At 35.5% G+C, this 144,179-nt stretch overlaps 1 protein-coding gene across 1 annotated transcript; it reads left to right on the top strand.

Annotated features, from left to right (window-relative positions):
- The first annotated feature begins 9,436 nt into the window (after positions 1 to 9,436).
- Positions 9,437 to 96,248, top strand: STS (steroid sulfatase). Its single transcript, XM_065741299.1, has 12 exons — positions 9,437 to 9,570; positions 9,672 to 9,810; positions 10,613 to 10,895; positions 19,786 to 19,938; positions 21,198 to 21,319; positions 23,746 to 23,868; positions 29,264 to 29,687; positions 36,343 to 36,479; positions 59,994 to 60,131; positions 69,121 to 69,280; positions 71,923 to 72,044; positions 94,501 to 96,248. The coding sequence occupies exons 4-12, from the start codon at positions 19,793 to 19,795 to the stop codon at positions 94,881 to 94,883; spliced, it is 1,755 nt and encodes a 584-aa protein (XP_065597371.1). The 5' UTR covers positions 9,437 to 9,570; positions 9,672 to 9,810; positions 10,613 to 10,895; positions 19,786 to 19,792; the 3' UTR covers positions 94,884 to 96,248.
- The last annotated feature ends 47,931 nt before the right edge of the window (positions 96,249 to 144,179 follow it).

Here is a 144,179-nt window from a genome sequence, read left to right on the forward strand (position 1 = left end):
TTTATATCACTGCTTAGGCTTTGCCTATGTAAGCTAAGAAAAAGGTTATGCCTCAAGCGTATTTCAAAAATTCCTTGCATGGTCATGATGTATATTTATTAGTTCTTGTGTTGTGGGAAGAAAATTGATTCTATACTTTCAGATAGAATTTTAATTTGTAACTCTACAATGTGGTTGTTAAGAACAATTCCTAAAACTATTTTGTTTCTCTGATAAATAATGTGCAACTACTCAATGTTCAAACATTTTTTCAGGTAGCAGTTGTCTTTGTTCCCATTTCAATGAACTGCTAAAGAAATTAACACAACTGCTCTTTTTACATTCAAAAAAGTGTTAATCCATTAGAAGGAAAAGTCATAGTCATTTCAACACTTGTAATCCTAGTATTATTCTCTTAGGAAAAGTATGTTTCTGCTGTAAGAGCATAAGCAAAAGTTTCTAGAGAGTTAGTAATGAGATACATTTTACAAATTAGAAACCAAATGAATCTAAGAAATAAAATAAGTCCATCTTTATTTGTATTTGTCAGCATAACAACACCTGTACTTCTTAACAAGAGAAAAGCTACAGCAGTCACATTTTGTCACTATTTTAGAGAGAAGCATAATTATTTAGATCACAACTTCAACTGTCCCTCAAATAAAGGGAAAATATTTACAAACTTTAGCATAGTAAAACTCCAGTTCATGTCTTTTGACTGTTTAAAGTGCAAACAAATCTGAAATACATTCTATTCGAAAAAAAATATGCTGCTCAAGAAGAACCTTTTTAGGATTAAGTGGTTCATGCTGCAAATCTTACTGTTGACCTTTCAAGATTGTCAGGTTCACTGACATACTGGTGACCTCAATTTTCTTTGTGTTATTTTGGCTCATCGGTGGTAATCAACATAATGTTAGCTTACTTGATTCTTCAAAGCTACATTAAAACACATGATTTTTTTTTTTTAATATAGGCCACTTAGATTTATTATTTTTGATATAGTCTTTACAGTAACAGAATGAAATGGGATGAAAGTCCATGCACAATTTCTCGTTCATAATGGGTCATAGTTTGCTAAATGCAAGGATAAATGAAGAAGTTTATCTAAGATTTAAGTCAGCTCAAATAAAAAATTATCTCAAACACCATTGGTATTTGTTTTTAAAGCTGTGAAAAATTAAAAAAAAAAATTTTTGTTACATATAAATTTTGACTATATTACATATTCTATATGTGGCCCAAGACAGTTCTTCACTTAACGTGGTCCAAGCAAACCAAAAGATCACAGATGTGCATTGTACACAGGCTATATAATGTTTTTTTAATCTTTTTATGTTCTTTTTTTTTTTTTACCTTGAAGATAAAAAGTTTTCCCAACCATGGAAACTTATTTCTAAAGTTATTTTCCTGGAGAATAAAACTTTTGGGATATGCTTAAGTATTTTCTTGAGTAATAAGAGTTGAATAAAAATTACAGTTTCCTATCTCATTACTTTATACTGTTCTTAAAACATAGATACACTTGCAGTAAGTTTGTAACAAGGATAGAAGCATCATGCACAATGTGTATCATGCTGAAAATGCTGAATTTTATTTTTCTTGTTCTGCAGGTGCTATTGCAAAGAGGATAAACAGATTTTAATCCGTTTTGGTTTGAATATTTAAAAAAGAATCTAAAGACTTGAATAAATCCCTTGAATAAAATGAATAAATTACTCGAGTAATTTAAAAGCTTTCATGATGATTTACGTGAACAGCTTTTAAACCCACTATTAGTAACAAATTACTTGGAATGACACAGAGTTAAATGTAATTTAACTCAGGTATCAACTGAGATTCACAACAGTTGCTATAGTTGAGCCTGTAAGTCCTCAGAAAATGAAACTCCTCCCAGTGTTGAATGTCACTGAAGAAAAGCTTTTTGTCTTAAGAATGTGAATTCAATTATATTTTTTCTGTTCATGTTTTTATGGTTGAAAAAAGGAAATCAAGCATATATCTTGACAATGAAACAGTACTGTATATCTGCTGTTCTACATTATTTTTTATTGATTATAAATATATGTATGTAAATATAAAAAGTCAAATGGAAATGTAACTTCCTTAACTATTAGTACGGATATTCTTATTGCAAAGCATACAGAGAAGTAAGAGCCCTCTGTTTTCTGGATTTTCATATCTTTCACCAATTACAAGTGAGTTAGTTATAAAGGTGAGAAAGACGATGAATTATGCTTAAAGGAGAAAAAAGTGAAGATATACATTGAAAATCTATAAATTTAGATGAGACACTATGATAAGGTTCTTAAGCAGCAATGAGGGGTGAAATTCTAGAAGAACCAACCAAGCACACAAGAGAGGACAAGGGATCTAACATATTTTTAGATGACAATTTTTATATTTATTGATGAGAATTGGCAATGAAATGTACAGGTTCAGAAGCTGGGAAATGAGAGTTTAATGTCGTGCTTCAGGGTCATTTGTTGTTTCCATTAAAGCCAGAGAGAATAATTCTCACTCCTCTACATTACATGGCTCGTGAATTAGCCTTTTAACATAATTTTTGGTCTTCCAGTAAAATACTGGCTGCACACAGTGAAAATGTGCAAATTATTAACAGTGTCATTGTCACTGAAATCTTAAATGCTTAATGGATGGGTCCTGCTTATCCTTAAAATATCAGAAGGATTAAGGCAGAAAGAAATGCATACCAAGATAAAAGTTGAAGTGTTTTATCTTGTTTTGCTTTTCCTATGGCTTCCTCTTTTGGATCCCTAGTAAATTTTATTTATCTAATTTACATTATCAAAAGATCCTAAAATACTGGTTGTACTTACTGGTTTCATTGTTGGCATGTGAGTTTTATGGCTCTATTTTTTTTCACTTTACTACAGTTTGATTGTTGTAAATAATGGGGGGGTGGAGGGGGTGGGGTGGGGAAGGTAGTGCCACATAGAACATGTATTTCATTAACTCTTCTAAGCAAGACATTCCTCACTTGATTGCCCACAATAAGGGTAGAACTAAATGCAGATTCCCTTCCAGTGGACCCTTTTAATTAATCCTAAGCTGAACTTTGTCCAAGACTGCAGTAGATCACAGAATTATAGCATCACCAATGTTGGAAAAGACCTACAAGATCATCCAGTCCGACTGTCCACCTGTCACCAATAGTTCTCTCTAAGCCATATCCCTTAACACAACATCTAAGCATTCCCCGACCACCTCCAGGGTCAGTGACTCCACCACCTCCCTGGGCAGCCCATTCTAATGCCTGACTATTCTTTTGGAAAAGCAGTATTTCCTGAGATCAGAGTCTCTCCTGGCACAACTTGAAGCCATTCCCTCTAATTACATCATCAGATTGTAAAGAGATAAAATTTATATTTTCTTGATAACAAGTATTTTGAGGCACTGATCTGACATGTTTTAAAGTTTCTTGTGTGTGTAGCCCAGGCAGCACGTAATGAGCTGGAGAGTTGAATCTTCACAGCTCAGTTCTGAATTCTGTGCAAGTGTGTGCCCTTATAATGTAGTTTCTTCTCAGAAAGCAGACCAGAGAAAAATGAACTAGCTGACCTTCAGCCCAGAATGCTCAGAGGTGAACACACAGTCTATACCTAGGTAGTACAGGAGACAGCTGGAAGCCAGCTGTGTTTTTTTTATTTGGAATGGTTATTCTGTTTGGAGTATCTAAATCTATCTAGACAGAGAAGCCATAACACCATGCTCTGATCAGGAAGCAGAAATGGTGGGACGGAAGGGGGCAGTCCTAAGCACAGCTGGTATTGAAGCTGAACTATGTTAGATATATTGACTAGGGGAATTTGAAGTCTTTCTTAGTTGCAAGAATTAACATATGTCCCAGAGAAGTCAAAATTCCAATTAGAAATGCCTCTCTGCCTTTCTGAAATTACTTCCCTACTTTCTCTCTACACATGCAAACATTTTTGTTTGAGGTCAATCCCTGTTTCAGCAAATTGTTATATGAATATTACAGTATATAATTAATAATCTCTGGACTTTTACTGTGATCAAGTTTATATGTGTTTTAGAAAAGTGAGAGGGAAAGATAATTGATGAACATTTATAATCAAACCATTGGTACCATTATGATCAGCGGAAGAAATCAGTGGGAGATTCTAAAATCTGCCATGTCTAGATTTATCTTGGTGCAAATATATTTCAGAATTAAAACAAATTTTTGTCATTAGTCTTTACTTGGACTTTATATTTCCCTTTGCTTATTTCAGTGTTTGCTATTTACTTTCAAAAGCTGAAAACTTTTGTTGCCACTTACTTAAGTTTTTCTTGATGAATTGCTTGTAGCTATGTCTTTATTAAATATATTTGGTATTATACTCCACTAAAAGAGATCAGTGGCAACACACTCCAGTGATGTAAAACATGATAGTTGTTAGTACTTGAACAAATCTTGTACATAAGGATTTTTTAAGTTTAAGAATGCTGCTATAGTCAAAGTCCACCCTGAGTGTTATAAGAGCGGAAGATAATTCCCAAATTATTGAACCTTTTTCTATCTCTCTTCATCTTTGTGATCTGTTAATGTTATCATCTTTTTTGACAACCTATCTGCATGTGAAGTCTTACCTTTATGTCTGCCTATGCAGTTTATTATTACTGTCATTATTATTGTGGGAGTCAAAGGGACATGGCCAACCTCTATTCAGTGGTCTGTGGGGACAGAGCAAGGGGAAATGACCATAAACTGGAGCATAAGAAGTTCTGCACCAATATACAAAGGAACTTCTTCACAGTAAGGCTGACAGAGCACTGGAACAGGCTGCCCAGGGAGGTTATGTATTCTACTTCTCTGGAGATATCCATGACTCACCTGGACACCTACCTCTGCAGCCTGCTGTAAGGAGCCTGCTTTGCAGGGGTGTTGGACACTATGATCTCTAGAGGTCCTGTCCAACCCCTACAATTCTCATGATTCTGTGATATCTAGCCAATTAGGAGCTTACTATGCCTTCATACAGTTTGAAAGATTTTTCCGCGTTTTTTAAGTATAAAAAATTGTAATCTTGCCAGCGTGATGAGGCAGCTATCTGAAAGGAACTGTATTACTGAATGAACACTTGTATGACGGTTTCAAAAATGTTATCTGTCATTTAGTCCAGTTACTACTACTAGCAATAAATAATGACCACATTTGACAACCAGGCTCCATAATAATATTTTTATAGTTCTTAAATGACCTTTTTTTTAGTCCAACAATTATTCTTTCATCTGGAAAAAGTAGGCTAATACAAATTTTGAAAAGCTATTAACAAGATGAGTGTATACCCCTATTAAGTAGGATGTGCCACCAGAGACTCACCACTTTGAGTTGGGGTTGTGAAATGAGGAAGTGTTAGGCTGCATTCTTGAGTTGCAGAACTCTGAAGATAGCCCATATGCTTCAGGAAAGAGCTTCATTCAGTAGATGGCACGCTTGTCACAAATTCTCTGCCAGCATCTTCTGGGGTGATATCTAAAATAAAGCATCTTAAAGTATGTGGAAATAGAGTAAATGTTTGATTTCTTACAGTTCTCAAGTATTTAATTTAGTTGTGAGTTTGCTTCTGCTTGAACAACCAGGCAAAGAGTGAGGACCTGCACATTCATCTGCTTTTTCTAAATTAACATTTCCAGGAAAAACAATAAATTATCTAGTAGGTCCAATTGAATATATATATTTTTTCTTTCTATTCAAACCTTTATTTCTTTAAGGAACTTGTTTTACATGTAACCTGGAGTAACTTAGATAAATATTATCTGAAAGTAAGAAACTGGTAATAGTGAATGCAAAACCTGGATCATAGAATCACAGGTTAGATGGGATTTCTAAAGATCATCTAGTTCCGACCCTCCTGCCAGGAGTGGGAACATATACCGCAAGGGATGCTCTGAAAGTAATGCCTCCTATTTTATTATGTTGGCCTACAATGTCAGAGGTGGGTCTTCATGTCATGGCAGTAGAGACTGAACCTTTCTGCCAATATTCCATTGCATTTTGTTCCAGTGAAACAGCAACAGAGGGGCAGTCTGACAGAATGGCATCTGACAGAAGTGTGGATGAAGCAAAGATACGTAACCGATTTCCTTCGTGCACAAAAAATGGCACCCATTGGCATTCACTGATGCTTGCTGAATGTTTATTGAGACCGAACAGTGGATGTGAGCACCATGAGATGGCAGGTGGTATGTCAACAGTAGCAACAGCAACCTGAAAGACGAGCCACATTCCAGATGGCCATGCCCAGTTGTTGTACTACAAAATGAAGAGTGTCTCATCCATGCATATCACTGGGTTATGACCACGGATTTGTGTATGGAGCTGAATATCTAGTTCAGTGAGTCAGAAAGTTTGTCAGGACATACTGAACCTATATGAGGCTGAAGGTGACAGTTTATTAGATTGCATCATTACCAGAGATGAGATATGGTATGACCACTACAAGCTGGAGTCAAAAAAACAGTCCATGGAGTGGAGATATGTGATTTACCATCAGAGAAAAAGTTCAAGATGCATCTCTCAGCAGGTAAAGTGATGTGCACTGTCTTTGGGAATAAGAAACGGGTGATCTTTCTGGATCCCCCTGGAACACAGACAAACCATCCACTGTCAGCTACATTGTGATGCTGACTAAGCTGTAGGCTCAAACTTTCAGAGTCAAGACAGAGAAGACAACCACCTTTCTCTTGCAACGTGATGCCAGGCTCCATGCCAGTTTGAAGACTGTGGAGCATATTGTCAATCTTGGCTGAATTGTCCTACCACACCCACAGTGTATTCTGGATTTGGCACTTTCTGACATCGAACTGTTTTGGGCTGGTGAAAGATAGACTGCAGAGGCAATATATTCATAGCAATAACATCATAGCTGCTGTGAAACAGTAGGTCACCTTCTCTGGTGCAGTTTTTTGAGTGTGGCATGCAAGTTCTTGTTCATTGCTGGGAAAAATGCATAGCTAATGGTGGTGATTATGTTAGAAAATAGTGTTTTGTACCTGGAATTTGCTCTATCAATTATTTCTATTGTATCTGTTTTTATATTTTATTTTATTCTATTGTATCTGTATTTGTATCTGTTGTTTTTTTCATGGAAATAGGGCATTACTAGAAAAACCTGAAGAGGAAAAGGACAATATCATTAAAAGATCTCTGAGTTCCATAAATAAATAAATAGCCAAAATAAATTCCATACTCAGAACTTCACAGTCATCTGCTCTCAATAAATTTCACAAATTTGTATCATATAGTGATTTTTCTTCAGTCCTCCAGGGTAACTAAACGGTTAAAAAAATTTCAACAGTGGAATTTGTTATTGGTGTTCTCAAATAAAACCAAAGAGTGCATGGATCAAAGTGTTTTCCATTTTTTTTCACTGAAGATTTGGTTAATAATAAATACTATTAAAACCAATAATCCAATTTATATATACAAAGATCATAGGAACAACAGAGCGATGTCTTTTCATTTTGGATGTTTGTAACTTTCAGAATTATTTTCTCAAATTAGCTTCACTCTTTGGATTTTACCATGAAAAAGAAGTAATGCAGAGATTTTATTTCTCTTACATCCGTATTTCACTTGAGTAGTTGGGACTAATAGATTTGTGTAGGAGCATAACAATTTAGATGTGCATTATCATTCAGCCAGCTGAAAATTGTGGTGATCTTTATTATGTTTTGTTTTCACAAGGATGCATGTAATTTCCCTGGTATATGAACACGTTGTGTTCGAGACTAAAACTTTAAAGCATTAGCAGATATGTTTTAATGAACTGAGTCAGAAGTTCTGGGCCACTGCAGCTCTGTCCTACTAGCATCCAATAAATCCAGTCAAGGATTTTTATATCTCCCTTTCTTTTCAAACGCAGGTTCAGAAATATTTTTCTTTACCCATTCAGAGAATGTAACTCTATTATGCATGTGGATGTTCATATTCAGGTGAGTAGATACTGTTTCCTACTTGGTGTCTAAAGATTAATGTTTGATTTTCTATGTTGAATGACTTGAATTGTCGTATTAAAGCAGGTAAGTCTTCTCATTCAATTTGTCTATATTTTGGCATACACTCATTTTGTTATAATTTCCTTCTATTTACATCATGTCAGTTTTTAATTATTAATATTTATTAATAATAATTTAGGTTTTTAATATTTATTAATAATAATTTAGTTTTTTAACATTTTGTTGTAAGTGAATAGGTACTATACATCTCTATTCTATTATTTGCAGTACACATACATAAGAAAGTTGGTAAAGTACTAAGATTTGTGTGTGTGTATTGTTTGTTTGTTTTCCAGTAGATGTTGCATCTCATCTGTTGCATCTTTTGTACTGATTCCTTGGTCTACATGAAGGACTTTTCAGTACTTTCTGAAATCTGATTTATCAAAAATATGATTTATCAGAGAGATTCAAAAATAGCTGATTACTTATTTTACAGACGTTATTGAGAATTTTAGAAAACTAGTTGGACTTTAACTTTAGCTTCCAGTGCTTTCAGCTACTGCAAGACAGTTCTTTTGTTTTTTTGTTTGTTTTCTAGTTGTAACGTAGAACTAACATTTTTTATTTGTATTTGAGATAAAATAGAGAGAAAGTTGTTAATTTAAAATACTTTCGTTGTTCTTATTTTGCAATACTATTTTAGAGTACAGGGAAAAACACAGGAGAAAAGCTCTGAACAAACTGTGCTGATTTCTTGAAGCAAAGAAAATTTTAACATAAATGCTACATGTAGACAACTATGTAGAAATATTGTTTCGGTTTGTTTTATCCCAGTCATTCATTTAGCTTCAGTATTTTGGCTGAAAGGAAAATGAAGTTCTGCGTTTAGAATGCAAGGGTTGCAGATTCTCTTGTGTCACTGGTAGTTGTTGTCACATTTCTTTAGATGTATCTTTCTGATCAAGATTTGTTGTTAAAAATAGATTGGGGTAGATGGAGGTGTATAATACACAAACTAATGACTACTTTTCAATGGTTAATGACTGAGTTTTAGTATTAGGGTCCTTGGACTTTCTGGGAGTAGTCATTTTCTGTTATCACGTCAGTTCTAAGGAGAATGCATAGTAACCAAAACGTTAGCTCTGGTGTACAATATTTATGTAGAGAAAATTTCTTAATTTCACCTTAATATCACCTCAGGTGGAAAAGTCCAAAAACTAATGTTCTGAAATAATGCTTCTCAATGCATTTTAATAGTGTTTTTTTAATGTTGCTAGATATTCTGCAGAGATGTTTACGATGTGTATAGGAGGCAGAAACATACCTGCAGTTCCTACACTTCAGCGCCTAAATGAAGTGAGATCATGATTAGGTTTGTATTATATGCATTTTGAAAACATGTTGAAATCCTTCCTTCTAGTGAGTTAGTTTCTTATCACAAAGCAATGTAAGTGTTGTGTAACAACACATTCTGTCTTCTTTCAGTGTTGTCCTTCCCTCTTCCCCTCCACCCTTCTGCTTCAGCTCACGTGACTGGACTTTGCACTCTTTTACTGATAATACAGGCACAGCCATCTTGTTTGAATACTAGAGGCAGAAATAGAAACAATTCCGTGCTGCAAGGTAAAATGCCTCTCCACACCCAAATATGCTATTATATATAGGTTCATTGTAAACTTTGTGTTCATTTGTTGGTGGTGTTCATATTTTTTCACAGATCAAAGCAAATTCTTCATGACTGGAAGTTAGTAATTATGGGAAGTAATAACATGCAATGATGTCTTTTCCTCATTAGATTAATTTAATATATTTTACATAAGAAAGAAAAAAGGAATACTAATACCATCTTCTCTTGTATGTAAGGTACTATTTTACATAATGGTTATTATTTATTTATTTTCCCAACAAAATGCACTTTATTGTTAAGTATTGCCATGAAATAGAACATTCTTCGCCTACAGTGAGCTAAAAAGAGCATAAGCTTTACCTGAATTGTGAAAGCATTTTGAATGAAAAATGAAGCAGGTTGCTTACGTAGTAGAACATTTTCTAGCTGTAAGAGTGTGGTTTTTTTCTTACCACTTAAGCTCCGGGTGTTTAAAAAGTAATGTTGGAAGTGTATGTAATTTTGATTACAGATTCTTTCAAGATCCAATGGAAATAAATTGTTAAATAGTTTTGGAAGTGGCTAAGTTTCAAAATAAGCCTGGAGTTTTGAAGTGACCCTGGTTTATGTGCAGTGTAATCTAACCAAATCCCTCTGATTCAAAGGTGGAATAGTATAAGACTTAACTGGCTTTTTAAGTGATATTAAGTAAGGCTAATCTCTTCCTTTGTAATCTCACACATATCCAACCTGTTCACTGGATATAAACATGGTTACTGAGGAAACAATATCCATAAGGGGAACTACTGAGACAGAGAAGATGGCGAGAGAGCAGGTGTGGCAAATGTCATAGCTTCTAAATAGACTCTATCTGCCATGTTTCTGCAGAAGGATTCTATTTGGACACAGACCTGAGACAAGGAGGAAAGAAGATGAGAAAGGAATAAGTCAATTTAACCAAAAAATATGTTGAAAGGATGTATGAATCTGACCACATGTATTACTTGCTATGCAGTTTTGTAATGACTCATTAATAACATGGATTCCATCTGCCCTTAGGGTACTCTCCACCTGGATTTTAGGAAGTGCAAACCTGTATTTGGGTGTTCAGTCCCTGTCAGACCAGCAGTTGAGGCTGTTCTAATACCGGGAGAACCACAATAGCCAGTGAGGAGAGCACTACATACTGCTGCCTGGTGGAAAGCATATTTGGTGGGGACAAAAGTCATGGAGGAGTCAAGCAGAGAGGAAGAGCAGCAGCAGGAGTAGTGATGGAGCAGTAGTGGAAACAGCAGCACCTGGACAGGAAGAATTGGACGAAGCAAGCAGCTGCATCCAAGAGGTATTCATTCTGAGTTTGTATTGACATCACAGTAGCATTCGTAAGTGGGAAGAGAATTGAAGAAATAAGGACAAATGCTACTGACATTCAAATGATTAGAATGCTAGAAGAGTTTGTGGGTTGATTTCTTGATTCTGTAAGAGAATGTTTTGTGGAGAAAACTGAAAGAATATCAGTTTAGAGTCAGAAGAAGGATTGGAGGTAGTCAAGACATTTCTGATGAAATTCTTAACCACAATTATGCATGACTGTAGCACTCTAGGCTGTGAAAATGCAGGTTTGAACTGCTTCAAGTTCAGAATGACACTGATCCTCGATTTTTTGGTTCCTGGACAAATTTTTGAAATTAAAAGGCCAAGATGTAAAGATTGTTTGTTTGTTTTGCTTTGTTTTGTTTTCCTGCCATGCTAAAGAATCAGAATCAGTTGAACAGTCATTTTACAAAGACATCTTAGGACACAGAGCTCAGATAGTTTCTCCTCTGACATTGTCTTAAACTAGCCAGACTGGTATACAAACTTGTTTTCTTTTAGAATCCCTAGTATTACAAAATGTATTTAATTAGAAATCAAATCAATAAACTAGAATTCTACTGTTTTTAGGGGGAATGATGTTTATATTCAGCACTGCTGACAAACTGGGAGCTGTGAATTAGAAGTTGATGACATGGATTTACATATGTTACACTTAGCTATGTAAGAAGAGTTAGATCTTAAATTTATATCAGTTATTATAACCGACAATTGAATATGTTGTCTCTTATGGCAGTTGTTAATAGTAGCAGTAAATTACTAGTTCTGAGCAATGCACGTCAGACAAAGAATGATGTGTTCTTTTTCCACTGATAAGCAGAATACAACTTTTAAGAATATAACTATGTGTCATACCTAAGGGCAAAGAATGAAGTAAAAAAAATTACTTGCAGACATTCTGATATGATTTAAAAAACACATTATTCATTTCAAACATACTTGAAGCATGCTCCAGTCCAGGCCAGAAGATAATGAGACCCCTGTAGCTATTACTGAGAAACTGTTCAAATGTTAAAAGAAAGTTAATACTGGTGTACCACAAGAAAATGAAAAAAAAATCTTATTTGATATACTTTTTCTATTTCTTTATGATCTTGAAATGTCATAAAAAATAATATTCAAGCAAATCTTTTAGCTCTGTTCAAAGCAGTAGACTAATAATATCTCTCAGCTCAAGACAAAAACAAGGAGTTTGGTTTCACCTTGAAAATTCTAAGCAGATCATTTTTCTAGGTGTAAAAATAGAAGTGAGTTTAAAAAAAATTTTTTTGCATTGTTTTTTAATTTGCTATAAAATATCCCATCAAAAATTTCATAGAGTTTTCCAGAGACATGATCATGTCTGTCTGCAGAATGAGGACGCATCAGTCCCTGAATGTTTGTTGTATGTCAGAAGTAAATGCACATCATTTCTGAGTGTTATATGACTGAAGTGAGAAAAAAGCTTTCCTTTTTATTAGGAAATGCGAAAAAACACGGTTTTCAAGAAGTTGTTAATCTCACCTTTTCTTCATGTCTTTCACTTGTGCAAATGAAGAAAAAGGAAAACAAAGTGATTATTTTGCATCTTGTGTGCCCCTGCAAAATGGACAGCTAGGCACAGAAATTTCCTCTCAGTCTGTTTACATACATTCTAATACAGCAATGCTCAGTTTGTGCAGTGGGGCAGATTGAACAGTAAACAAATGTGAGGATTTGTTACAGTATACTTTTTGCCATCAAAAGACCTATATATGTATATATCTCCTATGATAGGTACACCATTACTCTCTTTTCTCCTACCCTTTACTGGAGAGGATAAGCAGGTTCATCACCATCGTGTAACCAGGATGAGTGTATCTGCCTTGTGTGATGAGAGAGACTGGGAGACATGATATTTGGGTCTGTGGGAAGAAGTGCAACTTTTCCATATGAGTTGCCAGACAGTGCCTAGGCACAGCCACAGGCTGGTTCTTCCCATGTCAGAACCTATAGTGTTTTATTCTCCTGTGGGAAAGTAATAGGTTCTAGCCTGAAAGAAGGTAATAGGCTCTAGCAATGGCTGGCTGGTCACCTGCTGCTTTGGTTTCCCAGTGTCTCTGTAGCCCTTAGGCAAGAAGGCAGCAGGGAAGAAGCTGTGAACCACAATCAGACTGCACTCACAATCAGTCGGTTGGTTGCCTCTGACAACAGCTCCCTTGAAATATCATCTGGCTCAGGTAGCAGCAGGGAATGCAATTTCTGTTCTGTCAAAAGTCTGTCAGAGATAAGGTTTATTTGTCTGATCACACTTGTGAATGTAACCTAAATACAGGGCTGGCATGGGGTTGGCTATAGCCAACTTTATTCATAGACTGAATTACCGATATTCCCATAGAGCAATCTTTGCTGTTAGATGTAATTGCTCATATAATTTCTTTATATTTTAATTAATAATAATGAAACAGTAGGGTACTTAGGATAGAATATTCATCAGATTACTGTCCGGTTTGGAAAGGAAAAATTGTTATGTTCATCCCTTGAAGAAAAATGTTGCAGGTAAAACTCAAGAACAATTGTACCTAGTTCTCAGTGGCATTACACAAAGTAATAGTACAGTTGGTAGAACACATTATACTAATGGAAAAGTACACTGGTTGTGTACTCCGGAAAGTTTATTTTTTTTTCCTCCTGTCGTGTCCTCAGCTCACATAGACAACCCAACATTATCAAGTTGGGATACATTTCATACAACTTTATTCCTTTTATATACATATAGTCTAAATTAGGTGCTTAGGCTCTCTTTCTTCTCTGGGAAAAGATCATGAAAATCACTTTCAACATTTCATTGTATCAATCTTAAGAAGAGTTGAATCATCCTCTTAACATGTTTGTCTCTTCCTATTAATTAGAGAGGATGCCTGGATTATTAACTCAGGCTAAATGCGTAAGTCTGAGATGAATAAAATTCAGATGGATTGGTTTGCACCATGACTACCTAGTTGGTAAAGGCCATATAGGCTTTTAGGTAAAATTACATTGTGTGAATGCAGCCTTTTTTCAGTTGTTGACTCTGACACAATAAGCTGTATTGAGAATCCTAGAGTGCTGTCATAATGAAAGCATAAATAACAATAGAGCTGTTTTAAAAATAATAATCTCACGTTTTGAGAACAAATGTATGCAAATACAGTTTCTCTTTTCTTGAAGTGGAACGTCCTTTTGGAAACAGCATAACACACTGTATCATTTTATTGATGAGCTCCTTGTTAGCTTTATGTAGCAAAGAGAAATTAACTCACCGTTTCACAGCAATTTGTGTAGTAAACCACTTTGACTAGAAAAGTGGTTTTAGGTAGAGGGAAATGCAATAATATTATGTTATGAAATTGATAGCTTAGATCTTTACATACTCCAGAAGATGCCATTGAGTAACTCAGAAGAGACAGTTTTTGCCACACAATTTCTTCCTCGGTTCCATTTGGCACTCTTGGAAACAGCCATTTCACACATCATCTAGCTCTGGTATATAACAAAAACCTGACTCAGCAGCTTTCAAAAATATTAATTAAGCTCGATATTATGGATGAGTTTAAGCTAAATATTTAAGGAAGTGTCATATTATATTGTTTAATGTAACATTGTTAAGTTCTTATTCTAACAGGCATATACATAAAAACAGATTTTAATACTAGCATATGTCAACAGTTTTGCACATTTCTTCATTACTATGTAATATTTATTGAAGTGAGCAGCTATGGATTTCAGAGAGGAAACTTTCTCATCTCTCATACCTTTGCTTTCTATCAAAATCTAATGGTATTTTATTATACCTTTAAGCTAAACACAAAACACATGCTGACATAAAACACTGACCTAAAATCCCTCTGACTGTAAAAGCTGAGCAGAAACACATCTTCATATACATCTTAATTATGTGCTATTACTGAATCTGAAATATTTATTTTGGCTTTTTAGAAAATGTGTCTCTGGGAAATTACATTATATTATTATTAGTATTGATATTGTTAGTATTATTAACAGTTAATCATAATTTATCTTTTTTTTTTTTTTTAAGTCACTCAGGATGATGGGTATCAGACAGATAGAATGACTACCTATGTTTCTCCTTTATTTTGCTGCTGACCAGAACCCACATTTAGAACTAAATTCCTAATGTGTATTTATCAGACCGAATGTTGTTGTACAATAATCATGGAACTAATATACTTATCTAATTATGCAGTTTTTTGAAGTGTTGTTTTTTTTTGTTTGTTTGTTTCTTTTGTTTTTGTTTTTTTTTTATTAAAAATAATGGTACTGTATTAAAAAATAAAATATTTTCTTCCATTCATGATATGATTTACTACAAGGAAAAAAATGGTTTATCATTTAACAATACTGCTGTTAAGTTCTATAATTTTGTTGAAATGAAACTAGTAAATTTTTGAGAGATCATTTTAAAGATACATAAATTGAACTTAGGTCTGATAGAGACTTTGTGGCTTTGTGTAGATTTGATTCAAACCTAGCATATCATCATTGTTTGTTCTGTTTTTCTAAGATGAATTTATGCAAATTATCTGTCTTTTAGTAAGACAGTTTCTTTATTACAATAAGACAACTTTTAATAATTTAAATACAGATTTTCATTCACGTACACAATCTTCAAAAAAAATGAAGCTGAGATTAAGTTACTAGTTAGGATGTCATAACTGAATTTTTGCATGGTTTTAGTCTGTTGCAAATGCAAAGTAAAGTTTGTTTATCTAAATGAATTATCATTAGAATCAGGCCCAAAGGATATTGTTTTATTTATCTTTTTGAGGTAGTATGACACAAAGGAGGTAACAGATAGAACTGGTCTTAGAGATGAATTGGGACTTTTGAATTAATCTAGCAACAGAAATTTATCAGTTAAGCAAGGTAAAACCTGTTGGGTTTTTTTGTTTTTTTTTTGTGTTTTTTTGTTTTTGTTTTAAATGTGCATACCACTTTAGCACAGCGATGTTTAATAGGGTGAACATCTTCAAATGTTGCTTATTTCACCAGAAAACATTATACCGTCAAGGATGAAGTATATTAAGCATTGTCTCCATTATATCAGAAAAGAAGTTTAGAGATAAATTGTTTACTCAGTTGGGATGGAGGGGATTCCAGAGAGTTTTGTATTATTACTCTTGTAAGAAATGCATAAGTGTGTATTAATCAAGATAAAGTTGAAAAACTGAATCATATAACTGATTATCTTCAGGGGTGGAGGGGGGGGGAGAAGCCAAGTCTTTGGCTTCTATATGATTTGCCAACATTTTTAATGCAGAAAGCTAGACATTAAAAGTGTATAATAAATCCATCTGAAATAATAAATAGTGGATAATATCTATGATTTGCTTTATTCAATTGCTTCTTACACATTTATTTTTATCTTTTTATGATATATTTTAAATATGTACTAGAAACCTAAATATTTAATTTGAACATGTGTTGAAAAAGTAGGATATGCATGTATATGGATGCATCTGTCTACATATACATGTCAATTCACATGCAGTAATTAAATTATTATAGATTGAAACAGCATGTATGAAATCCATATCCTTATATGACTTTCATTGTAGGAAATTGAGCACCTTCTTAAATCTTCCCAATTCAGCATCTACCTTGGGAAGAGGGGAATTATTATTAGTATCATTAGTCCTATTACACTGTAGGGAAAGTAAAACAGGAATTGAAAATTGCATTAATGTGTCCTCACTAGTGCAGAGTACAGAGAGACTTGTACTCCCTGCTCTGCTGGCAGCACTATTTCTGATACAAGCCAGGATGCCATTGGCCTTCTTGGCCACCTGGGCACACTGCTGGCTCATGTTCAGTTAAGCATCAACCTACACCCTCTGGTCTTTTTTCTCTGCACAGTCTGAGATACTGAACACTTTATTTGCTGCTGTCTTCACTGTGGGAATTCCCCCTTGAGACTCCTGGCCCATGGGGATGAGAGGGTCTGGGGAGTGGAAGGTTCCCCTTTGGTGAGGGAGGAGATGGTCCAAGAGTGTCTTTGCAACGTCAACATACATAAATCCATTGGCCCTGATGGGATACATCCACATGTGCTGAGGGAGTTGGCAGAGGTGATTGTTGAACAGCTCTCTATCATCTTTGAGAGGTCTTAGAGAGTGGGAGTGGTGTCTGAAGACTGGGATAGCCAGTGTCACTCCAGTCTTCAAAAAGGGCAAGAAGGAGGATCTGGAGAACTACAGGACAGTCAGCCTCACCTCCATCCTTGGAAAGGTGATGGAACAGTTTGTTCTGGATGCCATCTCCAGGAAATTGGAAGAAATGAGAGTTATCAGGAGTAGTCAGCATGGGTTCACCAGGGGGAGATTGTACTTGACCAACATGGTGGCCTTCTGTCATGACATTACTGGCTGGGTGGAGCGGGGAGAGCAGTGAATGTAGTCTACTTTGATTTTAGCAAGACGTTTGATACTGTCTCCCACAGCATCCTAATAACAAACTTGAGGAGGTATGGAATAGGTCAGTGGACAGTGTGGTGGGCTGAGGACTGGCTGACTGGCAGAGCTCAGAGGGCTGTGATCAATGGCACAGAGTTCAGTTGGAGGCCTGTACTTAGCAGTGTTCCTCAGGGGTTGGTGCTGGGTCCAATCCTGTTCAACATCTTCATCAATGACCTTGATGAGGTGATAAAGTCCATCCTCAGCAAGTTTGCTGATGATATAAAGCAGGTAGGAATGGCTGACACACCAGAAGGCTGTGCTGCCATTCAGTGGGACCTGGATGAGCTGAAGAGTTGGGCAGAAAGGAACCAGATGAGGTTTAACGAGCAAGTTTAGTTTTGTGCCTAGGAAGGAATAAATGCATGCTCCGGTATACAGGTTGGGGGATGACCTGCTGTAAAGGAACTCTGAAGAGAGGGACCTGGGTGTGCTGGTGGATGACAGGTTGGCCATGAGCCAGCAGTGTGCCCTGGTGGCCAAGAAGGCCAATGGGATCCTGGAGTGCATTAAAAAAAGCGTGGCCAGCAGGTCAAGGGAGGTGACCCTCCCCCTCTACTCTTCCCTGGTGAGGCCTCACCTGGAGTATTGTGTCCAGTTCTGGGCTCCCTTGTACAAAAAAGACAGGGATCTCCTGTAGAGAGTCCAGTGGAAGGTCACAAAGATGATAAAGGGCATGGAACACCTCTCTTATGAGGAGAGGATGAAAGACCTGAATCTGTTCAGCCTTGAGAAAAGAAGACTCAGAGGGGATCTGTTTCACATCCATGAATATCTAAGGCAAAGGGACAAGGTTGGACACTTCTCTGCAGTGTGTGGTGATAGGACAAGGGTAAATAGTCACAAACAGATGCATAGGAAGTCCCTTTTCCAGGTCATCAATAAAAACACTAAACTGGACAGGCCCCAATACTAACCCCTGGGAAACATCACTCATTACTGGTCAAGTGTCATCTGTGGAGGCTCTTATTTCCAACTATTTTGCTTCAACTTCCTTAATCATAGCTCCTCAGCCTTTTAATCCCACTCAGTCCCAGCTCTCTCACCCTTTTTCCTCAATTTCTCTGCCTGACCACTATCATACTATCACTTTACATTTATTAAACCCTTGTACTATTTTTCCTCATTTCTACTACTCTCATTTCAGCTTGGTCTCTAATTTCCTTTCTTGATTTTTATTCAAGTCAGAACAAGTTCTACCAGTTGTGACGACTGTGTGTTTATGGATACTTGTGCCCATCACACCGCACTGATTTATGAATTGGTCTCCCTTGATGTTTAGTCCTTTCCTACAAGCTCTTCCAGTTCTGAATTCTTTATGTTCTTTCCAGTTGCTTTTTATCTACTGTAATTCACTGATTTACAGCTTTTTCTTTCTTGACCTGCTGTCCCCATTCCCTCTGGAAATTTGTTTTTCTAGTTCTTTTTCCTACTCTTTCGCTCTCAAATTTCTATCTCAGTAGAAGTTGCAAGGTGTCCTCCATTTTCCATTTTGTCCCAGCATCATCAGGTGTCCAGGTGATATTCCTACTTCATCTATGTTTGAAAAAGGTTGCCAGAATCCAGAATCACTAGGAACAAAAGAAAAAAAGTCTATGTTCTCTTGTGATGAATGTACTTGGCACAGCCCATCAAAGCCTAGAGGTACTCAAGTTTAGCCAGAGCATAGTCAGTTTAAGCAGAGATTTGACAAATCCCTATATAGGTAAAGTAGTATTCATAGCATGCACATCTACTATGCCGTTATAAAAGAATATAATTCAATGTAGCATTGTATACATTGCATTACTCTTCCTGATTCAACTTGGATAAAGCATAAGCTATTTTTATAGGATATTATAATATGTAAAATATATGTTCACACAATTTTGCTATAGGTCATTATATTTGTGAAGCTTTTTTCTTAAATATTCCTTTCAATAATTTTGTAGTGCATATATTTATCTTTCTTTGACATGATATGTTATCCTGTCTAAAAAGAGCATTTTCCTTTGTTCAGGAAATGTTCACTCAATTCAGGAGCAGAATTGATGAACCTTTTCTGCAGTGTACATTTGAAATTTTGATTCTAAATTATTTCAGTTCCTGTGTTCCTAAAGTCATATTTATACCTCAAGAAAAAAAAATACTGCAATTTAATGTCATGATTTATTTCTGTGTAGTGCATCTATATATACAGAAGTACCATCACTGAGTTTCTAACTGCTTGTTTGTTTTTAATTATATAATATATATATATGGGAAAGAAAATATGTAAACCGAACAACAAGTGACTAACTAATTTTCATCTTCTACTATAGAATTGTGGGGAACAATAAGATTACATTGAATTGTTACTATTTTTAAAGGTCATTATCTCTTACATTTCCTCTTGTTTTTATACACCAGGAGGAAGATGGGATTCCTTTTATTTCTAACCGTTTTCCAGTGTGCCATAAATAATGTCAATACCTACGGAGTTTCAAATCCCAGTGTTGTTTTGCTGATAGCTGATGATCTTGGTATTGGAGACCTGGGATGTTATGGGAACAGAACTTTAAGGTATAATTATATGTTTGGGGGAGTCATAGCTTTATGCTTAGATTTTTCTATGGATTTGTAAATTAAGAACAAGTGAAAACAAAAAACAGAAACTGTATTATGTTCTTTACACATTACAAAAGTAAAAACCTTTCCATAGAATAGAATATTCAACCTTATATTCATTACATCAGACTTAGCTGATGTATTTATTCTGACACAAAGTTGCAACATCAGCAGAGAATTGAGCAACCAACTGCGATGGGCAAGCTATTCTCCACCACACTGATCATGGCTTGAGATAAGGACAAGGAGATCATTCACCAAATACCATCGCAGACAATATAGACTCCATGTAAAATAGATTAATCTAATTTTTGGCCAACTACAAACAGATTAGAAGATACTGTCTTTCCTGAACTGATCCCCGTGTGCTTCCCATGGGCAGCTGCTCCCCCAGCCCTCCTGCCCCACCGCTGCCTCTCTCCAGGCACGGCAGCTCTGACCTGGGCCACTCGTGCGGAGATACCCATGAGCCATGCCTCCTCCAGGCCTCAGCTACCACTGCCCCACAAGCCTCGGCCACTGCCACCCCTCCGTGGCAGTGGCCGCACAGGGAGACCTGCTCTGCATGGTGCTTATGGGCTGCTCCTCCCTACAGCTTTCATCGGCTGCAGGGAGCTGCTGCTCCAGCCTGAAGCACTTCCTGCACTCCTGCTGCTCTGACCTTCGTGCCTGCAGAGCTGCTTCTCTTGTATTTCTCATGTCTGAGAACCAGAACAGCTCAAATAACTATACTCTATATGTGACAGTTCAGAATAACATCTGTGGAGTATGAAAAAATTGCTTGTTACCATAGATGATGTCATCATATATGACATTGCAAATAGCAAAAGAATCTATTGGAAAATAAATATTTCTGACTAAATTCAAACTTTTATGTGGAACTACTGTTTCTTGTATAAGTTAGTGACCTACCAGAACATGCTGTAGCTCTAGCTTGGCCAGTTTTCATTTTCAGTTTTCTCTCTGTAGAACTAAGGGCACAGGATTTAGTCCTGCAGCAGACAACTTCTGCATAATGACAGGTCACAGACAAGGTTCCCAAGCAGATATGGCAGGTCTGATGTGCTCCTGTATCTAATAATACAAGCATAAACTGTGAAATTAATAATGTAGATTCTAATATAAAACCTTGATTTAAAAATGACCATTTTAATATAAACCTATCTGTGTGTTCTTTTTCCTTTTTTAATTATCATTTGCTTTTTTTTTCCTAGAACACCCAATATTGACAGGCTAGCAAAGGAAGGAGTGACACTTACTCAACATATAGCAGCATCACCACTGTGTACTCCAAGCAGGGCAGCTTTCCTGACAGGGAGATATCCTATCAGATCAGGTAAAATGCAAATATTTTACTTACATGTATCTTTTATTCGCAATAAACAGTGTGCATTTTTGCCCTGCCTTTTCCTCATATCTTTACCAGGTTAGGTGCTCATTTCAGTGACTAATCAAACTCAGGAGAGCTGGGCAACATTTGAAATCTTCTGTATATGGTAAATTTTTTCACTGCTGAAGAGTTCACACAAGATAAAGCTTTTTATTAAGAAAATTATTTTTAAAAATATTCAGAGAAGGTTGGACTATGGTTGTTCAATGGCAGGAGCAGCCAAATTCCATTGACTTCCTTCACTTCAGTTGTATTCAGGCTTCTGCTAGGGTATTGGTGGCAGGCTTAGTACTGTGCATCACAGAGATGCACCAAAGAGAATGCAAAGGAAGAAGCCATATTCTGCTGGAATAATTTTATTTCTGTAAAACTTTCTGGTTCAGATGATCTTTTTTTCTAAATAAATAAAAAAAATCTGTTTGTTAAGATATTCTAGCCATCCTGAAAACCAAAAATGAAGAAAAATCTCCCTTTGTTCTAATTGGTTTTGTTTCATATCTTGCCATGCAGTGATAAGTATCCTAAGAATGCATGTAACTTTTTTTAATTTTAAATCCAAAGCCAATCTGAGGCATTGTGGAACCTGTTTATTTTAGTGTGGTAAGAATGATCCCCTCTGTGGTTAGGCATGCAATTTTAACATTCTCAACATAATTTTTAGCAAGAATCATTATACATTAATCAGATCACTTGTTCATTAGTGATAAAACATCCTGTCCTTGCTTCTGGGAGTGAAAGCAAAGCAAGACTCTGGAGCCTACTTGATACGTTCGTGTTCATTCAAATCATGTAACAAGCTTCTGCAAAAGTGCCAGCTAATATAACTTGCTAAATTTTCCGTTATATTCAGCTGCAAAGGAAAATTTTATGTACCTGTTACAGTTATATTACTATTAGTATTTACTGCAGGCAAAGCCAAAGGTCATTTTTTATTATAGTCCTTGTTCTTCAGAAAAATAAGCATTTGAACTGATTTTTGTTCTCAATTACATGTAATAATTTCCATGTGTGTGCAAAAATTGAACTTCGTCTCATTTAAATTACGAAAATGCTAAACATGGACTACTCCTAAATATAAGTGAAGAATTAGTACAAAATTATTGCAGAGAATGCTAAAATCAGTTTGGAAAAATAAAAATAAAAAAGTAATATAAAACTGCTAGAACTGCAGATAAATATTCGAAAATTTAGTATTTGATTAGACAAAAACTCAGAGATAGATAGCAACAATAAAAACAACATAGTTTTATAATTTGTTTCTGATAACTTATAGGAATTATATGGATTTCAGTTATGAGAAGTCAAAGTGCACCTTGAAATGAAGTGTGTATGTGTACAGATAACTAAAACCACTTAAACCATTAATCAGTAAAACTGACGTTGCTGTGCAAGGTGAAAAGCTGAAGTCAGCATTTGAAAGACATGGAGATCTCTTTAATAAACTGGTCTAACAAGTCTTTTTCTCTTCTAACCACAATAGATACCTGAGGGAACATTCCAGTTGTCTAGATCAATCATGTAAATTTGGCACTGCAATCATCCAAGTTGCATAATTCAAGCTTCCTGAAGATACTCCTGCACAGATTTGCATAGATATCCTGTGTTCTATCTGTCTGTACTCTAAGCCAACTCTCATCTGGAAACCTAGTAATCTAATTTTAATGAACCTGAGTTCTCTAGTTCATCATCCTGAGAGTAATTTATAAGCTCAAGTTAGTGTTTACAGACTCTCAGTGTATAGAAATTACTGTGCCTTATTTAGATGTCGTCTTACTAGCTGAAGCCTGATGCTGCTTCAGTGCACTCAGACTTAAAGTCAGTCATGTGTGTTCGTGCTATTGGAGCACTAACCCTTTCCCACCAAAGCTTAGTGCCCTAGACACACTTTCTAAAGTCAGTCTCTCTTGCTCTTTTTGGACCTCATGATGTTTATATACCTAGCTGAAAAACTGCCTTCTTTCAAATAACCTTAAAGTCATGTAGGGAACCACATATGAGGAAAGTGGAATTTTTGGGAGAAGAACTTGGGAAGTTTCCTCAACTCTATTTCTTCTCCATGTCCAAGAAAAATAAATTATTCAAGTTCACCTTCTGGTTATGTTACCTACAGAAAAGCTTGCAGCTCATTAGGTAATGGTTGACCCCACATTCATCGCAGCAGAATTTTCATTTTCTCCACTTACCATTTTCTGGTAAGAAATACAAGAAAAAACTCAGCAAAATGGATGACAGTATCTGCCACATGTTTTTCATTGTGACTACTGGTAATATATAATTTAAGTGACACTACTTCAAGAAAAAATGTGAGTTCAGAAATAATGAATGAAAATTGTTTTACTTATCTAGGTCTCACTCATTCTCACTGTATTTAGGATTGGCTGCTTTTTCACGAGTTGGTGTCTTCTTATTTTCTGCTTCTTCTGGGGGACTTCCTTCTGAAGAAATAACATTTTCCAAACTCCTGAAGCAGAGAGGTTATGCAACAGCTCTAATAGGTAAGATTGCATAAACATATAGCACTTTTCATTCTTTTGAAGAAAAAACCATTAGATTTCTATGTAGAGTATTAAGGGTCTGTATTAATGGTCTCCAGAGCGTAATAATGAATGTATTTTCCAACACAAAGCTGAACACGTTCCCATGCATATGTGAAACACAAATCACGTAAGTATATCTAATTCTCTTGTGTAAGTTTAGTTTCATTTGCAAGGTACAAAATTAACATAGTGAACAGACTGGAAATTAGTCAGAGTCTTGAAAAGTTTTCCATATAAATGAAGTATATTTCAAAATAAGTACAGATGATGAAGGATTCCAGAGTCTAAGTCAGCACAGAGGTATGTTTCATTTCATCACTTTTTGTATATTCACAATTGATAGTGTAGTACCTGGACTGTCTGGATTTTCTTCTTAGTAATATATATAGAAAATCTCAAGATATGCTAGATGTTTAATATAAAAAAACATGTTTCTCTTGTATTATAAGGAAAATTCAAACAACTAAATTAAGTGTAATATCCATTGATGACTAAGCATCTTTCAATGTTAAAAGGAATCCCTCTAAATTAGCATTAATCACAATTGGAATTAGTATCACAAAGGTTCACATTTAAATACTGTGAAATATTTTTTCCTAGTTTTGCACCTAAATTATTCCACATTTATTACATGTTAGCTTACTTTTATGCAATAGAACTAATCCTCTACACTACACTTTTCTCACTTTTCTTCACTGGAATTTTGAGGAAATAGTTGTTAAGAGAGCATCATGCAGGAATTTTACTACATTCATTTGGAAAATGGATGCATCCAATTTCATTTTGAAGCTTGAATAATAGAAGCTTATAATTTGGGAATTATTTTTTGTTAAAAAATTTAGCAAAGTTTTATTTCTAATTCATTCAACTTGTTAAAAAATACCTGTATTATGCAGATCATTAACTACTGATGTTCCTAACTTTAAAAGTCCCTTTATCTACACATTAGTCTTAGTATAAAATACCTTCATGTCCTGCCAGACTGAAAACAGAATAACAAGAGATATAGAGATATGTATTTCGAGCAGGTATATTTGAACCATGGTAGAAAAAAAAACATCAATAATTCGTCATGTTCATCTTGGAGTTAACACCATATTCAATTAAAGAAGATTGCAAAAAAAAAAATCCTTCTTCTGTTTGTGACAAGCACTGTAATGCAAAACATTCTTTTGGAGCTGACCTAGTTAATGTTCTTTTTTTAACTGTTTTCACTGCAACATGACAGCTTGCCACTTAGATCTCCAGAAGTTATCTCCATGAGGCTTAATGAACAGTTCTTCCAAGCAGCCTGAATGATAGCTATGAAACCATAAGATGTAATATTATCATACCCTTAGAGGATAATGAAGGCTTCCAAAAAATCAAGAATAGTATTAAAATTATGGATAAGCATATGTAAATGACAGAAAGGAAAATTATGTAGATTTGAAGGCAAGATAGACAGACTGATTCCCAACCAGTCTATTTTCTGTCTCTGCTAGTATTCTTATCACATCATACTATTCTAGGTCAGGGAATCTTGGCTTGGTTCAGTCTAACTCAGCAATTCCCAAACAATTAATTGCCAAATTCTGCTCCTGTGATGGATAGGCATAAGGATAGTTTGAAGCTTTTCTGTTTTTCAGACCTGTACTAACACTTCTTTTTTTTCACCAAGTTTCTCTCCCCTGTACTCTCTAAGGACATTTTTTCCTTCTCTAAATGTATTTTCTTATCTCTTTGTATTTTTATATGTGCTTCCTCTTGCTTGATACATCCTTGAATATATTTTAGCTGTAAATCTTTTGTAACTTTTTAACCTCATTGCTTTTCCCCTGTGGCACAAAGAAGGTGACATCCAATAGATCTGGCAGGTGGAGACTAATTCATAAGATCTGCAATAAAAATAATAAATAAATAAATAAATAAATAAATAAATAAAATTTTAGATTCATTGAATCTCTAATACTTCACCAGGTAAGGATTGTAGATAATAGCAAGAAATGTTGATATTTTGTGGGAAATAAGTGCTCACAATCTAAAAAATCTACTGTGCGTAGATCAGTATTGTTTTAACTGCTGCTGTCAATACACTGATGCTGTTTTTCTTACAGCTGTACTCAATTACACTTTACCAAAAAACAGCTTTCCCATATGACTGTTATTCAATGTGTTGTGTAGCATCCAAAGAGGTTTAAAATACACTTATGTAGATTATTTCCAAAGTTAAAAATACTAATTTATAAAGTTTATATATAACTTTTTATATAATTTGTACCAGAATGATATGTTGCAATATTTGAACACATCATCACAGTAGTGAGAAATAAGAGACTGGCTGAATCTATGTAATGGAATTAATGGAACAGTTTTTAACAGAACAGTTTAAGATCTTACTATATTAATAATATATGCACAAATACTTAATATTATCATTATTGCTATGTATTTCATATAAATGAGCATTTTATGAACATATAAAATATTTTTATTTGCTTCTTGGTCTGCATCATATATCTTTTATCTGCAGATCTGAAAATGATACAAAGACAATACATCAACATATACAATTCGACCTTCAGATTGCATTTTTTTCAGCTGCCTGAGGAAAAAGTAGAGGAAAACTTGGATTGCTTCAGCCTAGCCAGCATTCAGAGTCCTGAAATCTGAGTTCCAAATGAATTTTTTTAGCTGTAAAGGACTTCCTTCACACATTCACTTGTCTTTCATTGCATTGCTTTTGATTGGCAGAAATTTTAGTTGTCACAGAAGGATAATGAAAAAAAACTAGGTCTCAAACTACCAAGGAACTCATCATGTACAATCAGCTGCATAAATTTAACTCAGAAGTTTGGTAGAATCTGCTGAAATTTGTATGAAACTTGGCTGGTTCAAGCTATGTAGCTTGACTTTAGCAAAAAGGAAGGAAGGAATGACAGAGAAGTTAAAGAAGCAAAAATAATAATAATAAATAAATAAAACAATACTGTGAAACCAACCATCTCTTACTTCTTCAGAATAGTGCAAGCCATATCAAAAAACTCTGCTTCATCAGCCATTTAAAAATGGCAATTTTAGCTGGTGTAATTTGAACCAGTGCTGTTCCTTTGCCTAGATAGCTTGCTCTCTGCTATGTATGTTCTAAATTGCTTCAAACAAATATTTTCTGAACCCCAAGTTCATCTTGATGGTAGAAGGATATGCTGAGCTTTCTAGAAAGCTTTTGGTAAGTTTTCACCTGTCTTTAATATTTGTTGTACGATTCTTCTGTTCTGGCTTGCAACGTCTAGTTCTATTGCTCCAGTTTAAACAACTTATTTATTTATCATAGTAAATCACCTTGAAAATATATTCAATTTATTCGAGTTTCTATCTTATATATTTTAATCTATACATAGGTACTTTGATTTCGACAAATAAAAGCAGGAAATAATTTAAAAGATGTTTTTGTTTATTCATGATTATAAGCCTCTATATTTCAGTTATCTGACTTTATGAGGATACTGAATTTGCTATATATTGGGCTTTAAAATTGTTTCTCAAAGATAGAAAATTGAAACACTTATTTTCAAAAATCTGTTCCTTTGGTCACTGGCAATGAAATTCAGGGTTCTAGTCTTAGATATCTAGTCTTAGATAATCCTTTATGGTACCATCTCCATTGTCTGAAAATTCAGTAAAACTTTGCTGGTTTTAGTCACAGTGTTTCTTGGGCCAAGTAAAATCATGCACTGTAGCCATCCTGACCATGAAAAGCAGCGCATAAGTACATCTGATTAGGTTAAGGAGCATGTCTTCATAAAAAATGGTAAAACTATTCTTGATGTGAAGAGAGAAAACTATAGAAGGCCTCCATTTCACTGTCTTGTTAAGCATACCTGAAAATGCATTTCTAACTGCTTCTTTAATACACAGAAGATATTTCTAATCTGTCCATCTAGATATGTACGAGACCTGGAACATTCAATTAGACTAAGGATTACTATATATTTTCCTCCACTTCTGCTGATGGGTGAACCTCAACAAATGTTCCATTTCATGCCTTAGTTTTGCTTGTTTAAGAAGAAGTAATGGTGCTAAACCTGCTTGCCATGTATTGTTTCAAAATATCAGAACTAATCCTTATCTTCATGCTCTTTCATGCTGCAGTCCCCTCATTTGTTACTGCTAAAGGTGGGCGATGCACAGGACTGTCTGCAATCAGGATTATTTCTAGCAGATATGTAAGGGCTTTTGCTGGGTTGGTTAGTGAAAAGGAATATTTCTATATATGGTTTATTCTTTTAAGTATTTTCTACTAAATGTACCCAGAAATAGTTACAACAAAATATTTCAGATTTCCTTGGGCTAGGTTTGGCCCAGCAATATGAAATGCCATTTACTTTATTTTATCAAATATTATTTATTTTATCACTGATAAGTTTTGTCAAATATTCAGCATTTTGTTTCTGATGTCAAAGAGCATTGCTCTATTGATAATGTATGGTTAGAGACTGAAGTGAATTTGAAGTTTTCTTAATTTTGCATTAGAATTTAAATAAAAGTTACCAAGTGGATACATTGTGCAAAGCAATGCATAAAAACATGCTAATGTGTTATCCTTGAGATGTAGAACGATTTATCTAAGTACTTTAATTAGCACTGATTATATCACTATAATGGAAATCAAATTCACTATTCCCACTATTTCCTTGGGTCTGTGTCCAACATAACTACAGAATTAGAATAATTTCCTACTCAAACAAACTGCTGTGAGATGTAGTATTTGGTGGCAATACACTAGCTACAAGTTATTTTTCATATACCCGTTTGTAATGCACATACATAAATATGTGTATAGTGAAGGATAATGCAATTTCAGAGACTTGGGAATTATTTAAATAAAAAACGCTTTGGTAATTTCATTATTCTTTTTATTTCCTATTCTTGTCTTTTTTTTTTCTTTAAGTAGTCAAATGTGAGTGATTTGCCAGATAAGGTATTTCATAATTGCATTCTTTCTTCCTCAGAAAGCAGCATCCACTACAGAACAGTGTTATTTTTATTCTATTACTTAACTACACATGCACAAAGGCTTCATTTTTAAAGCTCAATGTTAGAGCACTGTTGGTCTTCAGTGACCTGCTAGCCCACTCAGAATTTAATGGTCTCCATCAAGAGTAATACCAAAGTATTTCCAGCTAAAAAGGAATGGATATGAAAGAAATTATTTGATGAATGTGTAAAGAAAGCTGTGTAGAAAATAGGGCTCCACACAATAAATAATGGGGCAGGGAAAGGGGCAGTACAGTCAGGTAGTGACAGTTTCATATTTGGAATAGCTCACAATTATTTAACTACAAAAATACTCCCTGTTCTCCTCTTTTTGTAGGAAAGTGGCACCTTGGGATGAACTGTGAAAGCAATAATGACTTCTGTCACCACCCCCTCAGTCATGGATTTGATTACTTTTATGGGCTTACTGTGACCAACCTTAGAGACTGCAAGCCTGGCCAAGGCAGCGTGTTTTTAAAAGGGGTCCAGAGGTACCTTGTCATCCTAATCCAAATCCTTGGAGTCACTGTGATCTCATTGGCAATAGTGCATTATATTGGCTTCTTCAAAGTATCTTTCCAAGCACTGGGCTTCTGTCTATTGATAACCTTTATTTCACTTGCAGTTTTGATTTTTTTCTTTTATCATTTTCGACACCTGAACTGCTTTTTAATGAGGGACCATCAGATAATCCAGCAGCCACTATCCTATGAGAATCTTACTCAGAGATTGACAACAGAAGCTGTGCAGTTCATAGAAAGGTAGGTTTCTAGCTGTGGTTTGAGTTAATGATGGCAATTTACCAGACATTTCTTCCAAGAAAAGTAGAATATTATCACTTTTTACTTTAAAATATGACTAAAGTTAATCACTGTAAAGTTATTGTTTTACTGTGGAGAATATGTATGTATGGAGGAAGGTCATCACTTTCTTATTTGTCTTGATTGCTGTAATTTTTAATTTTTTTCTGCCAGCTTTGTTGTTATTTTCTCAATAAAAATTACAAAAATTTTACATTTATGTAAATAAACAGAATAAACATGTTTAATATATATATATTAAACTTCTGACATTTTTAGGACTTATATAAATTGGAATTTTCAGGTAACCAAAAATATAAAAAGTATTTTGTAATGTAACTTAGTTGAAAGCAGAATGTGGAGCTGAAATTTATAAATTTTCTGGATTGAGAATTTTCTCTTCATCATTGTTTGGCGCATCCATTAAATGATGAAAACTGTGTACCCAGTAATAACTACGTATACATTCACATGGTATTATTTCTGATTGCAAACTTAAACCAAGGAATCAGTGGCTAATTTTTATAAACATAATGACTGGATGTGGTAGTCAGCAATATTGTTAGCTAGAAAAATGCCTATCTAAAATCTTGACCTCCTACTGAAATTTTTCTGTCATTTCAATAATTCTAAATATTTGATTTGCCTAACTCTACTCACAATACCAAAAGAAAATGTCATTTAAATAACTTTCATGAGTAAATAAAATTAAACTAATGCATCATTATTTCGTCTTGTTAACGGTGATAGATAAATATACTTTCTCATTTTCATTCTAACTAATTTAACAGTGTAATACTTGTTTATTATAAATTCACACAAGAGCACGTGTACACCCTTGGACGTTTTTGAGAGTTTATTAGCTTAGTGACCAAGCTTTGATAATTTAAAATGTCTCTTGGGCAGACTAACTATATGTAGAGAGATTCTCTCTTTTTGTATAAGTCTATTATTTTGCTGCAGTAATTCATAGTGTTTTGAACATCTCTGAATTATACATTGCTTTCAATATATTGTCAATAAAATGATAGCTCTAAAACAGGTGACTTCAAGATTGAGAGTGAATGCTAGAAAAATGGTAACACTATTTATTCTTATAATGCAGGCAGTGTAACTTTTTCAACGTTTAAAGCTGGCTAAACAAAATATGATCCGTGTGAGCATAGCCCTGTTGACTCAACTGGAGTTTGAGGCTTTACATCAGCTAGCAATTGGCCCCAGTTCTCAGAATCATTTCCAGACAACAGTTATGTAAAATTGAAGTGAAGGTTAATAGCATATATTGGTAATTTACAATAAACTTCATTACAGGAATTCTGCAATTATATTGAGAATTATAACCCAGACAATTTAGAGTCAATGCTAAATTAAAAAAATACCCAAACATATTAAGGTACTGAAAAGCCATTAGGGCACCCAAGCAATCTTAATTGTGCCCTGTAGTGATTTCATATATAAGCATATAGCCATAAAACTTGCTCCCAGGGAAAAGAGTAATTCGATTAATATACACTGGACTGATCTGCCCCATATAATATTGTGAGCAAAAAAATCAATATTTGCTTTGACACACTGGTTCTGACATTATGTAGTTCATACCTGTCAACTTCAGTGCATGCACGGACTGTTGCTTTTGTGACTTACCTACTGACTTTGGCCATTTCTAGAGGAATGGCAATCAAGAAGCAAACAGGTTTTAACAGCAGCAGACATCTGGCAATCAAAAACAAAGGACTGCCTGGTTTTTGGAAGCCATTGTTGCTTTGCAGAATTCTTATGGTTGCACTTTTTTCAGTGAGAAACTCTCCTTTAGCCACACAAGTGACTCAGTACTTGATTTATTACACAGGTCTTCATCATTACAATGAATATATGATGAAGTTCCAATCTTTAGCAGCAGTGATACTTCCTTTGTAGACTTTTAATTTTACATATGTATATATGTAGTTATGTGCATTACAAAGACAACACACAACATAAAATAGATATTTTATCTATGTAAGTTTAATAATAATAATACCTATTACCTGTATAGACTTTGTAAACAGTTTTTCAGAGTTCAGACAATGGAGTTTCATGATATTATTTTCTTTTCTAATAATTTATTTCATACTGTCTGTTTTATGACTTCTTTGTATGTATATGTATATTCATCAGTTTTGATATTTTTCAAACCTTAGAATTTCTTCACAGCATATAGCTTTGCATTGTTATTACTCTTCTTCGCTCTGTTTTTTGGAAAGGTGATACGGTATTTTTCTTCCTCAGTCTAGTATATGTTCAGTACTATTTTAATTTGCTTTTAGGTAGAGAGAAGGAGAGTAAATACAATATTGAACACTCAGTGATGTAATCACAGAAGAATATATACAATTGCATGTGACAGATCTGAAGTGTGCAAACAAATACAAATTTAATTGCTCACTCTAGTTGTAAGTGGGTGGATCAATTCACTCTGTGATAATTCTAATTTTACTTTTCCCCAAGAGCAAGTGCATGTACATATTTTAAACATGTGAGAACACTTTCTAGACATTACAGTGAATCTGAAAGTCAAATGGATGCTAACTATTTCAAGTTCAGTGTGGTTGTCACTCATGTCTCTTCAACATATCTTTTAATAGACATCCAGCTGCACAGACCATCCAAGTTAGAAAATGTCAAATCTTTTTTTAACATCTTAGTAACCAGTAAAAGTACCACTCTTATGTTACAGAATCTCTCTCTTAACAAATGCAGATAGCTGATGAAAATTAACAACATTTTGTTTTTAAAGCAAAGATGATACTGAGAAATTTACACGCAGATTTTTTACCAGTCACAGATTACATAGCCATAATGTTCAAAATGTGATGAGTTAATTTTTTTTCACTTATCTATCCTATTTCAATACTTGAAAGACTGTCACATATCTAGATTTATTTTCATCTACTCTAGCAGACTTACTTGAAAATTTTCTGTATTTCTAGGTGTTAATATTAGACAGTTGGTGTGGTGTACTGAAGTTAGAGTTCTGAAACCAGCCAAATTTTAACAAAGCACAGCTTTTGTGTGACTCAGAAGAGATGAAACACAAGAAAGACATGGAGCTGTTGGAGCAGTTCCAGAGGAGGGCAGTGAAGATTATCAGAGGGCTGAAGAACTTCTCCTTTGAAGAAGAACTGAGGGAGTTGAGCTTGTTCAGCTTGGAGATCAGAAAGCTCCAGGAACACCTCATTGTTACCTTCCAGTACTTCAAAGGAGCTTATAAACAAGATGGAAAATGACTTTCTACATGGTCTGATAGCGATAGGGCAGAAGAATGTTTTTAGACAAAAAGAGATGAGATTTAGATTAGATGTTCAAAGCAAAGTTTTGTTCAGAGGGTGGTGAGGCACAGGCACAAGCTGCCCAAAGAAACTTTGAATGCCCCATCCCTAGAGATGTTCAAGGCCAGGTTAGATGGGGCACTGAGCAGCCTGATCTGGGTAGCAACCCTGCCCATAGCAGGGGGAGTAAAAATGGATTAACGTTAAGGTCCCTTCTAACCCAAAGCCATTCATCCTGTGATTTTCAGGTAAAGCTAGGTATGTCTACTTTCATAGTCAACTGCTGTGAATGCTTTCACCATTATAGGATCTGGAGCTTAAAAATATGTGTACTTTAGGATGGAATTTGAGGATAATTTCACATTAATAGAAAATTTTCTTTTAGAAAGATAGTACCTGTTCATCATATTAAAGATTAATACAGAATTTGTTGTGGGCAAGTAAATTCAAGCCCTGTCATGTCATGTTCCCACTATGTTTCCAGTATTAAATCATGCTGCAAATGACCCTCTGATGTCAGCCACTACTGCACAGTGGTTTTGGATGAACATCAGTGTTTGGGAAGGCAAACAAAAGTACCCAAGTAGCTTTTAGTTCAGCAAATACTTCAAACAAAATAGCAAAAGAAGAGTTAAGAACCTGTTATGTGAAGGGTGATCTGAGATTATAGCTGGTTTTTTTTTAAACTCAAGTCTGAACTAAATATTTGAGTAAAGACGCCTCACCCTAAATAAGCAGAATTTAATAGTGCAGAGGTGTTACCAACAATGTGATGTGTTTAGATCTTTTCAGTGTCAGTGAAGTGTGTGTTCAGTAATGCCTTATGTTGGATCCATGTATTTTCTCTTGATACTCAGTAAATTGAATAGACTGTGTGCTTTGTGTTAGGATAAAAATTACTTCCTAGATTTGAGTAGGTGAACCTCAGATCTTTAGAAGCTGAAGTTCTCTGTATTTGAAGTGTGTGAAAGATAGTGGCAATACATCTTTGAAGGAGCTGTTTACTGAAGTGACTGAGGAGAATGAAGCTGTTATTGTCAAATTTCTCTCCTATCTACTAGCTGATATTGTCATTCCTCTTTCAAGGTCATAGTAAAAGTAGTCCTTCATAATTCTCCTCAAGGAGTTTTCGCGGGAGATAAATAGCTGCCTGTGATCTTTTATAGGATTTTAATAGGTGAGACCCTTCTCCAACTGACAGTGAGCTGTCAATCAGAACCTGTCAATTTGAGTTGCAAAGGAGAGAATGATTTAGTACCCCCTATGTCAATCATTGATTGGATGCCTTTTATGAAAGTTTGATCTTTATATCAGTTCCATTAAAGAAAAGAATTGCTGTATCTTGGAAACAACATACTTTAGCAATGCAGATAAACATTTACAGGTATGCGCAGTCTCTGTGAAATTAGAACAAGATGGTTTGCATGAACAGTAAATCATGACTGCACTGGTAAAAGTATATTTTTTGTGGTATTTTACCCTAAAATATATGTATTGTTCTCAACTCAGCGAACTGTGATAAAGAAAAAAGCTGAAGATTAAGATGCAGTAAAAGAATTCAGGTTGTAAAAAACAAAAACAGCTTTTGCAGAAATGTTCCATAATGAAAGGTCAGTGTTACATTAAGAGACATATGAAACATTAAATTTATAAGTATACATTTTTTTACTTGAAATGCTGACATTTTCAGTCTTTTTATTTGACTCAGAAGCTTCCTATATTGTTTTTTTGCTGCTGCCTCCTATATTATTGTTTCCTAGAGTAGTGAAAGTTGCCCACATATATGATCTATCAAATAACAATAAATGTAACCTCATGGTAAATGTATATTTTATGAGAAATATTACCTTTTTATTTTTGGGAATCTGTATTTTATATGTTTATCAATACTGAGATCATAAACAACATGAAAAATTCTCTCAAAATAAGAAGGTTTTAACCATGCAACTTCTGCAAAAACAAGATTACAGAATCATAGAATTGTAAGGGTTGGAAAGGAGAATGAGAGAAGAAAAATCAAAACATACTATATTTCTTAATTTTCCTTGATAGTAGAATACTGATGTCATATGAACCTCTTTTATGGAATTAGTTTGTTTTCAGGTTCTTGATGTTGATAGCATAGAATGTACATCTATTTTTAAATGAACAATTTGCATGTGCATTATCTGAATTGTTCCTCCATCCATTTTAAAGATAGATGAATTAACTGAATGAGGTAATAGTTTTCCTTTGATGTTGACATGAATCATATATACTATCCACCACGAAAGTGGCCAGGGAAAATATAGTAAATAACTCCCAAAATGCTCTATAATTAGCTGAGTGGTGAGATCCAGACAAGTTCTCTGGTTAGTGCTCTTGTGATTCAACTGAAATTTACAGTATGTGTAATCTATTACAAATGTTGTTAGAGTATATAGCAGTAAATTCAGCTAGTACTGCACACTTTAAAGTTCTATAAATAATGCATAAGGAAATGTTCTTATTTGAGCTTTTCTTTCACAGCCTGCTGAAACTGATCATAAATATCACGTTGACATATCACATGAGCAGCAAAATTTACAGAGTCTGTTTATTGCACTCTTTCATCTCAGTTCAAGAAATAGAATTAAAACACTGGAGACTTACTGTGAGAAGAGAACAATTTATTTGTATTAGTATGTATTTTAAAATTATTTATGCCTTAATGCAGCATATAACAGCATATAACAATGCAATATATTTTTAGTGTTACATGCTGATCACATGCATAGAAACAACTCAGGAGAAGATTTTGTCATAAACCTTAGTCTGGATGAAGGAGAAAGTTCTCATATACTTAGTTTGACACAGTCTGTATGTTTGGCCCATGTCATTATAATAGTATAGTTAGTTGATTCCTTCCATATGACCTTGTTGAGGAAAGTGATATATGTATTGTCCTAAATGGATATGTTTCTGAACAGCAGTTTTGTTAGGACTCTTTAACATGTACTTGAAAAAAATAATTATATTAGCCATAACCTGCTGGGTTCCAGGCTTTAAATACAGTCTCCTACAAATTTAGCAAACACTAATTGACTTTTTTTTTTTTTTATGCATTCAATTCAGTGTGCACTTAAGAACTGAAAATTTTACTGCCTGTATATTTGTCATGTATTCAAGATTTACCCTGTAATCAGATACTTTATCCTGTTTTTTGTTAAATTTCCTTTCTTTTCAGGTTCTACTGCCAAAACAATTCTACTTAGAAATTTTGTTATAAAATAGACTGAGTGTAAGGTTTTTTGGTTGTTGTTATTTCTTCTGTTTTCTTTTTTCCCCAGGAACCATGATGCACCATTTCTTCTTGTCCTGTCTTATCTTCATGTCCATACTGCTCTATATGCTTCAGAAATCTTCAGAGGAAAGAGCAGGCATGGATTATATGGAGATGCAGTGGAGGAGATGGACTGGAGTGTAGGTATGTTGAACTTAATTTAGTATCAGTGAAAGTAATCCATGCATGTCCATCAAACAGGATTCTGCAATTTAGATATCTGTAGTATATCAGACATAACTGCCCTTTACAGTTAGGGGGAAAAAACAGTCAGGTAAGAAACATTAACTACGTTGTGATAAAATTTGTTGCATCCTACAATTACTTACTCTCTTTTTTGACTATAAAGGTAAACAACTGTGGACTTCCTTCAGGAAAATCATGCTTCTTTATTCAACTTTGGTGCATATGTATGTAGATTACTCCAAAAGTACTGCCTCTTATTTATTTCTGTGGAAACTACAACAGCTACAAAGAGCAAAATAATACTGTTTCATAGAGCAAATGCTCAACTACAAACCATTAGCTATGCATTTTTTCCAGTGGCGAACAAGAGCCCGTATTCCATGCTTATAAAAATCTGCTTGGCCATCAAGAACATGGTATGTCTTTCGTGTAGCTATCACCACTGCTAAAATCCACCATCAGCCACCTGACTGTGCTCACATCCACTGTTTGGTGTCCATAAATGTACTGCGTCAATGAATGTCAAGGGGTGCCATTTTTTCTGCATGGAGGATTTAAATTCTACCTTTACTTCATTTGTGCTCTCATGTCAGGTGCCATTTTGTCAGACTGTCCCTCTGTCACATGGCAGCAAAATGTAATGGAATATCAGTGAGAAGGTTTAATTTTTACTGCCATACCACCATCTGCCTCTGACATGGACTAGTGTAATAATTTAGGAGGCACTCATTTTGGAGCAGCCCTAGTATTTTTAAACTATGAAAGCATGTATATATTCTTTTGCATCTTTTGCATCAAGGATTCTAGTTGCCGAAGTTAGCGGACAAAAGACAATATAGTATGTTTAGTGATTTGTAATTTATTTAGTACAGTACTTGCAAAAATGAACAATTTGGGAAAAACCTTTTTAGAAACTATGCATTTAGAAGGAACAGCTTTCAGTGTGTGGGGTAAATGGATTAAGTATAAAACAAAAATCTTTTGTATGTCTGATTTTGCAAAGAGAAAGATTTAATTCAACTTGTGTTACATCCTGAATCTTTATCAACTCTGTCAATGCTTACCTGAATTTATTAAATCAAGTGCTTTCACTGGATAAGGATATTCATGAGTTCAGTCATTTCTGTTTGCAACTGCGCTGTGGTAAGCTAATGATCCTTAGCTTGTTTCACTGTCTGAGGTTGATTTTTTTTGTTTCTTTTCCTATTCCAAAGTAGCAAGGTAGTTTTAGCCTAATTGATCATTTCCTGTCATTGGCTTTTGCTGCCTCCTTCAGGAGAGTGGCTCTGGAGTTTAAACACATTGGAAACCTAGGCAGCTGCCATGTGCTGTTTTAAGACTATCTAATGATGCAGAGGTGATAACAGATTGAAAGCCACTACTCTGTTCCAGAATAACCACAGGCTTTTAGGAGATGTTTCACAACACAAACTGTTTCAAACTGCAGGACACCAAAATATGATTTTAAATTTTTGAGATAAATCAGGGATAAAGATCTAGCAGTGAAAGCATAGGAACTTTTAGCAAGCACAAGAGAAGAGAAACGTGAGTTTCCTCCAGGATTGTCCTTTATTATAGAAGCATCAGAGCTAGCAGGACAAGCTGAATTAGGAAACAGATCCTTGGCTAATTTAAACTAGTGTACAAACATCAAGTTTTTTCCCAGTTGAGAATCTGGTTATTTGGTGTGGTTTATGTCTAGTGAGAAAGTTATGTCTGACTTTTTCAAAGTGGACTGAAGGAATAATATAGGGTTGTTTGTTTGTTTGTTTGTTTGTTTTTAATTCAAGGGAGGTCTTATTTCCATTAACTTCCACTGAAAATTCCAGTCTTAATCAATCAACTGAGTCAGACAAAGTGTATTTATTCACTACACTATTGTTGCTGCTAACCAGTGTTTTCCTGGAGTGCTTCTTAAGACATTAGTAGAAAAATCAAACAAAATTCTTTGGAAAAGCTAAAAAAGTGAAAGCTATAAGCTTTCTACAAAGTGTTCTATTATTATTTGTTTAACAGCAATTAGTATTTATGCACAGAGGAATGTTATTTACTGAATAAATGAGAATGAAATACACCACATATGGTATGATACACCATCCTTTCATTAAAGACAGTACAAGTATAATAAATAAATAATGAATGCATGAAAAACATGATTATAGTATATCATCAGAAATGTTTGACACTTTCCAGAAAACCAATCACCAACTACAATTTATTTCTAAAAGAAATTTCCAATGTATAGTTTGTTCATTCCTTTATTTCTGATTTGGTGTAGGAAAATAAATGGATATTTTCAGGACTGCTTTTTGCTCTAAATTGCGTAACACTAATTTCATACAAAAAACTAGCATTGTGAATATTTCTGAAGCCCTCTGTAGATCTGTATGCAAGCTGCATGAAGGTGGACTTATTCAACACCACTTTTGAAAATGGCTGTTTATTGTTCTGTTTACAGTAGTAAGCCTACTAACCAGTTTTTAATCCTTTGTGGATTGATCAATACTGAATGTCTCAAGTGTAAAAATGGCTCAGAAATTGTAGTTTGGCACAAGCTAGGTACCTGTGAGATAACTGTGCTGGATGTCTTTATAATGAGAATGCCCTGCAAGCTGGAAAAATCTTTTATTGTGTATTAGGATCAAGTTAGGCCAAGATGTCTAAATTTTGCCATCTGATGTTAATTAGAATGAGAGGAGTGGGATCTTAACGTATCTTATTTAGTACAACCTGTGCTTGAAGTATCTTAAAAGGTTCAGTAAAATTATGTATTGCGAGAGTAACTCCATATCTTCCCAGAACAAAATAGGTAATAGAGCTACTGGAGAATGTCTGGCAGAGGTCTGCAAAGATGATTTGCGGGACAGGAGTATCTCTTCTGTGAGATGCTGGGACTGTTCAACTTGGGGAATAGAAGGCTCAGCGGGATTTCATACTTTTGGAAAACCATAAAATATGTATGGAAAAGAAACCTGAAATATGTCCACAACCAATTTAGTACAATTCTTGCTCTGGTGTAGGTATCACAGTCTAAAGTACTGATCAAAACCAAAAAAAAAAAAGGGTCTAAGTGTTACAGCCAAAGAATTCTTAATTTTTTTATGCGTTCGTAGTAGCATGTAATTTTCCATCTTCTAGTAAAAGTGTTTTCCTTCTCATTTTATAATTTATTATACACTTACAAGCCTATTGGCTCACAAACCTATTTTTTTAAATTATGTAGTAATTAAAAATTATTGTGATAGCTATTTCAAATTCTTTTGCACTGATATTGTATTCCTAGATTTTTTTTAATATGTTTTTTTTAACATACTTCTTTCCTTCAATATGCTAGGAAAGATTAGTGTCTTTTATTCTTCTGGGAAACAGACATATCATTGGTAAGTTTCAGCTGAAACCTATGTCTTTTTGTTTATACATTGTCAGTGTCTGTTAATATGTATTATAACAGCTTTATTTTAGTAGACATTAAAGTGTATTCTTCAAACCCTTTTATAATCTTACTCTCATAGTATCAATATAGAAGTATATAATAAATCTTTTTATTTATGTTCTTTGATCTGAATTGTGCTGAAAATCAAAATAATGATATGAAAGAAAAAAACATTCATCACTTTTTGTAAAACAATGAATTAGCTATTCTTACTTTTTCTGGAAAAAAATATTGTATCTTAGATCTTTGCAAGATGAGCCTAATTTGTCTTTACTTTTCACCTGATGTAGTCATTTGTAACAGTGCAAATTCAATTTAAAAGATAATCAAAGCAGATTGATACCACCGTATTATAGATAGTAGATAATCAACTTAAATTGTTTTATCCAGCTGTGATGAATGTGGCATAATCTTAGCTGAGCCTGAACACGTAAAAGATGAAACTAAAAATCCGGAGAGTGATATCTGTTGCAGATGGCACATTTCTTGACCTTGCTTTTCTGAAATGATACTGGTATATGCGAGAAGTCTAGGTTCAGTTTTAAGTTGTTCTGGTTATCATTAAAGATGTTCAGCCAGTAACTCTAGGAATAAGGTCTGAAGCCAGTTCAGTACTTTATGAATAGTATTTTCCCACCTTTTTCTGCCATTCTGTGCTTACTATAACATGAAGAGACTGTTTTTTTTCAGCTAAGATAGTAGTTAAGCTCTTGGAGCACATTAAGACTTCAGGTCAGATCTGGGAAAGTTGTCAATAAGAATGCAGATTAAGGAAATTTGTAGTTCTGCCTTTTATGATGTGGATGCTTTCCAGTTGTGATCTGGGCTAAAACCCAAACACATTTTATGTGTCACTAAACAGTAATGAATTTCAGTCACCACTGAAGAGGACTGAATTTAAAAGTTAAGTGATAGAATACTCCCATTTACTCTCTGATAAGCCTCCTGAGCTATCTAATCCTCCTTAAGTACAGTTTCCTTTTTGTGAAGTACATCTTTCTACACTGCAAATCTCCTTATAACATTATTTACAAGATTTTAAAGCACATTTTAATCAGCCATTCCTATAACATTTTTAATCAGCCAGGTTTAAATAACGTCTTAATAATGCATACTCTGTGATAGAAAAATTCAGTGTAATGTAGCTTGTTGTAGTAGCACCACTGTGTTCAAAATTTGCTACTACCTGCTGAACAGATTTCATGTACATCTGATATCACACGAGTTAAATTATCAGCACAAAATGTGTTAGTGTATTAGTCATTTTAAAAAATAATATCACTTTCAAAATGTTAAAGTTTTTATATTAGTAATAAACTTCTGAAAAATGATCCTAATAAAAATAAAACAGTGAAATGACATCTAATATTGTAATCAAAATGCTCTAATCAGTGAAGAAAAAGAAATACTTTTCGCATGTAATAGGCTAATTTCTGTTGGTAGAAGAAAGCTCACAGCTTGTTTCAGATAACCTTGGGATAACAGAATCACAGAGATTGTCCAGAATATGAGGATTTGAAATTCTGCAATAAAATAGGCTACCAACACTTTATTTGATCTACCACGTCCTCTGGAAGATGGGTCAGGCTACTTGGGGTGACTACAGAGAACTGGCCAAGATCTGCAGGCAGAAAATTAGAAATGCTAAAGCCCAGCTTGAAATTAGGCTGGCTACTGCTGTAAAGGAGAACAGGAAACCCTTTTACAAATATATTAACAGCAGGAGAAAAACTAAGGAAAATTTCCCTCCTTTACTCAACGAGGCAGGCAATATAACCACAGATGATAAGGAAAAGGCTGAGGTTCTCAATGCCTTCTTCACATCTGTCTTTAATAAACAGGACAGTTATCCAAATGGTACTTGCCCTGACCTGGAAGTCTGGGACGGGGTGCATAATGCACCCCCTGTGATTCAAGCAGAGACGGTCAGAGATCTTCTCCTCCATCTGAACTCCCACAAGTCCATGGGGCCAGATGGGATCCACCCAAGGGTGCTGAGGGAGCTAGCAGAGGTGATTGCCGAGCCACTTTCTGCCATCTATCAGCATTCTTGGTTATCTGGAGAGGTCCCACAAGATTGGAGGCTTGCCGATGTGACTCCCATCTTCAAGAAAGGCCGTAAGGAAGACCCGGGGAACTACAGGCCTGTCAGCCTGACCTCGGTATCAGGGAAAGTTATGGAACAGATGTTATTGAGGGAGATCACACGACACGTGCATGGCAATAAAGGGATCAGACCCAGCCAGCACGGGTTCACCAGGGGCAGGTCGTGCTTGTCCAACCTCATCTCCTTCTATGACTGGGTGACCAGACAGGTAGATGAGGGAAAGGCTGTTGATGTAGTCTACCTGGACTTCAGCAAGGCCTTTGACACGGTCTCCCACAGTATTCTCCTAAGGAAACTGGCAGCCCGTGGTGTGGACAGGTTCACTCTTCTCTGGGTGGAGAACTGGCTGGAGGGCCGTGCCCAGAGGGTAGTGGTTAATGGAGTTAAGTCCAGCTGGCGTCCTGTTACGAGTGGTGTCCCCCAAGGGTCAGTTTTGGGGCCCATCTTGTTTAATATCTTTATTGATGACCTAGACGAGGGAATTGAGTGTACCCTCAGTAAGTTTGCAGATGACACAAAGCTGGGAGGATGTGTCAAACTGCCTGAGGGTAGGGAGGCCCTTCAGAGGGATTTGGATAGGCTGAACAGCTGGGCTGAGCAAAATGGGATGAGGTTCAATAAGACCAAGTGCCGGGTCCTGCACTTTGGCCACAATAACCCCATGCAATGCTATAGGCTTGGGGCAGAATGGCTTGAAGAATGTAGAGAGGAAAAGGACCTGGGGGTGTTGGTTGATGCTCGGCTCAACATGAGCCGGCAGTGTGCCCAGGTGGCTAAGAAGGCCAACAGCATCCTGGCCTGTATTAGAAATAGTGTAGCCAGCAGGAGCAGGGAGGTGATCATCCCCCTGTACTCAGCTCTGGTACGGCCGCACCTCGAGTACTGTGTTCAGTTTTGGGCCCCTCACTACAAGAAGGACATTGAGGCCCTGGAGCGTGTTCAGAGAAGGGCAACAAAACTGGTGAGGGGCCTGGAGCACAAGTCTTATGAGGAGCGGCTGAGGGAGCTGGGATTGTTTAGTCTGGAGAAGAGGAGGCTCAGAGGAGACCTTATTGCACTCTACCACTTCCTGAAGGGGGGTTGTGGTGAGGAGGGGGTAGGCCTCTTCTCCCTGATAAGTAATGACAGGACGAGAGGGAATGGCCACAAGTTGCGCCAGGGAAGATTTAGATTAGACCTCAGGAAGCATTTCTTTTCTGAAAGAGTGGTCAGGCACTGGAATGGCCTGCCTAGGGAGGTGGTTGAGGCACCATCCCTAGCGCTGTTCAAGAAGCGTTTAGATGAGGTGCTAAAGGACTTAATTTAGTAGTTGGGTAGAGATAGTGATAGGAGGATGGTTGGACTAGATGATCTTATAGGTCCTTTCCAACCTTATGAACTTATGAACTTATGAACTTATGAACGTAAATGATGTTTTTTGCTCCGTGCTTGAGTTGGGTGGGATTAACGTTTACCTTAAAGTTTAAGCCAAAAATGATATGGTACATAGTGACTTCTCTGTATGCTTGGATGAATGTTACACAAAAACTGTGCTGAGAAGAAGTAAGAAAAAAGGACACTGAATAGGGCTCACGTTACACAAATTAATACTATCCTAACTGTAGAGAATCTCAAAAATAGACTGAGAATACAGTTTAATGGAAGCTAGTAAAGATTTTGTTGATAATTTTACTCTATATACCATTTTTAGTACGGGTAATGTGAAATTGCTGAGTGGAATTACATTTGCTTCGTCTGAAAGTAATACCACAAATGTGTAAGTCATATAGAGCATGGGATCAGGATGGAACAGAGGGATATGATTTACAGATCCCTTTTCTGTCTTTGGAGATTGTGTCCCTGTTTTGAACCTGGAACCTTCAGGACTGACTTATGAACATGATTTTACCATCCTTTTTCTTCAATGCTTGGAACACAGAAAGGAACATCTGTCAAGTTATTTATAGAGAATGCAATCATGGTTTTCATAAAGAATGCAGTTGAGCTTGTAGGTGAAGTATGTTGCTGTTACAGCTTACATATCAATGAAAGAAGCTTGAATGCAAAACAAAGAGGCAGAGAAACTAAAAATGGGAACTTCTAATCTGGTTGTTTAAACCTTCTCACCTGCACTCCTTCCTTATTCCTTCAGATAGTTTTTTAATGGGTTATCCAGTACCTCAGTATAGTTGATGGAGTCCATGAATAATTGAACATTTCATAGGAGTACACAAAAGGCACAAAATTACTTTGTAAGTCTATAATGTCCAGTATTCCAAAATGGGAAAAATAAATTCTGCTATGCTTGTGTCTTATGATACGATCTTTAACCTTGCAGTTACATATCATTTCTTTTCCCATTGGAACCTTGTCTCCTCATAACACAGCCCCTTCTTAATGAGCAGCTATTCAACAGTGGGTGTATTCTTTGTTGTTAAAGATGAATTTTCATGTTTTATTTAACAAACAGTATTGAAGTCCTGTTTTGATAACAATTGTATTTGATATCTCTCATCTTTCTTATGGCATTATATCGCTAGAATATATAACATTCACAAACAAACTTTTTCAAGAGTTTTTATAGTACAGGCAGATCCCATGAATCTGTTCTATACATGAAAACGAAGCAGATAAATGATGTTAAGATTTACTAACTGGTATAGAGTTTGTGACCAGTCACCACTAATCCTGGCCTGGATCTGTAGTAAAGCATTAGGACTTCCATTCAGGAAGCATAGAAGTGGCAGAGAGGAGAAAGTAAAAATGTATCCCTTCCAGGCTTGGTCCATGTTGGAGTTAGAAAATGATTAGAATTTATGTCTGGACTCAGGAACTCAATATTTCTGGCTACATCTCATTTAACTGTAGAAAATAAAAAAATCTGGCCATCTTTATTTCGGTTTCGGTGGAGATGCAGAGAAGCCTACAAGTTCTTTTAAAATCATGATTAAAATCATGACTGCTGTTTTTTGGAGAGAAATATGAGGTTCTTTCTTAACTTGTTTTGAAATGTATCTTAGTAATTTTGTGACCATACTGTTAAGAAAAAAAAAAAAAAAGCTAATTAGAAAATGATAATCATAAAGTAATACTGAGATCAGTATCAATTCTGTGTTGTAGATTATGGGTCCAGATAAGGACCATGAGGATGATCAGAAGGTTGAAGTACCTCTTCTATGAAGAAAGGTTGAAAGAGTTGTGTACATTCAGCCTGGGAAAGAGAAAGCTCTGGAGAGACCTCTCTATGGCCTTAGAGTCACTAAAAGGGGCCCACAGCAATGCTGGAGAGAGAATCAGAGTGTAGTGACAAGAGGTAAAAGCATTAAACTAAGAGGGTAAATTTAGATAAGACATTGTGAAGAAATTCTTTACTAAGAGGGTAGTGAGGCATTGTTAACAGGTTGTCCAGCAAAGCTGTTTATGCCCCATATTAAAAGGTATTCAAGGCCAGGTTGGTTGGGGCTATGAGCACCTTTGTCTTTTGGGAGGTGTCCCTGCCTTTGCAGAGGTGTTGGAACTAGGTGATCCTTAGGATCACTTCTAATCCAAACCTTTCCATGATTCTGTAATTCTGTGAGTATTGTTAGTTTGCATGATAGTTTGCATTAGTAAATTGCCATGAAATTGAAATTTATTTTCAAACTGATGAATTACAGCGCTCAAATTGCTGGTGGAAATAAGGTCATGTTGATGGAGCTGGTAAAACTTCCTTTTTGTTGACTGTGGTTGTTTTGCTTTTTGATAATACTTGTGATTGCTAAAACAACAGTGCTAAGTAATCAAGTTGATAATACAAGTAAAGATCATTATTCTTCTAGTAAGTATTGTACATTTTGCATTAAAAAAAAAGTTTGTAGGGCTTTTCTATTTGTTTGGTTGGTTGTTGCCCTTGAAAAAAATAAAAAATGTACCAGCAGATATGTAATGGAGTTTTTAAGGTTACGGAAAGTACAAGTGTAGTGATGCTTAGTGTCGTCTACATGGATTTGTGCAAGGCTTTTGACATGGTCCAGTACCACATCTTTATCTCTATATTGGAAAGATATGAATTTGAAGGCTGGACTATTTGGTGGATAAATAATTGGTTGGATGGTTATAGCCAGAGGGTTGTTGTCAACAGCTCTGTATCCAAATGGAGGTTGGTCATAAGTGGTATTATCCCCCAGGTGCTCTTATCTTGTCTTGGGAGCAGTGATCTTCAGCATCTTTGTCAACAACAGTCAAGTGGGATTGAGTGTACCCTCAGTAAGTTTGCTGACGACACTAAGCTGAGTGGTGCAGTTGACACAATAGAAGGAAGGGATACCATACAGAGGGACATGGACAGGCTCAAAAAGTGTGTACAAGAAAACCTAATGAGGTGTAACGAGGCCAAGTACAAGGTGTTGCATTTCTTCTGCACTGAAAGACAGGTGGCCAGCCGGGAGAGAGAGGCCTCTACTCTGCCCTTGTGAGGCACCACCTGCAAGCCTGGGGCCTCTAGTACAGAAAGTATGAGTAGTACATCCAAAGGAGGGCTACAGAGATGTTCAAGGGGCTGGAACACCTCTCCTACAAAGATAAGTTGAGGGAGTTGGGCTTGTTCAGCTTGTAGAAGAAAAAACTCCCACATGTACTTGCTGCATCTTTCCAGTACTTGAAGGGGGCTTAATAGCAGGAGAGGGACTGACTTTTTAAACAGTCTGACAGTAACAGACAAGAGGGAAGGGTTTTAAACTAAAAGAAAGGAGATTTAGCTTAGGAAGAAATTTTTTTACCCATAGGATGGTGAGGTGCTGGATCAGAGAGGTTGTTGATACCTCATCCCCGGAGGTGCTCAGAACCAGGTTGGATGGGACCCTAGGCACCCTGATCTAGACTCTGGTAATGAGGGATTGGAACTAGGAGATCTTTAATATCCCCTCCAACCAAAGCCAGTCTCTGATTCTATTGATTAGTTAAGGCCAGAATGGCAGACTGAGAACTTTGATGTTATACAGATTTTTCTGCCACTATTTGATTGTAAAGTATGTCATTTATGTTTTCTGTGGGGAAATTACATTTTTTTCTCACATTTCGTTTAGTAAACTCAAAATATTTTTGACTGTTTTGAAAGCATTCTTTATTTTTCTTTTTATTTTTGTCTTACTTCTTGTATTTAGTATATATTTTACTCTTCTTAAATTATTTTCTCTTCCTATCCAGCAATGAAAATCTTTTTATAACATATCCTCATGAAAGGCATAATGTAGTAACTCTGAGAACACCCAACTGATTTTATGTTGTTAGTAAACACAGTATACAAAGGAACATTTGAAGTACTGAATTCTTTTTTTTTTTTTTTTTGAGACAATAGAAGAGAAACTCCAGGATAATCAAATCTGTATCTTACACTAGCGTGAAGTTGTATTCAGCAGCTTCAGCAGATCTTGCAGCTTTCTGAGTTAAAATATTGAGATAGAAAGAAGATACCTCTTTTACCTACTTTTCCCAAGGAAAAGCTTCCAAGGAAAGTGTGGTAGGACTGAACGAAATAGAGGAAAAGCATCTTCCTCTTGCGTCATGTGTCCTTTTAGCAACCTACTGGGTGGATATCATGCTACAACATCATATTTAGTTTACTTGAAATCATTTGTAGTTAACTTGGCCCATAGGTGCTTCAGTTTGCATGGTTTAAAAGTTAATCCATCATTTCTCTATGATGAGGATAAAAGATTTAGGCTCTGAGATTTTAGCTGCTGGTGGTAGTATTTGTGTGTTAGTTATTGATTTTAATTCCATTTCTAAATCAGATTGGAATTTAAAAACAAAGCAGGCAAACAAGAAGTAATACAAATGGAAATGTGCTTTGATCTTAAACAACAAAGTGCCCTAACTCAAAAAAGCAACACAAACTCTTTCTACAAACTCTAGTTTAGCTTTATACCAATTTTTTGAAATAAAATAATAGCTGAGGGCATCTCAATATTTCTAGCAAAGTTATGAAAGGTACTGTTTTTGGCAGTCTGCAAAGTATGCATGCATTTAGACTATGTGAAAGACATCAACATGCTTCTTTCTAATTCCAATGTAGAGCTGATTAAGCAAACACAGTACATAAATAACGAATATGTTTTCTTCTTTATTTACAATATTAACTAATGTAATTTGTCTTGTAAAAGCATTACATCATACAGGAACTCTTGCAATCGGTTTAATGGTTTGGAAAATTAAAAAGCATAAGGAGCCTTCGTCATTTAATGTTTTTCAGGTGCTCATTTTGAAAGGTCCTGGGACTCTGTAGCTTTGAATTTATAAATCTGAAATTAGAGTTTCTTTTCATGGCAAAGAAAATTTATGTTTCCATTTCTTCCTAACAAGTTTTGTCAATTAGAAGCCTTTAATGAAGTAACTAAAAAACTTTCTATCAGGCTTAAATGGTAAATTCTACTATATTTGGAATAGAAACAAGTGATAACAAATAAAACTACTGTATGAGAGGTTATCAGAAGCTTTGATACATGATGTTTGAAAATAGAACTTTTTAAAATAAAATTATATGCATACATAATTGAGCTAGATTGGGGCAGCCAGGAAATAGATTTTAAGAAAATGTCTGTGGTAGGTCTGTTAGCATCTCACAGTAGTATATATATAGGAATACTGTCATGGTATTCTGTCCCAAAATAGAGATTTAAGACCAGGTTCCTCCCTCCCATGTTGATATGAATTGTCCCATTGATCTATGTAGTCAGGATAACTTAAACATATTTCCATTTCTACAACAGTGGTTTTATCTTCCATTAAAGACATTTCTGCCTTCCTGATGTGAGAAGTACACTTTCATCTAAGGGTAGGATTTGGCCTTCTTTTTTTCTACTTCTCATGCAGTATAAGCAGATAATTTATTCTTTTCTTTCCTTTGTAGTTCCTCTTTGCTAGTTCTCCCAATGCATTGTCAGAGGAAATCACACTATTTTTTCCCTCCCCTTTCATTACTTGGCATTTCCTACAGTGATCAGTCTCTGTTGATAATAGCTTATCAGAACATTGTTTTTTAGGTATTTTGGAAACACTGGACTTTAAAAAAGAGGAAAAAGACTGTAATGCAATTGAAATTGAAAGGGATATATCAATTTGACAGACTTTAATACTACATCTTCTTTATGAAGCTGTGTCTTTTTAGATGAGATAACAATTTTTTAATTTAAACTAATGTTTTCTTTTATATGTACGTATTACCAAGTTCCGTACAACTCATGCATTATTCTTCCCTGAGATTTTAAGAAGAAATCTCATTAACTGAAAGAGAATGAGATTACACTGAGATCAAGATCTTTATGTAGCATAAATATGTGATTCTAGGAGGCAGATATCCTGGTCCTTCATACTGTTTTGTAACATTTTTTTTGTTTGTTTGTTTTGTTGTTTTGTTGTTGTTGTTGTTGATGTTGTTTTTAAATTTTATTTTATTTATAGAGGGTTTTTCAGGGACTCGTTCATTCAAAAAATGAAGTGTTCACACAAGAAAGCAAGTGATCTGTCTTGATATATATCTATTTCTCCTAACTGTACTGGGGTAGGTCTTCTGTTTGTGTGAAATGATGTAACTTCCCTGGAGTCAGTGGAACTGGGCTGAATTGAAGTCAACAACTGTAATATGGAAAGGTTTTGATTGTTGAGTACAGTGCTATCACAGTATTTCAAAAAAATAGCATTTATTAGAGATTTGCATACATTAAATAAATAAATAAATAAAGTGAGGTGAAGTGAAAAGCTTGCAATAGAAAAACAGTTAATTTTGTGTCATAGTCTAATCACGCTGTCAGAAATGTAACAGACAGTGCACCTTTCTAATATGTGTAAGAATGTGCAAAGTATGTTTCTAGCAAAACCGGCAAGGAAAAAGAGGAGAACAGAGATGGCTGGAGCAGTAGCATACAAATGTCAAATGTCCATTAGAAGAAAATTAGAGAGAAAACGAAAGGCAAAGGATGATGTCTGTGCAGCTGAAAGAGGGATCTATCTGTCTCTTGAAGTCCTGACTAGGGCCAAAATGTTAGGAGTTAAAATAATACATATTATGTTCCTTTGTATCTACCACACCACATCCCTCAGGACAAGCTTTGAACATCCTCAGCATGGTGTTAAGGGCAAAGTGCTGCTAGAATGACTTTTTTAAACCAGTTTAATTTTAATAAGGCACAAAATTGGCAGGTGTCCCTATAATCCTGAAACACTTCTATGGGATTTTATCCTGAGTGCTTTTGTGAATTTAGAGCTGAGATAGTCAAACTCCATATCCTAAATTTCTCAGTAAATTTCAACTTTGTGCAGTTCTACTGTAGTTCATCAGCTGGCTGTTGTACCCCCAGGTACTTCTCGTAAAAAGTGAATGACTGATTGTAACAGGTAAAGAGAACTTTAAGACCTATCTCAATAGAAAATGATGGAGAATAATATCACAGTTCTTTCACAGAATGTAAGCTGATTTTCTGATGTGACATTTAGTTATTTCCTTTATTCTTTATTCACCTTACGAATAAACTATATGAGAATAGAAAATAATTGTTTTAACAAGGAGTGGTGCAATAAATATACTATCCAGAAACATGTATACAAATGCTCTGTCCTAGTGTTATGATGTTTAATTGTTGAATTTTGATAAGGATAATAAGTTACTGAGTTCAGCTAGCCATGTTTCTCCAGTGCCTTTGAGAGCAGAAATCTACTTGCTTTTCAGTACTTCTTTTTGCCACCAGTACTGAAATACCAGTCTATTATGGAAGCATTCATATGAAATGTTGAAATTTTAAATCTCTCTTGTTCAAGAATATCTGTCTATGTGTACCTTTCAGAGATTTGATAATAAAGGTTCAGAAAGAATTAGTCCTCTAAAAATATATACATTAATAGAGATGGACTAACCCACTGTAACTGCCTCTCCATTTAAAGAACAGTACGCTTCCCATAATTAATGACTTCTTAGTTATTGCTTGCTTTATGGGTATTAAAGAGTTTACCTTCCCCAGATTTGCAGTTAAATTACTTTGTTTCTTGTATCTATGTTGATATTTCAACTGATCTGTAGCATTACTTATGTGAGTAATCTTTCTCATTTAAAATTTAACTTTCAAATTTATTCTTAAAAAATAATCTTAGTGGGATTCTGGTAAGCAAAGCAGATCCTTTCCAGAAATGCTTTGCATTCTTCACACAAGTCAATCTGGAAAGCTCCCAACTTCCTTTTCTGTAACTTCCCATTACAAACCAAATGACACCTAGCATTTATGTTGTACCTGAACATTAGTAAACTCATGTTAGTAGCTGTGTTAGAATTCTACATCCCATTCTGCTGTATTTGTGAGTAAAAATGAGGTAGAGAAAAGGCTAAGAAACAGATTGATGATCTCAAGGTCCTAATTTCATCATGTTTTGGGGGAATCAAATACAGCTTTACCTAAGCTGAGACCTCAAGTTGTTCCAAACTAATCTGAGACCGGCATATTAATCTTCCCTAGGCTTCAGAGCAAAAAACAGATAGCTTTTATTCTTTCCCTGTAGACATCTGTTGAACTGCTGAATACTATTGCAAAACTTCAGCAAAAAAATTCCCCTGAGACCAGTTTTCACAGTCAGGCATTCTTTCTTATTTGTATTAAACATGTCTGTACAGATATTCATTCACTGCTAGTGTGATTTGGAGACAGTGATTGCACAGTAGGCTTCAAGTGTCGTAGCAGGCACAAAAGGCACTGAGTTGCCCAAAAGCACTTGGAGAACTAGATGACTTGACGAGCCTGCATGATGATGGGAAAAAAATTGGAATGTCTTCTCAAGGGGGGCAAAAAAAAAGTCTTCTGTGGGTGAATTAATGAACAGTTACCTTCATGTAAGATTGGACAATTAAAGACAGAAAGCCGCAAAATGAAAAAAATAATGATGTAATGACAAATACTGATCTGATCCTGATAGAAGTACTATTTGCTTAATAGTATATGATGTCTAAGCTCAGTTTCTAAATTCAGCAAAGGTGAAAAAGTTTGTCTGATGAAACATGTAAGGTGATTAGGCTCTAATGTCAACAGTTTTATGGCAGTTTCAGTTTTGTTTGGTAATAGTTATAAAAATGAAACAAAAACACTATCATATAGCTATTTTTTTTTTCAAAAAAGTGCAGAGGATTATGTTAATAAATTTACTTACCTGTTTTAAATTATTCACTTTACCAAATTTTTGGGATTATGCATTCAGATCTAAAGTATATACATATACATATATACAATTTAAAACTTACTCTAAATAGATTTTTAAACTTCGAAGATACAGAGAAGCATTTCTTTCATCACTCTTCAGTTATCAATTACCATCAATTTATATTGGAATAATCAAAGAGTTGAAGCCTTAATTTCATCTGACAGTCAAATTTAAAAATGGATAGTATCCTTTTGTTGACATTACAGTTTTACCTAGACCCTTTCAAAAATTTGGAGGAGATCTTGGTGAATTAGGCAGTATCCTTTGCATCATGCATCTTAGTTGTACAGATAAAATGGCATCTTATTCTTAGAACAAAGATACAAATGTACCCAAAATGTTATCACGTCCATTCTGAAAGATTCAAGTGTGATGAACCCTCTAAAATCTCATGACCATCACTTGTATTTTAGCATTTTAATCAGGCTAAGAATTGTGATTTTTATTAGCCTTGTGTAGAAAAGTTAGATGTAAGGTCTAAAAGTGAGCTTTATGCAATGCACTTGTTATCACTTTATTATCTAAATATTAATAGGAAGATGGCCTCCAAAATAGTTATACATTGGACTTCTAATAATCCCCAAAACTGTATAATTAGTGTTGTACTACCAATGTGAATATGTAAACCTTATTATCAATGTAGGAACTGTATTTACAGCTCTTCAAAACCACAGTAACCAGAACACTTAACTTTATTATTCACATATATTTCTAAAAGTATAAAATATTGTTTCCACTTTCACATTTACAAAATAAGTTGAACCCCATATAAATAGGAAAATAAGAGATGCAATACTCTTATGCAAAATTGAGTCAAAATGTAGTTGATTTATTCATAGTTGCTAAGCAGTGCATGCCTAATCTGTTGTGCACTATACTGAAAATTAATCCTGAGGGTCTGAAAGAAATATTGTAGTTATGAGACTATATAAACAGTCACAAGCCAATTCATACTGATATCTTAGGTAACCCTACACCATTTACCTTGTTATAGTTTTTAGAAGATGCAGATATCTAATTAATTATACATAGAGTATTAATGCTGTAGAATGTGTTTACAACTGTAAACAGTTTACAACTGTTTACCCAAAGACAGTATCAAATTATTTTATCATTTGTAAATGTTGTTCCCCATGAATGTTTTGATAAGTAATAAACATGATGCATATGTTATGTTACATCATTCATGTAGGATTCATATAATTTACACATTACTTAATTCTTCACATGCTCAAAGATCCCCAGAATATGTACATACTAAGGCAGAATAATTGCTACTCAGTTGTCTCTGCAGAGGCTTCATCTGTTTGTACTTGCTCCTGTTGGTGTAGTTTCCAGCTATTGCATTGGTCACATGAGTCTCATTTCTTGAGAAGAAGGAGAGAGCATATTCTTGAGAAGGCCCTACTGAAATAAACCCCCACTTTCTTGAGTGCCTAAGAAGTCATCTTTTTTCCCACTTTGAAAAGGCCACTAAATTGTCACAGAAACTCCCTTGGTGACGTCAATTCTGCTGCAGTTACTCCATCTGTTTTTGACTCAACTGACTGTTTCTCATTCTTCCACAACATCTTGTTTCCAGGTAGGAATATCCCAATTCCACCTAATTATGACTCTTTTGTTGTTGTTGTTGTAGTCTGATTCCTAGATGAGCAAGTAGTCTAGCACAGTAGAAAGGGACTTTAAATGTGGGATCAATGTCTAGAGACTATCAGAACATCAGCAGAGAAAAAATTCTACTTCAAACCTACTCTACTGTAGTCTAGTAGACTGAATTTTTCCTTGGTAGTGCCAGTGTTTTCATTACATTTCCAGATTCTGTCCTTTAGTTCAGCTGATTGGAAAGGAATCCAGGTCAGAAAATCCTAGAAATCTTTGCTATGCAAATGGAAATTTATACAGTGGTGATGATTGGATTTACCACAAATGTACACACTCCTGCTCCTAATTAAAACACTGATGTAGATGTACTTTTTCAGAATAAGATGCTATTTTTTTAGCAAAATGTCCCTTCGGCATTGAAAACATCACTAAACTACAGTAGTAGAAACTTGGCACATTTTATATCTCAGCTTTGTACTTCGAAGGAGTCTTTGTTGTACAGTGTTTCCATAATGTAACTTTATAATGTTAGCTCAGTGTGTCTTATTCAAGACTTTCTGCTGAATCTAAACTTTGCTTTCTTATGACATATGACATACTTTTAAATTATTTCTGTGTTTACTTTCTCTTCTAATCAGTTATATTAGCTGTTATTTTCTCTCTGTACTGAGGTTCATATGCTAATGCTCCCACTATACAGAATCATGTCTTTTTAGGTGTGTGCATTCAATTAATAGGCTACTTAATGTTCCGTACTATCAACCTATTACTTTGTCCCAGAATTTCCACTTCCTAGTGCTTGTATTATTGCTCTGAATGTTAAACAAGTTTCATGCAGAGTTTATGTACTGCTCACCATATGTGCAGCAACTTCTTGTTTTGCTGTCAGTGGTTTTATTATTTTCCATCTTTACCTCAAGTGTTGTGCTCAATGAGTGGGTCTGAAAGTGATAATTACTTCCCCACTGCAGAGACAAACTGATTTACATATTTATCAAAGGGAAATTGTATGGTTATAAGCATATTTATCAAGGGGAAATTGTATGGCTTTAAGCATATCAGAAAATATTTGCATGTTTATAACTTGAAATATGCAAAAGCTAAAATTAAGATATGGATGTCTTGATCTCAGTTACTAAGCTGATTTTTTATACAAAGGTTTTAGTAAGTGTGTTTTGTAATCAGATCAGTACATTAAAGAACAAAGTTGTGGTTTTTTTATCACACAAAATCAATGTAGAGATGAAGATGTTAGTTAACTTGTTAAAGTCGGTGAGCAGTAGTTGTGTTTAGTCTTCACCTGATGAAAATATTAGTCTTTAATCCTGGAAGAGATTATGAACTGTGGAATTACCTTATTACTTGTACCAAGAGGAAGATCCCAAGAAAGTTATTATGTAATGAATATTTAGCTGAATGACATCATTATCTTTTCTGGGAGCAACATAAGCTTCCAGATATTTATACACATAGGGGTAATGTGTAGGAAGTTATGCATGTATTCAAAATACTCTTAGCTTGTCACTCTCAGATGTGAGCCTGTTCAGCTTCCAAACAAGTTACTTGTCATTCTGATTAATTATGCTATTCAAAAGCAAACATTAATATCAGGGAATTCTGGAACATAAACTAAACAGAAAAAAAGTCTCTAGCCAGAGATCTGATGGCTGATCTTCCCAGATCAATCTTTGCCCAATCATTATCTCAAGCTTACTATAAACTTCTGGTTGTGACAGAGTCACGTGAAAGTCTGCTGAGTGGTATAAAATATTTATTAGAAGAAATTTACTTTATTGTGAACTGTCTTGTCCTGAGTTATCCTTAAACCTCCTTCTGAATCTTGCTGTTACTTTGAATCAGGCAAACTGCTTTACAGTTTTCCTAATAAGTTGAGAGATTTTTTTGCTAATGCCCAGACTACACAAGCATTTATATTCTATATTATAGGCATCTATATTCTGTACTCTAGAGCTTCCCCCCCCGCCCCCCCATAATTTCAGCAAGATACTACATTATTTCAAATTAATATTGACTTCAAATGACAGTAAGCTAATTATGAAGCAAATATGTTTTTCATAGTCTCGCTTGACTAGAAGACTCCAAGTTGTTAATACATTAGTAAACACTTTATTGTTCAGTGTTCGCCATGTTTTCAAATGAATAGTCATTTTTTATTAACCCTATAACCTAACGTGCATGAATACAGAGGGAATAGTACAGGGATAAAAACTTCAAAAATTAATTTCAGCATTGTATAGATGGGTTCAGATTCCATTTATGCTGTGCTAGGCAAGTTGAATAGTGGCATAGCACTGTCTGTTTTCTTCTAAAAAGCAGAGTCAATTGATTTTGTCAGTTTTTGCATTTTCACTTTCACAATGAAATAATCCTGTAATTTAACATAGCTTGAAATAAGAGTGGAGAACAGAATGTAGAGAGCTATCTGTAACATATTTCAGAGAAATCTTTGTGTAAATGTTGAAACATTATCAACTTAATTAAAACAAGCAACATCTTTATGCTATTCTTTATCTGTTGGTTTTGTTTTAATAAATGAAAGAACACTGTCTTATGGTCTAATGTCTTTGATTCAGTGTTAGCCACCAGAATTGGAATATACATTCCTAGAATGGCAATAGGAGGAGAAAGTTGAACTTAAATTGTAGTTGCTCAGTAGGTTCAGAGATTGTGCAGCTCTTTCAGTCCTAGATTTATTTTGTTGTTTGGAATGCTGTCTTTCAAAATCTGTTTTGTTCAAACCAGAAATATGTAAGCAGTGGCATTCACGGAGATCAGTATGTCTGTTAATTTTTTTTTAGAACATGACTATCAATTCAGTCTTTTCGATAAAGAATCTGTCCACTTTTGTTAGTGTTTCCTACACTGGGGATTGAAAGCCATCACTGCAAAACTGGGCTTCAATTTTCCAATTGTTTTGACTTATTTATCCTATACTTTCATAACATGGAAAAGCTTTTTACTTCTACAAACTCTTTACATTTGTATTTTGTTCAACAACCAGAAATAGGATTCAAACAGATTAGCGAGGCCTGCAGAAGCTCCATTTTTGTAATCAAAGAGTTCGTGTGATGACATATGATACATATTCAGTCATATTTTCTATGTGAAGCAATAGTTTTACCATCTTTTCTTACTCTGATCTCATTTAGCTGTCCACAACACTCATAAAAATTTAACTCATGTAGTAAATTTCTTGCACTTCAGATAGGATTCATTTTACTTTGCTTGGTCTCTAATGTGGAGGTATTTACTTTTCAGTTAGTTGCTTGTCTTCTCTTCCCAGTAAAGAGGTTTAAAAAGGCCTTTTTGCAGTAATGATTCACCTTTTAAAAACTTAGCCAGCTAAAACAGCCTAGGTGAAAATCCTCCATGTTCATTAACTAACGTTATCTGTGGATGTTTATACATAAGTCTCAGATTAACTCTAAAGTATCTTTATAATTTAAAGAAATAGTAAAATTAGAAGAGTAAAAGAAAGACATAAGAAAATGATAAAGAATTTATTTTGCTTATTTTATAGTTTTTGCTTTCAAAATGGATATAATATTTGGCAGTATGTCAAATATATCTGTTTACAGTAAATGCATTGCATTTTTATTCTGTTTTGATAACAATTTAAAAATGCTAATAGGTAAATGTATGGAATGTGTTAACAGAAAACACATTCAGATGTACTTAATGGGTCGTATTTCACACACTATTGTTTATTTATACAGTGTTCATTATAGAAGGTGTCTCTATTCAAGATAAAAATACAAACTGAAGTTTTGGCTCATTTCTGTGAGTGCACTGTGAAAGTCATTCTATGACAATAGTGTGCTATTTGAATTAATTAATTATTTTTTATTGGGCAGATGAGCGAGTCAAAATTAACATTCAATTTGGAGCATGCCTGAATGTTTAAGTAGAAAGGATGAGGAGAAAATCACAGAATGACAGAATTCCAGGGGTTTGGAGGGACCTCAAGAGATCACTGAGTTCAATCACCCTGCTAAATCAGGTACCTTACAACAGGTGGCAAAGGTAGGCCTCAAGATGAGCCTTGAGTATTTCCATAGAAGGAGACTCTACAACCTGTCTGTATAACCTGTTCCAGTGCTCTGTTATCCTAAATACCAAGTTCTTCCTCATGATAGTACAGAACTTCCTGTGTTCAAGTTTTAGGCCATTACTCCTTGTCCTGTCACTTGGCACGACTGAAAAGAGCTTGGCCTCGACCATTTGCCTCCCATCTCCCTTTAGATATTTATAAACATTAATCAGATCCCCTCTCAGTCTTCTTTTTCCCATGCTAAACAGACCCAGGTTACTCAGTCTTCCTTCATATGGGAGATGCTCCAAGCCCTTTGTTGTCTTTGTGGCCCTTTGCTGGACTCCTTCTAGGAGATCTCTGTATTTTTCTATTTGGGGAGCTCAGAACTGGACCCAGTAGTCTAAATGTGACCCCACCAGTGCAGAGTAGAAGGGGAGGATCATCTCCCTCAACCTGCTGGCCACTCACTTTTTAATACACCCAAGGATATCCTTGGCCTTCTTGGGCATGCTGCTGGCTTATAGCCAACCTGTTGTCTACCAGGAGCCACAGGTCCTTCTCTGCAGAGCTCCTCTCCAACAGATCAGCCTCCAGTCTGCACTGATGCATGCTGTTGTTCCTCCTCCAGTGCAAGGCTGTATGTACATGTGCCCTGTTTAAGCCTTGTCAGGTTTCTCACTGCCCTGCTCTCCAGTCTGTCTAGGTGTTGTTGAATGGTACCACATCCTTCCAGCGTGTCAAACATTCCTCCTAGCTTTGTATCGTTACCAAACTTGCTGAGTTTGGACTTCTCACTGGTGACAGGTGACAGGATAATGGGAAATGACCTTAAGTTACTTATTTGGGTTGGATATCAGGAAACACTTCTTTATAGAAGGGGTTGTTAAGCGCTTTTGGAATAGGCTCCCCAGGGAGGTGGCACCATCCCTGGATGTGTTTAAAAACTGTTTGGATGTGGTGCTCAGGGACATGATTTAGCAAAAGGTTGTTAGAGTTAGGGTGGTCTGGTTAAGTCATGGTTGAACTTGATGATCTTTAAGGTCTTTTCCAAATGAAGTGATTCTATGATTCTATGATTCTATCCCTTCATCCACATCATTGATAAAGATATTGAACAAAGCCAGACCCAGCACTGACCCCTGAGGAACACCACTAGTTACAGGCCTCAAAAATTATATTTATATGCTCTGGGATCCCTGAAGAATAAGGTTAAAGCTCATTTGCAGGCTGATGTATGCTATATCATTATTCTTTGGTTGGTTTCCAAGACCAATAATTTTAGATTCCTAATCAGTATAAAATTCACTGGAGCAAGTTACAAGGAGTTACAAAGAGCGGCTTCACGCTCATTGGTGCAGAAGTCCTCTTTAAAGAATTCAGTCTAAATAAATTTAAATGTATGTGCAGTGCAAGACTTCTCTGCTGTGCCCAGGGAAAGAAGTCTTCTGTGTAAACGAAATGTGAGAACCTGCTATGCCTTGGAATAACCATGTGGATTTTTCTTTTAAATAGGAGCATGTGTGTTTATTACCTTGAGCATTAAGATTTTAATAGATGTTTATGCTTGTATGACAGTAAAATTAGTGACTAATTAGTTGGCTTGATAATGAAACCATGTTGACTCCAAAGGCATTCCATACATTAATTTTTTTTTTTTTTGGGGGGGGGGACATTCTAGCATTCACACAGATTTTTGTCATGCTGCCTCTATAGGTTGCTAGGCAGCACAGCTTTACCCCTGAATTGCTAACTATATTCTGCATACTGAGACTCTTTGAGATATCCACTGCAGTTTGAATTTTCTTGCTGTAGGGTTTCCTTCATTAAGAGCAACTGCTTCCAAAGATCACTGGCTCTCTGTGGATTAGCTCATTTTTCAGATGTACACTTATCTTCTCATTTTATACTTCAAGGAACCCTGCTGCAGTTGAACCACAGTCTTGACTGCAACAGGCTGTGTGAAATTGTTCCCTGCTGCATACTGTATGTTGCCAATTACTATGTGTATTTGTATATGCCAGGGTTAATTAGAACAAGCCACTCAAAGGCACTATTTTTTTTAATTTATTTATTTGTTTTTAGGACAGATTCTGGATGTGCTGGAGAATTACAATCTGAACAATAGATCTCTTGTATACTTTTCATCTGACCAAGGGGCTCATATTGAAGAAATCTCCAGTTCTGGAGAAGTCCATGGAGGTTGCAATGGTATATATAAAGGTGAATATTCTTTTTTTTTTTAATTGTTTCAGAAAATATTTTCTTGTTTTTCTTCCAAATCTGTAATATACTCTAGGGTCAACAATTTCAAAACTCAATTTCTTAATAGTAAACTGTTCATGACCTTCATACTAAATCCAAGCATAGGCAGTAAATATAATGAGTTAACTCATCAAATTCAGCAGCTTAACCAGAATATGTGCTCAGTGGAGAGAACTCTGTGGAGTTCTGTTACTAGCAAATAGACTCTTGAATTGGTAAGACATGTAGCTTTTGAAAGATCTTCATTCATAGTACTTTACTATCATGGATGGATAACAGAATAAAAAGGGAAAAAGTTTGTGAGCCATGAGAAATCATAAAGAGGAGCTTCATACAGTGGAGTGAGTAGGATGGCACAAAGAGAGGATAAAGAGGAGAGGACTAGTACTGTATTCATTACATGAAATGTAAAAATAGAGAGGTATGTTAAAAATTGAAACAAGGAATTGGATTAGTTTTGGATAGGCAAGTTCCACAACTACCAGAAAAGAACAAGATTTACAAAAAAAAAAAGTAAGAACTGAGGATTGTTTTGAAACTAATGCCTGCCAGTAGAGTTAAAGACTGATTCGAAAATGGAGAGACTTTAATTAGTGGAGTTTTGTTCCTTCAGTACAAATCTTAACAAAATTTGTACTCCAAAATCTGTTTGTTCTGTGAAGGACTAAAGTGTGTTTAACGTTTACCTTGTTGGTATATGTTTTCTTCTTGTGCTATCACCCACCAATTCTGAAAGATTCTGTTTACTGCAATATGCTGATCATTTAGAAAGAAAAATTCTTGCTTAGCAAACATCCTTTCTTGTTTTGTCCATTCTGATACCTCTGGTTAATATGATCCCTTCAGTCAGCAAGAATGTAATGCATGGCTTGATACTTTTGAGAATGTGTTTCCAACATGGGAATGAACAAAATTATTGTCAGCAATTTGCTTTTGACAAAGGTAGAGAAAAAAAGAGATAATAAAATGAGAGAAGGAAGAGTATGGAGATGCAGGAATTATACTTGATTGCATGGTTATAACATTTGGTTAGGGATTAGTTATAATAATATTGCAGAACCATAAAATCACAGAGCAATTGAGACTGGAAGGTGCCTCTGAAAGTCTGTAGTCTTATTCTCTGCAGAGCAGAGTTGTCTAGAGAAGGTTTCTTATCGCTCTGTCCAGTCAAATTTTGAAAATTTCCAGTGATGAAGACTCCACAGCACTCCCTGGGAAACTTGTTCCTGTAGGCACTTGAGCACTCTCACCATAAAAATGCTTTTTCTTATATTTTTAAAGTAATTTCTTTTTAAAGTAATTTCTCCTCACATGTTGGAGGATTACATGTAAGCCGTCCAATACCCCATCCCTGGAAACTTTCAAAGTGAGGCTGGATCAGGCCTTGAGCAACTTCATGTAGCAGTGGATGTCCCTGTTTGTTGCAGGGGGGTTAGACAAGATGACCTTTAAAGGTCCCTTCCAACTCTTAAGAATTCTATAATTCTATTAAACTACATAATCTTTTTCATGGCTCACTTTTGAGCTCAATCCATGTCCATATCACTTTCGTACTGTTGAGCCCAGCCCTGGAATCAGCACTTCAAACATGTCTCATCGGGGCTGAAAAGAGTGAAAGAATCACCAGTTTTGGTCTTCAATCAACATCCTCGAGTACTGTGTTCAGTTTTGGGCCCCTCACTACAAGAAGGACATTGAGGCCCTGGAGCGTGTTCAGAGAAGGGCAACAAAACTGGTGAGGGGTCTGGAGCACAAGTCTTATGAGGAGCGGCTGAGGGAGCTGGGATTGTTTAGTCTGGAGAAGAGGAGGCTCAGAGGAGACCTTATTGCACTCTACCACTTCCTGAAGGGGGGTTGTGGTGAGGAGGGGGTAGGCTTCTTCTCCCTGATAAGTAATGACAGGACGAGAGGGAATGGCCACAAGTTGCGCCGGGGAAGATTTAGATTAGACCTGAGGAAACATTTTTTTTTCTGAAAGAGTGGTCAGGCACTGGAATGGCCTGCCCAGGGAGGTGGTTGAGGCACCGTCCCTAGCGCTGTTCAAGAAGCGTTTAGATGAGGTGCTGAGGGATTTGATTTAGTAGTTGGGTAGGGATAGTGATAGGAGGATGGTTGGACTGGATGATCTTGTAGGTCCTTTCCAACCTTATGAACCTATGAACCTATGAACCTATGAATCCTTCCTAGTGTTGCCACAGATATTGTTGTCTTTCATTGCCCCAAGTCTACATTGCTCCCTCATATTCAATTAGTCATGTACCAGGGCCTGCAGATATTTCTCTGCAAAGGTGCTTTTCACTCAATTGGTCCCTAACCTATCTTGGTGCAAGAGATTCCTCCACAGATGAAGACTTGACACATACCTTTGCAGAACTTCATGAGTTTCCAGTCAGCCAATTACTCCATCCTGTCATGGTTCCTTTGGATGGGCATGATCCTCTGATGAATCAGTCTTGTAACATCTGCAAAACTGCACAAAGGAAGAAAGACATATAGAGTAAGCAATAACAATGCAGTGAAGTTTTCAAGTGAAAAGACTCCACTCCTTTTTGTCAGTAGACATCTTTCTGAAAAACGACCGTTGGCTTTTAAGAGAGCTACAAAAGGATTGATACACAAGGAAAACAAGTTATGCAGAAGTCATGAGGTTATGGAGTGTCAGATGGATTCCCTTGGGTTAACACCAGAGTGAAATGTATCTTAAACATTAGCACATAGGCCTTACATAGTGCTTTAAGTAATTAAGGAACCATATGGCTACATATCTGTAGCTGAAGGCAAAGCCTGAGGTGTTTCAAAAGCTCTAAAAAATATTTGCCTTCTAAGATGCCAGACATAAGACAGAGGATAAATGACGATGAGAAAAAAAGAACACAAATACACTGGGGAATGTTCCTTCCTGAAGAATAGTTTGATTGAACAGAGTATTTTCTATTAAGCTTTGCAGGATTTTGTATTCATACTTACAGAACAGAGAGCAATTTGAAATAGATCTTATCTGAATTAATAAAAATCTGATATATGGGGTTATCTTGGGAATAGTAGGTCTTCTATTTTCAAAATGAATTATAACATCATTTGCAGTTGCCTCTTATGCTATACAGAAAGTACTGCAATGTACTTTGGAAAAAAATAATCACTATATATGAAACAAATTAATTACTGTATAAGAGATGTTCTTAACAAAATAAAAGGAAATTAAGACCCATGCAATCAGCTGAATATCCATTTACAGTTTTAAAATACAGGGAATTCTGTTTTATCTTTCAGTCTCTCCATCTCTGTATATCTCTGTATCGGTCCTCAATTTGACAAGTATATTATGAATAATTTGCAGAAGAGCTGAGGTAGAAATGATCAATTGTTTGCATAATAAGCAATTTCCGTACATAAGGATTTATTCATATTAGCAGTCATGTGTTAAGGCTCTGTACGTCTCTGGTGGAATTAGTGAAAACCAGACCTGTGAAGTATCTGAGTCTCAGACATTGCTGTAACGGTGTGACTGAAAAAAAAGCAAAAGAACAATTCCTATTTGCTTGTGGTTATCTACGCATACACTAGGAGCTTGATTCATTTGCAAAACTGAGAGACATGTATGTCGTCTCCCTGCCTTTGCTAGATAACCTGAGTTACTTACCTTTTTGTATATGAGTACTATATGAATGTGGATATGAATCAAGCCACTTAACCCTCTTGTCAAAACCAGTGCACTATATTCAGCAGTAATTGTACTGCCCTAAAACAAAAGCTCTCAGCAGATCTCCACAATTTGTACTCCCTAATTTGTCTTGATATCCAGCCAAATCAGCACCAATAATAAAATTAAAGAGTTTGAATAGTTAGGCTTTCACTGCAAGACTGAATGCCAAAAAAGGAGAAATATTATTTGAGGTTGTTATTAGTCTAGATCCTGACTGTCATTAGGTCACCATATATTTGAGTATTTCTTGAAATTAGATAGCAGAACTAACATGGTGTTTAAGTAGTTGATACCTAGTCTGATTTTCCAGTATCTTTTTTTAGAAAATATTATAAGGTAATATGGAAGTGATGTATTAAAATGGTGGGCCCTCGTTCCTCGTTTTTCTGACAGTTGTCAAGACCAGAAGCTTCAGAGGAAAATGCAGGAACTGTGCTTTTGTTCTTCAGTGAAGACTTCCAAATCCTAAATAGACTCTGGTTTTAGACACAAATCCTGACAATTGAGATTCTAGGAAGACTTTTAACGTTAGCTATTACAATTTTTTGTCATAGAAGTATGAAAGTCCACTTCGAGTTCTTAGTCTAAATTATTTAGCAATGAAATCCATAATAAAGAAGACAGTTACTGTTTTGACATGGGACAGTTTAAGATTCAATTAAACATCTCCTTGAAGTTTAATATTTCTTCTTTGATAAAGGACTAATAAACTATTATATCTTCCTTATCTTACCTTTGTTTTCTATATTTTCATTGTGCATCTTCTCACTTAATACTTCATTCAGAAAAGTGTTGTCTGTTTAAGGTCAGCTCTCTTTTGATTGATGTGTTTTTCCTTTCCCCTAATTTCTTATTGGTTTTGTTTTTTCCTTCTGTGAAATATTTCTTATTGTGCAATACATTCTCTTGAAATAGCCTTTTTGTGTTTTTCCATGAATATTACTATCCATTTATCTATTTAATTTTTTATATTAACAACTTCATTTTGTACCCCACCTGCTATCTTCGTATTTTATTGATTACGTGTGTGCTTTAAAGATTAAGCTTAGCATAGATCCATTTTACTGTATGTACAGTTAAGGTTATTGTCTGAATAACTAAGAGCAGAGACTCGAATTGAACTATTTTTCCTCTAATGTCCATTACACTGCAAATATTCATGCAGAATTTGAACTTGCACCTTATTTCTTCTTCATCCAAGTTGGAGAGGTCCATTATCTTTTTCTCCTGAATTTGACAAATGAGTGATACTTTGTGTCATATGTAGATTTTTTTTCAGTTTCACAACATTCTCCATTTTCAATATTGAAGTAAATCTATTCAAACAATGAAGGACATGCAAAGTACAGTAGCATCAAGATACCTTAGTATTAAGGTTTTTTGGCATGTACCAGAAGCTATGTTGTCTTTTTTTCCTGACTGTTAGTCAGATTTTGATTCATGACAACTTTTTGTCTCCTAACCCATGTTTAATATTCCAGAAACTTCTATTGAGGGTCCTTGTCATGAATCTTTCTAAGTTTTGTATGTAGATACAGCCTCTGTATCAAAAAATGAATGACAATTTTAGCAAGATCTTCCGTCGAACAGCTTAGGATCTTCTGAATGATTCTAGGGTGCACACTTGATAGTATGCTTTTTCCTGTATTCTTATTGTTTTAAAGGGATTACTTTTTCTTGTAAATGTATAATTACTGTAAACTTCTTTGACCAGTAGGTCCTTTGGGTCCTTTAGGCCTATTAGTTCTTATGGAATCCTCCAGTTCAAGATACATAGTGAATGATACATGACAAACCCAATATTTCTTACAGTTTTATTCCCTGATTTTTCAAATTTTATCTGTTATAGTTCTGTGAGTGCTAAACAAAGACCAATGAAAAGAATTAGCTGATGTTTTCATTAGAATGTATTTATTTTCACTGTATGACAGTGACCAGTTCATTCAGCAATTTTTATGTTATTAGTAAAACTTTTCCTTTCTGTAATTCACAGAGAAATCAAATTGACCCTTATTTTTGCTGCAGAAACTATGCTAGTATGTAGAAACTTTATTTGGAGTTTCTCTTTTAACTTTATAAGAGCAGGCATTGAATTTGTTTCCAACGTACTGTATTTTTGCATTCTTTGAAGTGATCCAATTTATTTTTAAATAATCCAGTCATCTTGTAGCTTTGACTGAAACTGAAAACATCCTGAGGGAGAATTTCATTTATTTAGAAGGAATATGAAGATAATATGTCCACATGATCTGTTTCTATTAGTTTGACATTTGTAGAAATAGTTCAAGTTGAAAATTAACAAAAGAAGTACGAAAAAGTGATTGAAAATCAGTGAAATAATGAGAATGCATGCAACTGAAGACAAATAGTTATTTGATAGTTTTGTAAGGTAAACAATAGTAACGAGCTCTGATTATCAGTATTTGTAGTGGAAAGTCTACAACAACCAGGCAGCCAAACAATTAATTCCTTGTATTTTTGTTCACAAGCAAAATATGTTTTGGAGGTTTGTTTTTATATGAATTCAAGAAGGAATTAGAGGGTAGGATGTTTATAATCCAAGTGATCTAAAAGTGTTGTATTATATATTTTACATCGTTCATCATTCGGAATATTAGTAGTGATATACCACGGAGTTCTCCTTTATATATCAACTTTCATACAGGCTCTATTCCCAGAGTTAGGTAATAGCAGTCAATTTAAACCAGAGGGACAGGAAAAAGAGATGTTCTTATAGCTCAGATTTGAGATGTGGTTAAAATGGAAATGTGAGATCATGTTGTGGATGACTGCAGAGAGTTATGTCTATTGCTCGTCTCCTCCTGCAGTTTTCAGAAAAAGGTAAATGTAGGCTGTTGTTCAATAAAGCACTAAAAATGCAACTACTCAGAAAGCTTAGATAGTTAGGCATGAAAATACAGCCAGAGGTGTTTTATGCTGTTTTAAAACCATTTTTAAAATAGTTTAAAAGAAGAAAATAAAATATAGCTAATCTGCCTAGAGTTTTCCAGGCATTCCGACTGCTATAAGCTGCTGCCTTTTCTCTGTTTCAGTGTTGCTGACTCCAAGCAAAATAGAAAACTAATGAGTTAGCTTTTGAAATAGCTAGGGATTTTATTTATACATAATGGCATTTTGTGGAATTTTTATTTTTATTTTAATATTTCAGCTGTTTGGATATTTGGTTCATGTATCAAGCATCGGTGTGAAACCTTGATTTATTTTGTAAGGAAAATAAAGCAGATAGCTTGAACAACGTGTAACAGCTACATTTTTAAAGACATAATATATCAACATTTTCATACTCACTTCATTTCAAGCGAATCTAGTGATGTCACCAAACAAAGTTTTAGTGAAGAGGAAAACCATGTAGATAAAGATAATAGAAGACAGTCTTCTTCAGTAACCTGTTATTCCTGCCCTAGTTCCCTGCTATTCTTCTATCTTCCTGATATCTCCTCCTGAGTTATAAAAAAAATTATGGTCCAATTAGTCTTCTCAAAAGAAAACACTCTCTTCTTCATAGAAATTCACAAGGAGATAGTCCTACTGTGGAGTCCATTTTTACTTTTTATATCACAGTAGGGTGGCAGAGTTTGCTGAGTGTTCTGTTTGTGCTGGGGTTATTTGTAAGTTTTCTATCTCTATAATGATTCAGGAAAATTGTACTGTGAATTTAGTAGCTCTAAAAGTTATCCAGTATCTCAGGTTTAAAAGTTACAATGTGCGTGGGAATGGTTTTCAACACTTACCTTGAAATTACTTTAGGTTACACAAGACAAAAGATCAAAGTAACAATAAAACTATAAATTATTTAAACAATCTAATCTACACAGTTCTGTTACTAGCTTCAGACAAATGTGCAGAAGTAAGAGGAGCACAACAGTGATAGCTAGCTTTAGTAGGTTGATATGTTCTCAGGATTTTTTCCATAGTGTATAGTTAACAAGCTGTTTTGATATTTACACAGAACTAGGATCCAGCTCATTTGGATACATCATCTTCCTGGGATACATTTTCACTGAAAAAATGTCTTCATTTGCAAGCATCTATAATTTTATATCCTTATTCTTTTCCTAAATTAATGTTTTCAGACTTAAATACTCCTGCTCAGCAGGATTTACTGTGATTCATAACTCATTTGAGATACTGACCTTGACACTCTCCTGCTGGATAACATATGATGCCCAACTTACTTTTAAAGTTCAAATGAGTTTTGTATATGGATAAGTAGAGACATCTTTTGTACAAGAGGTGAATAAAGTTTCTTTACATCTCTTTGGTTTTTGAACTAACAGTACTAAATATTTGGTATACTTCCTTCTGATAAATGGTAGGGATTTCAAGCCAAATAACTAAATAATATCTTTAAAATTTTAAATCCACTTTCTTTAGATAGTTATTTGGTAAGTTCTTTTTTCTTTAATAATAATTTAAATAAAAATAATCCTTGCATATAATTTCTACCTTTTAGAATAGATGTCCATGTACTTTATGGTCAGGAATTACATCTGATTCAACGGCAGATGATATCTAAGACTGCTCTGAAAGAATATCTTTGTTAAAATCTGAACCTGCGCTGCTTTCCAAGAACAACTTAAGCTTTTTTTGCGTGTTGTAATGTTGCATATTATAAAGTTTATTTTTTTTAATATCACATTATAAATTAATTATGTATTCCTGGCCATTTTATACTATATAATACACTCAGCATTACATGTTTTGATAAAACCTATGAAGAAAATATGCAGTGGTATGTTATAGCAAAAGAAAACTAACTAGAGGCTTTTGACACAATTTTTAATACAATATAATGTATATTTTCTGTTTTCATATCTCAGATTGAGTCATACCTCAATTTCTTTTGTTTCCTGTTATTTACTTGTGTCAGCATACGTCTGTAAGACTCATTTCCTAAATCAAATTTTCTGTGAGGATTTCTGCAAGATGCCCACGACCGTTATTTATTTATTAATTTATTATAACTAAATTCACTTTATGAACTCTGTCAAATATATATTAGTAGATTTACTATAAGAAAGTTTTTCATTGTGGTTGGGAAGTCTAGTGTATAGTCTAGTGGGAAGTCTAAAGTCTAGTCAGTGTACCTAGCAAGTTAAAATGCATTTAATGAAAACTACATAGATAGGATGCTTATTATTTATAAATGGTCTCTTGTGTGGGTGTTTGATATTTTTCTAAGAAGAAATAGCTGTCTTATCAAACCCTTTTCTTTTTTTTCAGGTGGAAAATCAACTAACTGGGAAGGAGGTATTCGTGTGCCGGGGCTTCTCCGTTGGCCTGGAGTGATACAGGCTGGCTTTTTTATTGATGATCCAACAAGTAACATGGATATTTTTCCTACTATTGTCAAACTTGCTGGTGCACAGTTACCCTATGACAGGTGTGTATAGTCTGTAGCTATAAACAGCTAGAACTCAATATCAAGAACTAATTATTTCCTGTACTTTACTTTCTTTTGCAACATTTTTTTTTTTCTGACATCATTTCTAAAGATAAACTCTGTGGCTAGTTCAGAACATTGTAATCCAGTTATGTAATTTGTTGTAATAACCCTGCAGAGGAGGGAAGAAGCACTGGACAACTACAGGATGAGAGAGTACCAAGTGCAACATGCTGGCCTAGAATTATCTAACCAAAAGCAAAAATAGATATATCAGAAAAAGTTCTGTTCAATACTATTGAAGATGGTAGAAAAGGGACCTGCAAGTTTAAATTATTTTCACTTTATGAGTTAAACCTTGACCTAGTTAGTATAGCAAGTCACATCAACCTATGCTTTTCTCTCAATTTATTACTCTATACCAGATGAGTGAAAATAATTTCTTAGAGAGTTTTGTAGTCTGATAAGAAACTCCATCAGACTTTCAAAATTTCTAAGATGTTTTACTGACACTCCCACATCCCTATGTTTTATTTTCTTCAGAAGTTACCTAGTCTCATCAGGAAGGTGCACCCACCTAAATTCTGTTGCCATCCAACTCCAATATGCAGAGAAACCTGCTGCTACACTTATGCTTTGAACACATCTGCCATGCATAAACAACTTCTGAGCATAAAGCATCCAGAATCCACATGAGGTAGATCAGCCATGAGCAGAGACACTCCGCTAATGATGATTCATGGGTTGTGTGCAGGAAATAGCAGGGCAAGACATGTGTAGGGCATGAAAAATTAGTCAGACTTGCACTGAGACAGCCCCTACAAACAGAAACTCTGTCAAACCTAAGCACTTCAGTCTAGTCTAAATGAGAGCAGATCTTGTGCATTTCATTGTAATATTTCTTGAGTGGAGACTCAGATATTCTCATAAAACTAGCAGATGTGGGCTACATTCTGTGCAAGACTACTAAAGATATATTATTGGAAACTACTTTTTCTCCATCAAGAATCTATAGAACAGTGTGTCTGCACTAGACATGAATCTGTGCTGCTCTGAGCTTAACAGTGGTCAAGCTTGGAGTGGCAAAAGCAAAGTGAATAACTCAGAGAAGAAAACATGACAAATCAAAATGTATCACCTTGCTGCCAAGAATTTCACACTCATATCTAAATCCTGGCTTAAAAAAGTGGAATTTCTACCTCACTTGTAGTAGTTATGAAAGAGGTCTTCCATAGTCATGATAATTGACATAAGAATTTAGATGTTTAAGGGTTTAAAGCATCTTTTTGCAAAATATTGCTCAAACTTTTTTTAAAAAATACTTACCTGCTGATCTATAAACCAGCACAAATGAACTTGACATGAAACTTCTTTTAAAACTGTAATTCATACAAAATATAAAATGCAGATTGGTGTTTCTCTCTCATCAGCTGATTCCTGCTATTCAATAGCTTAGTTTATGGAAACATTTAAGTGACTTGCTTACTATATAACTCCGTTTCAAAGCATTTTGACATACTTCAAAGTATCATCAAAACTGACCAGGAGCAGAAAGGGAAATTATATGTGACTTGCTCAAAAAAGTAATGACTCTTGTTTATTTTCATGATACAGAGACCACAATAACACTATTTGATTGAAGAAATTTTCAGCTACAAAACACTATTTTTCAGCATAGTTATGACCATTAGTGAAAATTAGTCAAAAGCCTGCATGCTGCTCAAATAAAAATCTGTACCAGTGGAGGTGACCCACTGTTACTATTGCCACTGCTGAAAAGCACCACACACCACCTCCTTGTGATCACATCCACTGTTTGGTCTCTATAAACGTTCAGAAAGCATTGATGAATGTCAATAGGAGATCATTTTTCTGCATGGAGGAATTAAATGGCATTTTTTTCATATGCTCTTCCATGTTAGATACCATTCTGGCAGACTGCCCCACTGCTGTCAGACAGCAGCAAAATGTAATAGAATATTGTCAGTAAGGTTCATCCTCTACTGCCATACCACCAAAATTTGTCTTTGACATTGCAGGACAACATAATAAATTAGGAGACATTACCTTCCAAACAGCCCTTGTCTTTGTGTGTGCATATATACTTGTGTTTGTGTGCATGTGCTTTTAAATGTTGTTGATAAACATGTTCATTCGTACATAGTTCATTTTCAGCTTTGAAATCACTGCTTCTGTGTTAAATTATGGCATTCGTAATTTACTGTACATAGTTATTACCATTGCTTCAGGAATGCAAGCTCAGTATAGCAGAGATTTCTCTGTTTATAGTTTTTACTTCAGCCAGACTAATTCCAAGCAACTTGAGCAGGTATATGTTTAGACACAGGGGGCTGTGTTCTAGCAATTTACACACATATGTCTAATCTCATACTTGGGAAGAAAAAAGTGGGATGAAGAAGCAATCATTTCTAGTGTCAAAATATAAAACTAATGTTTTCTTAAATTATGTAGTAATCAAAGGGGAAGTGCACCTGAAGACTTTTATCCAAACTTATCAATTGCAAGTGACCATTCATATCGTGAGAGGTAGATTTCAAAAAGTGAAAATGCATATTATAATATCTTCTCAGAAAGTGGAAGTTTGAATTATTCTTCTGAACTTCAAATGCTTTATTACTCAGAATTATTGATGGACATGATCTGATGCCTTTACTTCAAGGAAAAGTTACCCGATCGAAGCATGAATTTCTGTTCCATTACTGCAATGCATATTTAAATGCAGTGCGCTGGCATCCAGGAAACAGTAAGTAAACACTCCTACTAAAACTTTAAATATATAATATAATTGTTATTGCATTTTGAAAAGAATTGTGAAAAAGCCTTGAACTATAGTTTACAAATAAATTGCTTAAAATATCTAAACATTCTCCATTTTTTTTTCACTTTTCTTTTGCTAGAATAAACCTATTTACAGAGTCATTTCACTGCCTTATATTTCTTCATTGCTGTGCATTATTACATATGAAGACAATACTGAGGTCTAGTTTTTAAACTTGCAAAAAAGTAGTCTAGGTTAACTGTTACATCTGTCTAAAAATGTACAAATAATAGGATGGCTTCCTGAGTAACAGCTTGAGTATGATGCCAACCCGGCCATTTTTATTACTGAAATGACAAAATATAGAAGTATAATTGAGTCACAGTCGTTATTCAATAAATTAATTCAGGATTATATGTAACATTTTCATGTTTTTTGTGACCTAAATAAAGCCTTGTCTACTTATCCTCCCCTTCTTAACACATATCACTGTACGATAGCATTGTCCACAATAATTAGAGCATGTTTCCCTTCCCGTAAAAATCTCTGGGCTGAATAAAATTGAGTGTGGCTTTTTTTACATATCAGTCAACATTCAAAGGGACTTATATTACTGCTAAAAATGAAGATTTGGAACAACTCTTTGATGTAGCATTTTTTGTTAAGGTGACTGTTATATGTGATATTTTCTCTTTTCTTAGTTTAAAGGCTAATGTATGGTGTAAGGCTGCAGATGGCCAGTAAGACTGAGTTTCCAATTCATTTTAAGTCTTCAAGTTAAGTCCTTCTTCAAAGCACTTAAAGCAAAAAAGGAAAAATAAAGAAAAAAAAGCTACATCAATGTTTTGTATTTACTACAACTTTGCCTGTACATCCTGCATTTGATAAATATAGCCATAAGGACGAAGCAAACAATAGGAAAATGTGTTTATCTAGTGCCATTTTTTTATCTGTGCTTGGTTGTAATTATTTTGCCTCATAAGGAGAAAAGTAGGCAGAGTTCCAGGCAGGCAGAAGTTTTTTCTCACTAATACACATTTGTGAAATGAAGTACCTCCTTATCTGAGCAAAGGGTCAACTTTATTAATCACTGAAGGGGAGTTTAATTAGAAATGAAGGGGAGCAATGATGAGGGACTAGTCTACTTCATTTACTGAGGGAAAGTGGTTTACAGTGTGATGTTCCTTTTATCCTTCCTCCAAAGCAGGCACAACCTAAAGCCTATTCAGAATCTGGCAATAACATTGTCATAAGACTGCCATGATTTCAGAATGGAAGTGTATTTAATAGGATTCAGCCTACTATATAGCATGAGAATTGCAATAGTTAAATAGTCATTTCTGCTTTCTTTTGTATCAGACCCGTGGAATTGCTCTCCTTCAGTTTTACTTGTTCATCTCAGATATTCAGAAATTCCTTTTCAATGTAGACAACACAATCATATTTTTAAATATATTTATTACAGTCAACTGAAGTTTTGTGCTTGTTTATCTCTCTCTTGTATGTTACTGTTGCATAGAGATAAATATACTGTAATTACAGCTGTATCCACCCTGATACTATCAGCATTGTTGTGAGTACTTGTGGAAAAATGAGTGTTTTTTTTTCTAACATCTCAGCTACTCTATGAGATGTAATTGATAAGTTTGAAGTGTATTATATTACTAACTGGTATATTAATTGTTCTCTAGCCTCCCTCCACAGCTCTTTGTTTTATATCAAATCACAGAGTCCATAGACAGGCAGTATTTCTGCAAATGCTAAGTGGTGTTATATTTTTGTATTATGTAAATATTTTTGGATATAAGGAAAAAGCCTTTTATAGTGAGGGTGGTTAGGCACTGGGACAGGTTGCCCAGAGATGTAGTAGATGCCCCATCCCTGGAGACTTTCACAGCTAGGCAGAACCAGGATCTGAGCACCCTGTTCTAGCTGAGAATGTTCCCATTAATTGGAGCGTTGGACTAGATGACCTTAAAAGTCCCTTCCAACTCTTAAGGTTTCTATGATTCTATACTTGTAACTGCTAAGAAATGTGCTATTTTTTATTAAAGTACAACTAATTCTCATACAACTCATAAGGAAGACGCAAATATATTCCCCATATGCACCTATTAATGCTTATATTCTTATATTTCTTATTTTTTTTCTGTGAAGTCTTAGTTTGCATGTCTACCTCAGCTTGTATATTTCATTTTTTTCCCCAGGTAGTTAAACCTTACGTTTAGCTTTGACCTCAAGGAAAATGTGCATACACCAGGGAGTGAGAAGGGAGCAGACATTCTGCTTAGTCAGTCAGTCTTCTGCTGCCTCCATCACTCCACAATTTGCTTAATAACTTTATCTTTGACATTATTAGATTTCTACCGTCCTTCAGTATAAAAATGAAAAATGTTTTTGGCTTTCTTTTTGAATCATAGTCAATATAGTATGAAACAGAGAAATTTGATGTAGGTGAAATTGGTGGCACTTGCACACCTTTTCCCTACTTGTGTACTTCTAAAATCTGACTTCAGCAGACACGCTTCTCACATCACCCAGAGAATTTCAGGAACTTCAAAGTAAATCATTACTATTACTGAATATTTTACATGTATATGTTTACAGTCTAGACATTCCTCATAACCAAATGAATGCTTATCTTCACGAAAATTAGTTAGGTCAGCTACAACATTCACAGTGTATTTTTCCCTTCCTCAGCCCTTTGAAGGAGAATTTAGAGGATGTGTGCCACACATTTTCTCAGCCAACAATTCAAAACATAAGCCTTATCTTTCCTAGGGAGAAGTGAGAAAAAGAATCTGTCCCTTTCTTTTTTCTCCTCTCTCAGACAAAGAATAGAGGCTAACACCATCTTTTTCTTCTCCCTGATTCACTTTATGTTGCTGGATACTAAAAAATAATGCATATCCTTTAATGCAGAATTTAAAAAAGAATGAAATACCAGGCAATTTCCTTTGCTTGAAATTCATGTTTCTTATAGACACGTGAGTGCTAAAACTTTCGATAAGGCCTGGGAAACAATAAAAACATGTAGTGTGAATTATTGGAAGATGAATTCTTGTTACTCTGAAACCTTACATATACGTTATGTATAGATTGGAAGATTTTAGAACAATGTCAGCAAAGTACTGCTATTTTCCACTGTCAGTGCATATTCTCCACAATTTTCTGTTGCAGCAGCTGTGAAAAAAATATATATATATTAGCTTAGTCTGATGTAATTACTTATGTTTTTTAGTCATTAAGCATTCAAATTTAAAACAAAGGTGTGTGTTCTGCCTTGACTTTCTTAAGCTGAGACATCCCGAATTTCATGTGGAGCTCTGTTAGTTGTGTGTATCAGATAATGTTTTGGCCTCATTTAACTCTTATCACACATTCTGCTACTGCAAGTAGAGTGATACTTGTGTACTTGCTAAAACAATAATTTAACATAACTGAATGCTAAAAAATATTAAGACCTCTGTCTTTAGCACATTAGTGCTCTATGAATCAGTACTATTAAAAATGCATTGCTATGACAACTTAATTGTAAGGAGAGAATTCATCAGATACAGAGCAAATCTTCAGCTGAAGGGAACCACTGCATCTTTCAGATTCCTCTGACTGTGGGCAAAATTTGCATTTGATAAGGAATATATTGTAACCCTGCTTAATAAATTTTGAAAAATCTGATGTAGTACAGTTTGTATTATAAAGAAATAGTAACATTCACAATATTTTGTAACTAATAATACAAATACGATAATATTTCTGATACATGCTGCAGTAACTTTACTGGCAATGCTTTACATTTTCTACTTCAAAATGGATTTCATTATTCACTGGAAGCTATTTTTATTCCATGAAAAGAGAGGAATATAAACATCTAATACATATGTGCATTGTTATGAAAATATTCAGAGACTTGTGTGCTACATTTCTGTGCTAGTAAGTGATTATAAAACTGGGATTTTAGAATTATTTGCTTCCATAGACTGAAATTGTCATTCAGTAAAAAAAAAAGAATAAGAGATGTGCTATAGCACGTTCAACTGAGGCACAGTAGACCATAGAATCAAACTGCCACATTGTACATATATGATGACTTTTAAAAACTGTAGAATTTCACTGAAGAACTTTAGTTTACATGAAAGAAATCATTGTTTCAGCAAGTGAGGAAAAGATGGACAATATTACCAATTATAAAATTGTAAATATTAAAAATGATCTTATCTGTCTTTGCACACTTGTCTTCTACAAAGGACAGAATTATCAGTTCACAAATGTCGAGGTCTAATGTACCAGTAATCACCAGGAAGACTGTAAAGCTATCAAATGATAAGTCAGACTCTGAAACACAGGCTCCCCAGTGCAGTGGTTATGGCACTGAGTCTGCTGGAATTCAAGTAGCATTTGGACAATGTTTTCAGACATAGAGTTTGAATTTTGAGTGGTCCTGTGTGGAGACAATGGTTGAACATGACTGTTATTTTCTTTGTTACCTTCCAACTTGGGATAGTCTATTATTCTATTATTCTATCTCCAGATGTTTGTTATTTGGCATATATTACTTATTGTTCTACTCTCTAATATAATAAAGAATTTGCAATTCATATATTTACTGTAGCCTCATAAGTAGGTTTCCTACCTCTAACTCATTAATTTCGAATAAGAAAGTAATTTGTTTCTTGTGTTCTTTGACGTACTGTGAATAATTATTACATAGTAGCTTCATAAGTAAACAGTCAAGTGTGATTGTCATACCCATTTGCAGAACCTATGCCCTTGTCTAGGTGTTTCCTGTACTTTTGCTTGTTTTCTTTGTGGTGAACAAAGGATGCTGGTGCAGATTAGGAAGGATTCATATCATCTGCAAGAATGTCAATGGTTATCATTTCTTCCTTTCATTGCTGAACAATACACAGGAAGATAAACTTAATAGAAAATTGATCCAGGAAGTGGACATATTCTTTTGCACAGCACCTTGAGAGAGATAATAGTACCGTGTGATCATAACTGTCATCAAACAAACATTTTGTTATCTCACAATGAAATACCTTTAAAAAAAAAATCTTATCATAACAACTTCCTACCTTTTCTCAGAAAATGAATGCTTTGAAAGGATGAGAATAAAAGGATTTGAAGAAAAAAGATTTTCCCATTGTCACAAAGAATTTTGCTTTCTAGTTAGAATAGACTTCTTCAGTTATAGTAAAATTGATGCAGGAACAGTTTTGTCTGAGAGAGCCATTCCACCAATGAAAGATCACATTAAATGTCCTTTGACATAGACATTATATACAGACTTCCATTCCATGACTATATAATACTGCTTTTTCTTCATATAAAAATAGCAACCATCACATACTTGTCTATTGAATCCAAGATATTCTGACCTAAATTAGTAATGTTCTTAGTGAACAGAGGGGTTGACAGGTTTCAGAGATCATAAAGAGGCAAAGGCATTTAAAGTAGCTAATTCAGTATTATTTAAACTTCAGCATGAAGTTGCTGTCAGATACTGTGTCATGCACTTATGACAGTAAAAAGGAAAATAAGAAGGATCTTAACAGATTTTTTCTCTTTTTTTTTTTTTTCCTGTATGCAGCTAACACTTCAAAAAGAATAAAGGTCTGAGAATATTTGTCTGATATTATTTTTTCTATTCAGGCAGTTAATGGGAGTAAAAACAAATACAAATAATAACAACTACATAAGAGTAGCTAAAAGTATGCTGGAAATTTCAAAAATGAATTTCATCTTACCAAATAAGATAATCGTAGAATCACAGAATCATAGGGGTTGGAAGGGACCTCAAGAGATCATCGAGTCCAACCCCCTGCCAAAGCAGGTTCCCTACACCAGGTCACACAGGTAGGCGTCCAGGCGGGTCTTGAATATCTCCAGAGAAGGAGACTCCACAACCCCCCTGTGCAGCTGTGCCGCTGCTCCGTCACCCTCACCGTAAAGAAGTTCTTACGTACATTCGTGCGGAACCTCCAAATAATGTGGTTCTTAATTTCTTCCAAAAATATCTTCCATTCAGTGTTTCATTTGAGTCTACAGCATTCTGTTTGTTATATTCAGAACATAGTGCTCATTCATGCTAATCTGAAAATGAGATTCCAATGGCATTAATCATCTTAGGCAATACTCTTCAAGGGTAGTAGTTATTGCATGCACAACCCTCATAAAGTAATCTACATGCCACAGTCTCTGCCATACCATTACACATAGAAAAGTAAGCTAACTATTGGTTTACTGGAGAAATTCCCTGAAAACCTGACTGATTTCTCAGTAAATTACAAAAGATTATGGTATGAAGCACAGGAAGAGTATTTTCAGATAAAAACAGTGGATGCTCTGAGAGTAGGTGCTTTCTGAATGCAAGTCATTGTTAGTACTTTGGAAAGCCAGAAGAACAAGGAATCAGTATAAATGTCATCAGCTTGAGAAAGGGTTGTATCTCAGTACAGTGACCTTCCTGTTAATTTCAGAACTTTGTATTTGATCTAAAGAATTAAGGGTTACATAATACACTATGATTCTATGAATTAAATGCATTAATAGGATTATCTTAGCACAAAAGTAAGTTCTGAGCAGAAGTATCCAAGCTTAGTTTCATGGTTAGTGGAAGTGTAATCTGTCAGTGGATAGAACAGAAACTGGGAACTACAAAAATACAGGTTGCTTGTCTGCTTCTGTTCATTTAGCCCTCCCTTAGCAGAACTGCAAGGTCATTTAGAAGTTCTGGTGATGTCAAGGATACCGTGTAACTCAAAACATCAAGACTATATAGAAGCAAGAAAAAGCTGACCTAGAACATCATGCAGGTGTTTACAAGGAATCTGAAATGATCAAGAAAAGGTACTGCAAAATGCTCTGACTAGATTGTGGAACTTTATACTAAACAGATTTTACACTGTCTGTAGTTCCTGAGCTTTATCAAAGGCCTCTTTTTCTCCTCCCTCATTTTCATATACCAAAATATTTCAGGTCTCTAGGTAGGAAGTATTTTAATTTCCACTTCTGCTTTTAAATAGATGTATGGCATAATGATTTTTGAAAAAAAAAAAAAAAGAAAATTAAAAAGAAAACCTAGAACTAAATTCTGATAAATATATTTAAACATTTAGTAACTGGCAGGTAAAAAAATATATATTACTCATATTTCACAGAGTATTTTTGAATATGAGCTTTCAAATCAGTTAATCCAGTTATAACCAACGTTTGAAGGAGATATGCAAAAGCAACATACTTCTGTGTCTCCTTAGCATAGCTTATACTTAGAAAAGTTGTCACTATCTGTCAATTCTCTTTTTGAGGATAGCATGGAAAAAGAAGGCAACACTGTACTGAACACTATAGTGAATACTATTGTACTATTATCTTTAGAGGTATTTTGGCAGAGGAATCAGCTAAATAGAGAGATGTAGAGTGCATTTGTAGAGCTGTGGATTAAAAAATTTTTTTAAGTTTCAAAAGCAAAAAAATAACTACCAGTATATGGATGTTTGTATTTCATGATATCCTTTGAGTGCTGTCATCACTCTTAACTACAGTGGGGAGGGTGAGCACATATAAAATTCATATCTAGCTATGTAATGCCAAAAGCATTTTCAGTTGTCTGGAGGAAGTACAGCATGTAACTGCATGACTGTAGACAGCAGGCTGTTATTTATTCTGTTTCTTTATATTACTTCCTAAAAACAAGGGGTTAAGGCCATTTACCTAAGCCATGATCTATAGGAGAAAATTATATGAACAAAAAGAAGATGAAAATGTTTTTACACTCAGGTATGTGGCTGTCTTTGTTTAACTCAGTTTTGTAATTGCCTTGAACAAAAGAGCCTAGACTTCATAGCATAGACTTCATATATGCAATAACTAATAATAAATGTTGGATTAAATTTGTGATGTAAGTGCACTCTTCAAATATACTCTAAACTAGAATTATTACACTGAATAACAGTTAGTTAAAAGAGCAAGGCAAAGAGAATAAACACCATTGGCAGCAGTGGTCTACCTAACCCTCCTACAAATGTCTTTTAGAGATTGGAAGAAAAAATAATAACCAGAATTCTTTGTGTCATGGGAAAAGAAATCCTTTGTGACCCATGAAAGTGATAAGCTAAAAGTTTTAAGTTAGAACCAGGACTGTAGTCATTTTTAGGATGAAAATCAGACAGTGCCTGAAATCATAGCAATTTTGTCTTGTTTACACATAAAATCGTAAGGAGATATGTAGTATGAAGGATAATGGCTGGAGCTTCCCAGGTCTCCTACTGCTTATTTTCTGGTTTGAGATTAATTCACTCCAGAATTGATCGTATCTCAGCTGAGCACTCTGGTTACTGTGTAGAGCTATTCTATGCTACTAAATCTCTCCAGTGGGGCCAAGAATGGTTTTGTTTATATACAGGTTAATGCACCAGCTAATTTGAAAAACACATGGAGTTACTAGAGCATATGTGGTAGTATATCATGGAAATGTCCATGTGTTACCAGAAGAAAAGACAAGATTTTACTGGTGGGAACTTGGAAAACTGAGGAATTTACGTTTGAAGTTAGAGGATGTATCTAAGCATAGGTGAATCTAATCTTCAGCGAGGTAGGAACTGAATGTCGAATATATACACAGTGTAGAGTTGTCCAGTATACAAAAGATTAGTTTTAAGCAAGCAGGAGTGCAAATTCTTCATTAGTAAATAAATAAATAAAATGTAATAGGAGTTGAAGAACGTTTGTAGATCCTTGCTTAAACAATTAGCTGAGCACACAAGCTGAGATTTGAACAGATTACACTGTGCTTTGCTTAATTTAATCATGAGATTCGAATTTGAATTCTTAATCTAAAATATAAATACTTTGTTGAACTGAAGGCAAACAAGGTAAATTCATGGGAACTTTGTTATTCAATTCAGAAGAGTATAACTCTAAAAATGACAAGGAAATGAAATTTGGAACAGACAATGCAATGAGGAATGGGGCAATCCAAATAAACAAAGATCTGCACCAAAATCTTGGTTTAAACTTCAGCAAAAGTTTGTGAAAAATATGTATTTGAAAAAGTTACTAGATAAAACACTGAGTGAAAGGAGTGTGCCAATAAAATGTCTTTGTCTTCAGCAATAAAGGAAATGAATTATAGTAGCACGAAAGTTACAATAGAAGAAGCCATCCATCAAGAAAGCTCTAAAAAATACATTGTAGGGAACAATCATGCAGTGGCAGGGGAATGAATTAGATGGCATAAAGAAAAGTCATTTGAAATAGCTGAAATGAGCTTTTGTTCTTATTTGCTACAACTGGAACAGAGAAAAGTGCATATATTAATGAAGAATGACAAGAATATCACCTAAGCAGAGTCAATTCTGATGTACTTTAGCTAGTAACTATTTCAGAGGTCAATTCAACTCAATGATTCTTATGGATAAGTAAGACGTTAAGAAAAAACAAACAAACAAACCAAGAAATTATGTTTATAAAGAAGGAAGTTTTATGGATATTTTTGTTTAAAGAAAAAAGCCTGCAAACTTCCATCTGTATTTTCTGCCTACCTCAGTTAAATTTAGACTTTAAACATACTCGAGAGGAGGAGATTCACAATCTATGAATACTTCAGGATCTTTCATAAGCAGCAGCACCTTGTAAATAGATATTTGCTACAAAACTAATTGTAGGTGGACTAGAAAACAATGGAGAGAGATAAATTTTGATTCTCTCTTGGTTGTGTCTTACTCTGAAAGTGACTACAGGAGAAAGAACATGATGCAAAAGCTTTTCAGTTGAACCTCTATGATGCTAATGAAAGCAAATCACTCAGTATCTTTGATTTCTGTCTGATTGTTTTTGACAAAAAAGAAGCAGTCATGGAGCAAAGGCTTCATGTTCACATCATAAGAGCGCTAGGCAATAGTTATTTAGAGAATTGAAAATAGAAAATTAACCATCTCTTTTTACAGGCATTGTTAGTTGTGATCAGGGAAACAAAGTACTTTGCAAGAAAGTTGTTCATTGAAGAATGATGACTTAGAGGTAATTGTATTATGGATGACCATGGAACATCATTGGTCACCTCTTAACGGGGAGCAACTGAAGTAAGGGGGAGCTTCATAAAGGGGTCAACTCAGGAACTACAAGTGACCCTAGCCATGGAAGTACCCTCACTGGCAGCACCCAAGCAGAATTAGCAGAGCTGAGTGCTAATAACAGAGTCTATCAGTAGCCCCTAACTAGGTGAACTGGTGATTCAGAATCAGGGTCTAATCACAGAGTCCAGTCAGAAGCAGGAAAAGACAGGAATGAAGGCAAGTAGAAGAAAGGATATGACCTCAGGCAGTCCAGTCAGTTTAGTCCTCAGGCTAAAATGAAATGGGGATCCTGGCCCATGGATGTGTGTGGATGGGGTTCCAATATAGGGCTGGTCAGGGCCAATAAGTCATGCTAGAGTTCTTAAGGTTCCTACATCACAGGTTTTGAGCAAATTCTGAGAGTGGTGCTAACAATAGGCATGTGTAAGCTTCTGCATCTGAGCTAATCTGTTCTAATTGTTATCTTTTAAAAAGAAATGAGCAGAATTATCCTCATCCTAACACAAAATTCTAATAAAGGTAAAAAACAGATCAGTGAACAGTGGTGACTAACTTTCATAAAAACGAATACATTTCAGAGGTTCAGAATTAGGTGAGATGACCGGATTGTCAAAGTACATAATAAATAGCAGTAGAGCTCTCAGCAGTAAATGCTTCTGAGTGCCTTAAATGTAAAATTAGAAGTGTTTTGCCACCTTTTTCACAAAGTGAAAGAAATGAATGTTTTTCTAAGTGTTGAGAATGACACTTGTATGTCTTTTAAAGTTGACTGGGAATTTGATCATGTAATGTAATTAGTGTCATTTTTCTTTTAAATCAGCAGGGCTTCAGATAAAAGCCTGCCTACAAATATGCAATAAATAAGACAGGTTAGGCTGTGTAGTAAAATACAAGGAGTGAATTGGTTTTGTATTACTGAATATCATCTTATCCATGCATCAGTGTCCTGAAAGATCTCACAAGAATAATTAGAGAAGAAAAGCATGGATTAGATACAGATCCTGGTTTGAGTTACCCTGGCATAAAGCTCTTTAATGTCCACTTAAGGAAGTGCCACTTACTACTCATGCTCAATTTTCCTTTTAACACAGAACTAAAATAGTCATATAGTTCCGCTATTAGCATCAACTGTTTTTTATATTTGTTACAAGTAATTGCTGTTGCTGATTGGGGCAGCTGTTCCTGTGGAGGCATAGGTGTCCTGTTGCCTTCTCCTCAGCAACCTAAGTTACGGTCCGCTCTGGCCTGCAGTGGTTTCACAGCCTACAGGCCCAGCGTCCGACCCTATCGTCCCGTGCCCCGCCTGGTCCACTTGCCACCATGAAATGCACCAATATGATGAGTGGCAAATGGCATTTTACTTCAAGTAACACACTCTTCTTATAGCTTTCTACATTACAGTATTACCAGTCACCCATGCTGCGGTTATCTCTACCCAATGCGTGTGTGGCATGTCTTGTCTTCTCCATATTTGGCCTTACTTGTTCTCCTCTCTTATCTTCAAGATAGTGTTACCATGGTTCCCCAAGAGTCAAGGGGCCCCTACGGGTCCTGCTGCAACTTGGAGACTGCCACATCCTCTTTCCAAGTTTTCCAGTTAACTACAGGGTCCTTCCCCACAGTTGCTTTATAAACCTCAGTAAGACTCATTAAATTCAATCTTTGTCATCAGCTTTTATCTTAATGGCAACATGCAGTGGCAATGTAATCTATTAGAGAAATCATACAGAAACTTCTAGCGGTAGGTAAGAAGTTTCTGTAGATATGTGGACGTATTTTTTTTTTGCCGATTCTTACACAGTCATGTGGTATAGTCTACAGCAAAGTATTTGCTTGAGATTTCCTCAACAGAATGTAAGTACTGCAAACCACTTTTCTGCTTTTGGGTGTCACCATCCAACATTCAAGTGTCAGCATAATGTGGATTTGCTCCAGTTCTTGACTGGTTTATCTACACAAGCCAGTGAAAGATTTTAAAACCAACAAGTATCTAATTTAGAATAGTGAAGCTGTGGGAGGAAGACAGTTTCCCTTCAAGGATAACTCATAAGTCATCAGCTCACTTAAACCACATTTCTGTTGGACCAAGTTTCTCCTCTCTGAACAGTGTCCTTTTTACCCTGTATTCATCCTTTTCCCGTCTCTTTATTTCATGTTCCCTCCCTAATTCTGTGCTTCTAGTCTCACTTCTACCAAATCTTCTTTCTTCTCTTAATAAATGCTTGTATGTGTCTTCTTTCTGAAGCTGCAGGAACTATAATAAGCTCTGACCTTTATGAGAAATTTCCCGTCATTTGTTTTTTTCTGTCTCTTAGTTTTTCTTGTCCATTCATTTTCACTGTTCTCTCTAGAGAAGTCTTTCTTTTCTTACAAAGTATTTTTGGGGAGGTTTATTTACTAATTTTTTTATTCTGCTTCTGTGTGGGGGGTTTTTTTTTGGTTTTTTTTTTGTTTGTTTGTTTGTTATTTGAGGGGGGGGGGGGGGTTGGTTTGTTGTTTTGTTTTGCTTTACTTAATTTTTAGTTTTCTTTTTAGTTTCTTTCTTTGTTCCTGACTTTTGTTGTTGAAAAATGCTTTATTTTTTTATTTTGCATTGTATCAAACATCTGAATCACTTACTATACCTTAATGATGGTCATTCTGGTCTTTTCTCCTTGATTATTAAGGTTACTTTTTTTTCCCCTACTTCCAAACTTGCTTTGTAAGCAACATCTTTACTCTTCATTTGTCACCTTAATTTTTTTTTTTTTCAAGGAAAACCTTTAAAAGTTTTCAGTGCTCTCTCAAATCCCTAGTTTGTTTTCAGTGCTTCATGCACAACAGCTGGAGGAAGCAGAACAAGCATCAAGTGTCATTTACCTAAACTAACTGATTAACTATTTTAATTTGCTGTCTTGAACCTTACATCAGAACAGGTGCAGTGGAATTGGGGTGACATAGTATGGGCATATTGTTTGATAAGTGTGAAATAGCACCTGAAAGAAAAATGAGAATTTCTAGCTTGAACAGAAAACACAAAACTGTTTATATCAAGCTAAAGAAAATTGATCTAATAATCAGATACACATTTCTGGTATCAGTATTTTAGGTAGGAAAATCTTTTCCCTGACAAACATAACAAAGTCTTTACACTATTTTCTTGTCCCAGTTTGATGTGTGATGGTGGAACTAAATAGTCTTAGTGGTCTTTTCCAACTGTAATGTTTCAGTAATTGTGTGCATGGCCACAGAATTACTGTGAAGCTATCCAGCAGAACTATTCATACACTACTGAGACATGGACTGTTCTTTTCACTACTTTAGCTTGTGTATTATTTGTTCATTTGCTTTTGCATGAAGTTTAGAAATTTTATAATAATTTTAAAACACTACACTTTCTTGCACAGCAAGTGTTTAAAATGTGAAAACCTGACCTGAGAGTTGTCTAAAATAACAAGAAGCAAGGGAAATAAGGAATGTTGAGTATCTGAAACAAAATATTTCAAATTGTGTTGGAAGCATTGTTAGATAGGATTGATGTGAACAGAACTGTTTTAAAAGGATTCACTAGAACAGGAGTAAAGTTGAAAATAAGCTATTCTTTTTCTCTCTTTTTTTTTTTCCTTTGTACTCCTCTCTCACTTGGTTTGCAGCCTAAGGGACAGGAGTAGCTGCAGTGTGGGAAGCATAAGCCACACCTTCTAGACACTAAACCAGTGAACCACTCCTTGTGGAAAAAAAGATCTTCAAAATTACGAACTTGATTATTTTGATTACTTCATGCATGAATGAACAGAGTTCACTCTCCAGAATTATTTTATGTTAATTGAATGATAGAGCTGAAGTAACCTGTCTTCAAAATAATTCTGAGCCCTCTTCACTTAAGTTCTATATACAGTGCAAGGAAAATGAATTCATTCCATTTACAACCCCAGGAGACTCTTCTCTGATCTTGTTTTTCATAAGAAGGAGATTTTAGCACATTATAACACCTTAGAAGAGTGAAGCCTGTTTTCCATTATGCCACATGCCTGCCTTCCTTAATCTGGAAAGTAGGGAAGTGTCAAGGTTATTTCATTTTTCCATCACTTACTGTCAGCTGGAGAGTAGCTGAAACTCTCTGTGTCCGTATTCCATACCACTAAGGACAAGAGAATATTCCCATTGCTTTCCTAAAACTAGTCTTCTATTCAAACTCAAGTATTCACGCTGGCTGGAGAAGTGCAAAATGAGGTTTGATTTTTGCATAAAACTTCATACTGGCTGAATTTCTCTGAAAAATCTTAATCTTGAACATGTTCATGTGAAAATAGATAGCAGTACAACTTCTAGAAATTTTCATAGGTATAAATTCATATCAGAGTTCTTGCCAGTTGTCTTTAAAATAACATTCTATGATATATCCTTTTAGTGTTTATGTTTAAATCAGTATTTTGGAGAGGAAGGGGTTCAACTGCATTTACAGTACATTAATCATATTATTCTGCATCATAAACTTTCAGTAAGCTTCTGTTTTCAATTCCTTTAAAGTATTGGTTTCAAAGAAAAAGTTCGTAACAACCTTAGTGAAACAAATTTAAACTTTTCCCCTGATAACTCAACTTCCAGCTGCAGCATTGTGTATTAGCACACTGCCAAGATATCAGATAATATTCTTTCTTGTAGTTTAATTGCTTAATATATGCATATTTTTTCTAAGCTTTCTTTCTGATAAAATCAGAAGACTCAACATTTTCCTTACTTTCCTTCCTTCATCTTTACATTTCAGACTGATACTGAATTTTTAGTAGTATATTAGAAACAATTTGTCTAAACTCCATTTATGAATCTAACAAAAGAAGTCTCTTTGCTATGTTATCATTTATATTTGAATGATTCAGTTTTAGAAATAAAAATAAACTTTCAGATTTTCTAAGTACCTCAATGATTTCTAAAAGTATAAAATATACATATTAAACTACCTGAGTCATATATACAGAAATTTTCCTTAATTCATGTTTGTCCTGAAATTTTTAAAATAAATCAAATTATATTCATATTCTTTGGCAGTGTACGCAGTTCTAAGCTACCGAATTTACAGAATTACTGCTTTTCACTTTTATTATTACTTTGCATAATTCTGTCTTTGTTTCTACACATACTTCTTTCTATATAAAGGTTACATTCACTATCGGTATTTGGATAATTGGTTTTGAATATTTTATTAGCATTCTGTGTATAAAAATCTGTTTTAATGTTCACATTTTGGAAAAAAAAATTCTGGAAAGAGATGTTTGTGAACAAATTCTTGAAGATGATCTCGGTTCATAGGAGGACAGAATTGTAGGGGCTGGAAGGGTGTTTTAGGGATCTTCTACTTCAACCCCACTGGTAAAGTAGGTTCTCTAAAGTAGATTGCTAAGGAAAGTGTCCAGCTGGATTGTAAATACCTCCAGAGAAAGAGAATCCACAACCTCTCTGGGCAGCAGCCTGTTTCAGTGTTCTATTACTCTGCAGTAAAAAAGTTTTTTTCCTCATATTTGGATGGACTTTCCCATGTTCCAGTTTGTGCTCATTACACCTTGTCCTATCACTAGGCTCTGTTGTAAAGAGCCTGGCCCCATCCTTGTGACAACTGCCCTTTAGATATTTATAAGCACTGATAGGAGCCTCAGTCTTCTCATCTCCTGGCTGAACAGTCACAGGTGTCTTAAGTCTTTCCTCACAGGGGAGAAGCTCCAGGCACATAATCGTCTTTGTGACTGTCTGCTGGACGGTCTCTAGAAGTTCCCTAACTTTCTTGAACTGAGGAGCCCAGAAATGAAGACAGGACTCCAGGTATGGCTTCACCAGGGCAGAGTAGAGGGGGAAAAACACCTCCCTTGCTCTGCTGGCTGCACTCTTTTGAATGCCCCCAGGACACCAGTGACCTCCTTGGCCTTAAGGGCACACTGCTGTAACATTACACCAGGACACTCAGGTACTTCTCTGCAGGCAAGTTTGAAACTGAATATATACGCAGCAGTTGCTTTGCATTGTCTTTGCATCTTTGTCTATTATCTTTATTCAGTATCAGGAAAATAACTATATGAATCTTGCATACCTGTTGACATCACTCAGGATGATTGCATCTACTTTATGTCAGATAGGAGATATTGTCTTCAATTTTTAAAGGACAGGAAGGACAAAAGACAAAATACAATTCTGAATAGATTTCTCTTTCATTTTTATCATCTTTAGCAAAGTAGCTATGCATTGTTAGATTCTTAAGTGTATTGCTCTCCTGTTTCTTAGCTATATCTCTTTCTAATTCCAGGGGACAACAAGTACATGCAGAGCATAGGAAATAGATAGGAAATAACCAATAATTTTGTTTGTGCCAACGTTACCTTCTGTCTTCAGAATGATATTGACTGCTCTTTAAATGAACTGAAAATCATGTGGACAATTCAACAAGTGAATAGACTTTTGAACCAAGTCTTTAGCAAGTGTCTGGATTACATGCATCAGATTATTCTAATTGAACTTTTTTTTTTCCATTGCAAAATGTATGCTTCCATGTATCTGTTAGCTGTAACTTCAAAATAGGAGGCATAACGTTGCATAAAATCTGATCTTAGAAATAAATCATAGAACAAATCATAAAGTCTGATTTTAGAAACATAGTTTCTATAACCATTTGTGTGTAGAAGTACAAATGGTTCATTCTTTGGAATACAGTAATGAAGAGTTCAGGTAGGTAATTCTTTGTGAGCTCCAATCATTTAGCAGATTATTGTGACTCATGAAAAATTTCAGTGGAACCTTCAGTTCTTCAGTTGTTCATGAGCAAACTGTTGTTTTTTGTTTCAAGTTTTTAGCTCACATATTCTGTATTCTACACAGTTCTTCATGCAAGCCTCTTCTAGCAATGACCAGTTCTCATAAACTAACATTATGTCTTTTAATATCACTTAATTATTTTCCACCTACACCGGGATATAATGTGTTATCTTTTGACTGATGTAACAATACAGCAAACTGAGATATCCAGATAGGTGTGTCTAAAGAATAATTTTGACTGAAAGAGTAAAGTTAAAAAATTTTAACTCAAATAACATATTATTCACTCTTTAAGAAATGTACATAAAAATAATGAATATGCTTTCTTTGTAGAAACCATATAGTATTCTCCATATGACATAGATAGTTCTTCAAAAAGTCAACAACCAAAACCTTTTTTAAATTGTTAAATTTTTTAAGAGTAGAGTACACATATATATGTGACATCTACCTCATGTAAGATTGGTAGAGAACCCAGAACTTCTAAATTATTCCAAGGATATAGGAAGCAGGAAGAAAGGAGTAAACCCAGCAATAATAGCAGTTATCTGAAGAATATTTTCAAATAAATTTGAACTTTAATCTGCTACTCTGTAGAAAAGTTGAAGAGCTGGCTTTAGTTAGAATGTGAGAGCTCACCATGGCTACAGAGTTCACTTGAAATACAGGAAAAGTCTATGGGCAATTTACATTTGCATGTAGTGCTATGCCCAAAGGGTTATGCTCAAGTGAGTCTTAACTCAAGGAGAGACCAGCTCATCAATTTGCAATGAAGAACAGACTTGTTTAACTTGTTCTTTTACCAAAATAAGAAACAAAATAATATGAACAAAGGAAGTGACAATGGTGGCAAGCCTAGATCTACGCGTTGTATATTAAATACACTAAAAATAAGGTCCAAGCAATAACACAGAAATAACTCCTATTCATTTCTATTCCTCATCAGAAAATAGGATATAGCCATCAATAATTAAGTGCAGCGCGAGTATAACAGAAATGGCATCCGAGTGTGTCATGTCATCGTGGAAATATTTATATATTTTACTGAGATACTTTTATTTACCCTTCTGGCCTCTACCTGTCTATTGGAGTTCTGGTTGTCTGTGTGATTATAAGAGAATAAATCAGACAGATGTAGGATAATATAACTGAAGATCAAGTTCTTAGCAATTATGCTCATAGAAGATTTGTGCAAACTAATTGCAACTTATTTTGAGACTATTTATATGTATTCCTTCTGTGATATTTGCTTTTTTACATGTGCTAAGGAAACTGCTGTTCCGAGGACTGAGCAAGTGAAACCCTTGTGCTATTCACTGAGCAGGAAAATGGATGCTGAATGAAGAAGCTGTGAAGCACTGGGAAAGGATCTCAAAGGATGCTACGGGCATTTAGCTTTCCTTCTGTGATTTGGAAGGACTCTGACATACTGACTGTGAGGGAACCCTGGCAATTTTACAGCTAGGCTCAGTGAAGAGGAGAGATATAGTTATCTTTATATAAAAAGAGAGTCCAAATGGTTTGAAGAACAAAAATATTGTTAATTATTGAGAGATTGATTTAGTACTTGTAGTTAGCCCTCTGACAAAATAAGATTTTATACCAGATGAGAGAAACTGGGAGAGAACTCTCCATTTTTAATATCCTTATACAGCTCCTCAGCTTTACGGGTTAGAAGTCCAACAGCTTTTTATGTCACCTAGTATATTACACTGCTTTCTCCACAGCCACACACAATGACAGGTATGTTTTAGTTTTTATAATGCTTAGGTAATGGGTAGTTAAACTGCACTGGTGTTTTTCCAGCACCTCATGAATTTCCAGATTCTCTGAAGCACCACTGCACTGCAACATATGATCAGTGCACAGTAACAACCTAGCTCCACCAAGGCTGTGTTTTGCACAATATAAGCATGATGTTCCATAGCAGCGTAGCTGACAACCATCAGCTCTACAAAAAACTAGCTACGTAATTAAGAGATGATATGACGTCACACGTCTGTCTCCATTCCCACACGTTTTGCAACTCAACAAATTCTCTAGATATAGGCAAGCCTGAAGAATTCTTATTCTGGAAGGAGAAAAAAAAATTGGCACAATTTTCATGCTTCTGTTTTTTTCTGACATCTTTGTACTTACTTATATGAACCTATTGTCATGTCTTAGAATAATTCACAAATCCTTAAATTTATATTGCTGTGTATAAGCCCTTGAAACGGCCTGGTACTACACTGTCCAACAACATTAGAGTTGATGGAAAGTTCAAATTCAAAGTAATTCAGAAGCGTTCTATCAAAGATAGAGGTATGGTAAGACAGCCTGACCACAGAGCTCTCCTTCATTTTTCTGCCCTTTTGTCAAGGTGTTCCAGTGCTCTGAATTGAATTCTCAAATGGAGTAAATATTGCATGGTCTACAAAAACACGCAGTGCACTGATTAATAGTGCCTTTTGGCCTTTTCTGTTCTTCACTGTCCATCCTGACAATCAAACACTTTTAAACAGCCAGAAGAAATGCTTAGTATAGAATCACATAGCTTTCCAGAATATATATTTTAAATCTGTATAAATGAGAAGCATATTTCAGCTCTGGGCAATGTTCTGTGCATTAGCTCAAAGATATCTGAGGGGGTTTGTTAGATTCTTGACCTGGACAGACTGAAGAGTTGGGCAGAGAGGATCATGGTGAGGTTTAATAAGAGCAAATGTAGAGCCTTGCACCTGGAGAGGAATAACAGCAGACATCAGTACAGGATAGGGAATGACCTGCTGTAGACAAGCTCTGCAGAGAAGGACCTGGGTGTTCTCATGGACAACGGTTTCCCCATGAACCAGCTCTCTTTCTACTCTCCACTGGTGAGGCCACATTTACACTACTGGGTCCAGTTCTCAGCTTCCCAGATAAAAAAGATAGAGATCTTCTAGGAGTCCAGCAAAGGGCTACAAAGATGATAAAGGGCATGGAATATCTGCCATATGAGGAAAGACTGAGTAACCTGGGTCTGTTTAGCAAGGGAAAAAGAAGACTGAGAGGGGATCTGATTAATGTTTATAAATATCTAAAGGTAGGTGGGAGGCAAATGGACAAGGACAGGCTCCTCTCAGTGGTGCATAGTGACAGGACAAAGAGTAGTGACCTAAAACTTGAACATAGGAAATTCTGTACTAATATGCAGAGCTTATTTATGGTAAAGGTGATGGAGCCCTGGAACAGGTTGCGCAGAGACATTGTGGAGTCTCCTTCTATGGACACTTCTATGCAATTTTGTAATTCTGTGATTATTATTATTTTTAATTTTAATTGTGAGGAAACAACAAAGAATTTAAATACTTTTAGTTTTTCAAAATATTATTTAAAAAGGAGATGGAAAAATGTCCCATCCTGTTCAGACTGGTCCTGTACCTTCTCCCCAGTATGACTGAGCCATTGCTCCTATTACAGCCAGAGTCTTTGTTACCTTTTAAAACCTGCCAGTCCTATTCTCTGTGCCAGCAAGGTGTTCTCTGCCTTTAGAACTGCTTGCCTTGTACTGACTCTCAAGCAGCATTCAGTGGGTACTCCTAGACTAAGGCATATAACAACCATCACCCTCTGACCCTGGTTTAAGTGCAGACTAAATGAACTGGAAGCCTCCATGCTCTGTCATTGAATTGGTTCCTTAAGGTAAATTCTCTTACAATGCGAAAAATGCTGCAGGTTAGAAGGAGCTGTAAAGAATCTTAAGGTCACTTACTTTCTTTTAAATTCGTGCTATGAACTGGAACTGCAGTCTGTGACTCTTTAATCCACTGAAACATTTATGTCTTCAGACTTTTCTTTAAACATTCAGTGTGATGTAGTTACACCATGTGATGCACCAGTTCATTTCTGCCCTTCACACACCTTCAAGTGCTTTCTATTCTGGTGAACGGGTAAATTGATTAATGAATATTAACCACTATTGCACATATAAATATTTAACAAGTTACTAGAGTAACAGCATTTCTGTGGACTTTAAAACATTCAGCAAAATACCGCAAAGAGGGTTTTTTTTGTCTCTTAGGAGAAAAAAACTGAGAGACCTGGTGCTGTTCAACCTGGAGAAGACTGAAACAATTATAAATATTTAATGGATAGGAATCATGAGGATGGGACCAGGCTCTTTTCAGTCGTGTGCAGCAACGGAGCAAGGGACTGTGAGCACACTCTGGAACTTGGGAAGTTCCATCTGAACATGAAGACAGACGTTTTTTCAGTTTGAGTGATAGAGCATAGGAACAGGGTGCCCAAATGTCCTCAATTTTTCTTCTCTGGGAATACTCAAAACCCTCCTGGATGTTTTCCTATGTGACCTACTGTAGGGAAGCTACGTTAGCAGGGGGTTGGACTCAGTTATTTCCAAAGATTCCTTCCAACCCATAACATCTTGTGACTGTGTGGTTTTATGAAAAGAGTTTCAGCAGTAGGATCTTGAGGAAAGTAAATAACTAATGACTGTGTATTTCTGATTTCTGTATGAGCTTGGATGGATAGGTAGTCAGGCATCATAGATCTCAGCTGTTTAGGATCCTACTTTGATTAAAAATGAAAAGCATATTTTGACTCTGATAAATTATTCTGTGGCCCATTTCTGGAGAAGTGCATACTTCTCCAACTGAGAAGGACTGTGTGCTTCCTTCAAAGTGCCTGTCTGTTCCTGTCTTCCTAATCTGTTCTGTGATACTTGAGGAAAGTAATAGCCATTTCTTGTTTATTCCTTTCTTTTTAAGTATTTCCAGGTTCTCTAGTCTTCTGTTCAAAACTGTTTCTTGAAGGAAATAACTAATATTTGCTTGTTCTTTGTACAGGAATTAATTTGTATCTTAAATAGTGAAGACACTGAATGAAGATACTCTACTGCAGTTCAGTGTCTGCACACAGTGTGTTAAGCTAAGTCAAAATGACCTATCTGGAAGATGTTTGGTTCCCACTCTACAAAGTAATGTCTCACCTAAAAATTGAACTACTGCAATTATTATATATTTTTGAAAAAGGCATCTTGAACCCATGACAGGGTCTGTTATAGCAACTCCTGTCATCACATTTAATAACATGAGAATCTCTGTCGCAACATGTTTGCAAAGTAAACATGTAGCAGAGGGTGATGGGTTAATACCACAAGGAGATGAAGGGAGGAAAAGATAAAAAATGTAATTATTTTTATTAGTGAAATGAGAATCATTCACAGCCCAATGGTGTCTGGATATAGTCAAGTGGCAAAAGTACATTTTAATATGTCTTAAAGGAGATAATGCAATATCTTTGTAAATGCTTAGTGTTTCTTAGCATTTTTTACTTAAAAACACAAAGTTCTTTTAAGTCTTCTGTAATTTATTTAATTCAAATTCTTCCAAGGGACTGAAGTGATCATTGTTTCATAAATTTTTGTAGCGTGAAAATCCCCATATTTTGCTTGAATTTGTTTTTCTCTTTCAGTATGTTCCTATTTGGCTAAGGTTGTACTGAGAGACCGATTTCTTGTGGTCCAAATTAGACCTTTTTAAGATGAGAGGATTTTCAGTTGATCTTTTTATCATTGATTGTTTTGTGTTTGTAAACTGCAGGTGAATCTGTCTGGAAGGTCTTTTACTTCACTCCAAACTTCAGTCCTAAGGATTCCAATGGTTGCTATGATTCTCATGTTTGCTTTTGCTATGGAGGATTCGTCACACACCATGATCCCCCACTGCTCTTTGATCTCTCCAGAGACCCCGAAGAGAAAGTCCCACTGACCCCAGAAACAGAGAGCCGGTTTTATGAAATTCTCAGCATCATACAGCTAGCAGTAGATAACCACACCAGATCGCTGCAAACTGTCCCTGACCAGCTGTCCTGGAACAACCTTCTCTGGAAGCCATGGCTCCAGCTATGTTGCTCATCCTTCCTTCAGTTTTGCTACTGTGACTATGACTCAGAAAACAGCCTGCCAGAGGCACATTCTGGATAAACAAACTGCAGCTTCCTTTTTTTTTTTTCCTTCTCAGAACAAGCAGAATGTTCAGGCAGCTTTAGAAGTCTTTATTATATAGAATGTACTGTCTTAGTACAATATTACAATAGAATTTCAGAAAATATGCCATGAGAAGGAGCTTAAAACACATCTTCTCTGACTTAATAATACAATAAATGGTATAAATCACGTTTTGTTGCCCTTATCTACAAAAATGTGTCTCCTCAAGAGGAGATCATTTTTCACATTTTCATCTTCAACATTGTTCTTACATACTGAGGAATTTGTCTCTGTCAATTACAGCAACTAAATACACACTTTACAGTCTTTCTCAGTATTATCTACCACTATTAGGACATTCTTCCAAAAATTAACAAATAGAGATGTAATGGTGAAGAGGTTCGTGTGATTATAATTTGATTACTAATAGATGAGTAAAGAACAGATTTGTAGCAATAGCTATAGCAACAAGTATCAGTGATATAAGAAACAGACTGCCAAGAATCTAATATTGCACGTGCCATAGAAATATAGACAGCTATGTAGTGGAAGACCTTAATCCACATTAAAATCATGGTCCCTTACTAGCATCATGCTGCATGGCATCAACCTTTGTTTGGGAAGGAAACTACTTCAAGTACAACAAATGGGTACTTGAATGTGTACTGTAACTCTCCCCTAAAGCATGCAAGCCAAATTCATACTCTCACACTTAATTCACCATCAAAAATCAATCAATCAATCAATAAATGTTTAATCCCCGAGGTAGGCAAACCCTGACATTCATAACCCAATTGCTAAAATGATATATTTGGTCCATACTTAATATCTGCATTCCGAATTTATACTATAAAAAAATGTTCTATCTATTTACCATACCTGTTCTTCCACTGGTAAGTGCAGTGTGGATTACAAATAAATAATATTTCATCTTGCTTTAAATAGTTTTGGTGTTATTTTTGCTCCTCCAATGGGATCTACCATTTTCTGAGAATAGACTTGTATTTGAACATTCACATTTTCTCAAAGCCAAATATAACTGTCTCTAAGTTCCCAGTAACGCCTTGATAAATCTACAATGCTTTAGGGCTAATTTCTGTATCTAGTTTTGCCTTTGTCTTGTTCAGTCACATTTTCTGTTTGCTCTACATCCAGACAAACTATTTTCTTTGGCAGATTGTACCTGAGCATCAGCAAAATAATAAAATAATTTGATTCTTGATAATAGAAGGTGACTTGCTTCTTATTGGAAAACAATAGTTAATTCCAACATTATGATGTATTACAATTGGTTTGGTGGTATTAGTACAGCACTAATACAGAAGGGATCTCAGCTGATAATAATAGAATAGCTTCAGCCAGCACACACTGAGGTTGTGACCCAGTTGTTGGGAGCTGCTGAAGCCTGTCATGTAAAAATATATTGTGATATATGGTATATTTCTCTCTCTGTAAAATCTATTTTATTTGATTTTTCTCCTGCAATTTCCTGTCCCGGGAAATGTTGTGCTCTTTCCTTGAAGTCCAATTTTTGATATTTCACCTTGTGTTTATGACTGTTTATCTATTTATGACTGTTTATTTATAAGTACGTGCTCTGTGACCTCTCTATAGCAAAATCCTATATATGCTGATGAAGTTAGTCAGCTCAGATATTTCCCCAATAGCCTCTCAAGACTGTTTATGTTGCATCTGGAAGGCTGTCAGGTGGCCATTCATGCAGCATAATTTCCTCCTTGCTTTATTTAAACACTGAATGTACAAGATAAATTTAGTAAGAAAGGTCCCTCTGGTTTAAATACAAATACTCTTCTATTCATGACAGAATCTGTGTATTCCAAATTCCTGGTCCCTGTCTTGTGGCCAAAGAGCTCATTAGTACTGTTCCCTCCCATGCCTGCCCTGCAGCTGGAGGGAAGTCAAGCTGCAGCCAGGGTGGTGGATGTTGTCTCCAGTTACCACAGTTCTCCTGCGGCTTATGCAGTCATTGCAAGCAAATATTCCTGATGAATCACATGGGTAAAAATATATGTTAGGTATGTAGCTGAAATGCAGACAAGGTTTCATTGGATCTCTTTTGTTGCCACGGTTTTTAGGCTGTGACCTTAACAGGGACCTCAGTTTATATTGTTAAGGACATACACACCTACTTTTCATCAGGAGGATGCTATGTTACCGTTATGTCTTTACTTTCTGCAGGTTCAAGAATTGTTTTTCCTCTCAGCATAGCAGCTGATCTATGCTGCCAAAATGATGATTTTTCTTCTCATCTGACTTTTTTCTTGTCTAGGTTGAGACTTTCTTTTATACCTTCCTTGGATTTTGGTTCTGTATCTCTGATCTCCTTTCATAAAACCTTCAAACCCTCAAACACTTTTTCACTTATTTCTTTGCCACCAAGTCCTCCAGTTTGCATGTCATGTTGACCACAATGGATATTTTGCCCTGATCTATCAGAAAGTAAAATGTAGTCTTTGTGAAGTGATTTTTAGAGCTCCTTGACTCAGCAAACCTGCTTATTAACTTCCATCAAGAATTAACTTTGCATTATAAAATCTAAAAAATTAAAGCACACCCACGGTACCCTGAATATTAGAAGTTATTTCTTGTTTGTGCCACAAGCTTCATATTTACCAAAAATTAATTTAATATAGCATTTAATATTTTTTCATAAGCAATAAAATCTGAACTCTATTTTTACAATTGTTCCTTCAAGAAAGATTCTTTTAGGACTAAGATGGTATTTTTCATTGCAGTGCTATTTCATTTAATGCCTAAAATAAACCTCCCCTGTATTGAAAATGTATTATATCTTCCAGTGCTGTACCTTCTGTTCTAGAGGTAGCATGTCAGATCATGGTAATTAAAATACTCTTGTTTATCTGCAAAATAAAATGAGAAGCATGGTATACCATTTTTATTATGGGACTGCCGAATCTAATACAGAAAGTTTTGTTTTTTTGTAACACGCTATTGATGGGATATATGTGCATCACAATTTATTAGCTGGGACTACTTAAGGAGAATGTGCAACAGTTTTACTTTTAGACTTTCAATCTATCATTTAACTGTCTTCTACACTGTAACATGGTTTCTGACAGTAGAATACATTAGTTTAAACTGGGAGTTCAGATTCAGAGGAAGGTATATTCCTCTAGAGAGTTATTTAACAGTATCACATTGTAGTTTATCACAGAGTCCCTGTATGGCCCAGAGCAAGTCATTTAACTCTGTTTCTCAGCACCTCATCCTTTCCTAAAGAAGGATAACAGTTTTTTCTAACTGCTAGGAATGCTGAAATAGTAAGAAGTACTTAAAGTAGTGAGTTGGTAAAGGTTCACTTTCTGGTCACCTTCTCTATAAAACATACAATTTAATAGATAGAAAACTAGGCTATGTAAAGGTATTCTTAAACTTCACATGTGCTTGTAGGCTCACTGTTTAACACATGGGGTTGGGACCTGGAGCAGAGAGAGCAGATGGCTAAAAGAGATACACAAAGAGAAAGATATCAATCACTTATTTCTAATTATGTTTATTCTCAGTCTTTCCTCTTTTAGCAAACATTGTAAGCCACATGGAATTACTTCACATTTCTCCCTTGTGGACTGGATGTCACAGGTTCCTGGCTCTTGAAAACTGGGATGTTCTGACTTGCTTTAAATTACTATGGGGAAACAAACAAACAAACAAACAAACAAACAAACAAAAAAGTCTTTGGGAGAAAGTGAGTTCAGTGAAATCTAACTGAAAGTTCACAGAGATCAAAGTGAATATGGTCCATATCCTTCGCAGCTCAGTGAGAATCATCACTTGTCAGCAGTAGCTTATCTCACATTGTAGTAATGTGAGATATGGGTGTTCAAATGTGTGGACAGTGTAGAAAAATTTAACATAAGATGTCATCCAGTATGGGATAATAATTGAGAAAGAAAGAGAGCAAGCATAGCTACACAAATGCATTGTTCTAATGCCATGTATGCTATCATACCTTATACTGCCTTTTTATTTCCTTGTACTGATCAAATGGGAGAGCACAGTTGCTAGCACATCTAATACACTGGTTATACTTTGTACAGCTGTTGCCATTAGGGGACATGTATTAATTTATTTTTTTTTAACTTTCATTAGGACACACTAATTCTGTACATAAGACAAACATTTGCATCTTTATTGTTTCCCTTACTATGTCATTACCTGTACACCATCAGAAATACGCTTTATGGAGCTCACTTTCAGGAGTATTAATCTTGGATGACTACACTGCAAGCAGAGAGTTTGGCTGTGTGGGCATGAGGAGAGGCTGGCATAACAGAACTCTGTGCTGAGAGCCTCCAGGGAGCAAAGGTCATTCTTAGGATTGTATCCTGTCTGAAGACAGAATTCTACTAATTGCAAATGGATTTGAGTCTGTCAGGAACTGTGAACGAAGAAGAGGGACAAAGGCACATTTATGTTTCTATCATGCCAGCCTGACAAATGAAAACTTGCTGGTGGCTCATGAGGATGCATGATCCCATGCTCCCCCTGAGTCATCATTCAGGAGGTGATATCTTAGTGTGAAGCTTTAGATTGTGAAGGAGCAGCAGTCACAGTTTTTGTTCCTGGGAAGGGCAGGAGGCCTTAGTCAGACTCTGGGACCTTCCAGCCTCTCTGGCTGCTACAGCTGCAGATAACTCAAGGAGTGCTACAAGCACTGATAGACCACAGGGCTTTTCCAAACATTCTGGTGTAGTTTTTATTTGCATTGAAAGCAACAAGAATCTGCCCAGAATTTCACTTACACAACAGATAAGGGACGTTAAAAGTTGTTTTTTGGACTATCCACAGCAGCAATAATCTGCCAGCTCAGCAGTCAGAACAAGTGTGCACAAACAAAAGCTTCAGTCACTGAAGTTTTTCTATGCTCATGGAAAGAACTGAATTCCAGCCTCCCATTGAAGCTTCCACTACACTAGCTTGTTCAATTATCCTATGGTCACATCTTTATGGTCACATCAATTTTAGTTAAAGTTATCAAACAATGCAGACCTTGGATGATATATATAGTAGTGCTTGTACAGCATCCTCTGAATACTTAGAAAGCATTTATTTAACATTAATGATGCTAGCTTCCCTGGATAGAGAAATGTGAGTCTTATCTATAAGAGTTGTGCCATAGATATTACCCTTGAAAAGGAAAACTGTTTTTGAAATGCTTATATGGCCAACTCAGTTACAAAAATAACCCATCCAGCATTGTTTATTCTATGGTTATCTACAAATAAATCTACTAATAAAGCCTTTTTATATGGATAATGTTTAATTGTACTTGATTTATGTGAAAAAACTTGTGAGGTTCTTGAAATTAGAAGGCAGAGCTCTTTATTTTCACACTTAGAATTTCATATGAATTTGCTTTGTGTAACAATATTTATTACAAAAGATTAGAGACAAATCATCCCAAAAGCCTTATGAACTCAGATTGGTCTGTAAGAAAATATCTTCAGTTTACTGTGGTCAAAATTCCTCTCAAATGAAACCAAGCTCTGAAAGAAAACAAAAAACAAAAACAAAAACAAAGAAAATCCTTTAAAATGACTTGTCTGTCATAGTAATAAAAAAGATTGCTAGAAGCTTGTGAAAAGCAAAAACAAAACAAAAAAATCTTTTGCACAATGCCATCTCCTGTCAAACAAACAAATAATTGGATTTAGAAAAGTGTTCTGAGTGATTTGCAATTTCCAATCTTATGTGGTCATATGCAATGCATTGGGAAGCAGCTGATTAATGCTACCATTAAACAGTTATCTTAAGTTCTAGATATATTGTTAGAATGGGAATTTTAGGTCCTAATACCTCAATGCCTGATATATATGAAAAACACATTCACCTAGCAACATCTGATCTCTCAGCAAGCTTTTTAAAAACATATTATTCAGCAAAAGGGTTTGTTTGGGGCCCCATCCTTCGCTCCTACGATGCTAATTAAAACCAAGGGGAAATCCTGCTTGATGCCAAGATTTATGCCACTGAATGACAACTGTCTTTGATTGTCTTTCAGCAAATTTCTGTAGTGAGAGGCCATCCCTAGCAGCTAGATGGCATTCTGCCCTTTCAGGAAATTAATGACAATGAATGTTTAGCTAGAACTCAAGCAGTGACAATAATGAACACTATGTGAAAGCTGCAGATTAACAGTTGTGCCTATCAGTTTCTAGCACTCAGTACCAGGCTACATAGATGGATGCCATGTTCACACATTAAGCCTGGGCTTTTTTTTAATCTCTCCTGGGTTTCCCCATTTTTTTTGGACCGATATTGGGAAACACGGTTCAGTTTTAAAAAAATCTTGCTTGGAAGATATTTTAAGACTGATTTATAGAAGTAAACTTTTCTTTGTGTGAAGGGAGGTTGTTACAGTTTTATGTGATTGTCCACTAAAAATTTAGATGATGGCCTTAACCTATGAAGGTCAGAATTTGGATCATAATGGATAAATATCTCGATCCTACAGTGTAGCAACCTCCTTTCATCCAACTGATTCTCAGGATATAAAACTTTAGGTTTTATGAAAGGAACTTCTGTAGTAGTTACACTACTCTGACAAGGCTGAAGGAACAGAAAATTTGGAAAGAGGTAAACAAGAGGGTGTGGAATATGTTCATAAACTTATGTCTTGGTTCTGCTTCCCATATCTGACACCAGTTAGGGGCCCCAGACACTGTTTCATTCCACAGTATCTAGCCTTGCTGTGTTGTGGGTGAAAGTATGGAGTTCATAGGCAAAAATGGACGTGGACCACCAATGATGATATGCCTAATTTAAAACCAAACCAACATAAAACTGGAAAGAGAAAGAAAAAAAAAAAAAAAGACTGAGAAAAACTGAGGAGTTCAGAAGAGAGTACATCTGTACACCAGACTGGAGGAGGTATGCAAATTATCAGGAGAATGAGAGATGAGCTCAGGATTTGTGAAGGCACACAGACTGGGAATGAAGACAATCTTTCTATTAATACTATGCCAAGAGGTAGCAATCATAAATCCATAAATCCAGGGAATTGAGAACAGGATAATACTCCCTAGAGGTAAGGACACTCGGTTAGGTGGTGATGACAGCCTTGCTACAAAACTTCAAGACTGATTAAGTACTTCTAATCACATGAAGTACACACATCACCTCTAGAGCAGAAAGAGACATAGCTTAGGGCTATAAAGTCACTTTATGTTACTTGTTCCCTGAACCACTGAATCTAGGATCCTCTCCTAAAGTATGGCATAGCTTGTACAGGAAAGGTTGATGTTACTGTGATTCTCCTTTCCCACCCTCTTTTCACATCCAGCCAGCTGCTTTATTTAAATTTCATGTCTCATCTAGAATACAGTCAAGAAAGGAACATTCAGAGGAATGATCTCTTTTACTTGATGTCAGAATTGAATGATCTCTTTTACTTGATGTCAGAATCAGGAAATCTGTATTTGCACAGGAAGAACCTGTCTTGAATTGTCAATTATGCTCTGAAAATAGGATCAGAATCTGCATAGAGTGTGGGAAAATGTACTTCCAGAAAGATTCAGAAGTCAGTTTAGGTAGAAGTATAGTTCCAGGTCTCAGGTTTTCTTACTTAATTTTGTATACTCACAGTTAATATACCTAGAGCTGAGCTAGCTTCCATTTCTGCCCAGGAGAGTGGAAAGCAAGATATGTCTTGCATAACTTGTATGACTACTTTCAGATTAGATCAGTTATGCCTAAGAATCATTCTTTATTGCTTTTTCATATATTAAATACATATATACATATATGTATATGTATATATATATATATGTCATGGGATAACCAGTAAAACCTGCATAAACCTCAATACATTTATGTTTAGGGAGATGAATTTCATTTCTGTGTCATGGAATTCTTAAAATCTTATTATAAAAAAGAATGTTTCCAAGATTGCTCAAAAGAAGTTTTTAGAAATCAGAATTATGCAATTAAATGACAAAAGCTTCTTCTACTGTTTGCTTGTTGGTTAGTTGGTTGGTTTGCTGCTTTTTGTTTGTTCATTTGTCTTTTTCATCTGATCTTCAGTTCTTTTAGTCTCCACCATGCTCTGCAAATCAGTGAAGGTAGATCTTAATGAAATTATTTAAAAGAAGTGTCATCATTATACAGGTCAAGCAATTTGTTTTTAAGGTCGTAATAATCATTTTGTATGCCAGCATTTTAATTATTGTACAAGGATGAGATATTTTTAATTAGAATAGAGTTTTGCCAACAGTAAATTAAGATTTACTGGTTTTTTTTATCTTTTCCAATTTACATTTTCTGTTAACATCAATTATGATTTTGTTGAACGAGCTGGACTTGAAGAATACTGCTCAAGTTCTGGAAAAAGTCATGACATTTAATGTGCAGCAGTAAACCTCTAATATAGTGTGTGCATATATGTGCCATTAAAAAGCTCACATTTTTGCTTAAATACTTCATGCCTTTCATCTTCTAGTATCTCCAGAAATACTTATTTGCCAAGCAAATAAATAAAGTGCTTGAATTATGCATACAAAATTATTTTAGGTCTCCATCTGCTAAGCATTTTTTACAGCTTGTTTCTTAAGTTAAAAATATTTAGCCTGAATTACATTAGGTATAAAACTACTTATAACACCTTAATGGATAAAATTTCTTAATAATCTGTATTATCATAAGACTGAGTATATATCCAGTAAGAATTTGAGCAGAAAATTTGTAGTTGAGCAAAGTACTTGAAGATGAGCTAGCAGTTTGACTCTGCCATTCCACTGTACTCAGGAGCTTTGCTGAGTGAGATCCTTCACCAACAGAAGATACAAAGACTGACTTGTGCAGAACTTTTCATTCCTGATTGTCTTAATATCTTTAATCTAATTTAGAATTCACAAATTGTATATGTTTTAAGTGCAAGGTGTTTCCAGCACATCCCATTCCATAGTTTCAGGTTTTGTCTGTATGGTATTTAAAGCTTACCTCCAGCTTTTCTCTTTGTTAGAAATATAATACAAGCTAATATTTTTTACTGAGTTCAACAGCCAATTCCTTCTGTTACTAGGATACTATTTACTGTAACAATCATGATGTAGAATGTACTGGCTAAAAATAGAAAATAACAGAACAATGAATAGCTTTCAGAAATAATAAATCCAAAGGTACTGAAGGTCAAATACTATACAGCTATAAAATATACTGTTTTTGCATGGATCACAAGAAGTACCACTGAATCTGTTAAATTCCACTGTTAAAAACAGAGGAAAACAAATATTTAAATGAGAGTTGAAAAGTGTTTTTCGTGCAGAGTTTGAAACTAGTTTGAAAGAATATTAACTACTTTCACATTGGCTTAGAGCTCCATAGAAATAAAATACTGCTGGCAGGATAGAAAATAAACTAAAATATAGAGAAACTGCAAGGAAAAAATCAAGTAAACAAATTAGATAAGTAACAAGATAGAAATGAAAAAACACCATATGCCAGTTCTTCCAACTTCAAGCAGAACAGTGAAGAAAATATGAAATTAAAAATTCTAAACCAGAGTAAGAAAATCTTTACAATTATTGCTGCTTGTTGGACATTAGAGAAAAATATTTCTTTTTAAAATGAATAGAGAAAAATAGATGTTTACAGTCTTAAGCTTGAAATGATATGATTAATTTAGAGCTCTATTAAATGTATTTAAATGGCTACTTTTTGTATGTAACTTTAGTTCAGAAATGTAGATGTTTTTTGCAGGCTGCTAGAGGAAGGTTATTTTTGTGTTAATTGTAAGAAACAAGGTAAAACAGATGTGCTGAAACAGATCATCTCAGGGGTAATTTCAGAAAAAAACAATATAGAAGAAATAGTATTGAAGTCATTGGATTCTGGGGCAAAGGATATCTTCCAGGGTCATTGAGAGCTTTTGTGGTAAGTCTTTGAGTATTCCTTAAATAAAATGAAAGAAATGTTTTAATGTGATTTCATCAGACTCTCGTGGTCAATATATTATATTAGGCCAAATAATTAGGAAAAAAAAATAGATTTGGGGGCAGATACATCTTAATTTAATAGAGTTGATGGTTTGGATGAAGAAATTTCTCATTACATCATCTACACTGAAAATATTTTAAGTTTGGGCAGATGACAATTTGAATTTTCTTTCATCTTTATCTCAGTGGAAGACATTAACAGTAACAGATTCAGATGTTAAGAACTAATTGCTCTGATCCAGGACTGAAAATCTAATATATGCATCTGTTTGTAATTTTGATTTATAAAACATCATTGCTTAGGGACATGGAAGTTTGTCTTGGTATGAATCTCTAAGTTGGTAAGTATGTTTTCTAATTTTTCTAATTTTTCTAACCCTCTTTAACCTTGCTCTTTGTTTACTTTCATTCCAGTGCAACATCATGACCATAAGCACCTTTGAAAAATGTAATCTTGTAAAATACCAAAGACACTTAAAATGACTACTGAAGGGAATAGTAAATTACTTTGCTTAACAACAGAAATCAACCCTTATGCATTTCTCTGCTATGAAAGTTAAATTGCAAAACAGTAGCCAGGTTAGCTCAGTAAAAAAGCTAATTCTGTTATTCCTACACAATGCTGAAATTTTAAATACTGCTCTAACCAAAACTGAGGTAAATTGACATCACAAAAATATCTGGCATACCTATAGCACAATATTTTTTCTCTTGAATGCTATGAGCATACTCTTACCTTTGTAATTTTATGAATTGTTGTCATTGTCACTACTATTGTCACACAGTATACTCAAGTAATAGATCCAAAGGAAAATGCACTTTTTCTTTGATGGAAACGCAAGATGTCTAAATTAATGTTTGTTCCAGTATCTAGCAGTTTCTAATTCAAAGGACTCATATATAGATTAAAAAGGGATATTCCATAATGCAAGAATGAAAGTAGATGTTTCAAACCTTTATTGTGTGAATCTTTTTCGGAACATAAAATTGTGAAAAGGGTTCAGAATTTAAGCTGCATACTCTCCATTCTCATGCATTAACAGTTTTAACAAAGTAGTATGTACACCCCAACATCTATTAGAACAATTGAAGCATGTTAATCTATTTAAGGGCTGTCATATCATGAAGCCTACCCAATGTAACTGATTGTTTAGAAGAGATGATTTGCAATTTTTAGTGAACTATCTACAAGTCCCTGTAATCACCTTAGATGAAAATCATGCCTAACGATTACACAGCCCCCAACTATGGTTATTTTGTCCATGTTTCAATATTCATTTTCTTTTCATTAATCCTGATTTAAATTAATTGGAATAAATGTGTGTCAAACAATTTAGATGTTGGTAACCTGATGTTAGCACAATGATTAATTTCAGTTTCACAGAAATGTCTGTGTTTTTCTTCTGGTTTTGCTCCATGTTCTGATTTTGTAGTGTATGAAAACCATTGTCTGTCCATAAGCTCTGGCTGTAAAAGACTACTGCAAAAAGGATTTATTCAAATTTAGTGTTAAAATAAAGTCATTAACTTAATAGTTGTTCAGATGTAAATGATTAATACTGACCAATTTACAGTCTCGTACTACTGAATATACTGAGTACACTGTGTGTGGTATGAAGATACTGTGATTTGAAAGGCAGTTATAACACTTAGAGAAAAAATCACATAATCACATTTCCTGTAGGACTTCTGAATTACTCTTTTCCTATACAATTGTTCATTCATGAGGAAAAAAAAAGCACTTTGGTCAATTGTCCATAAAAGAATATTTTTAAATGGAGCCTACTGCAAGATCTAATTCTAGATTTTTCCTGCAAAGGAATCTTTTCTTTGAGCCCTAAGAATCATAAAATCATAGAGTAGCTTGTGTTGGAAGGGACCTCAAGAATCATCGCATTCCAACCCCCCTGCCACAGGCAGTGTTGACAACTGCTAGATCAGATATTAGGTCAAATTGCCTAGAGCCCCGTCCAACCTGTCCTTAAGCACCTCCAGGGATGGGGGAGTCACAACCTCACTGTGCAGCTTGTTCTAGCACCTCATCACTATCTCAGTAAAGAACTTCCCCCAATATCTAATGTAAGTCACTCTTCTTTTAATTTAAAACCATTCCCTCTGGTTTGATCACTACCCTTGCAAAAAATTGACTTCCCTCATGTTTATAAACTCACTTTTAAATATTGGGAGGCCATTGACCTTCTAGGCTGCAAGTGCACGCTGCTGGTTCATGTTAAATTTTTCATCAACCAGTACCCCTGACTCCTTATCAGCAGGGCTACTATCAAGGATTACTTCTCCCAGTTTGTTTACATATCTGGGATTATTTCAATCCAAGTGCAACACCTTGCACTTTTTGTTGAACCTCAGTAAGTTCTCAAGGGCCCACCTTTTATGTTTATTAAGGTTCCTCTGGATGGTATCCCTTCCATCTGCTCTGATTAGCTTGGTGTCATCAGCAAACTTGCTGCAGTTGAACTTAATCCTATCATCCATGTTGTTGATAAAGCTGGTAAAGAGTATCAGTCCCAGGATGGATCCCTTGGGGGACATCATTCGCCTTCACCTGTACGTAGATTCATTGAACACAACTCTCTGTTTGGAACTTTCCAAACAATTCCTTATCCACCAATTAGTTTAACCTTCAAATTCATATCTCTTCAACTGAGAGATAAGGGTGCAGTGAGGGACTACGTCAAAGGTCTTGCAGAAGGTCAGGTAGATTACATCAGTTGCCTTCCCTTTTTCTACCCATGTCATCACTCCACATGAAAGTTCATCAGATTGGTCAGGCATGACCTTTCCATGATGAAGCCATGCTGGCTGTCTTGGATCACCTGCTTGTCCCTAATGTGTCTTAACATGAGGAGGATGAAATAGATCCTCAACATCTAGGAGGATCTATTTCATGACCTTCTCCAGCACAGAGGTGAGGCTCCCCAGTCTGTAGTTCCCCTGGTTCTCTTTCCTCCCCTTTTTGTAAATGAGAATGATTTCCCTTTTCCCTTTTCCCAGTCCCCAGGGACTTTTCCTGACAGCCACAGATTTTCAAACATAATGGAAAGCATCTTGGCAACCACATCAGCCAGCTCCTTTAGGACCCTGGGATGCATGTCATCGGGCCCCATGGACTTGTACACATTCAGCCTCATGAGGCAGTCTTGAACTTGCTCTGCCCTTATAGTGAGGGGAAGTTTGTCTCCCAGTTCCCACCTTGAGGTTCAGCTTCAGGGATGTGAAGTTCATGGATGCGAGAACCCTAGCTGCCAGTGAAGTCTGAGGTGAAGAACTCATTGAGTACCTCAGCCTTCTTCATATCTGCTGTAGACAGTTATCCTTTCCAATGTAGCAGAGAAGGTACATTCTCTTCAGACTGCCTCTTCTGATCTTTGTACCTGTGGCATCCCATCTTGTTCTTTTTAACATCCATCACCAAGTTCATTTCCATCTATGCCTTGGCTTTCCTAATCCCATCTCTGCAAGTCTAGACAGCATCACTGCATTCTTCTCAGGTGACACACTCTTACTTTCAGTGTCTGTACTTGCCCTTCATTTCCCTCAGTTTGACCAACAGGTCCTTGCCAAATCATGCCTGTTTTCTGCCTCCCCTGCCTGCTTTCTTATTTTGAGAGATGGAGAGCTCTTGTGCTATTAGAAAGGCATCCTTAAAAGAGGAGCCAGCTTTGTTCCACTCCTTCGTCTTTAAGGACTTCTTCACAGGAGATCTCACTCAGCAATTCCTTGAACAACGTTTGCCCTTACTGCATTTATAATAATATGATTAACACCAGTGGTGAAGCATGCACACCGTTTTCAAAAGGACTGTGCAGTCGAGGGATTATAGTTCTGCCCATCCATTTCCTTCCTCCTGCAGCAAAGCAAACAGCTCTCTAAAAGTTGCTGCAGCAGCTGGCAGAAACATCTAATCACATGATGGTGATCACAGCAGTGTTTTCAAAATATTTGGCCAGCTCTGCAAACCTGATCATCCAAATTTGGTTAATTATTTGAGTATGATGAAGGTAATTTACTTTTTTTTTTTTTTCCCAAAATAATCTTAAACTTCTACTGAGGACTAATCCAGAACCAGTTTCAAGTTTATATCTCCCATATTCAGACTCTTACCCAGCCATGAACAATACCAATAATTGATGTATCTTGAGGTGAAGAGCTTTTCTGTCATTGTCACTTTGATTGAACAGACAAGATTCCTAAGTGCAGTATAAGAAAGGACTCTCAGCTTTCAAAGAAAAGTGCAAGGAGGGATGAAAATGGTGTGACCAAATCGTTTTTTCCTTAAAAAAAAAAAAAGCATCACATTTTCTTCCTCTTTATGCTACAGCAATTTTCTTCATTTTCATCATCAACAAAAAGCAGCATTTTCTAAGGAAGAGATGAAAACCGTTACCCATTTTAAGAAGTGATTAACAGGAGATATTCAGGTTGAAAGCTAAGGAAAGATATGAATGAGTTTCAGGAGGAAAATTTAATCACTTCTTCAGAAGATACACCTGTGTGATTAAATGAACCTGTAGCTAATCTCTCCTAGCTGGTGGATGTCCCATACAAAACATTCTTAAAACAGCACTTCTTTCTTTCCCTGTATGCTTTGGTTAGATGAAGGACTGCTAAAGTTGCTGTTATACAACAATACTGATTGATTTAAAATTTGTTGTTACACTGATATAGCTTTAAAAATATGCCTCAGATCTGAGAGTAGGAAGGTAAGAAAGCTAATGTTGAGGAGTCAAATGATCTGTGCAGGAATAGAGCTGGATAGTAATTGCTAGAGAGATAGCAAACAAGGTGAGTGAGAAGAGCTGCTGACAAAAATGTTGAAGATGAAAGGGAAGAAAGTACTGAATGTATGATGAAAACAATGAATACAGAGGAGAAACAGTCACAATATTAACAGATATATTTTTTTTTCCACTAGACTAGAAGATAGTCATATTTCAGCCCTAAAAAGTGGAGTGAATATTTCTGTCTGTCCTTTGAATTCAACTTTATTTATAAATAACTTGGACTATGTGGCTTCTGTAGCTACATTAGCTTTTCTATCATTCAAGGCTATTTATAATGAAAATACTCAAGTTCTCAAGGAGAGCCAGCCACCAAATAGCAAACACTAAGAAGTTTGGAGAAAATGCTTCAGAGCTTTCTGTACAGTAGAGTTTGTCTAATGAAAAAATAATCTGAGACACTCCTGTCATGAATTTTAAGCTAGCTTATTGTTAGGAGTCCTTGAAAAGCAGGTTACAGGAACCATTGTGCATTGCTGCCTGTTCAGCTACATTGTCTGTTCTCATCTTTTCTTTCGTGTCCTTGTATCAGCTAGATTAAATAACACTGACAGTAAAAAAGCCTCGGTTTAACTTGCATAGATATATCTGAAGATCCGTGCCGGATCTGAGTTCATTTAAGATGTTGCTTGACGACCTGATCCTTTGAACTCAATCTGTACTTGGTATTGCACCTCTATGTTGCCATGGCTCCCAGATAAAATAATTGTAGCTATTTTACCCTAAAGACACACTAACAACTAACATATTCCAAAGAGGTCTCCTCTTAAATGTACCTTCTGGTATACTAATGCACATACTCCTTTCATGCACAAGCATGTACATCATTAAGTTTCCTTTATAAGCCTTCAGGATATCCTTTGACATGAAAAAAAAAAAGGAAAAAAATATAACCTGAATCTCTAAAACTCCATCAAAATGATTGTTATGATCTCTACCCTATTAACCTTTATGATCTCATTTTCCACAGTTGCTGTTAAATTGCTTCCTTTAAGTTGCCAGAACAGGTAACGCTGGCAATACGTTCTTTGTTTTATCTGCAGTATCCATGGGTAAAAAAGATTCTAACAAGCATTCATCAATAATTATGATCACCTAGGAAAATACTGCACTCATCCTTCTGTAAGATGCGAAGAATGGTAAAGTGGGTACAACTGTCATAAAGAATGAAATGCTCTATGGAATGTCATTAAAAAAACATAACAAAAAATAAATATATATATTTTATACTAGGAATTGAGGAGCATAAATGAATTCTTAATGTAAACAGTTTTTCTTCAAAGGAAGAGAATTTAATATGTGTCAGAAAAGCATTTCTTTATGAAAGACTTGAGATGCAGGAGGCATTTGAAAGCATTGCAATGTCTTGTGGTTCAGAAAAAAGTCATGATTGCTAGTTGTAGAGTAAGTATTTAAAATTATTTTGAAAATGTTTACCATACTAGTTTAAATTCAAACTGTGATGTGTGGCCATGGTGGCAAGCGTTTCTCAGCAAGCGTCAAGTTTTCAAAGAGCTATCTGTAGTGAAGCAAAATGTTCATACGAATGTGGGCAGTTTATAACTATGGCATAAAGGAGTCAAGCAGACTTGGTGAATTTTGTTTTCATTATGAGAGAACTCTGGTTGTGTAATTATAGGGGAGAAGAGAATTCACAGAATCACAGAGCTGTAGGGGTTGGAAGGGACCTCTGGAGATCATGGAGTCCAACCCCCTGCCAAAGCAGCTCCCTAGCCCAGGTTGCACAGTTAGGCGTCCAGGCGGGTCTTGAACATCTCCAGAGAAGGAGACTCCACCACCTCTCTGTGCAGCTGTGCCAGTGCTGTCACTGCACTGTGAAGAAGTTCCCATGCACATTTGTGTAGAACATCCTATGCTACAGTTTGTGGACATTTCCCCTCATCCTACCATCACACACTGCTGAGAAGAGTTAAGCCTCATCCCGTTGCCTTCTACTCCCTAGATATTTATAGACATGGATCAGATCCACTCTGAGTCTTCTTTTCTCAAGGCTGAGCAGACCCAGATCTTTCAGCCTCTCCTCGTAAGGGAGGTGTGCCATGTTTTTTACCATCTTTGTAGCCCTCTGCTGAACTCTTTCGAGGAGATCCTAGTCTTTATTGTACCAGGGAGCCCAGAACTGGACACAATACTCCAGATGAGTCCTTACCAGGGCAGAGTAGAGGCAGAGGATCACCTCCCTCGACCTGATGGCCACACACTTTTTAACGCACCACAGAATCTATTTATTTATTTGTTTATTTTCTTTAGGAGCGAGATTTATTTCCCTTTTAGAGATAAATATGAGTATATTTTAATAAAAGCTTCTTTTTTTTTCCCCTCACTTCTTCCACTAATGGAAAACATTATAAGAATTTTCTCAGTAAGTAACTTACTGTTGCCTTTCCTTTGTTTTCTGAGAGACACTGTTATGGTGTATGTCCTGAAAGCATTACTGCGAGTACAGAGGAAAAAGGTATGCCTGATGCCTACAGTCAGGAGTATAAATCGATATATCAGCTCATAAGTAGAAGGAGATAATTTTTCAATACTAAGTACTCCCAGCTATCTGTGACTTAACTCTGAGAGCTAGATACCATATGTTTTGCTGTCAGATAAAACATTTTGTTGAAATGCAATGTTACTTAAAAATATATTTTTATCCAGTTTAGATTTTTTATTCTCCAAGCAACAAAAAGCTTTTTCTCAGCTCTAGTATAAGGAGGTATATTTGTTGTATTTACTACTGAACATGAGTACTGCCTGCCCTCTAAACTTTTATTTTAGAATCATATTGTGAAGCCTATCCTTCTTTAAAGGTCTTTCAAGAATACATTAGTTTAGTGTTCAAAATGCATTATCATTTCTGTTAAAGTTTCAGTAAGGGACTCTATCTCTGTAACATAGATAGGTGCAATTCAGTTCAGTGTTAGATAACAGATTCTTGAAAAAGATTACAGAAACAGAGCAAAACCATAGATTTAAGGAATTAATCTCTATCAAACGAAATATTTTTACCACATATATATCTTTTAATTTATAGATGGGGTCAGTAGCCTCACACATACAAGATACAAGATAGTAAACAACCATATCCTTCATTCTGGAGGATTTATCAGATATAACACTGAATCCTAATAACAAGAAAGAAGGTACTGTGGGGTGAGTTTTTCTTGAATTTCTAGCTATTTCTTTTCCTCTGTTGGAAGCCATAATGTTGTGTTTAGAATACTGAAACAGATGAATTTCCTAATTGAATTGTAACTATTCTGCATTACCAAAATACATCTACGCTGGTAATAAACTTCTAAAAGTCAATTGTTTATCAGTCTGTGTGATTTCTTTGCACATATTTCGTTCTCATTTTCAATTTTTTGGCTGTTGACACTACTTCACGTATAATGAACTCTTTTATCTACTGCTCACATCAATACTGATATATTTAGCATTAATCTTCCACATTGTGTAGCTCTGATTCTCCTGCCTCTTTACCTTGTTTATAATCAGTCAAGCCATCATGACAGACATACCATTTGTACTTTTCCAGTAATTCATATGTGATGAACGAGATCTCTTTCTTATAAAGCTGCAGTACATACCCCAGAACTGCCATTCCCATTGCAAGGGATTCTCAAAAGGAGAGATCCTTTTTCAACCCAACCATAAATAAATATATATATCTATAAAAAGAGAACCAACAACAATAAATCTGTCCAGGTTTAGCTTTTTCCCATGAGGTGTTTTGCTATCCTCCTGCCACTCTAATGCCAGAACTTGCAGCTCCGACTCCACTTTCTTCCCAAGTTTTTGTCTTTAGCTGTACCCTTATTAGTTCCAAGTAAGACCACATGTGAAAGTCCCATTTGAAGAAGAGGAAGGGGGCTTTAAAACAAATGGTACTTTTATGTTTTGTCCTATTAAATGCTTTTAAAAAGTATCTGTTTATGCTTCTCTCTTACCTGTTTATCTGTGAACTCCTCATTGGAAGACATCTTTCATTGGTTATGTATTGTCTACAGACTGGAGGGGAACTAAAATTCTCCCTGGCTTGTCATGAAAGTACTGGAGGTTGGAGTTCTCTCATCACAAAGAGCAAATCAACAGAACGAGGCCAAATTGAGATATGATTCCAAGGAATAATACAAGTGTTGGTGAATCTTAACTGTACTGTTAAACTGAACAGACCTGGTATACCTTCTAGGGCATATTAGCATTGCCTTATGAAACTTTGATCCTATGTTTTAAGAGAGATTGACCAAGTTACCTAAAGAATGAAATAAATCTGAAAATAAGGACACAAAAAGAAAGAAGCGAAGGAGACAGGAGAATTCTTCCAAAATCATAAGAACTTCAAATGCCAGCTGTTTCTTACCAAAGCAACAGAATGATTTCTGATAACTAGTGGAGCAATTCTAGGCTTGTTCCTAAATAGAAGCCCTATATAGGAACCAGAAGCTGTACTTAACACCTCTTTCTTTACAAGGACACTGTGAAAAGTTAGTTAATATGAAATTAATATTAATTTCATCAAATTTAATCCATAGAAGTTTAACATCAGAATGCTTATCTGGATTAGACAGTCAACATATTTAATATCTATGTTCAGCCACACAGCTTGACACCTGTAAAATGATTGTGGAATACACTTGATCAAATAACAGCAATAGAGACATAATTTTCCTTTGGAAGTTTCCTGACTTAATTAAGCAAAAATCTTCATTAAGATATAAAGAAACATTTTTTTAAATCATATATTATTTAATGATGCTACCTACATATATGCATAAATTCTTACAAGCTGTTGTCGCGCTGACAAGTCTGGGATATACAAATGTATTTAAATACATATATATATCTGAGAATAATAGTTGTGGGTATATATCTTCTACTTCCTGTCATGGATAGCACATCAATATAATTGATGCAACTGGACATTTTGGAAATGTCATGGAAAGTATAAATGCAAACCAGTTCTCTTTCCATGTTTTTATCCTTCATGTTTTCCATTCTCAGTAAATTTTTCCAGTATTCATTTTTTGTACATATACTCATTTATCCTAAAGTTCAGTTTGCTTCAATAGCTACCAGTTGAAGTGGTGCAACTCCTCTACTCTACAGCCACTGATTCCTGGATTAGAAAAAAAAAATCAAGCTGATTTTAGCTTCAGTATCCCTGAGTAAATAGTGAAATTACAGTCAGGTGCCTCTATGCAATATATAAATTCTTTCACTTCTTTGAGATAACAAAATTATAAAATTTTGTTTACCAGAAGACCACTAGATCAAATCTCTGTATATCTTTTTGTTTCTTGCTCATGTAACTGCAACAGTTTAATTCCTGATAGGAAACAATTACAGTTCACTTTTCTCTGACTTACCATGGCCTGAACTCTACAAGTGTTTGTACCTCTGTTTATCTTAATGGTTCTTTTGTTCATGTTGCATTTTATGGAAAAGATGTCTAAAACATTAATACTTGACCTTTCATACATTGTCAATTTATATCTATTCATGAGCATCACTTATCTCAGGATTAATTTGTATATTTCACTTTATGATTTGAAGATGTTTATTCCAAATTTTCCCTTTAGATTGCTGTTTTACTTTTCACCAGTCATGCATTTGGAAGAAAGAACTATAGCAAATAGTAAATAACAACAGCTGTGATGGCAACACCAGCAGCAACAGCAATGTGATTTTACTAGCTATGCCTATAATAATATATAAGATTGACACAGATGTGCTACTTATGAAGCACCAGCTGTTGGCACTTATTTTCCTATTGACTATAAGCAAACAACAACAAAAAACCTCCAACAACAAAATATTTGTCTGACACACCACTTACTTCACAGATATTTTAGCAAACACAAGGGCACATTTTGTAACTGAATACGTTTTACCCTTGGATACTTTCAATTTGTATTCATTTTAGAATTTACTCTGTTAATTAGAAAAGGTTATAAGATTAATAAGCAGTCATTGCTAATGTATGCAATGGATGGTAAGCTTCAGTTGGTGATCTTTTTTTTCTGAAGAGGCATTAGAGATTAGTTCATACAAATCATAGTGAGCAATATATCCTATCTTTCAAAGCTGGTCTTTATCTCTATGTTGCCTTATAATCTCTGAATCGTTTCTAAAATCCCTGCTGGAAAAAGCCAACAAAAATCTAGCAAAACCTACCCTACCAATATAAAATAATACAATGCAATTTCAAACAGTCATACAGAAGAATTGATTTTCAATGAATCTTTTGTAGGTGTAAAAAGAGAGAGCTTAGAAACACACAGAGAATATTGCAGCTTTTGAAAAGATCCTTATTTGTTAAAAAAATGTAGCGTTAAGTACGTGACTTCAGCAGGCAGTCTATTTTTCCATTTCTCAGGTTTTTAGGCTGACCCCTGGCATGTACTCCAAACCCAGCCTGCAGCATTTCTGAGATTCATCACTATGGTCCACAAGGGCAAGGTCCGCTCTGCAGTTGTGCAAGATCACTGTGCTCAAATTCTGACTGATGAGAAAGGTGGTCAGAAAATGTCCTTTTCTTTGTTCTCACCCAGAGCAGAGGTTTGCTTCCCTGACGTGTCATGATGGCCTCTAGATCAGTTGCTAGTGAAGAACTTCCTGACTTGGACATGTTTCTTGACTAGATCATTCAGATATGAAAAGAGGTTATCAGGATCAAGTACTTCTTTATGAGGGAAGGTGAAAAATCCACTACATTCTGAATTATTTTTATACTATCATATTGAACTAATCACTCTTCCCTCTGCACTGAACTTCTTTCTGACCTTTCTCCGACAAAAATATGGAAGAAAATACTCCAAGTATAGGTTAAGCTTATAAGCTATTAACATTAAATCAGAGCTATTAACATGCAATCAGAGTCCAAGGACACTATTATGTACACAGCTGCACTCCCAGTATCTTAGCCATCACCTCACATCCCTTTTGCCATGGTCAGAAGGGACAGGTCAGAATTAGGTGGGCCTGGAATCTTCTCAAATCTTATTCATTGTTCTGTCTCATTAGGTCATCCATAGATATTCTTAGGTTACCAGTATTGGAAAACAATTGCACCTTTCCTAGATATTTATAAAGACAGCTAGAGTAGTTCCCTAGATCTTCCTATTTACCCTTCTTAAAAATGAGAGTGGAACAAATTGAAGTCTAAAATATTCACACTTGAAGTTCCATACATTGTCAGCTTATATCTGTTTTATATCTATTCTATCTATATCCTTTTTTCCATTCAGTAGGGACTTTGTCTGACAGGCGTGACTTCTTCAAAAATGATGGAGTGTGGCTTGGCAACCACATCATCCAGTTCCTTCAGGGCATTGCGTGCTATCAGGCTCAATGAACTTGTAGGCATTCGGTATCATCAAGTGGTTTTGAACTTGCTCTTTGCTTACAGTGGGAGGTATTTTACTTCCCTAGCCCCCACCTAGAAGTTCAGCGATGTGAGAGGTGATGGAAGCCTGACTACCAGTGAAGACTGAGGCAAAGAACTTGCTGAGTACCTCAGCTTTCTCCATTCTGGTCTGTTGAAACCATTTCTCCATTCTCATTTATTAGAGGTGTGCTCTCTTTGCCCAGTCTCTTCTGACCAGTGTATTTCTACAACTTCTTGTTTATATGTGTTTAGATGTGTTTATGTTGTTTAGATGTTTCATATCCCTCGACAGGTTCAGTTCCATCCATGCCTTGGCTTTCCTGATCCCACTTCTGCACATACAGAGAGCATCCCAGGAAAAACATACCTGTTTCCACTGCCTGTGAATTTCCTTCTTTGCTCTCAGTCTGACCAGCAGGTTTCTTTTTCAGCCATGCCGATTTTCTGCCTCCTATGATTGATTTCTTATGTTGGGGGATGAAGAGTTCTCATGCCCTCAGAAAGGCATCCTTAAGTAGTCAACTATCTCTGTTCAATTCCTTTGTCCCTAAGGACAGTATCCCAGGGGATCTCGTTAAATAATTTCTTAAATAGCCTACAGTTCACTTTTCTGAAGTTCAAGTTACTGACTTTACTGTTTGACAGGTCCACATTCCTCAAGATCATGAACTCAATTGAAGTGTAGTTTCTAAAGCCCAGACTATCTCCAGTGTTAACACCTTTGACGATCTCTGCTTCATTGATGAGCACCAAATCTACTAATACTTCACCTCTTTTTGGTTTGTTGAATACCTGGACCAAAAATAGAAACAAAACAAAACAAAAACAAACAACAAAACAAAAAAAAAACCAGTGGACTCCAGAAGTTTCCTGAACTGTTTGCAGCTCACCATGTTGCTTTCCCAGCAGACACCCAGGTGATTGAAATCACCCATCAGGATGAAAGCCTGCATGAGTAACACCTCTTGTAGCAGGAGAAAGAGGGCCTTGTTAACAGGCTCCTCTTGATCCTCTTGTGATATTAGATCCCAACCACCAGATGTTCTTTATTGCCTGCTCCCTAATTTTAACCACAGTCTCTCAACCAGTGATGTCTGTTTCTCAGAGGCAGTTCTTTGCAAACTATCCACCTCCTAACAGAGGACTAACTCTCCCACTCTTCTGCCTTGCCTATCTCTTCTAAAATGTTTGTAGCCCTCAGTTGTATTCCAGCTGTGTGACTTATCCCACCATGCTTCTGTGCTAACAATTAGGTCATAGCTTTCTGTCTGTACCACAGTTTGCATCTCCCCAGCTTCTGCTGCATGTTGCATGCATTGGTATAGAAGCACTTCAGCTGAGCTATCAAATGCGTTACATTCTCAAAGAAGCCCTCCCAGATTCCTCTGGGACAAATCTGAGGTTTTCCTTTGCTGCTTCCTAAAGTGATAGTGTTCCCTGTCACTCAGTAGTACATCCCCTTCTGCTACCAAATTCAGATTAAAGCCCTGGTGATGAGCCCATAGGGCCTGGCGCACAATATGATCTTGCTCCTCCAGGTCAGTTGTATCCCATCTGATTTCAACACGCTTGATTTCTCAAATATGAGAGTTCAAGATTATAGTATCCAAAACCCTAAGCATGACATTATCCAAGCAACCATTCATTCAGCTGGTCCATCCTCCTTCATCTGTGCAGGTCTCAGCACCAGCCAGAATGACTGTGGAGAACACTACCTGCACACATACCCACATACAAACAATTATCTAAGTTACTAGCTACTAAGTTAACTAAATTAATGTAAGTTTCATAGATATCAAAGTGAATCCCAAAACTCAGATGAGATGTTTCAGAATATAAAAAAACATACAGATATGTCTTTTTATACTTCTACATCAAAGCTTCAGTATATGCATGCACACTTACATATATAAAATGTTTCTTCCAGAATCATTTAAAATAACCCTTTGTTCTTTTCCCTTAATTTTATAAAAACCTCTGCATACGAATGCACTGTAAGCTTATAAGCAGAAGCAGACAGAAAGGTCTTGATTCAGGACAGCATAAGGCAGTATAGTCCAGCAAACATACTTGTTCTTGGGAATCCGTAAATGTCAAGACTGTTAACTATTTTGCTGTTCATCAAGGCATGTCAGAAAAGAGAGAATTTTGTTCCCTGAAGAAGTGCTCAATCAACTGTAAGCGACAGCTCCTTTACGTGCTGTGAATTTATGGGTGCTTTATTTATGTATTTTTCCACAGCTCACAAGTCCAGCAGAGCACTTCGAGTTGTCTGGCAGGATAGGCCTTAGTTGTGAGGAGACAGGTTACAGGCACCCTCGCTCATGCTGTTGCATACTTGAGTTCACATACAAACATGTGCTACCTGTCAGATATCAGAACTGAAGAGCTGTGCCTCTGTGGTAGCCCACAGCTGGCTCAGATTCTCCAGCCAACCCTTGTAGTTGTGACCTAGCTGTCCTTCTCTCAGGGGACACTCTGCCGATTAGGAAGCTTAATGAGCTAATCTAATTTAAATCCCTCTTCTTTAGGTAAAACTATTCCCCTCTGTCCTATCACTATCAGACTGTGTAAAAAGTTAGTGTCTCTTCTGCTTATAAACTCCCCTCACATACTTCAAGGACACAAAGAGGTCTCATCAGAACATTCTCTTCTCTGGGCTGAACAATCTCAGCTTCCTCAGCCTTTCCTCCTTGGACAGGTACAGACCTCTGATCATCCTCATGGCCCTCCTCTGGACCTGCTCTAACAGCTCCATATCCTTTTTGTACTGGAGGCCCCAGACCTCAGTGCAATACTCCAGATGGATCCTTACAAGGCCAGAGTACAGGGGGACAATCACATTCCTTTCTTTGCCAGTGCTGTGTTTGCACCCCTCTTTTGGTGTAACCCAGGATACTGTTGGCCTGGCTGTAAACACACAGTGCTGCCTCATGTCCAGCTTTTCATCCATCAGGACATAGAATCATAGTATGATAGTACAGTTTGGGTTGGAAGGGATATTTAAGATCATCTAGTTCAAATCCCACTGCTATAAGCAGGGGCACCTCCCTCTACACCAGGTTTCTCAAAGCCTCATCTAGCTTGGCCTTGAGTGCCTCCAGTGAGGAAGCATCCACAAACTATCTGGGCAACCTGTTCCTGTGTCTCTCCACCCTCACAGTAAAGAATTTCTTCCTAATGTCTAGTCTAAATCTACCCTATTCCATTTAAAACCACTCCCCCTCATCCTGTCACTACATCCCCTTATAAAAAGTCCCTTCTCAGCTTTCCTGTAGGCTCCATTCAAGTACTGGAAGGCCACTATACACTCCTCCCACAACCTTCTCCACTCTAGGCTGAAGAGTCATAGGTGCTTGGAAGGTGCTCCAGCCCTCTGATCATCTGTGTAGCCCTCCTCTGGACCTGCTCCAACAGGTTGATGTCCTTTTTGTGTTGAGGGTCCCAGAATTGGACATAATACTCCAGATGGGATCTCATCAGAGCAGAGTAGAGGGGCAAAATCACCTCCCTCAACCCATTGGTGACATTTCTCTTGATGGAACCCAGAGCTTCTGTGCTAGTTCACTGTTTTTAGTCATGTTCATTCTTCCATCAACCAACACACCCATATCTTTCTTCTCAGGGCTTCTTTCAAATCATTCTCTGTTCAGCCCCTATTTGCACTTGGGATTGCCCTGACACAGGTGCAGGACCTTGCAGTTGGCCTTGTTGAACTTCATGAAGTCGGCACAAGCCCAACTTTCAAGCCTGTCCAAGTCTCTCTGGTTGGTATCCCTTCCCTCTAATATGTCAACAGCACTACTCAGCTTGGTGTCATCTGCAAACTATCTGAGGGTGCATCTGATACCACTGTCCATGTTGCCTACAAAGATGTTAACAGCACCATTCCCAGAACTGATCCCTGAGCTGCTTGTAATTGGTCTCCACTTGGATGTAGAGCCGATAGACAATAGTTGTCTGAGTGTGACCATCCAATCAGTTCCTCATCCAGCAAGCGATGCATCCATCAAATCTATTTTTCTTCCACTTGTTGACCAGGATGTCTATCAGGACAGTGTCAAATGCTTTGTTCAAGTCTATGTGGATAACATCTGTTGTTCTTTTTTTATCCACTGATGCTGTAACTTCATCATATAAGGGCAACAAGTATGTCAGACAGGACTTGCCCTTGATAAAGCCATGTTGGTTACCACCAATCACCTCATCTTTATTTTCCACGTGTGCTAGTACATGCCTCCAACTCCTCCAGAGTTGCTCTCTATGACTTCCCAAGTGCAACACCTTGACTTTATTCAACTTCACTAGATAAAGTGGCCCACTTTCTGAGCCTGTTCAGCTCCCTTTGGATGGCATCCCTTCCTTTTATTGTATCAGCTGTATGACTCACTTAGTGTCAATTGAAATCTTGCTCAGAGTACACTCAATCTCATTGTCTACACTGCTGAATAACACTAGTCCCGTGATGGACCACTGGCAGACATCAATCATGACTGATTTTCACACAGGTGTAGAGCTATCAATTACAACCCTCCAGCTGTCACTATGACAAATTCTTTATCTGCCTAATTGTCTGGACTTCAAATCCATATATCTTAAATCTATACGCAGCAATATTGTGCAGAATCGTATCAAAGGCTCTGCAGAAATCCTCATAAATTACATCAGTCTTCTTTGTTATCTACTGATGCTGACCCTCCATCATAGAAGGCTACCAGATAGGCTAGGTAAGATCAACCTGTTCTTGTTGACACAGACCACTTCCTCATCTTGCACATGCCTTAAAATAGCTTCCAGAAAGACATTCTCAATGATCTCAGGCATGGAGGCGAATCTCACTGTACTGTAGTTCCCTGGATCTTCTATCCTTAAAAATGGGAGTGATGTTTCCCTTTCTCCAGTCACCTGGGACTTTGCCTGACAGACATGACTTTTTTGAATATGATGGAGAGTGCTTTGGCAATCATATCAGTCAGTTTCTTCAGGGCTTTGCGTGTTTTCAGACCATACACATACTTGTTTCCATTGCCTGTGAATTTCCTTCTCCTCTGTCAGTTTGACCAGCAGGTCCTTTTTCAGCCATGCCAAATCTGTGCCACCTATGTTTGACTTTTTATGTTGGAGGAGGGAGATGTACTCAGAAAGGCATTCTTGCCATCTCTGTTCAATTCCTTTGTCCCTAAAGACAGTATCCCAGGGAATCCCATTGAATAATTCCTTAAACATCCAAGAGTTCACTCTTCTGAAGTTCAAGTCCTTATCTTTGCTATTTGACAGGCCTGTATTCCCTGAGATCATGAACTCAGGGTGGTCTGTGAATAATAATTGCCTGTTTCACTCATTCAATGACTTGATAAGCAAAAGTGCTAAGGTCTGAAAATGGCAAATAGTTTGAAAATATGATTCGTAAATGCTCAGACACCAGTCACATGATAAGAATGTTATACTTTGTACAAACTCCAGCAAAGCTCTACACAAGATGCCTCTGATATTTTGTAGAGGAAGATGTGCAAATATGTTTTTAAAAGATACATAGTGTATACTGAATAGAGAGCTACTAATCACTGGAGCTTACGTACATGCTGAGCATATAAATAGCATATTTAACTAATTAGAAAGTCATATTGAAAGATGACAAGGAGAGGGAAATTAATAGTATAATTCATGTGGAACTGCCTGGTTATATTAGGTAATATTGTAGTTTTTATTTATTATTTTGGACTGTGGATCAAGGAGACTAATTCTGTGTACATTGACTGTTTTATGTATAGGTTTCTTAAACAGCATAACTGGTTCTGATAAAGAAATGCGACAGACAAAAACAATGTCAATTTGGTCAAGGACTAAATGAATGTCCCTTAAAGGAGGGAGAGAGAACTCTTACTGTATGTAAGAGCTGTGGTCAGTGGAAAAGCAGCTGCACCTGGGATGACAGGAGGAAGGCAAAAGCTTCTGAAATGTCCTGGAGACCTGACAGTGATCAGTGAGATACAGCAGTCACCATCCGGTAGGAGAAGGGAGCCCTGTAAGAGCAGTGCCTGTGGTCTCTTCTGTTCTTAGAAGATCTGACAATTCGCTGGTCTTCTCTTTTCTCCTGAGTAGACATTCTCCTGAGTAGATATTATTCCAAGGGTCTTGGTCTATTATGGATTTTCTTACTGAGCCATACACTGCCCACAGCTGAGCTCATGCACTGATCTTCTGGAGCAGAAAGAGTAAAATCATTTCCATTCTCTTCCAGGTGCCCAGTTCTTCCTTGTGGTAATAAACAATGTAATAATTAACGTTAATCACTGCCCCTTGGAGGATGTTGCATAACTTTCTATATGTTTTATCTGGTAGCTTCTACACTGACCAGTATTCCCATTATGTCTCTTCTGTACCCCTGCAATGATTCCTGTGACACACCTTTTACATAGTACTAAGTAGGCAAAACAACCTCCTTATGGAATCGAAAGTATTGTTTAATCTCAGCCTCTTTTTATGCCAGGGGCCATGAGAAAATATTAGGAACAGGTGGTGGTAGCCACAGTCCTAGGTTTTACTTTATTATTTGTGTGCATTTACAGCCTTTCTGTGTGACAGTCTTATTTAGTCGGTGCTAAAGGCAATCTCTGTCTGTACCTAAAAATATCTTTAACAGCTGCAAATAGGGAACAACCACGGGGGAAGGAAAAGAAGCATACAAAAGAAAAAGGCAACTGAGAAAGGAATTGGAGACACAGGAATTCAAGACTGGGGTTCTTTTATTAGCTAAAAGGACACTTATTTGATGGAACATGCAGAGTTTGCTTTCACAGATTCCATTTTTGTTGATATTCTGTCCGTTCCCATTGTTTGCCTAAAATAATTTCTCAGGAGATACCCGATGGCTTCAGGCAGCAAATTTTAGCAAAGCAGCTCTGAAGGTGAAAAATTGGTTTTCTCTACAGAAGATGACTGCTTTACTCAAGCACAGTGAAGTATCTCTGAATCTTGGCATCATATATTGGGAAGTGTGACAAGTCACTATAAACTCACAGGCATACCCTGTAAACAATATGAAGAAAACAACTGTCTTTCTTTTCAAATGTACAACTGGGCTGACTAAGAGATAATGTCTTTTATCTCTTTTTTACTGGTACTCATTAGAACATTCACATTTAAAAGTCCTTTTCTGTCCTTTCAACCCAAAGTCGTTATTACACTTATTTCACAAACTTAGCCTTATCCACTTCCTGATGCCACATCACAACTTCAAAAATTATTAAGCTAGAGCTGATAAAAATCCTTCTCTCTCTGTAGTCCCAAAAAGGGAAATAAACTTTCTTTATCCCTCCCTCTATTTTCCTACACTCTTTACAAGTGTTTTGGATGAGTGACTAGAAAGCAAGTGCAGTACAAACCAATATGTCATTAGGCTCTCATGAAGGTTGCCTGACACTTCAGGTCAGTCTGCTTGTTTAAGACATTTGTCCAAATCCTGATTAATTTCCCACCCACCCACAGCTTTGACATCATAATAGAAATAGGTTTCAGAATGTCCTGTTTTCCGGAAAAACAAAGTGAAGAATTTTCTCATCCCACAGTGGTGTAGGATGTTAAGTATGTTTTAAAATTCACGCCATCTCCATTTGCAAGGTATTTTCACTTGCTCAACATTTTTTTTTTTTTTGGGTTTCCTGAGGAAATCTAATGAGAATTATGTGAGAAAAAAAATCTACTCAGGAAAGTAGAAAATGATCTGAGTTCCTCATATGAAGTGTAACAAAAATTCTGACATCAGTTCGATATATAAGAAGATGACCACCTGTTTTCTCAGTCAATTTGCCTTGATACCAGTGTGACAGTGCCCACACACACTTTTTTTTTAGAATTTCCATGTATAACTTGCATTCAAAGTTGCTTTTGCTTCCTCTTTCTCTCAGTTTACTCCTGACAAATATTTGTCTACCTTGTGATAAAATACTCCAGTGTAACCTGCCTGTAATCTGCAAATTTGTTTTTTACTAAATATTCTTAAAAAAATTTCAACATTCCAAACAGAATCAGAAACAAAATAGAACACTTCTACAGATGCCATTGTTTCCAAGCCATTTTTATTTAACGTGCCTTTGGTAGGTTCCTTCTAGTCTACATTTAGATGTCCATGATACAAATATTTATCGTGGAGAGGGCTGCCATTGGCTCCTTCTATAGTAAGTGAAGAACAGGAGGAACTTCTATACTTCTGTTAATCTGATATATTTCACCTAATTAGTGCAATTATTCACGACCTAGAAGTTCCTGTTTCACTCACATAGTTAACATTTTACATTAATGATGTCTCACCTAGGGAAAGGCACAAGAACAATGCTACTGTTAAAGACTTATGAAATATTTATGATGAAAACTAATACAGTTTATTGTGCCCAGAATCAACCATCATAATAACTTCTCATACCTCTGAGATAAGTCTAGTATCTCAGAGTGAGGTCAAGTATGGGAAAAAACTAAAATAAAAATACATGAGCAAAAAATATATGAGCATAAATTAAAGCTGCCCAGGGGTTCTTAACAAATACCAAGACAATCAGTATTATGAAGTCCAGAGAATAGATGTATTAAAAACTTGAAGGTGAATGAAAATATTTGTGATTCATATAATAACTGCAGTAAATAACTCCTTTTAAAGAACCAGAAATTTAATTAAAAACTAAGCTAAAGTAAACTAAAGGGCTTCTAGCTTTTATATTAAACGAGGAGGAGAGGAGGAAACTTTGCAAACATGAACAGAATGTTTTTAGACACAACAGTGATGTAAGTGCCTCTGAGGTGAATGTCTATCATCTTTGATTTACCCTTGGCCTCAACTCAACTAACTGCACAGCACTACCACAAGGAGTCCAAAACTTCAGAAAATAATGTGAGGACTTCAATCAAGTTGCCCCATGGGAGAGATTCAAGCCACTGACTGAAAGAAATAAAGGTTTGCTGCAAGTTTCCATTTCATGCTAAGATAAATTTGTTCACTTATTTTTAAAAGTACAAGACAAAGGTGAAATTTGCAGTTGCTAGTTGTGAAGAGAAGCATTCAAAGATTTTCATTTTATTTTTGGTGAGAATTCTTAGTTTTAAAACCTATCTATTAGATTTTCAAATTCCCACTTTTCCAAGAAGCCTGCCTTATTCAGTGCAAAAGAGGGAAATTACAAAATCAGCAAGTTTTGGTATTGTTCTTTTGACAGAGCTGCTGAAAATGTGATTAATTAAAGACAGACATAGGAAAGGAAGCCAAGTAAAGATCTCATAATAAGAAAGACTGTATATGAACACACACAACAGTAGCCTTCAAAGAAGGTGAGAAGTATAGAAAAACAGATGCTAAGAAGCACAGATATGGATAAGTTTGATTTTTGCCTACTGTCATCTGGTAAAGCACCAGAAAATGGAAACTCTGTCAGTCAGGTCTTCAATGACATAAACTCCTATTAAAAAAAAAAAAAAAAAGTTGTTATCAAGAGACAGCATCTAAACACCAGGATGCGGTGATGGCTGGCACAAGAGCCAAGGGTGACTTATTGGTGGTGCAGAGGCTTGGAGTCCAGGGCCATTGAGAAGCCACCAATGTCATTCTCTCCTTGAGCAGGTTCACACTGCACAGCACCAGAGGAGGAGCAGAGCTGGGATAGGGACAGTGGCCGGAGTCAGCCGAAACCCACACAAACACCTAGCAAACCCATAGTGATCGGAAGGCTTGTCTGGGAGCCTCTCAGCACATATGGTCCAAAGCATGGACAACCAGATGGCCCTGTGGGGTCATGAGAAGAATGCATGCAGGGTCTTGGCAATGTGCTATTGTTTTTGTTTTTTTTTTCTCATTGATTTGACATAAGCAGTTAAGAGAGTAAAATGCTTCAGTACTATTGAAAGAGATTCTGACTTACCACATCCTTAATTTTAATATGAGATTATCAATACTCTGAGTAATAAATATAGTGAAAAATCAAATTTGATTGGAAAATGGGAAAAAAATAGAAGATTTCTTAGTACTTAAATAATTGCTAGTAAAAGAAAACTGGAGAACAATGTACAAGAACAAGTTTTGCAAAGTTTCTCTGAAATCTCAATCTCTGGATGTTTTTAAGCTTTGGCTAAGCAAAGTCCTGGTTGATCTGATCCTGAATTGGGCTCAGTCTTTCTTTAAAAAAGAGGTTAAAATACACAGATCCTAGAATTTGCTTCAAACCAACATTCCTATGATTATTTGCAGTACATGCTTTCTAGAATATGTCAAGTTTTAATTGTAAATGGAAATCTTAAGCAACATTTTCAGAAAAACTTAGAAAAGCAAATTTTTCACAACAGAAAACTGAAAATGAAATTCAGTTATGAAGAATAATAACAGCAGAAATCTGTAACAAATTACACACGTCTATCTGTTGCAGATTAACTACAGCTATTTCTCCCTCTTTGTGAGCCCTAGGTTCATACATACTACGTTTGAATTGATCAGAGAGGGCTGGGGTAGGTTAAGTTTTTATTTCCTAAATTTAAAATTTATCTAAATTTTTCTAAATTTAAAATCTAGAATTTACATTCTAAAAGAGTGTAAATGCAAGGAGAAAAAATATGAAGGTAAATTCTATATACAGTTTAACAGAACTCATTTCATGTACTGTCTTGCTGAGTTGCTGGGAAAGGACACTTTAAGTAAAATCCTGGCCATGCAGTTCTGCAGCTGTCAGTGCTAAAATTCACTGATCATCCTTGAGGCTGTTATCTGGGAATTATGAGGTATAAAAATGCCTAAATAAGTCCACATTTGATTAACAGGAATAAATGCTTGAACTGTGAGTCAACAAATGAACAGTACTTAGTTTTAAAATATTAATTTCTAAATGAAGTGTATTTGCAAAATTTTGATGGCCCAGGATAAATTAGCATTGCAGATAAGTGACACTTTGAATGGGTTATATCACTTTTCATATGAGATTCAACATTGCAGAGGCTTAATTTATGTACTGACATTGCAGAGAGGGAAGTGTAATGGATTTTTAATTATTCCAAGTTACAAGGAGCAAATGGAAGGTAGTTTATAGTTGATGTAGGAAGTGAGTCAGGACTTATAAAGAGCAAGTTGCACAGTCATGGCCTATTACAATTTTTCAGGAATCTTAGCATTCCTGTATTTTAAAAGGTATGCATTAATTTCTTGATTCACTCTCTGAGTAAGATGTACAATCACAGTTAGAAATAGTTAACAAGGTTGTATAGCAAATTAACTCTGGTTTATTTATATTTTTACATACTACTTTGTTTCTGAGTAAGTAGGTTGATGTACCACACAAAGAAAAAGATCTGATAACAGACTTTCCTATTCTATTTTATTCTAATTTTTTCAGACTTTCCTATTCTATGACTTGAAAATAATAGTTATTCACTCACAGATCATGTAACAGAATACATTATTAACATGGTCTTTACACTTAATTTCTTTCAGCAAATGTTTTTTTTTTTTTTTCCATTCCACTTCCTGGAATGTTACTGGCTTTTAAACATATGTCCAATGATAGCTGTTTAGAAAGCAGACAGCAGTACCTTTCTTCATCTCTTTCCATTTCTTTACATTCACTGAGACTGTGAACAGCACCTGTTAAAGCTACAAAAATTCTAACAACTTTATAAGAGATTTACAACAACACAGATATAGTTTTCCCTCCCAGTGATTAGAACTTTATATTTAAAACTAAGTTTTATTATGTTAATTCTTTCCTACTTCCCCAACCTTTCTTATTTATTCTCTTTTTCTTCCGGTTGACAAGGAAAACATATCATATGAGTTTTCATTAAAGTATGTAAAATTACAAAGATTATTTGTTTAGGTTGCATTCATCTAAACATGAGATAAATCGAATTAATCTGAACTTTTTGAATTGTTTGAGCAGGTAGAGCAAATACTAAAAACTCACAAGTGAGTGTTTTCTTGAGAAATTTAAATTCTTTTTTTTTTTTTTTCTGAAATATCACGGCAAGTCCTGTTTGTGTTTCATCATTTGCAGTTCCATCTGGAACATGTAAGAAAAAATTGTATATGTAATAATAAAATATTAACTGAGTATTTCAGACTTTGATTAAAATTTTGGTTCAGTTTCTGGTATAATAATAGATGAAAGTCAAGTGGTGTTGGGGGACACTTAGGTTCAGACTGTTTTCTATCTAATTTCCATCATCAACATAACTACCTTCTCCTGGAAAAAAATCAATAATTTAAAAAAATATTATGTTTGTCAATATTAACTTTATGGAAATGTGATAAAATGAGTAGATGGAGAGGTTTCAACACCTATGGTGCCTTTCAGTAGGTACTGAAGGACCAAAATAAATGAAAAATAAGAACTCAAAGTTTGCATACATGAACTGTTAATACTACAGAATCACATAATCACAAAATCACAGAACCTCAGAATTGCAGGGTTTAGAAGGGACCTCTAGATATTCTAGAGACTTTTTTTTTTTTAAATAGACTAATATTTTTATTCTTTAAAGCATTATTTTATTGTGTTCACAGGAGAAAAATTTACACTGGTACCTTTCAAAGAACCCTGATGGCTCAAGAACTTGGATAAAATTTAAAGAGCTTTCAATTGTAAAGTCTGTGATTCCACAAAGATAACTCTATTGCTTCCATTATTTAAAATTATTACTACTTGGTTCCTTCTTTTTTTTCTTTTTGTATATTTATTTATTTAATATGTACACAATGTGTGAGGTACTTGGTTTCTTTTCTCAAATTACACTTGACAGTAAATGATAACGTTTTCACCAGAAATGTCCCATGTACCACAGAGACTATGACCTCATCTGCTATCAATAACTTAAAGTAATATCTGAGACACTCCAGGGACTACTAAAAGAGGAAACAGCATCTACAGTAATAAGTTCTTAAACCAGAAAAATCTAAAATGGTAACATCATTAAATCCACTGCAGTGAGTAATGGCAGACATGGGTACAAGTCTCAGACCTAACCTTAAATGTAATATATTACTTCTGCTCCTACCATTCCCTGGTGCCTTTATTGTTCTCTGCTAGATGGAACATTTGAGCTACCAAAAATCTTGTTTGTTACTGATGACATACTGTCTGTGAGAGCAACAGATAGAAAGGGAAATCAAGTTCTATCTGCTCCTGAGGAAGTTTCCCAGGAGGCTGCAAACAGGGATTACCTGTTCTGAGGAAAAAGTACGGGAATTCATTTACTTATTTTAAAAAAAAAATGTATTGGAGGTTATTGGAGGTTGGGTCAGATGAAGATGCTGGAGAAAAAAAAAATCAGTTGTTTTTTAGATTCCAGACGATAACCATAAGTTCAGAGGGGAAATTGAAGAGAATATTTGTTTAGTTTAATGAAAAATGACCCTTTAATCAAAATGAATATTTTTGATTAGCTTGAATTGTTTCAGTCACAACCACAGAATCTAAAAGTGAATGTATTTGCCTTTGTCTCTGATCTTCTATGCGTTTTTGGTTTTGGAGCTCTACTAGTAAAAGGAAAGAAAGGTAACAGAAAGAAAACAGAAAGAAACAGAAAGAAAGGTAACAAAAAAGCAAACAAACATACAACAGAGAGAACTGAAAGTTAATAAACAAGCCTCCCAGAGGAGCATGAAAATTCATCAGCTGTTATAGTGAGTTTTAAGAAAAAAGTAAATTGCTCTTGGAAAAAAACACTTTTTACTGCTATTTTTAACACTACTAAATTGGAATATTTTCTGGAATAGTATTGCAGTCATATTATGTCAACTGAAGTACTACTATTACTAAGTGTGGTGAACATTTCCCTTGCTGGAACATAGAGAACTGAAAAATAGTACAGACTAACATAGTCAGTATGGTTTATTAAAAATAGTTGTACCTCCTCTGCATTGTAGGGGAGCTAATGCATTGCAGGTAATCCCACATAAGTGAAGTTGTATACAAATGTTTGTTTTTAATGAAATAAAACTTTGAGATCTATTAATTAGATTGCCACCATCTACAGGCTTTTGTATAAAAGAAGTACTGTCCCTTTTTCTGAATACTCTTTGCAGTGAATAGATTTAGTTGGCCTGGAAATGTGGAGTGAGTGTACACATACACAGTGAGAATGTGAAATACTGATATCAGATATCTGGAATCAAGTTTAAACAGCATTGCTGGAGATACATAGGTGTGGAGGACTTCATTATATTTACATCTGATTCCAGTTTCGTGTTCTGATCTGCTGTTTCCCAGAGGCTATGTGACCCCATGTCTATGGTTTTGTCTCTTTTTTTAGGAACTAAACTTATTATTAATTGTAAACTTCAGTGGAATATAAGGCCTTTTAATATGGTTCCTCCACATCCTTTAGAAATACTTGGATTATGGGGTGATGTGAAGTGAAGGCTCATACTAGTTTCAGTAAGAAATCACCCAGTCTGAACCTGTGAATCACTTCAGTGAATGCCAGTAAAATTTCATTGGAATGTTTGGCTTTGACTAATCAATGTATTCTCCACTGATCTTCATGAGAAGTGAGTTCTATCTACTTAGAAAATATACTAAGAACAGATGAACTAGACTGAACTAGGCAACTAACAGAAATATTTATAACCAAAAATACAGACAGAATACTGAGCAGCTTCATTTAATCAAAATAGAAACCCATAGAAAACTGACTTGCTCAGTAATAAGGCATACTCAAAGGTGGAATTACATTAATGAACCCTTTCTTCTTTTTGTACATCACTGGTGTGAATATAGTCATTTAGGTACCCTCAGTACCACATGTTCAAGAGACACCCTTCTCTGTTTTGCATGTATTAAAGTGCTACAGCAAGGGAGATAATGCATGAAAAACTATCACTCTCCTTGCAGCTCTGCAGTCACAGTGCTACCTGCTTTCTTTTGATACACAAGCCACAAAACATTCATCTCTACTGCCACAACCCACACAGTAGGCTTCTCTAAGAACAGTTCAAGAGCAATGATGCTTGTCAGCAAGATCTGTTCCTGTTTCCACTAAGTTTCAGTATGAGTAATTTCAGTATGAGGACAGCAAAAAGAACCACAGAACAGATTTGTGTATGCATTACCCTTCTGCATTTCTAATGGTGTTGTCAAGAATTCGGAAGTGATGTAACATTTCTTTCATTGAGACTGGAGTGTGACATTAACTGAATGACCACAGTCAGATGAGAACGTCATGCTTTCATTGAAGGTACTCCTTAAAATACACATGACCGACAAAAGGGGTCTTAGCAGAAAAAAAATACATAATTCTATGACAGTGAAGTGTACTTAATGCAGTTTTTTAGAAATTTCTTAAAAGTAGAGCACAGCATATCTATATAACTTGAACAAAATCTGACAGTAAAATTCTGCATTAGATTGAAAAATAGAATACCATAAACTAAGATATCAGCAACCTGGTTCACCTGCGGGGATCAATGTCTTTGACAAATAAATCTGGCAGCTAATTATGATTTTCCTGAAAAGATTATATTTTCAACACAAAGTCAGTGCAGGAAGATAACTGAAAATGAATAAAAAGAATGAGTTGTCATTTTACAAAGACTTTAATATAAAATTAACAGTACAGAGTTAAGTAAAGGCTGTGACACTACAAATGTTTTGTGTAATGTAAAAGCACCTTGATTCACTTCATGTTAAGTTTTATAGAACAAATACAGTCCACCCCAGCATTTGTGTACATTGGAACATAGAATGAACAAGACTAGCAGGGTAAAATGCAGCCTAATAAAACAGAAAAATGTTAGTTGCTTGTTATTTACTATATGTTATTATCAGTGTATTTGTTAATAGCATTGAGAATTTCTCACCAACTCAATAAAGAGCTGTCTTTTTTTTTTTAAGTGATACTACGAAAAATAATAATCACTTTATGTAGATTACACTGAACGTAATTCCTCCAATTTATTCTGATGAAAACTACAACAGATGCAAAGAGCACAGTAACAATATTTGATAGAGCAAATCCTCAGCTACAAATGCTATTTTTCAACACAGTTACTATCATTAGCTATGTGTTTTCACCAGCAAAAAAAAACAACAAGAAACTGCATGCTGTACTTGTAAAAGTGTGCACAAGCAGAGGTGATCCACTATCAGTGTCACTACTGCTGAAATGCAATACCCACAGCCTCACTGTGTCACATCCACTGTTTGGTCTTCATAAATGTTCAACAAGTTTCAATGAATATCAGTGGATACCATTTTTTCTGCATGGAGGAATTCAATTCCACACCTTTTCTTCATCTGCACTACCATGACAGAAACAATTTTGTCAGATTGTCACTCTGCTGCAGAAAAATGTAGTGGAATATTGGTGGGGAGTTTCAGCCTCTACTACCATACCATCGGTACCCATATTTGATACTGCATGCCAACATAATAAAATAGGAAGCATTACTTTTGGAGAAGTCCTCTTACTTTCCATCGGTGTTTTAAATTATACTCATGCATGTATACACATATTTTCTGTATTCCACAGGTTATTTTTTACTTGTAGCTTCCTACATGTAAAAATGACTGAAGATCAGCTTTTACCTGTTGAGTGCATAGACTGCTTCATCAGCACACTATTCTGCATACTACTTATGTATTGACATTTTAGCTGCTTACCCACTGAACTAAAACATCTAATAAGAACTGAAATCATTTGACACTAATATTTTATGTGATATTCAGAGTAGCATCACCTCATGTTAAGAGTCTCTATTGTTGGAGTAACATTTAAGCTAAGTGTCCTTCTTTTGTTTGGCAGTGACCTACTCCATACCAAACATGGCCTCCAGAGATTTATTCATTCCACTGTGATGCAGAATCTACATTTGATTAAATAGTTGTATCCCAACCTCAGTTGATTTTGTACTCTACTATAAAGGAGATCTTGATAAGTTACTAACATACAGAGTTCTTTTGTAAATATCTAAAGCTGATGTGATCACATCCTTAATGTAGATATCATTATGTCCTAGAAAGGAGAAGTGTAATTCAGAGGAGAACAGTCTTCTTTTCATTTTTGACAGCAGCCAAGCATCATTACATACTATTAGTCATCATGAGAGTGACAATTCAGAAGAATGAAAATACAGATGTCACTTAGTTTTATGAGGAGTATGTATCAACCTATTAAAGTAGGCTAATATCTGCCTTCACACTTCAGTCTGATGAATGCAAGAAAGAGAATAAAACAAACTCTGTATCTTGATTGAAAAAAATAACAACGGAGATAGTGTAAGATGTTTCAATGTAGAAAATAATTATTATATATATTATAATTAATATAATATACAGTTAATATAATATATTATTATTATTTTCACTGTAAAAATAATTATTATATAAAAGTCTTCAAGTAGCTTTTGAATAGTGAACTTTCTCCTCTTTTAAGTATCAGCAGTGTTAAATTTAGGATATTTCATATCTCAGGTAAAACAATGGATGTCATCAATGAAAACCATATGAGGCTGAGAGTATAAGGGTATAAGGAATAGCAAACAATTGGCTTTTGTGTTTGCTACTTTGTGTTTAAAATGAAAGGTAGTGCTAGTTTATAACATTACATTTTTAAACAAATGAAAAAAATCCAACTTATAAGAATATATTAGGATTCTATCAAATTAATGGGAAGAATTTATATTTAAAATAGTGTTGATTTTCTCTTTCTAATAATCTTTGCTTTGAGAAAGGCTATAGCTCTAAGTATAGAGAAATTAGAAATGAAGAATAGAGAATTAAAAAAAGAAAAGAAGAAGAAGGAAAAGAGTATCCTAGAATATATTGCTAACATATTTAGGAAATAATGTATTTATAACTGAAACACAATCTCATACTGCCAATGTTTTATACAAAATAAAATATGTAAAATAATGTGCATATACACCTGTCTGGTTTGGGATAAACTAACATTAAAAAACCCACCTTTTTTTAACTCTGTGAAATAAAAAATAGCAAAAGCAAGGAATGAAATATGTAGCTTCATGGAAGTAAATTAAGCACGGAATATATCATACCTAGGCAATAATTCCTACTTGAGACAATAGCTGTCCCAAAGGAGAAATACCACCTGGTAGTAAAGTAGCAAGGTCTTGATGTTAGTATACTTCTTTAGACATCTCTACATGACAGAAAAAGAACACAAGTGGCAAATTATTCAGAATCGATATTTGTGTGCTGAAAATGAATGCCAGCAAAACAGAACTCCTACTACAGAGAAAACAGAGAAAACTAAATTCAAGAAAAAATTGCAGGCCTTAAGATTTGCATTTGTATTTATTGTTTCATAAAAAATATCCTCTTGGCACTCACTATCCACACTCCAGTTGGTTAAGTTCTGATGATTTTGAGACAGAAGCTGAGAGCTGAATTCCACTGTTTGAAAATATAATTTGCTTCCTGAAGACTCCTTGTAGACATTACTACATCGGACAGATCAGCAGTTGTGATTCTTCAATGCTCATCTCCTTGATGTGAATAGAGAGTCAGAGGGACAGAGAAAAGTAGATATAACTCTGCAAGACATTTCCAATTATTATTATTATTATTATTAAAGATTGCTTATAACAAGTAACTCACAAACTGTATGGCTGCATCTGTGGCATTTAATTAATCAATGTCAGGATTTTTGCATTCTAATCTATTTTGTTCTGTTCTATTCATCATAGCCTAGCCCAGCCAAGCATAGGAGCAGTTCCAACATAAGGAATATTTTAGTCTGAAATTGTTAGAAAAGGAGGAAAAAAACACTGTATAATGGAAAGAGTCTTTCAGAGTCATAGGCTCCAGCTGCTCTAGCAACCATCAGCAAGACAGTCTGTGAATTAGCTCATATCTATACTAATTAACTCTTTAAGACTCCAAAATAGGGCCCAGTAATCAAATTGGTTACTTTGAGTGAACAACGTCCCATATCAGCTACTGAAACATGCCTGTTAATTGTTTGAGACTATTATTTGTCATTCACTTCAAGGAACTAGAAAGAACCCATCTTCCCATTTCAGGGACAAAACCATTCAGTTCCAATGACTGCTCATGCAGACAGCTTAGGGACGAGGGAATCTGCTCTCTTTGCTTTGCCTTTATCTGTAGTTGCTCTCTTTCTATCTTTCTTATCTGTAGTTGCTCTCTTTTAGATCCTACTCCTATTCTCTGGTTTGCTCATTATTTCCAAATCAAAGCAATCTAAGAAAACTAGATATCTGAGCAAAACTAGCACTATAGTACTTTAACTGCCATGTGAAAAAAAATAGAAAAGGGAATATTTATTTTCAGTTTTCCAGTTTTTGTCAGGAGAGAGATCATGGAACTCAGCTCAGCCATAAGAAAGCTATACAGTTCAGTTCTAGCTATTAGCTAATATTTTATATGTTGTAAATATTTGGTATTTTCTTGGAATATCTATTCAACAGCATTCTCTAAATTCCACCTCAATGAACCTTTGTGACCTTATATCTTGTTGAATGCAGTCATATCACTGTGGCATTAAAGAATATTCTGTACAATAGTGGTTGAACGCTCACAGTTAGCAAAGCTCAAGACAAAATATCTAGACCTGAATTCAGTCCTTTACGGAGTCCTAAATCTTAACCAGTAGCCTTATTATCAAAATCATTTTTTTCTTTTTTATTTCAATAGATTTTTTTTTGTATGTTAGACTTTTAGATCTGCTATTCTATGATACAGACTTATGTAAGAGGCAATAGCAGAAAAAAGCAACAAAAAAGTCTTGAAAAAACTCTACCTGATTGTACTAGTGAGCATAAACTATTCTGGGTATGCTATTGAAATTGATTGTCATCTTTGCTCTGCCTTCAACAAGAATGAAGTCTTAAAATGAAAATGTATTCTTCAGGTAGAATAATTTACATACCATGACACAAAATGTTATGTTTGTTCTTACCCACATAAATTCATTTCTGCAATAGAGAATAATACAGAAATAGAAATGAGAAGGCAAGGAAGGGAAATATCTATCTGTTGAACAAAACCAGACAAACTAAAGTAGAACACGTGAGTAATATGCAATTCTGTCATCTTGCTATTTGGAAAGGACTAATTGTTTTGAATGATTGATCAAACTCATTGTTCTTCTCATCAGTATGATGTGGGGTGTTGAAAAGGTTGAAGATTTTCTGCGCTTCACCTGGTCTACTTTGGCGTTGATTTTGAAATAGTGGTGTTTTTTTACTTGTCTTGTTTAAGCTGTTTGTACCTTCAACACAGCTTGTCAATGCATGGACATAAGAAAAGAAGGGATAAAAGGGACACCCCAAAATGGCCAGCCTAGCTTCCTTCAATTAAATGCAGCTGCTTACTATAAAGTTACAAGAAAACTATCTTCTGAGCATCTTATACTAGTATCGAACTGTGCTGTTAGACACACTTTGAGTGTTGTACTCAGTTTTTTAGTAACTCAGTTATGTTCTTATTAAATATTTTCTGATAATTCTTCTAATTTATTTTAAAATAATAAGCATCAAAATTTAATTAACTATTCTCAAAAATACAGAAATTTCTGTATAATTGCCTAAAGCTCTTAGAAAAAAAAAAAAGATCACATTTTATTTTGAAATAATTTTTGATGCAATAGCTGAGAATCTGAAAAAAATGTTGACCCCAAACCAGAGATTCTTAAATGAAAACATAGTTAATCATAAGTAATTAACCTGAGACAGTTACTCAACAAATGTATACAAGCTCTGAGAAGTGGACTCCTCATCAAGGATTCACAGAAGTCTTCTCATGATTTCTCTACAAGTTTTAGGAAGTGTGTTTTAGAAATACTAAGGCACGTTCTATTTGTTCAATTGAAAAGATAGTGACATGATATGGTCAAGTTGGAACAATCTTCATGCTAACCAAATCTTAGTAATATTTTTACAGATGTGGGTAAAATGAAAATCGTCAAAAGAGTCCTTAAAAGCAATGTAAAAATGATTATTTGACTGCAATAATGGTAAAAAAGAAAAACCGCAACTGAAAGCTTTCAGTAGCAAAGAGATTTCCCACAGCACATTTATTTGCATATCCTACTTCTCAGTTGCTTTGTCTCTATTTTTATTTATTTTTTCTCTATTTTCTATATTTTCTCTTATATTAGTTATATAGTTCTACATAAATATATACATATACATATATACATATACATATACATATATATATATATATACGTATGTTTATGTATGGGGTTTTAAGGTCACAGCTTGAGCCAGTGATTGAGCATCTGGTTAAGAGGCATGGCTAGCACTGGTGCAAGCAATTCACCTGTGTGACTCAGGGTCTACCCCTCCCTAACATCATTTAAGGCCTAGCAGCTGAGAAGGAAACAGTTCTATTAAGAGATTGCTTTCCTGTGAGAGTTCTCAACAAGCCCTTGCAACAGAGTAAGCTATTCTTTTCTTATTATTGGCTTATGAATTATACCCATTATGGGTCATTCTAAAAGTGGTCAGAGGCAATTTCATACCTCTTCTCATTCAATACAATATATAATGCTTAATTACTTTCTTTTTTTTTTTTTTTGTAAATTGAACTACTGAGATACAATCTTTTGTTTAGTTTCATATTACATACATACATATAACCTTACTATTATTCCCTCCAATTATGTGATTATGTGAATTCCTCAAGGAGGCAGGTACAACCAGCTTTCTTCTTGGGTTGTATGAAATGTACATACATTTCCTCAATGCCAAAATTCTGATTGTACCAACTGCTGCCAACAATCAAACATCTAGAGTTTCAGAATAAAAAAAAGTTATGCTCACTCATAAGGAGAATGTGAACCCAGCAAGACTTCAGCTGAAGTTAAATTTTCTCTTTGGGAAGATGGCATTCTATGCCTATTTTGTTTTTGCAGTTATTCTTTGACAGCGAGATCTAAGCATTTTTTAAACCCTCTGCAGTGTGGATACCAGTGCCAACTGAAATGCACTGAGGAAACATACACATACTTTTTCAGAGGAAAACAAAGGTTTCTTCTTTTGACATTTGGCCTTGCATCAGTAAGATTTTTCTTGCTTACCTATTCATTTGCTTGGGTTTTTTTTTTCTTCTTTTTGTCTGCTTGCCTGTTTGTTGTTGTTGTTCTTTACTGTCTCCTATTCTATTATAAGCATGGTTGCAAAAATGTAACTGTAGGTAAATCCTCTTAGAGACAGAAAATTAATAGGATGAATCTTTTTTGTTGTGATTTTCCACCCTATATTTTCCTTATTTAATTATTATTACCCAGTTCAGTGAATTCTTTAATTAAAATCTAGAACACTTGAGGTTCAGCTCCTACTCTCTGTGAAAATCTTTTTTTGTCGGTTGTTTATATAACTCTTCTTAGAGCATCTGAAATCTGAGTTTAAACCGTTGTTGATTTGTCATGAAAATGTGGAGATATATTACTTCTCAAGAATTTAAGATCTTCCTCAGAGACGGAAAATCTTAGACACAGTTTTCTACGCACAGCATATTTGTAGCCATGTATCATTCTTACTTGACTTGCATTTCTATCAAAAATTTTCAGAATTTGCATCTATTTGTCATAATGCTAATCTTAAACTATTTCTCGAGAGTATCTCACATCAATATTTTACACGTATAAACATAGAGACAAGAGTCCTGATATCTTTAAGTTCAAACTGCTGAACTCCAGTGGTAAAGGTGATTACCTGGAGTTAAATGCCCACTCATCCTACACACTTTTAAGTATTCACTATACAACAAAATTCAAATTGCAGTTCTATTTCTCCATTTCATGTTAATACTTTTTTTGATAGCTTGTAGTCACATTCAAAATAAAGCATAAAAACCAAACATTTCAGGACCATTTGTTGATCTGCTCACCTTTCTTTGCTAGTCATGAGCAGCATACTCTGAATTTTGGGGTTTGTCTTTGGAAATCTTGTTAGAGAGAGAATACAAGAATATAAGTATAAGAAACTCAGAAGTTTTGTTCTCATGTTAGACCACAACTACAGAATATATTAGTATATATTAGTTCAACATTACTTTTATTATTATTTGCTACATTTTAGATCAGAACATACTGATTTTACTCATTTCTTTTATGTACAGTTTGAAAAATGCTAACATTTGTATTTAAGAAAAATTTTAATATTTGTGGAAAAAATACATGAAATAAACTATTCCTGTTCATGCTTAAACTGAGCAACACAGCAACATATTTGAATTCCCTTGTGTCTATTTTACAACTTTTGCTTTATAAAATCAAGATTTAACCTGAGTTCAAATATGCACTGGTAAAATAATTAATGTAATTATCTGACATAATTAGAGGATGGAGCTATTCCTTGACCCAATTTCAAAGTATTTTCTACCTAGATGTAAATCTGTAGATTAGCTAGAGATTATTAATTTTTGTGTTTTATTTTTAAAATATGAAAGAAGACAAAACTGTTTTATGAATTACTGAAAAGAAGTTTGAATGGGGAAACAACTATAGTACAGAAGATAAGAATAATATGTAAAAGAATATTTAGCATGTATATTACTGTTTGTAGCATAAATAATGCAAATATGCTTATAGGTCAATGTCACGTTTCTTGCCAAATTGAGCAATGGACCTGGAATTAACCTTGAAAATAACTGAGTTAGAAAACCCTTTCAGTGTCTATAATAACTTCATGTCCTAGAGAAGAAAATCTATTTTGCATCCTATTAATAAAGTCAAAATATTAAAAATAAATAAATAAAACTACAGTTGACATCTTTCGAAATAAAAGGTCAAAATTGTGTAGCTCCAAGGCATATATGAACATAAGTCAAAAGTTGTATTTTATATTAGTAAAACTCTCTGAAACTAGTATCTAACTTGTCTGCAATATAGAAAGAGAAGAAACTCAAGTTGAAGTGAGCTATTATGTCCATGTGATTCAGAGTGGAAAGAAGTTCCAAACGCAGCTTGAGAATAGCTTCAGTGCAATGCACTTAAATGTCCCTGTTTCATACTCCACTGCATGTAGGAAGCATGATGAGAGTTCATTGCCAAAGTTTTTTTTGGATGGCCTAGTTCAAGAAACTAAAAACATCATTCAAATATTTTAGTAAAATGGTGGAATTAAGGAGTAGGATTCAAAGAAATACTGAAGAAAAAATTTTCTTATTGTTAAATTCTCAAACTAAAATTAGTATTGTTGAAACCCAGAACTTTATTAGGACCTGTATGAAACTAAATTGGAACTACATTTGCTTATAGTTCTCATTTAAGAGGCATTTCATGTCATTTGTTCCAGTCATTATAAAAGTCAGTCACAGAAAAACTTCAATAAACTATGATAGAGTTAGAAAATACATTACAGAAAATCTCTTGAGTGACAGAATACATTGCTTCAACTGGTCAAAGTATTATTTAGCTACATAAAACTTGACTGTATGAGAAAATATACTGGGACAACAGCAAAGCTCTTGAGGTTGGAACAGAGCTAGCTTGACTACTAAAATTTTATGTTCTTATAAATGTGCTCAGATTTATGTCAAGTAGGCTTTTTTGTTGAGAAATAACTTTTTATTAGAAAGGCTCAATAAATAGTCATGCAAATTTTCTTTCAAACTGAAAATCTAGACTGCAAGAAAACCAGGAGCTAAAAGATGACCTAATGTTTACAACTACGTTCAACAGTTTATGAGCAGGTTCAGCCTGGTTCCGTGACGATTGGTGTGGGGGACCCATGGACCCACGAAAGGCAAAGGGGGAAAGGGAAGAGGGAGATGGGCCTAAAAACAAAACAGCGGCAATGATTTGAGGAGGAAAGCTAATTTACTATATAAGATATTGGAAAGTAAAATAACACAATGTAATACAATATAATTGGAATTGAAGCTAATAAGTCAAATAAAATGAGCAAGAGAGAGTGTCCGATAAACCAGAGGCCTTACACTAGCACTGAAGACAAGACGGCAGCGAGCACCCACTGTTGGGTCGATCCCAAAGGAAAGAGTGTCCCATGACTGCAGACAGTTTTTATCTTTCCCTCTGAGCAAAAACACGTAAAAATGCAAAGCATTGCAAAGTCCTCTGGGGAATGTAGTTCCTCTTCTGAGACAGGCATATCCATAACTCTTGATGATCCATGGAGCTGGAGCATTAAATCTTTTAACTCCCAATACACCACATGATGTTATGATGTGGAATATCAATAATATAACAAAAATCATAAAAACGTGATAACTGCTTATGTAACTAGCTGCCAATTTTGCAAGTAAATTAAACCAAATTTTAATATCTGTGGCAGAGGTAGTAGAAAAATGGGGACTGTTTTGGAGTCACAATGACATTCCCAAGTTGCTATCTTTTATGGTTGAATTTCTTCAAAATTTGGGAAATCATATTTTGACTACTAAGGAAAGACAGCTTACTGCATTAACTGTGGTGTGGCTTCTATTAGTACCATTGAATTCCATGAAATCTGCTGAAGAATAGTTAAGGGGTGAAACTGTGATGCTGTTTGCCTGAGTAAAGCAATTAGAGCATAAAATTATCTTGTTGGTGAGGCAATGTGCCCAAACAGATAAAAATTTACTAATGAAGAAAATAAGACTCATAGTTCTAAAAGATGACTGGAACTCAGCGGGATGGGATTCCTGGAATATAAGTGGGCCAAAAAATAAAAATAAAATAGAAAATACTTCTAATGAAATGGAAAATATTAATATAACCCCAGGGAAAATTACAAAGAAGATCAAGCTAGAGGCTCTAGTAATATAATTTTGCTTCTTTGTGAGCAGAACACCATCCCACTGTGCAGAAGAGATGAAAACATTGGATGTGTCAGTGATCAGGAGCATTTTCAAGACTGACTAAATCATCAGTTACAGCATTTATCATTCAAGAGTTGAAAGAGTTCAAAGGTCTCATAATTCCATTGTTCCTATGCCCAGTCTTTGAGGACTAGGGAAATAGGACAGGACTTGCTTAATCCAGGAGAAACTACAGCATTTTTACAAACTCTAGCAAATTAACATTAGCAAATCATGAACATAGAAAATATTTATGAGATTAAATGTATTGTTAATGATCTCTCTTGCTATCAGACCCATAATGAAAATATCTTAATAAACTGGTTTTGTGAATGTTTGGTGATGACAGCCCCCATGTGAAAATAGACATGTACATCATTTTTAGGACCAAAAATTCCTAATAAGGAACTACAGCAGAAAGGATAATTCTAATAGTTATAAACCTGCTGTATGAATCTTTCATTAGCAGACTTGAGAAACATAAAAACTATTATTAAAAAGATTCTGGAAATAAACAATAACAAGTGCTGTGGTTAAATGCTTGTTGTTTTCCTTTTTTTCTGGCAGGAGGTATCTAACTATGTAATTTTTTTTTCTAAATTTCACTAAGACACTTAACAATATAGCTGCTAATCTATGTTTCAACATCCAGTAATTGTTATCACTCTTAAAGTCAGTATCCTTTACAGTGTTCTAGTTCTGTTATTTCAAATGTTAAAGACTGTTCCATATAAGGACTTCAAGACTTCAGACCTTAGGTATGGAGAGAAGGAAATCTTGCTCATCAAGATTTATGAACCTAAATCATTATTTGGATTAGTAATTAAAGCCCACTTGTCTTGAATATCTTAAATACTTTTGTAAATAGTCATATTAAGTAAATGCACAATAGATGAGAGTGTACATACAAAGAGAGACAGACACAGATATTCAGAGAAAGAACTGTATTTAACTGCAGATTTTTTGTGTCATTATTTCTGTCTGCTGAACAATAGATCAGGCCTGTAAAGCATAGAAACAGGTCATTGTCTAGTTAGTTTTATTGCTTTATGAAAATGTAAGGCTAAGGAAAATAAGCGGCCTTTTCACCAAACTCGGTCCGATCAATTCAGAGAGAAGCATTTCACTTCTGACAAAAAAGCTTGAGTACTTGATCTCAATATATAACTGGTGCTCAAATAATTGCAGAAAGCTACTGCAGGTTTGAGATGCAAACATAGATGAGATTTTGCAAACATGTAGTGGGGAATACTTTCTCAGCTTCATTGGTCAAATGTTATTATTTTTGTTTTTTTAAATGTTTATGTTTAGTTTATTTGTATGTATATTTGCATTTTGTGTTCTGAACTTTTGTGTATAATGCCCAA

This window comes from Cyrtonyx montezumae, unplaced genomic scaffold (genome assembly GCF_038088225.1).
Source record: "Cyrtonyx montezumae isolate F1298 unplaced genomic scaffold, pur_monq_1.0 scaffold_3, whole genome shotgun sequence".
In the NCBI taxonomy this organism is placed as follows: domain Eukaryota; kingdom Metazoa; phylum Chordata; class Aves; order Galliformes; family Odontophoridae; genus Cyrtonyx; species Cyrtonyx montezumae.

Coding starts and splice junctions, on each gene's coding strand:
- STS (XM_065741299.1), top strand. CDS start 19,793: ATGGGATTCCTTTTATTTCTAACCGTTTTCCAGTGTGCCATAAATAAT. Junction 19,939..21,197: donor TATGGGAACAGAACTTTAAG/GTATAATTATAT, acceptor TTTTTTTCCTAG/AACACCCAATATTGACAGGC. Junction 23,869..29,263: donor TTATGCAACAGCTCTAATAG/GTAAGATTGCAT, acceptor CTCTTTTTGTAG/GAAAGTGGCACCTTGGGATG.